Source organism: Hemitrygon akajei, chromosome 9 (genome assembly GCF_048418815.1).
Source record: "Hemitrygon akajei chromosome 9, sHemAka1.3, whole genome shotgun sequence".
NCBI classification, from domain to species: domain Eukaryota; kingdom Metazoa; phylum Chordata; class Chondrichthyes; order Myliobatiformes; family Dasyatidae; genus Hemitrygon; species Hemitrygon akajei.
The window spans coordinates 168,527,146-168,671,324 of NC_133132.1; the positions used below are offsets into that span (position 1 = coordinate 168,527,146).

Sequence of the window (144,179 nt, forward strand, 5' to 3'; positions counted from 1 at the left end):
TTAACAGAATGTTACCTGTGTTTCAGCACCTAAGTTACAGAGAAAGGTTGAACAAGTTAGGTCTTTGTTCTTTGGAGCATAGAAGGTTGAGGGGGGACTTGATAGAGGTATTTAAAATTGTGAGGGGGATAGATATAGTTGACGTGGATAGGTTTTTTCCATTGAATGTAGGGGAGATTCAAACAAGAGGACATGAGTTGAGAGTTAAGGGGCAAAAGTTTAGGGGTAACACGAGGGGGAACTTCTTTACTCAGAGAGTGGTAGTTGTGTGGATCGAGCTTCCAGTAGAAGTGGTAGAGGCAGGTTCGATATTTTCATTTAAAGTAAAATTGGATAGGTATATGGACAGGAAAGGAATGGAGGGTTATGGGCTGAGTGTGGGTCGGTGGGACTGGGTGAGAGTAAGCATTTGGCACGGACTAGAAGGGCCGAGATGGTCTGTTTCAGTGCTGTAATTGTTATATGGTTATTATTATTATTTCTCTTTTGTGTTTGCAGCTTGTTGTCTTTGCACATTGGTTGTTTGTCTGTCTTGTTGGGTGTGGTCTTTCACTTTCTACAAAATTTCTTGGATTTATTGAGTATGCCTGCAAAGAATGAATCTCAGGGCTGTGTATGATGACACATACGCACTTCGATAATAAATTAACTTTGGATTTTTTAATTTGGAGTTTGAAAGATGAACTGTTTAAGGGGAACATGAGGAGGAATTGCTCCACTGAGAAGGTAGTGAGAGTGTGGAATGAACTGCCAGCTGTTGGATGCCAGGTCAGTTTCAACAGTTCAGAGAAATTTGGATTGGTACATGGATGGTGGGGGAATAGAGGGCTATGGTCCGAGTGTAGGTCAATGGAACTAGACAGATGATTAGTTTGGCATGGACTAGATGGGCCAAAGAGCCTGTTTTTGTGTTGTAGTTTTCTATGACTCTATGATTGAACATAATAATTTCTGCAGATTTGCGCATTTTGCATGCCACAGTTTCCAAGGGTTGCATAGTGGGAGAGAGAGTTTAAATGAAGTGGGGGGGGGGGGGGGGGGTAGGGGATGCAATTTGCTGCAGTTCCCAAGGAAATATCGGATTGCATTGAGGGAATGTTTAAAAGAAGGAAGAGGGGGCTGTCAGCACTTTTGCACGCCACAGTTCCCAAGCAGATTGGTTTGCACATAATTAGGCACTTGGCAAGGTCCAACACAAAGAAGTTAGGTTTAAGCAGAGCAGCCATTGTGTGAGTGTGTCCGTGTAGAATCAAGAATTAAGGCTTTGGCTCATCGAGGCTTCGGTGCACATTGGGGATGTCGAGCAGGATAGAGGAATGCTCCTTTTCCAGGATGTGGGAAGGCAGTGAGACCTCCAGTGTCCCGGAGGACACTGAGGTCCACACCTGCCAGAAGTGCACCCAGCTGCCACTTCCAAAAGAGCATGATAAGGATCTGGAGCTGGAACTGGATGAACTCTTGGTCATTTGGGAGATTGATAGGTTGATAGACAGACATACAGGTAGGTAGTTACCCCCAAGATAGAGGGCAGAGCTCACTAGGTGATTGTAAAAAGGGGGGAAGGAGATAGGCAGCCAGTGCAGAGTACATCTGTGGCCATTCCCCTCAACAAAAGATATACCACTTTGAATAAAGTTGGGGGTGACAACCCAGCAGAGGAAAGCCAAAGCTATCAGGTATCTGGCTATGAGTCTGTCTCTGTGGCTCAGAAGGGAAGGAGGAGAAGAAGCAAGCTATGGTGAAAGGGGATTTGCTGGTTAAGAGAACGGAAAGAAGGGAGATCTTGTTCTGTGGACAAGAACAAGATCTCCCAATGGTATGTTGCCTCCCAGTTTTGAGCTACGTATATTTCAATGCAGGGAGTATTGTCAGAAAAAGTGGATAAGCTTAGGGCATGGATCAGCATGTGGAATTATGACACTGCAGTTGTTAGTGAGAATTGGTTGCAGGAGAGACAGGACTGGCAGCTCAGTATTCTGGGGTTCTGGGGTTATTTTAAATGTGATAGAGTGGGAGGGATTAAAGGAGGAGCAGTGGTGTTAATAGGGAAAATGTCACAGCAGTGCTCAGCTAGGGCAGACTGGAGAGCTCTTCTAATGGGCAGAACTGAGGAATAAGAACAGTATGACCACATTAATGAGATTATATTATAAACCACCCAACAGTCCACAGGATTTAGAGGAGTGAATTGGTAGAGAGATCACAGACTGTTACAGGAAACATAAGGTTGTGATATTAGGTGATTTTAACTTTCCACATGTTGACTGGGACTCCCATACTGTAAAAGGGCTGGATGGGAAAGAGTTTGTTGAATGTGTTCTGAAAAGTTTCCTTAAATAGTACATAGAATTCCCAACTAGAGTGTGTGTGATACTAGATCTCCTATTAGGGAGGTGACAGAAGTTTATATAAGAATATTTGTTGCATCTAGTGATCATAATGCCATTAGTTTCAAAGTAATTATGAAAAAGGATATGTTTGGTCAGGTTAAGATTTTAAAATGGAGGAAGGTCATTTTGATGGTGTCAGAAAGATCTGACAAGTGTGAAATGGTTCAGCCTATTTCTAGCAAATGTGTACTTGGTAAGTAGAAGGCCTTCAAAAGTAAAATTTTGAGAATACAGAGTTCATACATTCCTGTCAGACTAAAAGGCAAGGATGACAAGGTTTAGGGAACCTTGGTTTTCAAGAAATATTGAGGCTGAGGTTAAGAAAAAGAAAGAGGTGCATAGCAGGAATAAGCAAGTGAGGAACAATCGAGTTACTTGAGGAGTATAAGAAATGCAAGAAGAAGGAAATGAGGAGGTATAAGGTTGCACTAGCAGACAAGGTGAGTTAGAATCCTAAGAGCTTCTACAGATATATTATGAAAAATGGATAGCAAAGGACAAAATTCTTCAATGGGAAGATCAGAATAGTAATGTATGCGTGGAGCTGAAAGAGATAGGGGAGATTGTAAATGGATTTTTTGCATCTCTTTTTACTTAGGAGATGGTCACTGAATCTGTAGAAGTGAGGCAGAGCTGCAGCAAGTTCATGGGCACCATGCAGGTTGCTGAGGTCAAATCAGGGCCTGACAAGGTGCTCTCAGATCCTGTGGGAGGCTAGTGCAGAAATTGCAGGGACCCTGGCAGAAAAATTAAAAACAGCCCTAGCCACAGACAATTGAGGATAGCTAATGTTGTTCTGTTGTTTAAGAACGTCTTTAAGAATAAGACAGGAATTTATAGGCTAATGAGCCAGGCATCAGTAGTGGGAAAGTTATTGGAAGATATTCTAAGGGGGAACTGAATATATAAGTATTTGGATAGGCATGGACTGATTAAGGATTGACATCATGGCTTTGTGCGTGGTAAGACATGCCAAATGAATCTTAGAGAGTTTTTCAAGGAAGTTACGCAGAAATTTGATAAAGGTAAGGCAGTGGATGTTGCCTACATGAACTTTAGCAAGGCAATCGGCAAGGTCCCGCGTGGGAGTTTGGTCAAAAGGTTCAGTGGCTCAGCATTCAAGATGAGGTAGTAAATTGGATTAGACATCGGTTTTGTGGAAGAAGTCAGAGAGTGGTGGGAGATGGTTGCCTCTCTGACTGGAGGCTTGTGACTAGTGGTGTGCCACAGGGATTGGTGCTGGGTCCTTTGCTGTTTGTCATCTGTATTAATGATCTGGATGATAATGTGGTAAACTGAATCAGCAAATTTGTGGATGGCACAAGGATTGTGGGTGTAGTGGACAGCGAGGAAGACTTATCAAAGCTTGCAGCAGAATCTGGACCAGCAAGAAAAATGGACTGAAAAATGGCAGATGGAATTTAAATGTGAGGTGTTGCACTTTGGGAGGACTAACCAGGGTACACAGTGAGCGGTAGGGCTCACTTGGTTAGATACGTGGATCGGAGGGGTTTGAAAGGCTATGGTCTGGGTGCAAGTTGAAGAAGTAAGCAGATTAATGGTTCAGTACAGACTAGATGGGCTGAAGGGCCTATTTCAGAGCTATAGTGATGTGGTAGAACAAGGTGATCTGGGAATACTAATCTATAATTAATTAAAAGTGGTGTCACAGGTAGTTCGGGTCATAAAGAAAACTTTTGGCACATCGGACCTTATAAATCAATGTATTGAGTACAGAAGTTAGGATGTTATGTTGAAATTGTATAAGATATTGGTGAGGCCAAATTTGGAGCATTGTGTCCAGTTTTGGTGACCTATAGTTCAACAGGAAAGATGTAAACAGGACTGAAAGAGTGCAGGGAAAATTTACAAGGATGTTGCCAGGACTGGAGCACCTGAGTCATTGGGAAAGGTTGACTAGTTTAGAACTTTACTCCCTAAGGGAAAATATTTAAGGGGAATATGAGGAGGAACTGTTCAGTTGGAGGGTGGTGAGAATGTGGAATGAATTGCCAGTGCAAGTGGTGAATGCGGGGCAGATTTCAAACTTTAAGATACATTTGGATAGGTACATAGATGGGAGGGGTATAAAGAACTATGGTCTAGGTGCAAGTTGAAGGAACTGGGCAAATTAATGGTCCAGCACAGACTGGATAGCCAGAAGAGCCTGTTTCTGTGCTGTAGTCTTCTATGACTATGATTCTGTCATTATGATTATTCTCCATGCTGGTTGAGTCTTCAGTCTCAACGCACAAAGTGCACCCATAAACCCATTTATTCCAGTAAGACGACTGAAATATCTTTCATTTGAACTTCACTTTACCAAACACTGGGGAGAGAAATTCAACATTACTTATCAGTGTAAGATGTGTGAAATGATAATTGATTTTGCAGAGATGCATAAGTGCACAGTGGTGGTCAGTGCTGATCCTTCACAACTCCAGGAGTCTTGGTTTGGTCCTGACATTGGCATTCCCTGTGTGGAATTTGCATGGTTTCCCTACGGCAGCTTTGACCTCTCCCCCCACATCTTCCACTCTTCTTCCATGCTGGTAGACTAATTGTCAAAGTAGATTTCAAAGTCAAGTTAAGTTTATTTTCGAAGTATGTATATGTCACCATATACAACCTGAGATGCATTGTTTTGTACTTACAGGAAAATAAATGAAGACAATAGAATTTATGAAAACTACACATCAACAAAGACAAACAATGTGCAAAAGAAGACAAATTGTGCAAATAAAAATAAATAAATAACACTGAGACCATGAGTTGTCGAGACATTGAAAGTGAGTTTGTAGGTTGTGAAATCAGTTCAGTGTTGAAGTTATCCATGCTGGTTCAGGAGCCTGATGGTTGGAGGGTAATGACTGTTCCTGAAGCTGGTGGTGTAGGACCTAAGATTTCTGTACCTCCTGCCTGATGGTAGTAGTGAGAAGAGTGCATGTCCTGGATGGTAGGAGTCCTCGATGGTGTCAGTACTCCTTTTAATGTACTCATTGGTGGGGTGGGCTTTTCCTGTGATGGACTGGGAGGTATCCACCACTTTCTGTGGAGGTGTTCATTCTTGGGCATTGGTTTTCCATAGCAGGCCATGATGCAACAAGTCAGGATACTCTCTATTGTGTATCTATAGAAGTTTTAGATAGCATGCCGGGACCTACAAAGCTTCTAAGAATGTCAAGACACTGCCGTGCACCCACATACAAGATGCTGGTGGAACTCAGCAGTCGAGCCTTTTCATGATGTCAATTATCAACTATAACATGGTTCCAATAGAGCAGAAGAGGAGAAGATGTTTCCTATGGTGGGGTTGTCCAGGGCATGGCCTTGTCCATTTAGAATGGAGATGAGGAGGAATTTCTTTAGCCAGAGAGCGGTTGATCTGCGGAATTCATTGCCACAGATGGCAGTGGAGTTAAGTCATTGGGTATATTTAAGGCAGAGGTTGATGCTATGATTCTTGATTAATCAGAGCATGAAGGGATAGGGGGAGAAAGCTGGAAATTGGGGCTGAGAGGGAAATGGATCAACCATGATGAAATGGCGGAGCAGACTTGATGGGCCAAATGGTCTAATGCTGCTCCTATATCTTATGATCCTATGGTCTATAACTTGCTCTTTAGTGAAAATATGTGGCAAAGTAATCATGAGAGAGAATAGGTTGCAGAGCTACAGGGAGGACGGAGAAGAGGGGAGTGAATCCAATGGAACTCTTTCAGATACAGATTATATTTTACAAAAAGTTCTATTTGTTTTGTAGAAATGGACTGTAAATGTATTTTTGTACACAAGTACAAACACTTGAGTAATCCCTCTCTCTCTTCTTTGATGGAGTGTGAGAGCCTGTGAGTCCTCGAGATGGAGGCTTAGAGAAGCGTTCTTGCAGGAGTAACTACTCTCTCCCTCAATGGAGTGAGAGTGCTGCTCTGAGATACCAAAGTGCTGGGTTATGGACTGTGGTTTTGATTAACTCTAGATTGGGGTCTCGTTGGGGGGTTTGGGAGGGGGCGGGGGGTCAATGCTTTTCCTGCTGCAGTGCAAAGGGGGAGGGGACTTCGAGGGCTTCAACGTTCCTATCATTCATTCCGTGGGTTTTCTTGTTTTGTGGATGTCTGTGAAGAGTAAGAATTTCAGGTGGTATACTGTGTACATTCTCTGATAGTAAAATGAAATTTCAAGCTTTTGAAGAAGATAATACCTTAACTGCATTATGTTGATTACCCATCTACGGCAGTTTTTGTTGTATGATCTGTAAGCCAGAAAGAAAACTTAAGATAAAGTGCTCCTAAAGAAGTGTTTCAGGAGATTATGAGCTTGGCAGAATAAAATTGAATGGCAATGTCTTCCTCCAAATCAATTGCAAACTAATCCCAGAATTTTAGCCCTTAAATCAATATTTCTGATAGCATAAAATTTCCAAAGTAACAGGTAACAAATGGAACTCTGCTCAGTATTCTAGTATTACTTTCATGTTGAGAATTATTTTTATTCAAATTATCTGGTGGAGATAAGTTATTCAATTAACTTTATGGAACAAAAGTCACAATGCCAGACAAACAGATGAGTTCATGAATAAGCAAATAAGCTCATAACCCGTGGAAGCCTGCAGCAATGAATAGCAGAGGGTGTTGTTTATGCATAAGAGCTCAAAATAATGAAAATTTATTTCATATTAAATTCTAAATGACAACATGGAATTGCAAAAGACAATCTTAAATGAATACTCTGTATCAATACCTTTTTTTTATTTATTGAGGTAGCGAATAGGCCTTTCCAGTCCTTTCCTGCCTAGCATTCCCTGATTTAATCTGAGCCTAATCATGGGACAATTTACAATGAACAATTAACCTACCAACCGGTACGTCTTTGGACTGTGGGAGGAAACCGAAGCACCTGATAGAAACCCACGCGGTCATGGGGAGAACGTACAAACTCCTTACAGGCAGCGGCAGCAATTGAACCCAGGTCACTGGTACTGTAAAGCGTTGTGCTAACCACCACGCTACTGTGCCGTCTCCAAGACCATAAACCATAAGACAGAGGAGCAGAATTCAGCCGTTTGGCCCATTAATTCTGCTCCACCGTTCAATCATGGCTGCTTTACTTTCCCTCATGTCCCCTGCATTCTCCTGCCTTCTCTCTGTAAACTTTGACGCCCTTACTGATCAAGAACCAATCAACACCTTCTTTAAGTATATCCAAAGACTTGGCCTCCACAGACGTCTGTGACAACAAATTCCACAGATTCATCACACTCTGACTAAAGAAATTTCTCTGTTCTGAAGGGTTGTCCTCTAATCTGAAGTTGTGCCCTCTGGCCCTAAGCTCCCCCATTATTTGAAGCTTCCTCTCCCCGTCCTCTCTGTCTGGACCTTTTAATATTCAGTAGGTTTCAATGAGAGCCTAAACTCCACCAAGCACAGGCCAAGAGCTCCTGAGATCATTCTCAAAAAAATCTCCTCTGGACCCATGAAGGTGAGGCCAATCACCCATTACCAACCAAGACCAGGGGTCATACTTGACATCTTTCTCATTCGTTCAGCTGCTTCTCAAATCAGATAAACTGTCTGAGTCTGAAAGGATGAGCAAGGACGTACAATTATGCAATAAAAGAAAATGCACTGCCCACAGATGGTAGTGAATACCTGGAGTGAACTACCAGAGAAAGTGGTCCAGGTAGGTACAACTGAAACATTTACAAGACATTTGGATATGTCAGAGGAGGGGAGGGGACTGGAGAGTGATGTGCTGAAAATAAGCGACTGGGACTAGCAGAGAGAATGCTGTGAACAGCATGAACTGAGGGGGCTGTTCCTGTGCTTTAATCAGTATGGTAGTGTAGTGGTTAGCACAATGCTTTACTATACCAAGGACCCAGGTTCAATTCCCACCGTTGCCTGTAAGGAGTTTGTACCTTCTCCCCGTGACTGCGTGGGTTTCCCCAGGGAAATCCAGTTTCCTCTCACAGTCCAAAGACGTACTGGTTGGTAGGTAAACTGGTCTTTGTAAATTGTCCCGTGTTTAGGTTAGGTTTATTTCAGGGGTAGCTGGCCAGCACAGCTTGAACGGCCAGAAGGGCCTATTCCACACTGTATCTCAATAAATAACCAATAAATATTACTCTATTACTCAATAAAAGTAAGTAGCAGAATTGCAATTTTCATTGATATATAATTGAATTTTGGATATCTATTAAACAAATCCACTTTATTTAGAAGGAAATATTGTATTTGATTAGTTTGAAAGGATTAAAGAATATTCTCATAAAATATTCTCATACAGACCCCAAACAGTAGTAAGGATGTGGTCCTACAAGTTACAACAGGAGATAGAAAATGCATGGTGAAAGAGCAATGTTACAATAGTCACGGGGGAATCAATATGCAGGTAGATTGGGTATATCAGGTTGGTGCAGGATTCCAAGAGGGGGGATTTCTAGAATGCCTAAGAGATGGCTATTTAGAGCAGCTCACGGTTAAGTCCACTAGGGGATCAGCTATTCTGGATTGGGCGATGTGCAATGAACTGGAATTGATTAGAGAGCTTAAGGTAGAAGAACCCTAATGGCAGGTGATCATAATATGATCAAATTCACCCTGTAAACTGAGAAGGAGAAGCTAAAGTAGGATGTACCAGTATTACTGTGGAGTAAAAGGAATTACAGAGGCATGAGGGAGGAGTTGACCAGAATTGATTGGAAAAGAACACTGGCAGGGGTGATGGCAGAACAGCAATGGCTGGAATTTCTGGAAGCAATTTGGAAGGCACAGGATATATACATCTCAAAAAGGAAGAAGTATTCTAAATCCAAGATGATACAATCATGGCTAACAAGAGAAGTCAAAGCCAACATAAAAGCCAAAGAGAGGGGATATAATAGAGCAAAAATTAGTCAAAAGTTAGAGTTAACAGAAGGTAACTGAAAAGTCAGTCAGAAGGTAAAGATGGAATATAAAAAAAACTAGCCAATGATATTAAAGAGGATACCAAATGTTTCTTCAGATACTTAAAGTGTAAAAGAGAGGAAAGAGTGGATAGTGGACCACTGGAAAACAATGCTGGAAATGTATAATGGAGGACAAGGAAATAGTGGATAAACTGAATAAGTACTTTGCATCAGTCTTCACTGTGGAAGACATTAGCAGTGTGGTGGAAATTCCAGGTGACAGGGGTCATGAAATGTGTGAAGTTACCACTACTAGAGAGAAGGTTCTTGGGAAACCGAAAGGTCTGAAGGTAGATAAGTCACCTGGACCAGATGGTGTACACCCCAGGATCTTGAAAGAGGTGTCTGAAGAAATTGTGGAAATATTAGTAATTATCTTTCAAGAATCACTAGATTCTGGAATGGTTACGAAGACTGGAAAATCGCAATTGCCATTCCACTCTTCAAGAAGGGAGAGAGGCAGAAGAAAGGAAATTTAAGGCCAGTTAGACTGACTTCAGTGGTTAGAAAGATGCTGGAGTCAATTAAATACGTGGTTTCAGGGTACTTGGAGGCATACGATAAAATAGGCTGTAGTCAGCATGGTTCCCTCAAGGGAAAATCTTGCCTGACAAATCTGTTGTAACTCTTTGAAGAAATAACAAGCAAAATAGACAAAGAAGAATCAGTTGTTGTGTACTTGGATCTTCATAAGGCCTTTGACTAGGTGCCACACATGAAGCTGCTTAACAAGCTACGAGCCCATGGTATTACAGGAAAGATCGGGAATGGATAAAGCAGTGGCTGATTGGGATGGATAAACCAGAGTCTGAAGCAGTGAACCAAAGAGTGCGAATAAAGGGAGCTTTTTTCTGGTTGGTTGCCTGTGACTAGTAGTGTTCCACAGGGGTCTGTACTGGGATCAATTCCTTTTACATTATATGTCAATGATTTGGATGATGGAATTAATTGCTTTGTTACAAAGTTTGCAGATGATACAAAGGTAGGTAGAGGGACAGGTAGTTTGAGGAAATAGAGAGACAAAAGAAGGATTTAGATTAAGTGTAGCTGATGGAATACAGTGTCGTGAAGTGTATGGTGGAAGAAATGAGAGGGTTAACTATTTTCTAAATGGAGAGAAAGTACAAAAAGCTAAGGCATAAAGGACTTGGGAGTCCTTGTACAGGATGCCCTAAAAGTTAATTTCCAGGTTGAGTCAGTGGTGTGGAAGGCAAATGCAATGTTAGCAATCATTTCAAGAGGACTAGAATATAAAAGCAGGGGTGTAATGCTGAGACTTTATAAACTGAGGCCTTACTTGGCCTATTGTGAGCAGCTTTGGATCCCTTATCTTAGAAAGGATGTGTTCAAAGGAGGCTCACAAAAATGATTCCAGGATTAAACAGTTTGCTATATGAAAAGTGTTTGATGGCTCTGGGACTGTATTCACTGGAATTCAGAAGAATGAAGGATGACCTCATTGAAACCTATTGAATGGTGAAAGACCTTGATAAGGTGGATGTTTTCTTTGGCGGCAGAGTCTAAGACCTAAGGACACAACCTCAGAAGAGAGGGTTTCACTCAGTTGTGCTTCCCATGAGTGTATAGATGGCTGTGGGGGTGCCTTTGGAACTTTTTGGCATTCTGAACCGCTTTTGGCCAAGTTTTCAATCTGCTTATCGATTCCCAGCCACCACATATAGCTCCAGGCAAGACTCTTCATCTTGACTGTACCCAGGTGTCCTCCATGCAGATTTCTAACACCTTCCCATTAGCATTAAGCATCTGTGACAGTCTGTTGTTACAGCTACTGTTTGGGCTGAAGTTGCCCGTTGATGACACTTTGATTAAGTGCCAGTCTAGTTGGATTTTTCTCAACCATTCCAGACCAAACAGTGGCGGCTCTCTACTTTTCAATGCAGAAAGCTCTAACTGCTGTGTTTGGCCTCCATACATCAAATGCACATTTTTTGGGAGACACTTTTTTGCTTGTGTAGGTCTTTAGCATCACTGAGATCTTATCTAATGGTAGCTTAGAATGGTCTGTTGTAGTCAGCATCTGAAATTACAGGCAAAGCTCCATTTTTAGTTTTACATCAGACACATCTGTTGTGATCCATATGATTTTGTGATCTGCTTCAGTAGTACCTTGCAGTTCTAGGCATGTGGCTCACCTTTGCCATACTCTGTGACGTCTGATTCTGTTTCACGTTCAGTCACTTTATGTATTTGCTTAGTTTGTGTTTGAAATCTTTCACTCAGTTGTGCTTTTTGTGTTTGGTTGCACACTCTCTCTCTTTGTGACCTTGTCTGTGACACCTTCTGCAAACTTTTTTCTTTGAACCACCTGTCATTTGCAAGGTGTGAGGATTTGCCACATCAGTAACATTTTTGGCTTTTTGCACCTTTCAGGGACATTTTGTTCATCTCACATTCTAGTCTTTTTATGTAATTCTGCTGCATCCTTTGTTGCAGTCTCTAACAATATTGCAATGATCAATGCCAGTTCTAAGGTTAGGTCTTTTTCTGACAGTAGCCTCTTTAGAGTGCGTTGACTATACCAGCCTGTCCTTAATGCATCAGAAAGTCAATCTGTAAAGTCATAGTACTGGGAAAGTTTGCTCACTTCTGCAATGTATTCAGAAATGCATTCATCCTTTGACTGGTTCCTTTAGTGAAATCTAAATCCTTCTGCTATTACCAGTGGTTTAGGGCTTGAGATTTTGTAAAATTGCAACAATTTCATCAAATGTCTTGTTTGCTGGCTTTTCAGGAGTTACTAGGTTGTGTGAGAGTCTGTACGTTTTAACACCCATTAAGCTAAGAAGCATGGAGACTTTCTTTTCGTCATCCACACCATTTGCCTTACAATACATTGCAACCCTCTCAATTATACGATTCCCAGTCCTCATTAGTGCTATCAAATTCGTCAACTTTCCCAACTAAGGACATCGTCATGTTACTTTCTCTTTAACTTTGCTAGTTGTAACTCAGTACTATGCAGGCAGTTACTCACGCCTCCCTTTGTTAGCGTCCTTGACCTTCTGCACTGTTTAACTCCTTTCTCTCGCCGTTTCGTCCTGTAACTGTCTGTGGAGTTGGTGATATTCTCTGACATTCAGGTTCACACTCCATGCCAGTTTGTTGTGTCTGTGCAACTATGTATTAATTAAATAAAAGCATGCACGTGGGAGATGGCTTTAACTGCTGTATTCACAATGCAGGGAGAGAGAAAGAGCGAGAGATTAACAGTATGCATGCATAGATGACAGTCAATGTGCATAGTTAAGTTATCAGTCCAGACATAGTGCTAAGGGGAGTCATTGCTCTCAAATAAATAGATCCATACATTACACTATTTTTGCTGTCCTCTCAATATTCATTTCATGGGACGGACTCACAACCTGTCCCCATTAAAAGTGCCCCTCCTGCTAACTTACACAGGTGTCTTGATTACACCTCCTCCAACACCACTTCCTGTAAAAGCCTTGATCCATTCTCCTTTCTCTGTCTCTGTCTTATTTACTTATTTAGAGATACCGCACATAACAGGCCCTTCCAGCCCAACAAACTGAAAAGGTCCAGTAACCCACCTATTTAACATTAGCCTAATCACGGGACAATTTACAGTGACTAATTAACCTGCTAACCGCTATGTCTTTGGACTGTGGGAGGAAACCGGAGCTCCTGGGGAAAACTCGCATGGACACAAGGAGAACATACAAACTCCCTACAGTCAGTGTAGGAATCGACTTTCAAACTCCCGAATGCCCCAAGTTGTAATAGCATCACGCTAACCCGTTCTCGTGATGAGTATTTCACAGCAATGTCTCTACCATGTCTTCCTCACTCCTTACCCATTGCAGCTTTTCTCTGAGGCTGAAATGGCCACCCCCCCAGGATTGTTCTCTTCTTGCACTGCAGCTCTTGATGCCTCTCCACTTGCCTCCAGAATTAATTGACCATCTTGGTTCTCTCCACCACCAGCAAAGAAATTCCATAATTGGGTAGACCATCAGCTCCCACCCCTCGCCTCACTCTTCCATCTCCAGTAACCACCCCATTTCTCAGTGCACATTGCCACGTATCAATTGGAGGTTCAACATCTCCCAATTTCACTTGCCCCTCCTCACCATCCAGAAACCCAAACAGCCCTTCTCAATAAAGCATTGCATCACTCGCGCAACACACCCAAAGTGCTGAAGCAGTTCAGCAGGTCAGGCTTCAAGTGCAGGTACCTGGGATCCTCGCCGGCCAAACCGGGAGGCCTGGAAACGGAGCTGGAAGTCACGCAGCACAAGATGGTAGCGGAGACAAGTTCCCCCAGCAGGACATGCAGCAGCGGTACTGAGTCTCAGTTCGGGTGCAAGTACTTGGGATCCTCGCTCGAATGCAGATTAATCACATTACTCTTTTTCCATTCTAGTGCATTGCATCAGTGTGCACAGTGTAGTCTCCCATACAATGGAGGGGCCATATACAAAATGTGTGACCATTTTATAGAGTATCACCATTCAATCCAAAATAGCAAGCTTGAACTTACAGTCATCGCTCACTTTAATTCTTCATTAAATTCCAACTCTGTCCTGCCTTTAATATGCTACGATGTTCTAACAAAGCCCAATGTAAGTTTGAGGAACCTTGCCTTCAATCTAAACACATTACAGCCCTTAGGACTTAATAATTTCATATAACCAGTTTATTTTTCCTGGAACAGTTAATACCTTAAAGATGAAAGGATTAAAGATTAGATTTATGTACGTTAAAATATCAAAACATACAGTGAAATCCGGCATGTGCGTCATCATTTGTGATGTGCTGGAGGCAGCCCACAAGAGTCACCTTGCTTCCAGCACCAACACAGCATGCCCACAACTCACGAACCCTAAACGTAATCATTTCACTGTCAGGTGCCGTGTCACCTACTCAATATTTCAGGCATTCTTTTTTGATGCAGATTTTTATCGGTGTTACGTTTTGTTTCCCATTGCTCCGGCATGTTGCTTTCAAGTTATTTTTTTAAATTTCCTTTCTATTTCAGATCAGAATCACTTTATTGCAAGTCGGTGAAACATACCAGAATTGATTGTGCGTTGGTGCCAAGCATGAAACACAGGACAACACCATAACAGACAACAATTTACAAGGCAATGTTGCAAACAGCCATGAGCAATCAACAATTAGTGGAATGGTCACATGTGCAAATGTCAATCATCAAATGCGAAGATATGAACAGGCTCAATAATTATCAACAGAGCAAAGAGAGCAGGAAAGACCATTTAACAGACCTGTTCTGAATCATATAGCTCTGAAAACACTTGGACAACCTTGTTCTCCATCCTATCATAAACATTCCCTGTATTCTCTCCATCCGCCCTCTTCTCTTCAATTTAAAACACACCCATTTTCTCAGATCTCCAGTTTTGATTAAGTCATTGACCTGAGACGTTGACTCTGTTAGGCTCCCCACAGAGATTGTCTGACTTGCTGCTTGTTTCCAACACTTTCTGTTTTAATTTAAATTCGTACTAAATTTGTAAAAATAAGAAATGTCAAATCTTTTATTTAACGCAGATTATATGTTTGATCAAATAGTTTCATTGGTAGTAATTTGAAGCTTATAATGTGTTTGGCACCTTCAAGGAAATTTTTAAATATCTTATTTCTTTTGTGTGTTTGCTTTATTATTCTTTCAGTTATTCATTGACATAAAAAAACTTGTCTTTCATCCCATTGTACATGACTATTGTGCAATGGCTCAGTCTTGTTTAGTTTATTATATAAATTTATTCACATCTCTGAGCAGACAGTACAGCACACCTGCCTGTGAGTGACCTGTCTCTCTCTTGCTGCTCCCGGAGGAATGTGCCTGCGTTTGACCGGGTCTCGCTTGACACTGTCGGAGGGAGTATTGAGTCTTGGGCAAGGTTTAGTCACAGTTTGTGGATTGGAGACTGCAGTTCATGTTTTCAGGTGTTTCAGATTTCTGTAACTCCTCTTTTACTGATATTTTGTACGAGTTTGATTGGGGCGAACTGGCTCTGTGGCCTTCAGTCACTAAACGATACAGCACTAAATTGAAATGAACTGAACCAAACCAAACATTCCTAGACTGTTTCAATGAATTACTCTGTGGTTTGATGTTTCGCTCAGATTTTTCTGTTTGCTCAATTTGTTCTTTTTTTTGCAGGTTGGGTGTTCGATGTTTTCTTTGAACAGTTTCCATGTTGTTTCTTTGCTTCCTGCCTGTCTGTGGGAAGACAAATCACATAATTTAGTCATAAATGTACTTTAAACTTTGATATAATATGGGTTTCCAAAGCATTGGCTACACATTGAAGATATTATGTGAATTGAACTATTATTTTGGCAACATTAAATATAAAGTCAACTCAAGTCAAGTTTCACACACAGAATGCTGGTGGAACACAGCAGGCCAGGCAACATCTATAAGGATGCTTCGTCAGGTCTCGGCCCGTAACGTCGACAGTGCTTCTCCTTATAGATGCTGCCTGGCTTGCTGTGTTACACCAGCATTTTGTGTGTGTTGTTTGAATTTCTAGCATCTGCAGATTTCCTCGTGTTTGCTCTTCGAGTCAAGTTTATTGTAATTTAACTATATACATGGATATCGTCAAACGAGGCAATGTTTTTCCAGACCAGGGTGCAAAGCACAGTAGTATACATTTAAGGCATCGGTCTAGTGATCTGAAGGTCGTTAGTTCGAGCCCTGGCTGAGGCAGTGTGTTGTGTCCTTGAGCAAGGCACTTAACCACACATTGCTCTGCGACAACACCAGTGCCAAGCTGTATGGGTCCGAATGCCCTTCCCTTGGACACCGGTGGCGTGGAGAGGGGAGACTTGCAGCATGTGCCACTGCAGGTCTTCCATACAACCTTGCCCAGGCCTCAGTCATCATCGAAAATTGATGGACAGCCGAAGAAGAAGTATACATAACATACATCTAACATACATTAACTTAGGCAATCAAGGGTAAAATCTACAGATGAATTACACATAAACAAACTGAAGTACAAAAATTAAATATTATAATGTACAGAACAGAGGAATTGTGGCACTTCAAATACAATGTGGCAGGGAGTTCAGAAGCCTAATGGCTTGAGGGAAGAAACTCTTTCCTATCCTGACCATTCTTGTTTTATGCATCATAGTCTCCTGCCTGATGGTGGAAAGTTAAAGATGGGTGGGTGTTATCCTTAATAACACTAAGGGCCCTGCAAATGCAGAGCTCCTGATAAATGTCCCCTATGGATGGTGGAGAGACCCCTCTGATTCTCTCAGCTGTCCTCACAGTCCTTTGTAGAGATTTCCAGTCCAATGCTCACTGATCCCATACCAGGTGGAGATGCAACTTGTCAGGACACTCTCAATGGTGCTCCTATAAACCACAGGTAAGATGCAGGGTGGGAACCTTGCTTGCCTTAATTTCTCGAGGAAGTGTAGGTGCTGCTGTGCCTTCTTGCTCAGGGAAGTGGTGTTGAAGGACCAGGTGAGGTCATCCGTGATGAGAACTCCCAGGGACTTGGTACACTCACCTCTTTATGGAGGAGCGACTTACTGGCAGAGGGGGCTGGTTCATCCGCAGCTTCCAGAAGTCCACAAAGAGTTCCTTGTTCTTCTCCACTTTCGGGCTTAGCGTTTCTCTCACATCACTGCACCGGCCGCTCCACTTCCTCTCTGTGCTCTGACGCCTCATCGTTGTTGATGAGGCCAACCACTGCTGTGTCATACGCAAACTTGGTGACGCGATCTGAGCTGAATCCTGCGACGCAGTCATGTGTCAGCAGAGTGAACAGCAGCAGCTAAGCATATTAACTGTTTATTTTTCTTAATCCGCTTCAATAAATTTTGAAAGCGATGGTGAAATACAGACATTGACAATTACATTTGAAAAATTCAGAACTGGATGACAACAGGAAAATAATTTTTTATAAGGCCAGAAATAAAGTACTCCAATAGGCCAAGGTATTCTGCTCATATCGTTCATAAAAACACAATTAAAAAACTTTTCAATGCAGATAATACAGTATTTAATTAAATCGACTGGGTTGCAGAATGGAGAAACGTCTCTACCAAAGAAGGTGTAAAGCACTTCTTCTCTCCGCTAGCTGGCAGGTCACCCTTGGGCAAGGTGTAGCACCTGCTTAGTCCCCTGATCAGGGTCACATGAAGCCATGGGAGCAGGTGGTGGATGGTCAAATGAGCAGCTGGTGCATATCACAAGTCCTGGTTATGTGACCACTGACACCAGGTAGACAATCTCTGAAGAGTATTGATAATGGCTGGAGTCACCCATCTTGTAAAGACACTGCCCAGAAGAAGGCAATGGCAAACCACTTCTGTAAAAAAATTTGCCAAGAACAATCATGGTCATGGAAAGACCATGATTCCCCATGTCATACAACATGACACATATTGATAATACTTCAGTGAAATACTTCACAGAAAAAGAATTTCAATCTATCCTGATATAACATTAATAAACAATCTGGTGTACCGGGAGTTCAAATTTTCTGCACGCAAGAAAAAAAATATTCAAATAATATCTGATCCAGAAGATATCCCTTGAACGCTTTCAATTAGGCTGTTGAAACTCACATTTTAATACTATTTCCATGGACTATATTTAGCTCTCTGCGTGGTTTTCAATTTTGTTTGTTTTTACTTCCCCTGTACTTGACAGAGTTGTTTTAAATGCTCAATTAGTGTTGATATCTGCTTCTTGTCCTTCTACTCATCTGCATCCAGTGCCATTCAGCATTGGCCTGTCACATCAGCACAGTTGCATGCACATCTTATAGCATTAACGTCTACAACATTTAGCAGTCTGGCCATTTTGTTCGGTTGTCCCTCAGCCGATGAAGTACTTTATTGAGGCACTTATTGAGCAAATAACTTGTAGACACACAAATGCTGGAGGAACTCAGCAGGTCAGGTGGCATCCAGTGAAAAGAATGAACAGTCATTGTTTTTGGCCGAGACCCTTCTTGAGACTGGAAAGGAAAGGGGAAGATGCAAGAATAAAAAGGAAATTTACCCACTCACCTGGCTTCACCTATCACCTTCCAGCTCGTCCTCCTTCCCCTCCAGTCCTTTTAGTTCTGGCACTTTCCCCCTTCTTTCTCAGTTCTGAAGAAGGGTCTCAGTCCGAAACGTTGCCTGTTTATTCATTTCCATAGCTGCTGCCTGACCTGCCGAGATCCTCCAGCATTTTGTAAGTCTTGCTTTGGATTTCTGGAATCTGCAGAATTTCTCGTGTTTATGAAATAACTTGTAGAGATTGGATTTAAACAGGGGTAATAGGTCTAATCTTACACAATCTTACACAAAAAGCTGGGGGGGGTAGTTTGGAGATATTAAGCTTAATTTTTTGTTGAGGGGAATTTTTGTGACAGTAGATTTGAAATGGTAAAGGATACCAGAGCAAAGGAGAGAGAATTATTAACACAGCCAAGGTGAGAAACAGAAATGGGAACTGGGCGGTCTACAGCTCAGTGTTGAACCTCCATGACCACAGGGAGAATGTGATTATTAAGATAAAGGGAACATAGAGAAAAACAAAGGAGAGATAATAGAAATCAAAGTTACGTAGGTACTTGCATACAATGTGACAGACAAACAAGTGAACAGTAAAATTCTAAATTCCATTGACTGCTATATACTCTCATGGAGAAAGTGGTGGAGAGAGGAGAATAGTAAGAGAGAGCTTATGCTAAAGGTCAAAAGATCGAAGTTAATTTATTATGAAAATAAATATATACCACCATATACAACCCTGAGATTAATTTTCTTGTGGGCATACACAATAAATTCATAATAGAATAATAACCACAATAGAATCAATGAAAGACCATATCAACCAGTGTGCAAAAGACATCAAACTGTACAAAGACAAAAAAAAGAATAAATAACTAAGCAACAAATAGTGAGAACATGAGATGAAGAGTCATTGAAAGTGAGTCCATAGATTGTGAGAACGGTTCAGTGGTAGGTAAGTGAAGTTACTGCATTTGGTTCAAGAGCCTTATAGTTGAAGGGTAGTAACTGTTTCTGAACCTAGTGCTGGGAGTCCTGAGGCTCTTGTACCTTCTTCCTGATGGCAGAAGCAAGAAGAGAGCATGTCCTGGGTGGTGGAGGTTCCTGATGATGAACGCTGATTTCCTGCGACAACACTCCATATAGATTTGCTTAATGGTGGCGAAAGCTTTACCGGTGATGGGCTGGGCTGTATCCACTACTTTTTGTTGCTCCATGGTGAGGTGCAGTTGAAGATGACACTGTAGCATTGATATGGGCATTGACAGGTTATTATGCAAGGTTGAAAACTTGTCCAGCAACCGCATGAAGTCCAGGAGTAGTTTAAAGGAGGCACTGTGAGGGAATTATGTCCAGGATGTGGTCATAAAGATTTGCATGGTAAAAAAAAATCAACTCTTCCAGTGTTGGAGAAATGTATTGAGTCAGGAACTCTAGCTAAGAACTCGATTTTGACAAAGATTTTTTTTTTTGTCCTCCCGGGCCCACAGGAATAGTACCAGAGAATTGGAAAATGACATGTGGCTCCATTGGACAATCTTGGGAAATACAGAGCAGTGAGTTTTACATGGGAGGTCGGCCAACAAATGGAGAGCATTCCTGGGGACAGGATTTGGAGAAGTATAGTCTTTCTAGGGATAGTCAGCATTGCTTTGTGAGGGCTGGGCCATGCCTGACCAGCCTGACTGAGATTCTCAAAGAGAATTGGCCAAGGTAGAATGGTGGATGAGATGTATATAGATTTTACTAAGGCATCTCACAAGGCTCTCCATAGTATGCTTATCCAGAAGTTCATGAAGCACGGGATCTGTGAAATTTGGCTGCACAGAAGGCAGAAGGTGGTCGCAGTTAGATCGTATTCTGCCTGGAGGTCAGTGACTAGTGATGTCCCACAGGGATCTGGTCTGGGACCCCTGCTCTTGTGATTTTTTATAAATGACTTGGATGAGGAAATAGATAAATATGGGCTGTATAGGAAGGAAGGGTTAGATTGATTGTGAAGAAGGATTTTATAGGTCAGCATAACATTGTAAGCTGAAGGTTCGATATGGTACCTTACTGTTCTATGTTCTATGAATTAGATTTTAAGTGGTGAAACTATTGGTGCTCAGTTGACCAATCATAAGCTCAGCAGTGATGTTGAAATGCTGTAATCCAATCGGTTACTACAAAATGTAAGTGTGCAGCAGTTCAAAGACTTGGCACATGACACCACAGCAATGCAAACTTCAAAATGCAAAGTAAACTTATCATCAAAACACTTATAGGTGGTTAGCACAACACTTTACAGTACCAGTGACCCGTGTTCAGTTCCCGCCGCTGCCTGTGAGGAGTTTATATGTTCTCCCTGTGACCACGTGGGTTTCCTCCAAGTACTCCAGTGTCCTCTCACAGTCCAAAGATTGGTAGGTTAATTGGTCACTGAAATTGTCCCGTGATTAGACTCAGGTTAAATCGGGGGGATTGCTGGGTGGTGGGGCCCAAATGGTTGGAAAGGCCTGTTCTGTACTGTATCCCCATAAATAAAAAATAAATACATAACTCTGGGATTCACTTTCTTGTGGGCAATCACAGTAAATACAAGAAATACAATTGAATCAATGAAAGACACACCTAACAGTGCAGATAACGACCAATATTAAAAAAACTGTCCAATACAAAAACAAAGAGAAAAAAGATACAATAATTAATTAATTAATTAATTAATTAATTAATTAATGAGCAAGCAATAAATATCGAGAACATGAGATGAAGAGTCCTTGAAAGTGGGAACAGTTCAGTAATGGGTGAGTGAAGTTAAGTGAAGTTATCCCCTTTGGTTCAGGAACCCAATGGTTAAGGGGTAATAACTGTTCGTGAACCTGGTGGTGTGGGATCTGAGGCTCCTGTACCCACTTCCTGATGGCAGCAGTGAGAAGAGAGCATGTCCTGGATGGTGGGGGTCCCGGATGATGGATGCTACTTTCCTGCGACAACGGTCCACGTAGATGTGTTCAGTTTTGGGGAGGGCTTTACCCCGTGACAGACCAGTGCAAATGTACAGCACTCCTAGTGCCTGAAGCAATTCAGAAGTTTTAGAACAGATTGTTTGCTCACTGAGGAGAGTTACAAGCAGTCGTGATCAGGGTAAGGACTGTAGTAATTCAAAATTCAGACTGGTCTTGGGGCCTCAAGGACTGCAGACTTGGTTGTATTTAAACCCAAGTCAGAGTGGTAAGATGTGCACCCATCACACCACCTGTAGTAGTCGGCAGTTGTCGAGCCCTGGGAATCGACAATCCCTGGGTTTGCACCTCTGGTGGACTGTGTCCTCTCCAGGGCACAAGCCTGGGTGGGAAGATTTGAAGAACTGGCTGTTGCCCATGCAGCAGGTTCCCCCTCTCCACGTCACTGATGTAGTCCAAGGGAAGGGCAAGCACTGGTAGAGCTTGTCATCAGTGTCATCGCAGAGGTTGCCAGAGTGAAGCTGTAAACAACATCAAACTGCCTTAGGGACCCTGGCTCCGGATTTCTTCCTCGGAGTTTACTCCCGAAGCCTTTCCCGTGGGTGGGTGTGGCTGCAAGGTAGTGGAGGTTTAAAATCAGAGTTCTCCTTCTCCTAGGTGGGCTGCCATCCAAGGCTGACAAGCCCCACCTGCCCAAATTCACACCACCACATTCCTAGTATTTACACAAGGGATTCTGCAGATGCTGGAAATCCAGAGTAACACACACACAATGCTGGAACAACTCAGGCAGCATCATTGGAGGAGAATAAACAGTCTCTGAAGCCCAGAGCATCAACTGTTCATTCCCCTCCTGACCTGCTGAATTCCTCCAGCATCTTGTGTGTGTTCCAGAGAGCATTCTAACTGCCTGCATCGCCGTCTGGTACGCTGGGGCGGTGGGGAGAAGTAAGCTGCAGAGAGCTGTAAACGTAGTCATCTCCATCATGGGCACTAGCCTCCCCAGTATCCAGGTCACCTTCAAGGAGCGATGCCTCAAGAAAGCAGTGTACATCATTAGGGACGCTCGGCACCCAGGACCTGCCGTCTTCTCATTGTTACCATCAGGAAAGAATCACAGGAACCTGAAGACACACACTCAGCAATTCAGGAACAGCTTCTTCCCCTCTGCCATCCGATTCCTGAATGGACATTGAACCCTTGACCACTACCTCACTACATTTTTTTGTTTTCCACTACTTAGTTAATTTAACTATTTAATACATATATATACTTACTGTAACTCACAGTTTTTTTCCCTGTTATTATGTAGTGCAATTTACTGCTGCCGCAAAGTTAGCACATTTCAGGACATAAACTGGTGATATTGAACCTGACTCTGATATTCTATTATTCTATCTATGGTTGCTATTTTAAGTCACGGTGGTAATGATGTGTTCACTTTCACAATCGGCTTAATGCAGTGTTCAAACCAACTTATTTCACTGAACTTTGCAATAAAATAATATATGCGCAGAAAAACGTGAAAAGCAGAATTATCAAATCAGTTAATGACTGGATTACCAATCATGTCTGAGATTGACAACTGAATCATCATATATAGCAGTTAGATTAAAAATGTAGATTGATTTTCCTGAAATACAATGAACCTTTAGCCCATCATTACTGAGGTAAAGTTAGTGTCAGTAATTGAACTGGAGCCTGAGTAATTCAGAACACATTTGGTGCTTATCAACCTCCCATCTCTACCCTATTAACCAAATTGCTTATTTTTACACAGGAGATTTCTTGACTCAGAATTTATCACACTATTCTGTTTTTAATACATATTAAAAAGGAGGAATGATAGATGAGAAAAATAATTGAAAACTGGAGAAAGATAATTTGGTAACTGTGGGCATTGATTACTAAGTCGAGGAAAAAATCTTTTAACAATTGTAAAGGACAGATGACTAGTGGGTCAGAGGGAAACTGAACAGGCATATATGAGTCTGTTTTTGATTGTTGTATGTGGTCTGCTAAAGGGGTCAGTGCTAAGGCTTTATTTTTTTATAATTTATAGAAATTTGTTGGTTCCTTAAGGTTGTTATATCCAGGGGTGGTAATGGGGACAAGCTCCCACTACCTATTAAATGCTGCCTCTGATAACCAAGTCCAGCTCCTGGCCTTCACATGTGGCTTAGCTACTAAGCCAAGTGGAACCGTTTCTACTGACAGGAGAAAGGCAAAGCTGGGTTACTGGTGCCTTAAAACCAGTCACTTCAGGCAGATCGAGCTCATCAGCTGCAGTTGGCCACTCATCTAGGAGAAGGAAATCTCTGATCTCAAACCCACTCATGGGGAAGGCTTCGGGAGTAAACCGCGAGGGAAAAATCCAGAGTTGGGTGTCACTAAGGCAGTCCTACACTGAGTTCAACGCTGACTGGCAACTCCTGGGAAGCCACTAGTGCTTGACTGTATCTGTCTCTGCAGTCCCTTTGGTTTCATCAGCTGCTGGAGAGGGGAGTCTGCTACACCGACAACAGGTCTCCATATTGTACTGTCCTGGCTTGCTTACTATGTAGACAGCTAGCGTCCATGATTGGCCCCAGAGCAATTACTGCAAATCATTATCCTCGGACAAAATAAAACCACAAGGGCTCGAGCAATAGTCTCTCAGAGTCCCTGCGGCTCTGAACCCGCAGCGGTTCGAGTCTCGGGGGCACCGGGACCGGCGGCTCGCGGGCTGGGGCGCCCGGTCCGGCGGTTCGAGTCTCGGGGGCGCCCGGTCCGGCGGTTCGAGTCTCGGGGGCACCGGGACCGGCGGCTCGCGGGCTGGGGCGCCCGGTCCGGCGGCTCGAGTCTCGGGGGCGCCCGGTCCGGCGGCTCGCGGGCTGGGGCGCCCGGTCCGGCGGTTCGAGTCTCGGGGGCGCCCGGTCCGGCGGCTCGAGTCTCGGGGGCGCCCGGTCCGGCGGTTCGAGTCTCGGGGGCGCCCGGTCCGGCGGCTCGAGTCTCGGGGGCGCCCGGTCCGGCGTTTCGAGTCTCGGGGGCGCCCGGTCCGGCGTTTCGAGTCTCGGGGGCGCCCGGTCCGGCGGTTCGAGTCTCGGGGGCGCCCGGTCCGGCGGTTCGAGTCTCGGGGGCGCCCGGTCCGGCGGTTCGAGTCTCGGGGGCGCCCGGTCCGGCGGTTCGAGTCTCGGGGGCGCCCGGTCCGGCGGCTCGCGGGCTGGGGCGCCCGGTCCGGCGGTTCGAGTCTCGGGGGCACCGGGACCGGCGGCTCGCGGGCTGGGGCGCCCGGTCCGGCGGTTCGAGTCTCGGGGGCGCCCGGTCCGGCGGTTCGAGTCTCGGGGGCGCCCGGTCCGGCGGCTCGCGGGCTGGGGCGTGGGGCTCCCTGGCTCCCTGTGGATCTCGGGCTGGTTTTGAAGTGTAACCGAAGGAGAAGCGGCCATGGGACAGTCCGCCAGTTCGCAGAAGTGTTTCTCCAGAGAGGAACTGTGGGAATACCAGGTCACCCCTGCTCGGTAGTTCGGTGTGGGGAGAGAGGACGGGGGGTCGGGAATGGGACTGAGGCAGTTGGGGATAATTCCAGCGTCATTAAAATTACAGAGGATGGCAAGGATGCTCGTATGAATATGAAGACAAGAAAGCAGTCCTCAGAATCAGGTTTATTATTACTGACATATGGCGTGAAGTTTGTTATTTCGGCAATACAGTGCAATACGTAAAATTAACTCTAAATTACAATAATAAATCTATCTACACAAATTAAATAAGTAGCGTAAAAAGTAGAGAGGTAGTGTTAATGGATTCAGAAATCTGATGGTGAAGAGAAAGAAGCTGTTCCTAAAATGTTGAATGAGTGTCCTCCTCTCTGATGATAGTAATGAGGAGAGGGCATATCCTGGGTGGTGAATGTCAGATGTTCTGTAAATTCAGAAATGAATGGAAAGAAGAACACAGGAAGTGAGATAATTCTCTACTTAGTATTTGCTTTTCCTTTATTTTAGTGAGGTGCTATCATACAACCGTAAGATAGGAGCAGAATTAGGTCATTCGACCCATCATGACTGCTCCAGAATCTGATCGTGGTGTGGCTGATCAATTTTCCTCTCAACCCCATTCTCCCTGTAACCTTTAACACCCTAACTTATCAAGAAGCTTACAACTTCTTCCTTAAATACACCCAGTGACCTGGACTCCATAGCCCCCTGTGGCAAAGAATTCTACAGATTCACCACTCTCGGGCAAAATAAATTCCACTTCATCTCTGTTCTAAATAAACATCCCTTTATTCTGAGGTTGTGTCCTCTGGTCATAGATTTCCCCACCATAGGAAACATCCTCTCCACATTCACTCTATCTAGACCTTTCAACATTTGATAGATTTCAATGAGATCTCCTCCCATTCTTAAAAATTCCAGTGAGTACAGGCCCAGAAACATTGAATGCCTCTTAATACTAAACCTTTCATTCACTGAATCGTTTTTGTAAACATCCTGTGAACCATCACCACATCCTTTCTTAGAGAGGGTATATAATAGAGCAAACATTAGTGGGAAGTTAAAGGATTGGGAAGCTTCTAAAAACCAACAGACGGCAACTAAAAAAGTCATTAAGAAGGTAAAGATGGAATATGAAAGTAAGCTAGTCAATAATATCAAAGAGGATACCAAAAGTTTCTTCAGATACATAAAGTATAAAGGAGAGGTGAGAGTGGATATTAGACCACTGGAAAATGATGCTGGAGAAGTAGCAATAGGGGACAATGAAATGGTCAATGAATAAGTATGTTGCATCAGTCTTCATGGTGGAAGATACTAATAGTATGGTAGAAGTTCCAGGTGTCAGGGGTCATGAAGTGTGTGAAGTTACCATAACTAGAGATGAAGTTCTTTGGAAACTGAAAGGTCTGAAAGTAGGTAAGTCACCTGGACCAGATGGTGTCCTAGAGTTCTGAAAGAAGTGGCTGAAGGGATTGTGGAGGCATTAGTAATGATCTTTTAAGAACTAGGCAGGAATGTGGGAACATAAATTGGGAGCAGATGTTCTCAGGGAAATGCAAAGCAGGATTAAGGAAAACCCCAAGGCATTCTACAAGTATGTGAAGAGCAAGAGGATGAACTGTGTAAGAATAGGACCAATCAGGAGTGAGAGTGGAAGCACGTGCATGGAGCTGGAGGAGGTAGCAGAGGCACTTAATACTGCTTCAGTATTCACCAGGGAAAAGGACCTTGGCGATTGTGAGAATGACTTAAAGTAGAGTGAAACGCTTAAGTGGATAGGATTAAGAAAGAGGGTGTGCTGGAGCTTTTGAAAGGTATTAAGTTAGACAAGTCACTGGGACCCAACAAAATATTCCCCAGTCTACTGGGGGAGGTGACGGAGGAGATTGTGGAGCCCCCGTGATGATCTTTGCATCATCAGTAGGGACAGGAAAAGTACCAGAGTTGCAAACATTGTTCCCATGTTCAAGAAAGAGAGTAGAGACAATCCAGGAAATTATTGACCAGTGAGTCTTACTTCAGTGGTGGGCAAGTTGTTGGAAAAGATCCTGAAAGGCAGGATTTGTAAACATTTGGAGAGGTATAATATTATTAGGAATAGTCATCTTGGCTTTGTCAAGGGCAGATCGTGCCTTACGAGCCTGATTGGATTTTTTGAGGATGTGACTAAACACATTGATGAAGGTAGAGCAGTGAATGTAGTGTATATAGATGTCAGTAAGGCATTTGATAAGGTTCACCATGTGAGGCTAATTCAGAAAGTAATGAAGCATGGGATCCAAGGAGACCTTGCTTTGTGGATCCATAATTGGCTTGACCACAGAAGACAAAGGGTGGTTGTGGATGGTTTGTATTCTGCATGGAGGTCGGTGACCAGTGGTGTGCCTCAGGGATCTGTTCTGGGACCACTTCTCTTTGTGATTTTTATACAGGACCTAGATGAGAAAGTAGGAGGGTGGGTTAGTAAGTTTGTTGATGATACAAATTTTAGGAGTGTTGTGGATAGTCTGGATGGTTGTCAGAGTGACATTGATAGGATGCAGAACTGGGATGAAAAGTGGCAGATGGAGTTCAACACAAGTAAGTGTGAAGTGGTTCATTTTGGTAGGCCAAATTTGAAGACAGAATATAATATTAATGGTAAGACTCTTGGCAGTGTAGAGGATCAGCGGGATCTTGGGGTCCGAGTCTATAGGACACTCAAAGCTACTGCGCAGGTTGACAGTGTTGGATAGAAGGTGTATCTTGTGTTGGCCTTCATCTACCGTGGGATTGAGTTCAAGACCCGCGAGGTAATGTTTCAGGTATATAAGACCTTGGTTAGACCCCAAATGGAATACTGTGTTCAGTTCCGGTAATCTCATTACAGGAAGGATATGGATGCTATAGAGAGAGTGCAGAGGAGATTTACAAGGATGTTGCCTGGATTGGAGAACATGCATTATGAGAACATGGTTGAGTGAACATGATTTTTTTCTCCTCGGAGCGACGGAGTATGAGAGGTGACCTGATAGAGGTGCATAAGATGATGAGAGGCATTGATCATGTAGCTAGCTGAGGCATTTTCCCAAGGCTAGTTTCAAGGTGTTTGGAAATAGGTATAAGGAGGATGTCAGAGGGAGGTTTTTCACAGAGTCTGGTGGGTGCATGGAATGCACTGCCAGCAAAGGTGGTAGACGCAGATACAATAGGGTCTTTTAAGAGACTCTTAGATACATACATGGAGCTTAGAAAAATGGAGGGCAATGCGGTAGGGAAATTCTAGGCAGCTTCTAGAGTAGGTTCCATGGTTGACACAACATTGTGGGCCGAAGGGCCTTTAATATGCTGTAGATTTTCTATGTTCTCCGTTCTAATCACTAGATGCTAGAATGGTTCTGGAAGAGTGGAAAATTGCAAATGTCACTCCATTCTTCAAGAAGGGAGAGAGGCAGAAAAAAGGATACTATAGGCCAGTTAGTCTGACCTCAGTGGTTTGGAAGATGTTGGAGTCGATTATTCAGGATGAGGTCTTGGGATACTTGGAGGCACATGATAAAATAGGCCATGTCAGCATGGTTTCCTCAAGGGAAAATCTTGCCTGAAATCTGTTGGAGTTGTTTGAAGAAGTAACAAGCGGATAGACAAAGGAGAATTGGTTGATGTTTTGTACTTGGATTTTAAGAAGGCCTTCATCAGATAAAGGGTCTCGGCCTGAAACGTCGACTGTTTATTCTTTTCCATAGATGCTACCTTGCCTGTTGAGTTCCTTCAGCATTTTGCATGTGTTGATTCAGATAGATCATCCATCATCAAGGACCCCCACCATCTAGGTCATGCTCTCTTCTCACTGTTGCCATCAGGAAGAAGGTATAGGAGCCTCAGGACTCACACCACTAGCTTCAGGAACAGTTATTACCCCTCAGACATCAGGCTCTTGAAACAGTGGGATAATTTCTCTCAACTTCACCTGCCCTGTCACTGAACTGTTCCCACAACCTATGGATTCACTTTCAAAGACTCTTCACCTCCTCTTCTTAATATTTATTTCTTGCTTATTTATTTATCTATCTATCTATCTATCTATCTATTTATTTCGTGTTTGCACAGAAATTGATAGGCAGAGGGGAAGAAGCTGTTTCTGAATCATTGAGTGTGTGTCTTCAGGCTTCTGTACCTCCTCCCTGATGGTAACAGTGAGAAGAGGGCATGTCCTGATTGAAGGGGTGCTTAATGATGGACGCCACCTTTTTGAGGCATTGCTCCTTGAAGAGAGGCTAGTGCCCATGATGGAGATGACTGAGTTTACTACTCTCTGCAGTCTATTTCAATCCTGTGCAGTCACCCCCAACCCACCACACCCATCCCCATCCCCAATAAACAGACTGTGATGCAGCCAGTTGGAATGCACTCCAAGGTACATCTGTGGAAATTTGTAAGTGCCTTTGGTGACAAATCTCCTCAAACTCCTAATGAAATATAGCCACTGTGGTGCCTTCTTTGTAACTGCATCGATATGTTGGACACAGGATAGATCCTCAGAGGTATTGACATCCAGTAACTTGAAATCACTCACTCTTTCCACTTCTGTTCTCTCTATGAGGACTGGTATGAGTTCCCTCATTTTCTCTCTTTCAGGTCCACAATCAGCAAATTAAACTATGCTGCTTATCTGCTCTACAAAATATAACACAATTACTTCAGTTTCTATCTTTAGTAATAATGTCAATTCTTTGCATAACAAGACTTACTTTTTGACTGAAAGAAGACTAGATAATTACCTTATAAACAACTCACCCGTTCTTAGCTTAAGCCCATCTCCCCTACTGGGGAGATAACCAGAGATAACTCTGGTAGCTAACCAGAGTCTTCCAAGTTGGCCCCAGATGTAGCCAATCATGCATCTTCTTGGCAAAGATCCTTCCTGTTGCCATTTCTGTAGCTTTGGGCTTTTACGGGATGGGGTTGCTAACCTCCTCTTTTCAATAGGCAATAGACAATAGGTGCAGAAGTAGACCATTCGGCCCTTCGAGCCTGCACCACCATTCTGAGATCATGGCTGATCATCTACTATCAATACCCGGTTCCTGCCTTGTCCCCATATCCCTTGATTCCCCTATCCATAAGATACCTATCTAGCTCCTTCTTGAAAGCATCCAGGGAATTGGCCTCCACTGCCTTCTGAGGCAGTGCATTCCAGACCCCCACAACTCTCTGGGAGAAGAAGTTTTTCCTTAACTCTGTCCTAAATGACCTACCCCTTATTCTCAAACCATGCCCTCTGGTACTGGACTCTCCCAGCATCTGGAACATATTTCCTGCCTCTATCTTGTCCAATCCCTTAATAATCTTATATGTTTCACACGCAGGCTTGGAACTGTTCATGGCGAAGTTAATTCCCCCCTTGCCATGTTATATTTTTTCATTCATCAGGTTAAGCCTGCATGATTGTGCAGTTCCATTCTGAACCAGGTAAAAAGATCTGCACAGGTTAACAGGATCAAGAATTGGCTCTAAGTCCTACAGTCAAGGAGATCAAGACTAATTGTAGTCTTACTCTATATAATGTCTTTTTATACTTCTGGTTTTTAAAAATTCTGATTAAAATTTAGCAATTGGATTAGCATTACTTGCTGTTTACAAAGAGAATTTGGCACTTCTACACTTTTTCATGTCTCAAAGTATTTTATGAATTCTAGAAGTTTTGGCTTTAACTTTCATGCCATAACACCAAACCTGAGACTTATTACACAATAATATGTTTCTATCTTGATTATAATTCGTTTAACATATTGTTGCAATCAGTCTTTTTTTTAATACTTTTGATAAGGTATTAGTTGAATTAATGATTTTTTAGCAATTGCAGTTTCACATTTTTTAGCATTGCATTTTAATAATACGTGGTGTTTATCTCCACCTACTGGTGACAAAGCAGTATAGCAGTTACATAATGGTTTGTCACCTACAAGAGAAAATCTGCAGATGCTGGAAATCCAAGCAACACACACAAAACTCAGCAGGCCAGGCAGCATTTGTGGAAGAGTAAACAGTCAACATTTCAGGCCAAGACCCTTCATCTGAACAGTTAACACACACTGGAGGCTGTGGTGGAACAAAGGACCCTATGGAAAATCCTGGCAATTCCGGACAATGTTTTTCACCCTCTGCATGCCCCACCTTGGCTGAACAGAGGAACACTTTTAGTGATAGACTTAGTCAACTGCACTACTCCAAAGAGCGCCATATGAGGTCATTCTTACCCTCGGCCATTAGGCTATAATGAGTCAGTCTATAGCCAGGGACATGGAGACCCCTCCTGTTAGATTGTTTGAGACAACTTATTTTATATTCTTTCTTACTTCTCTTCTAATACTTGTGTATCTGTGCACTTGTAATGTTACTGTGACACTGTAATCTCCTTTGGGATCAATCAAGTATCTATCTATCTATCGATGAAGGATTTTTGCAGTCTTTGCAGAAATCTCAATTTTGTCTTTGTCTTTTTCCTGAGTTTTTTACCTTTAGTTTTATATATTCTGTACCTGTTACATCATGGTCTGGTACAGCAATTTTAATAGACCATAAGATATAGGAGCAGAATTAGGCCATTTAGCCCATTGAGTCTGCTCTGCCATTTCAACATGGCTGATCCAATTTTCCTCTCAGTCCCAATCTCCTGCCTTCTCCCTGTATCTCTTCATGCCCTGACCAATCAAGAATCTATCAAACTTTGCCTTAAATATACATAAAGATGGCCGCTACAGCTGCCTGTGGCAAAGTATTCCACAGATTCATCACCCTTTGGCTACAGAAATCCTTCTCATCTCCTTTCTTAAAGGATGCCCCTCTGTTCTGAGGCTGTGTTCTCTGGTTTTAGACTCTCCCACCATGGGAAACATCCTCTCCACATCCACTCTATCAAGGCCTTTAACCAATCGACAGGTTTCAATGAGGTCACTCCTCATTCTCCTGAATTCTAGTGAATACACACCCAGAACCATCAGCCGCTCTTCAAATGACAAGCCATTCAATCCTGGAATCATTTTCATGAACCTCCTTGAATCCTCAGTTTCAGCACATCCTTTCTAAGATAAGGGGCCCAAACCTGCTCACAATACTCCAAGTGAGGCCTCACCTGTGCTTTATAAAGTTTCAACATTATATTCTTGCCTTTATACTCTAGTCCTTTTGAAATGAATGGTAACATTGCATTTGCCTTCCTCACCACAGACTCAACCTGCAAATTAACCTTTAGGGAATCCTGCACAAGGACTTCCAAGTCACTTTGCATCTCAGTTTTTTGAACTTTCTCTCCATTTAGAAGATACTCAACCTTTTCACTGCTTCAACCAAAGTGCATGACCATACACTTTCCAACACTGTATTCCATCTGCCATTTCTTTGCCCATTCTGCTAATCTGTCTAAGTCCTTCTGTAGTCTCTCTACTTCCTCAAAATGACCTGCCCCTCCAACTATCTTCATAACATCTGCAAACTTTGCAATAAAGCCATCAATTCCATCATCCAAATTATTGACATGTAACATAAAAAGAATTGGTCCCAACACAGACCCCTGTGGAACGCCACTAGTTGGTGGCAGCCGATCAGCCACTGCTTTATCCATGTTAGAATCTTTCCTGTAACACCATGAGCTCATAGCTTGTTAAGCAGCTTCATCTGTGGCACTTTGTTGAAGGCCTTCAGAAAATCCAAGCACACAACATCAGCTGATTTTCCTTTGTCTATCCAACTTGTTATTTCTTCTAAGAATTCCAACAGATTTGTCAGGCAAGATTTTCCCTTGAATGAAGCATGCTGATTATGGCCTATTTTATCATGTGCCTCCAAATACCCTAACACCTCATCCTTAATAATCGACTTCAACATCTTCCCAACCACTGAGGTCAGTCTAACTGGCCTATAGGTTCCTTCCGTTGCCTCTCTCCCTTCTTAAAGAGTGGAGTGACATTTAAAATTTTCCACTCTTCCAGAACCATTCCAGAATCTAGTGATTCTTGAAAGATCATTACTGATGCCTCCACAAATTCTTCAGCCACTTCTTTCAGAACACTGGGGTGTACACCATCTGGTCCAGGTGAATTACCTACCTTCAGACCTTTCAGTTTCCCAAGAACCTTCTCTCTAGTCATGGTAACTTCACACACTTTGTGCCCCCTGACACGTGGAACATACACAATACTGCTAGTGGCTTCCACAGTGAAGATCTTCTCATACCCACCATTGAGCAGGAGGTACAGAAGCCTGAAGTCACACACCATCAGTTTCATGGCCTTTGATCGATCAGCTCATGAATGTGCACAACATGTTCACTACCTCAGGTCAGCAACACCATGACCACTTTGCACTACAATGGACTTCATCTTTTTATCCTTCTTGTAAAAAATACGTATGATGTTTGTAAATTGTGCTTAATTGATGTTTTCTTGCTTGTCTGGTGCTGTGAGTCAGTAATGGTGCTGCGAGTAAGTTTTTCAATGCAGCTGTGCACACATATATTGTACTTGTACATATGACAGCAAACTCAACTTTGATTTTTGACCTTGAGGTATTACACAGATTCAGGAAATACTCAACTGGTGAGGCAGTATCTGTGGAGAAAGATGTGGCTACAATCTCAGTTTAGTGATCTTTCATCAGAAACCGGGAGAAATGGAAGTAAACAGGCTGTACAATGCAAAGAAAGCAAGGGAACTGGGAAAGAGGGAAAATTTGTCTTTGCTTGGCTGAAAGGCAGAAGCTGTGGAAAAGTGAGAAGTTCCCATGGCATACGGTGCCACGGTAGTGTACTGGTTAGCGAAACACTGTTACAACTCAGGGTGTTGCAGTTTGGAGTTCAATCTGGCACCTTCTAAGGAGTTTGTACGTCTTCCCCATGTATCATTAGTTTCCTCCAGGTGCTCAAGTTTCCTCTCACATAAAGATTAGTTAATTGGTCATAGTAAATTGTCCTGATTGGGCTAGGGTTGAATAGGTGGTTTGCTGAATGGTGCGGCTCACTGAGCTGGCTGGGCCTGTTCCGCCCTGTATCTCTGAATAAATAATTTAAAAGTTCCAGTGCAACATTTCAGAGAAGTTTGGATGGGAGGGGTATGGAGGGCTGTGGTCCTGGTGCAGCTCCTTGGGACGAGGCAGAAAAACTGTTTGACACAGACTAGATGGGCCAAGGTGTCTGTTTTTCTGCTGCAGTGTCCTGTGATTCTATAACTACTTCAGACTGTTGCTGGGCTATTCTGCGTCAGCTCTCCAGACAAATCCTCCTTGTTTTGAGAGAAGGACTTTGGAGGATCAATGGGCTGTGAGTGACTTTACCACATCCAGACTCAGGGCCTGAGTAGATGCCAGGTGACATTCCAGATTTATTCCTTTCTGTGCTCCAGTTTCCTCCTGGAGTCCAAAGATGTCCTGGTTAATTGGTCATTCTAAATTGTCCTGTGATTAGACTAGGGTTAAATATTTATTTATCTATTGAGATACAGCGCTGAATAGACCCTTTGAGCCTTGCTGCCCAGTAATCCCCTGATTTTAATCTGAGCCTAATCACAGGACAATTTACAATGACCAATTAACCTACCAAATAGTACACTTCTTTGGACTGTGGGAGGAAATTGTAACACCTGGTAGAAACCCACATGGCCACAGGGAGAAGTGCAAACTCCTCACAGGCAGCGGTGAGAATTGAACCCCTGTCACTGGTACTGCAAAGCGTTGTGCTAACCTCTACTCTACCGTGCCGAGGTTTGCTTGGAGGTACGGCTCCTTGGGCCAGAAGGGCCTGTTTCACGTGGCATCTCTAAATAAAATAAAACAAAATACCATTTTCTCCATCCATATTTCATTGCAATAAATATCAAACATTGTACTGGGCCTAGTATGTTTTTCAAACCTCTTAATATCTGAATCAGAATCAGGTTTAATATCACTGGCATATGTCATGAAATTTATTCACTTTGCAGCCACAGTACAATGCAATACATAACAATAGAAAAAAACCCTGTGAATTACAGTAAGTATATATAATTAAATAATTAACTAGTACAAAAATAGGAAAGAAAAAAGTACTGAGGTAGTGTCCAAGGGTTCAATGTCCATTCAGAAACTGGATGGCAGAGGGGAAGAAGCTTTTCCTGAATCACAGAGTGTGTGCCTTCAGCCTCCTGTAGCTCCTTGCTGATGGTAGCAATTTGATTGTGCTTTAAAGAAAAAGTATATGATAATCATTGTTTTTATATTTCTACAGACACTAACATTTTTAACAAGAAAGGAAATTCAGTGGTAAGGATGTTTGCATTAACTCTGCTTTTTATTTGCAGATTGTGAAACTCTAAAGTAAAAGAGAGAAAATGGTGGAAATACCCAGCTGATCAGGCATTTGTGGGGAGAGAAACAAGAGATAATATTTCAGATGGAGATATCTGCTGAAGGCTATGAGCTGAAACATTGACTATGGTTCTCTTCTCACAGCTGCGACACAACCTGATGAATATTCCCACCGTCTCCTGTCTTTTTAAAATTCTTTCTTAGATGCTTATTTATTTATTTATTGAGATTATTGTCACGTGAACAAAATCATTGGAGAGAAGTAGCTGGTAGATATGAAGTAGTCTTTTACTCAACAAAATGAGATATAGCGGCGTCTTATTGAGACTCCTTCAGAAGAAGAGGCCTGCTCAACCCAATACTACATTTTCACGCACACTACAGACACCCAAAATGAATGTTAAATCAGCATTGTCTGACTTTCTAATTGACTGCAGTTCATAGTTCTTTGGAACCCATTGTCCAGAGCTGTATTTTAAATTTAATCCACAGTCCATATTCAGATCTGAAGATTGGTGGCTAAAGTTAGTTGCCGAAGTTAGTATTTTGCTACATGTCCTAACCCCTAAAAAGCTCTAACAGAGCTACAGTGTAGAATCGACATTTCCAGCCCTTCAAGCCGTGCTGCCCAGCAATCCCTGATTTAACCCTATTCTTCTTCTGTGTTGAATTTACCAGCGGAGATGTAACAAGTAAATAATTTCAAGTGAAGTGCTAATATTAGTGCAATTACAAATTACGTACCTCATTGCAGATATTTTCTCGCAGTAGAGTGTTGACTTATTGAGTAATCGTGTAATTCCAGTAGAGTGGTGCTCTATCCTGTGAGTAATTTTTTTTGGGAATATAAGCGAGCTGGCTGCTCCTCTAAGTCACCAGACCAGGAGTTCCCAGCCTTATTTATGCTATGGACCAGTACGATAAAGTCAGCGTGGCTTCTGTGAAGGGAAATCTTGCCTGACAAATCTGTTAGACTTCTTCAAGGAAGTAACAAGCAGGGTAGACAAAGGAGAGGCAGTGGATATTATTTACTTGAATTTTCAGAAGGCTTTTGATAAGGTGCCACACATGAGTCTGCTTAGCAAGATAAAGTCTTATAGCGTTACTGGAAAGATACTGACATAGATAGAGGAATGGCTGACAGCGTGGAGTAAATGAGGTGCTCGAGGAATATAAAGAATGTAAGAAGAATCTTAAGAAAGAAATTAGAAAAGCTAAAAGAAGATATTAGGTTGCTTTGGCAAGTAAGGTGAAAATAAATCCGAAGGGTTTCTACAGTTATATTAATAGCAAAAGGATAGTGAGGGATAAAATTGGTCCCTTAGAGAATCAGAGTGGACAGCTATGTGTGGAGCCGAAAGATATGGGGGAGATTTTGAACAATTTCTTTTCTTCAGTATTCACTAAGGAGAAGGATATTGAATTGTGTAAGGTAAGGGAAACAAGTAGGGAAGTTATGGAAACTATGACGATTAAAGAGGAGGAAGTACTGGTACTTTTAAGGAATATAAAAGTGGATAACTCTCTGAGTCCTGACAGGATATTCCCTAGGACCTTGAGGGAAGTTAGTGTGGAAGTAGCAGGGGCCCTGACAGAAATATTTCAAATGTCATTAGAAACGGGGATGGTGCCAGAGGATTGGCGTATTGCTCATGTGGTTCCATTGTTTAAAAAGGGTTTTAAGAGTAAACCTAGCAATTATAGGCCTGTCAGTTTGACGTCAGTGGTGGGTAAATTAATGGAAAGTATTCTTAGAGATGGTATATATAATTATCTGGATAGACAGGGTCTGATTAGGAATAGTCAACATGGATTTGTGCATGGAAGGTCATGTTTGACAAATCTTACTGAATTTTTTGAAGAGGTTACAAGGAAAGTTGATGAGGGTAAAGCAGTGGATGTTGTCTATATGGACTTCAGTAAGGCCTTTGACAAGGTTCCGCACGGAAGGTTAATTAGGAAGGTTCAATCGTTAGGTATTAATGTTGAAGTAGTAAAATGGATTCAACAGTGGAGAGATGCCAGAGAATAGTGGTGAATAACTGTCAGGTTGGAGGCCAGTGACTAGTGGTGTGCCTCAGAGATCTGTACCAGGTCCAATGTTGTTTTTCATATACATTAACGATCTGGATGATGGGGTGGTAAATTGGATTAGTAAGTATGCAGATGATACAAAGGTAGGTGGCGTTGTGGATAATGAAGTAGGTTTTCAAAGCTTGCAGAGAGATTTAGGCCAGTTAGAAGAGTGGGCTGAATGATGGCAGATGGAGTTTAATGCTGATAAGTGTGAGGTGCTACATTTTGGTAGGAATAATCCAAATAGGACATACATGGTAAATGGTAGGGCATTGAAGAATGCAGTAGAATAGAGTGATCTAGGAATAATGGTTCATAGTTCCCTGAAGGTGGAATCTCATGTGGATAGGGTGGTGAAGAAAGCTTTTGGTATGTTGGCCTTTATAAATCAGAGCATTGAGTATAGGAGTTGGGATGTAATGTTAAAATTGTACAAGGAATTGGTGAGGCCAAATTTGGAGTATTGTGTACAGTTCTGGTCACCGAATTATAGGAAAGGTGTCAACAAAATAGAGAGAGTACAGAGAAGATTTACTAGAATGTTACCTGGGTTTCAGCGCCTAAGTTACAGAGAAAGATTGAACAAGTTAGGTCTTTATTCTTTGGAGCATAGAAGGTTGAGGGGGGACTTGATAGAGGTATTTAAAATTATGAGTGGGATAGATAGAGTTGATGTGGATAGGCTTTTTCCATTGAGAGTAGGGGAGATTCAAACAAGAGGACATGTGTTGAGAGTTGGGGGCAAAAGTTTAAGGGTAACACGAGGGGGAATTTCTTTACTCAGAGAGTGGTAGCTGTGTGGAACGAGCTTCCAGTAGAAGTTGTAGAGGCAGGTTTGGTATTGTCATTTAAAGCAAAATTGGATAGGTATATGGACAGAAAAGGAATGGAGGGTTATGGGCTGAATGCGGGTCAGTGGGACTAGGTGAGAGTAAGCGTTTGGCATGGACTAGAAGGGCCGAGATGGCCTGTTGCCATGCTGTAATTGTTATATGGCTACATAGGAGGCAGCAACTGGGAATAAAAGGGGCCTTTTCTGGTTGGCTGCTGGTGACTAGTGGTGTTCCTCAGGGGTCAGTATTGGGACTGCTAATTTTCACATTGTTTGTCAATAATTTAGATAATGGAGTAGATGGCTCTGTGGCAACATTTGTAGATGATACCAAGTCAGGTGGAGGGGGAGCAATGCAATTGCAGCAGGACTTAAGTCAAATTGGAAGAATGGGCAAAATAGTGGCAGATGGAATACAGTGTTGGGAAATGTATGATAATGCATTTTGGTTAAAGGAACTATTATCTAAGTGGGGAGAAGGTTCAAACATCGGAGGTCCTGAGGGACTGAGGAGGCCTTGTGCAAGACTCCCAGAAGGTTAATTTACAGGTTGAGTCTGTGGCATTTATTACAAGGGGAATAGAATATAAAAGCAAGGAGATAATGCTGAGCCTTTATAAGACACTAGTCAGGCTGCACTTGGAGTATTGTCAACAGTTTTGGGCCTCATATCTCAGAAAGGATGTGTTGTCGTTGGAGAGAATCCAGACGAGGTTAATGAGGATGATTCCGGAAATGAAGGGGTTAACATATGAGGAGTGTTTGGCAGCTTTGGGCCTGTACTCACTGGAATTTAGAAGAATGTGGGGGGGATCTCATTGAAGCCTGCCAACTGTTGAAAGGACTAGATAAGGTGGATGTGGAGAGGATGTTTCCTATGGTGGGGGTATCCAGAACTAGGGGGCACAGCCTCAAAATTGAGCAGTGTCTTTTTAGAACAGAGGTAAGAAGGCATTTTTTTAGCCAGAGAGTGGTGAATCTCTGGAATGCTCTGCCCCAGACTGTGGTGGAGGCCAAGTCCGTGGGTATACTTAAGGTAGAATTTGTCAATTTCCTGATCGGTCAGGGCATCAAAGGATATGGCGAGAAGGCAGGTGTGTGTGGTTGAGTGGGATCTGGGATCAGCCATGATGGGATGGCTGAGCAGACTCGATGGGCTGAATGGCCTAATTCTGCACCTATGTCTTAAGGTCTTATACCATTAAGCAAGGGGTTCATGGACCCCAGGTTAGGAACTCCTGTCCTAGACCCTCAAAAATATACCTAAGTTACATGTCACAAAACATTCTAATCAACTCAACTTCAGATTTTGATTCAGTTTTATTTATCACATATACATTGAATCATAGAATGAAATATGTCAGGCGCATTAACAACCACCACACCCATGTGCTGTGGGCAGCCGGCAAGTGTCACCCCACACATTCTGGTGCCAACATACACGCCCCACAATGCTCAACGCAAGCAGCAGCAGGACAACAACAGAACAAAACAGAACAACAACAGCAAAACAAGCCTGTTTCCCACCCTCCCACCCCCTCACTCACGCAGGCCTCCTAGCCCAGATCAGACTACTTCCAGCTGTGTAGGACTCTCAAATATGGGCCCATTTTTCCTGTCCTTCAGGATGTGGGGGTTAGATTAGAAGATAATAAATTTTACCTATCAGTAGATAATTACGTTTTCTATTTTCTCTTTCTTGTTCTTGTTCTAGATATACCTGACTTGACATTTTATCTGATCTTACATTATCCTCACTTTGTACCATTTGGCACCAAGGATCAGAGGATATGTTATCTCTTGGTGCTCACAAATTTATCTCTCGTGGGTACCATTCATGCGCACAGAATCTCAACCATATTAGTGCAAAGAGCTTTAACAGAATTCACTATAAATAGTTCAGACAAATGAAGAAGCCAGTCATCTATCCACAGTTGAATTTGTTGCATTGCAGTCTACCTTGGAAGATTTGATGAGATCTGAAATGGAGGTTTTTTTGGTATTGTACTTATGAGAAATCTTTTCTCCATGACTGTTCAAGTTTTTACTCAGGATGCCTACTTGAAGGGACCTGTATCTCACCTTCTGTGCAGACACTCCTGTACCTAGTATCAGTTCATGTACACAGAGAATAAGTTAGTGTGTGTGATTCTTATATGCTGCATCAGATCTGGAATAACAATTATTTTGTTCCCCTTTACACTTGTGTACTGGAAATGACATTAAACAATCTTGAATATTGAATATTTCAGCCTTCAAATAACCGATTGACTCACAGAAGTGTATCTCATGAGGATTCAGTAACTCTTAAATATTGTCTGGATTATTCTGAGATGGATGCATCAGTGAAAAGGCCAGTATTATTTGCCCATCGCTAAATGTCTGTGAAGACTCGAAACACTGTGGGGCAAATGCTCTGTTCCTCTTCTATTGCAGCAGATTACCTGTTTGAAGGATTATTGTTGAAGATGATGGCCAATTACCCGTTTGAAGGATTATTATTGAAGATGATGGCAAATTACCTGTTTGAAGGGTTATTGTTGAAGATGATGGCAAATTACCCGTTTGAAGGGTTATTGTTGAAGATGATGGCAAATTACCTGTTTGAAGGATTATTGTTGAAGATGATGGCAAATTACCCGTTTGAAGAATCACATTTGAGTTTCACTTGTTGAAGGTGATCATTACCTGCACTTTTGAAACACAGGTGTTACTTGCCACTTATCAGCCCATGCCTGAATGTTTTCCAGATTCAGCAGCATGGACAGCTTCCATGAAGAATAATGGAATTCTACAGTAAAAATCACTGCCTCTTACACTATGATGGAAGAGCAGTCACTGATGAAGATTGTTGTGCCTAGGTCAATGCCCTGGAGGAATTCCTGCAGTGAAGCCTAAGGTTGGAATAATTACCTTCCAACATCCAGAACACATATGATTTTTGCCAGGAATTATCCAATTTGAGTTTTTCCCCCTCCTGATGCTTATTGACCTTCCTATAGTAGCATTATCATACTTTCTAAGTATCTACATGCAACCTTGTACAATGTGAAATGGGCACCACACACCATGCTCTTTCCCAAGATGCTGTAAAGCTCAAGTCAAAGGATGTTAAACATAGACTCAGAAAAAAAGCAAGTTTGCATTATATCCTTCTTAAGTATTAGCTGCTGTGAGTTCTACCTACCTTAAGAATTGATCACTTAGTGATGCAGTGGAATCACTGTAGCTTTTCTTAGCACTTTGTTCATTCATTCATTCACTCCTTCAGGACTTGCCGTGTTGTATCACATGGGTGATCATGGTCTTTCCATGACTATGATTGTTCCTGGCAAATTTTTCTACAGAAGTGACTTGCTGTTGCCTTCTTCCAGGCAGTGTCTTTACAAGACGGGTAACCCCAGCCATTATCAATACTCTTCAGAGATTGTCTACCTGGCGTCAGTGGTCGTTTAATCAGGAATTGTGATATGCACCAGCTGCTCATATGATCATCCATCACCTGTTCCCATGGGTTCACATGACCCTGATTGGGAAGAAGCGGGTGCTACACCTTGCCCAAGGGTGACCTGCAGGCTAGCGGAGGGAAGGAACTCCTTACATCTTCTTTGGTAGAGACATATCTCCACCCCACCACTAGCTTAATACTTAGATTCTGCATTAAGACTAGAATTAAGAATACAAAAGGAGATGAAAAGTTAGAGGAGCACAACACATTCCTCTCCTTAGTGTCTCTTCTTTCCTTTTCAAGGTGGCTGGGGTTCTGTCAGAGTCTGTGATCTACAGCTGTGCTCAAACTGCGGTTCTTCATGGTGGTGAGTTCCCGCTCCCAGATCTTCCAACCGGCTATTTTCGATGTCTCCAGGTGCGGCCTGGAAGACGTGCAGGGTGCAGCTTTGGAGACTCTGTAATCCACCAATTCCTGACTGGTGAGGGAGGAGAGGGTCCGCGGGAGGTATTAGGCAGGTAAGAAGAGAGAAAAGGTCAGAGTGGGAAATTGAGGACAAAGGAAGTGGGAGGGAATTTTTTTTTAACTGGAAGGAGAAACTGATATTCATGCCATCAAGTTGGAGGCTACCTGGACGGAATAAACGGTGTAGTTCCTTCACCCTGAGGGGGGCCTCATCTTGGCACACTGGCTGACATATTAGAATGGGAATGGGAATCACAATTAAAATATTTTGCCACCGAAGGTTGTTCATATAAAATGGAAGCCTTTCTTTGTTGGATTAAATTGGATATGACTATCCCCCATCTCTCTCCTGCAAGATCTTCCTAAATCATATTCTGCTGTATTTAATTAAAGGCTGGAGGATGACCAAGCAGTAGACTTACCTGCTGATGGCTGTTGTGTGAACCCATTATGCATGTCCAACGTGATTAGTGAACCTGAAGCCCGTGTCTGGAAATGTTGTGGTGTCCAGCTGCCACAGCTGAGCTGGAAGGTGACTCATGGGAAGACTACGGCTTTATAAAACAAAGTTGTGTAGTCAGTTAATTATTCTTTATTGAGATAAACGTGGAGTAGGCCCTCCAGCCCTTCGAGCTACGTTGCCCAGCATTCTCCAATTTAATCCCAGCCTAATCACAGGACAATTTATAATGACTGATTAACCTACCAACTGGTATGTCTGGATTGTGGGAGGAAACCGGAGCACCCAGAGGAAACTCACACAGTCATGGGTAGAACGTACAAACTCCTTGCGGGCAGCAGTGGGAATTGAACCCAGGTCGCTGATACTGTAAAGCGTTGTGCTAACCATTACGCTACTGTGCCATTGTTATCATTCAAAACAAACAGAAGCATTTTTAATGGTGGAATTAAAATGGACATTAGCTATCATGTACAACAATCTTTCAATGGTAACATTTTATTGCTGGTAGAGAAAGATGCACATATATATCAGTAAAGATATATAGTAAAGATAATGTACATCAGGCTGGGATATTTATCACAACTTGGATCGAAGTGTGGCAACTGGATGATCCATATCTGCTGGTACAAACTGCCTTCCAAGTCAGGGAAACATAAAGTTATCTGGAGAGCACTGTACCTCTATTGCCACCTCCCACCCCACTCTCCTGAGCCAGGTCCGAAGTGAGACACAAATTGGTTATCCTGTTATAGGGAAAAGTCTTGTTCAATGGACATTTAATACTTCATTACACTACAAAATCTTTTACAAGTTTGTTTCCCAGAATTCCTTGTGCACCGGGGCTCCAGTTCACTCATTGCTTGGTAAATGCATGATGGGTTCACAGACCAACCAGCAACAGGCAAGGTTAAAGTGATGTTTGGCTACTCTCCAGCTTTTAGTTAACTAGAGCTTTGGAGGGCCTTACTGGATGGAAAGGGGGAGTGATTCTGCTTTCAGTCCAACAAAGAAAAGTTTCCAGTTCATATGAATGACCTATGTTTTTGCAGCCCAATCTCAGACCTACTTCTGATTAGCATGAAGTCTTTACATGCACTTTTATTGCATTCATCTGCTTACACACAGGCTCTTACTCAGTTTAGTTGGAAGCCTGATCATTTGTGGATCCTGAAGATATTGCGGAGCATTAATCATGATCTTTCAAGAATCAATATATTCTGGAATGGTTCTGGAGAACTAGAAAATTGTAAATGTCTCTTCTCTCTTTAAGAAGGGAGGGAGGCAGAAGAAAGGACACTATAGGCCAGTTAGCCAGACTTCATGGTTTGGAAGCTGTTAGTATGGATAGAAGATTGGCTGACTGGCTGGAGGCAAAGAATTGGAACAAAGGGGACCTTTAGTACTGCTTGAGTACTGTTGGGGGGTACGGCCCACCTAGAGGAAGCAACAGTGGTCGTGCCTCTGGCACAGAGACTGGCCCTGTGGCTCAGAAGGGTAGGGAAAGGAAGATGGTGGCAGCAGTGATAGGGGACTCTATAGTTAGGGGGTCAGACAGGTGATTCTGTGGATGCAGGAAAGAAACACGGATGGTAGTTTGGCTCCCAGGTGCCAGGGTCCGGGATGTTTCTGATCGCATCCAAGATATCTTGAAGTGGGAAGGAGAACAGCCAGAGGTCGTGGTACATATTGGTACCAACGACATAGGTAAGAAAAGGGAGGAGGTCCTGAAAACAGACTACAGAGTTAGGAAAGAAGTTGAGAAGCAGGACTTCAGGGGTGCCATGTGACAGTGAGTATAGGAATAGAATGAGATGGAGGATAAATGTGTGGCTGAGGGATTGGAGCGGGGGCAAGGATTCAGATTTCTGGATCGCTGGGACCTCTTCTGGGGCAGGTGTGACCTGTACAAAAAGGACGGGTTGCACTTGAATCCGAGGGGGACCAATATCCTGGTGGGAAGGTTTGCTAAGGCTATTGGGGAGAGTTTAAACTAGAATTGTTGGGGGGTGGGAACTGAACTGAAGTGACGGAGGAAAGGGAGGTTGGCTCACAAATAGAGAAAGCTTGGAGACAGTGTGAAAGGGAGGATTGGCAGGTGATAGATAAGGGACGCATTCAGTCCGATGGTTTGAGATGTGTCTATTTTAATGTGAGGAGTATCATGAATAAAGCGGATAAGCTAGGAGTATGGAGCAGCACTTGGAGCTATGATGTTGTGGCCATTACAGAGACTTGGATGGTGCAGGGGCAGGAATGGCTACTTCAAGTGTCAAGCTTTAGATGTTTCAGAAAGGACAGGGAGGGAGGCAAAAGAGATGGGGGTGTGTCACTGTTGATCAGAGATAGTGTCACGGCTGCAGAAAAGGAGGAAGTCATGGAGGGGTTGTCTACAGAGTCTCTTTGGGTGGAAGTTAGGAACAGGAAGGGGTCAATAACTCTATTGGGTGTTTTTTATAGACCACTAAATAGTAACAGGGACATCGAGGAGCAGATAGGGAGACAGATTCTGGAAAGGAGTAATAATAACAGGGTTGTTGTGGTGGGAGATTTTAATTTCCCAAATATCGATTGGCATCTCCCTAGAGCAAGGGGTTTAGATGGGGTGGAGTTTGTTAGGTGTGTTCAGGAAGGTTTCTTGACACAGTATGTAAATAAGCCTACAAGAGGAGAGTCTGTACTTGATCTGGTATTGGGAAATGAACATGGACAGGTGTCAGATCTCTCAGTGGGAGAGCATTTTGGAGATAGTGATCACAATTCTATCTCCTTTACAATAGCATTGAAGAGGAATAGGAACAGACAAGTTAGGGAAGCATTTAATTGGAGTAAGGGGGAAATATGAGGCTATCAGGCAGGAACTTGGAAGCTTAAATTGGAAACAGATGTTTTCAGGGAAACGTGTGGAAGAAATGTGGCAAATGTTCAGGGGATATATATGTGGGGTTCTGAGTAGGTATGTACCAATGAGACCGGGAAAGAATGGTAGGGTACAAGATCCATGGTGTACAAAGGCTGTTGTAAATCTAGTCAAGAAGAAAGGAAGAGCTTACAAAAGGTTCAAAAAACTAGGTAATAACGGGAATCTAGAAGATTATAAGGCTAGCAGGAAGGAACTCCATGTGCTCAAGATTCTGGAGTAGAACTTCAAGCTGAAACTTTCTCAGAGGTGAGAATGCAACCAAATGAGCCATTGCTGGCTGATCAGGAAAATCTGACCCATTCCTCTTCGCAGTTCACCATACCAAAAAACATTGTAAAAGGGTTTTTTTAAGAAAAGTAGCAATAATTTCTGTATTCTAAGAATGTTTTGTGGGCACAGTCCAGCGCATTGTGAAAACTGCCTCCTCTCCAATGACTTTGTCTACACTTTATCTGCCTCAGTCAAAATCATCTCCCACCCAGCCTGGAAATTTTCTCTTTTTTCCTCTTCCATCAGGTTGAAGATACAAAACACACTGCAAGGTTCACAGACAGCTTCCGTCCTGCTGTTATAAGACTACAGTATGATATGATTGACTCTTGTCTTGACAATCTACCTATTGGCCTTGCACCTTACTGTCTACCTGCACTGACATTCTCAGTACTGCAACACCTGATTTTGCATTTTTTAAAATCTTGTACCACCTCAATCATTCCTGAGCCACTGAGCTGATGTCATTCCACACCATCACCTTCCAGAAGCTCCTCCGTGTTTTCTAGCCAAGAAAGATCTCCAACCACGTCCTGCTCTTTCAGTGTCATCAAGAAGGCATGGCCACAATCATCATGAGGAAATGTTGGAGATGGATTGGACGCGTGATGAGAAGAGAGGCCAACTTCATCATCAAGACAGCACTAGATTGGACATCTGAAGGCCAGAGGAAGCACAGGAGACCAGAGGCAACTTAGCACCATACCAGAGAGGCAGAAATGAGGACCCTGAAACACATCTGAGGCACACTAGAGAAGATGGCCAAGGACAGACAGAGATGGAGGACCTTCATTGCAGCCCTAAATGCCAGCGGCATAACAGGCTAACTAACTACCTCAGTGCACTGTTGTAATGAATTGATCTATATGGGTGATATGCAAGACAAGTTTTTCACTCTCCCTCAGTACATGTGAGATAAACAACCTATTCCTGTTCTGTACTGTTTTATATGACAATAATACATCAACTTACCTATTTATATATATATATTTTTCAAACTTGTTTGCTTTTTCATAGACTTGTCATTCATAATTGTCATTAATTCTCTGAGTTAGTATATACTGCATTCACTGCATTCTTTTTTTCAACTGTTCCCAATTTGTTTTGTCTAAATCTGTATTTCCAGTCTCATCATCTCGCCTTTGTTTTCAAGACTTGCCTGCCCCCTAGTGGCGGCTATCACACAGTACTCAATTGCTGTAACAGGAGAGTAGGACTCAAATGCAGCAGTGATTTTCAAAGTAGGGCTGAGTCCCATTGGTGGGTTGCAGGATGTTAAAGATTGTTACATTTTCTCCTTTAATTAGATATTGGTCCATGATGTATTATTTTGCATCATGTAGGTGAACCATTTGATTAAAATGCATTGCCTGAAAAACATTGAATACTATTCTAGATTACTATTCTATGCTAATCCTGTACAAGATGAGTTTTGCAAATCTGAAATAATACAGGGGCTACACATTCCAACTAGTCAATCTGGACCCATGGACCATAGCAAATTAGGCAATTTCGGCCCATCGATTCTGCTCTGCCATTCTGCCATGGCTGATAACTTATTACCTACCTCTCTCAGCCCATACTCCTGCCTTCTCTCCGTAATGGACACCCTGACCAATCAGGAGGCAAACAACCTCTGTTATAAGGACAAAATTAATATTATTCATATTACACTGTAGAAAATAGTGAGACAAGATTTGAAGGAAAACAAGTCCCAAATGATACAATGTTCAGGAACTGGATAAATTATTTTAAAATGTGTCGGTTCCTTGTTGTTATTCGGACATTTTATTTATTTATTTATTGTGATACAGCAGTGAATAGTCAGTCCCTTCTGGCCCTTCGAACTGCCCTGCCCAGCAAATCCCCAAATGTTTTAATCTTAGCCTAATCACAGGACAATTTACAATGACCAATTAATCTACAAACTGCAACATCTTTGGACTGTGGGGGGGAATCCAGAGCACCAGGAGGAAACCCACACAGTTACGGGGAGAACGTACAAACTCTTTACGGGCAGCGGTGGGGATTGAACCTAGGTTGCTGGTACCATAAAGTTTTGTGCTAACCACTACACTACCGTGCTGCCATGTGTGAAGATAATGTGAAAAACTTTATTTTACATGATGTTCATGCAGACCATTCCAAAATATAAGTACAGCAAGGTTGTACAAAGGGTCAAGCATTCACAGTAAGCCCCTCTATAATAGTCACACTTAGAGTGAGCAATTAGGTTGAACAAAGGGATTGGCAGTTCCAGTGCCCACTGCACTTATACGACACCGCAAACAAAATTACATTTATAGCACTTTTAGGAGGCCACTGTTCATAATTGCAATATCAGATCAGGTTTGAGTCTGGATCTGTGAGTGAGCTAAACTCAGTCAGGAGAGCACTTAGAGGTCTATAACTAGCCTCCGGTCTCCAGCCTAGGAAAGGCAGATCAATGCCTGCTGATTTCCGAATGAAAATTGCCTCTGTCCGGATGTTAAATGAGGAGAAGATTAGACTGGACAGTGACATATTAGTCATCAACTATATGAAGGGTGTCACTAAGCTGGAAAAAGTGCAGAGAAGATTCACTAGGGTATTACTGGGACGGGGGACTTGATTATAAGGAGACGTTGACTAGGCTGTGACTTTTTCCCTGGCGTGTAGGAGGCTGATGGGTGACTTTATAGAGATTTATAAAATCAGGAGGAGTGTAGATATAGTGGTTGGTGGAAGTGTGCAGATAAGTCTCTAACAAAGGGGATGTAATGCCCTCCACTGACCTGCAGGTCAGCCTTGGGCAAGGTGTAGCACCTGCTTAGCCCCCGATCAGGGTCACATGAAGCCATGGGAGCAGGTGGCAGATGGTCATATGAGCAGCTGGTGCAAATCTCAAGTCCTAGTTATAAGACCATAAGAGTCCCTATGGATGGTCACAGCCTTTACCCAGGATACTGGCATCCAGAGCCAGACAGCATAGATAGAAGCTGAGAGGGGAAATAGTTAAAAGGGACTGGTGGTGGGGGGTCTCTCTCACTCAGAAGGTAGTTTACATATGGAATCAGCTGCTCAATGAAGCAGGTACTATTCCCACATGTATCCTGAAATTGTATCTTAGTAAAACAGAAATAAACAAGTTATTTTCTCTTAAAAGCAACACACACAAAATGCTGGAGGAACATTTCAGACCAAGACCTGAAGAAGGGTCTTGTCCCAAAACATTGATTATCTCAATGTTTCAATGGTTCAACAGTTCAGTTTAATATTAGAGAATGTATAAATTTACAATCTGAATTTCTTACTCTTCGCAGACACCCCTGAAACAGAAGAAAACCCCAAAGAGTGAATGACAGAAAAACAGAAAAAATCTGTTGATTTCCACGGATGCTGCCCGACCTGCTGAGCTCCCCCTGCATTTTGTACATGTTGCTCTGGATTTCCGGGCTTTCTCATGTTTATGTAATGTTTTCAAAATGTCAGACATCCCAATCCAGTGCTGGGAAGTAGAGAAGGGTATCACGGAGAGGGAACTCGGGAGTAAAAAGACTGTGATACTACTCTTGAACTTTAGTCAACAAATTAATCAAAAAATTGTATTTTATGTTTCAGTATTCACAAAGCATTCATTGATTTGACTCAAGGAGCAACTGACAATGGGGAACCAGTTCTTACATCTGAGCAGGTCAGCAATATTCCAGCTTTAAGGGTGAGTATGGAGAGCTCTCTATTTCTATCACATGGAGATTTACTAAACTGTGTCTTTTTTACTGCCCGTTATGCTGCGGGCATTTGGGGCAGCAATGAAGGTCGTCCATCCCTATCTGTCCATGCTGTTGCACACAGATACAGCAGGATTCTTCATTGCTGTTTCTATAACTATTTTTTGACCAGTCAGGGTTGTTAGTCCTGAGCTGAACCCCCGAACCTGGAGGACCAGTGGACCACTCTCAATCTGTCCTCTACCCTTTGACCTGTTTGACATGGGTGACCCTACCAAGAGCCAATGCACAAGGTCCTGACTCCAGCCATCATAGATCTCCAGATCACTGAGGCACTCAAATCTCCAAACCCTACGACAAAGTTGTGGTTCTCTTGGAGATAAACTGTGCCTGTTATGGCAAATTTGTGTCCTTAAAGTGATTTGAATTAACGGGCAGTGTATTTTTATATATTTATAAAAATACCCTTACCATCTATGTACCTATCCAAACATCCTTTAACGTTGAAATCAAGCTTGCATGCACCACTTGTGCTGGCAGCTCATTCCACACTCTCACCACCCTCTGAGTGTAGAAAACATTTCATCTTTCACCCTTAACCCATGACCTCTAGTTGCAGTCCCACCCAACCTCAGTGGAAAAAGCCTGCTTGCATTTACCCTATCTATACCCCTCATAATTTTGTATACCTCTATCAAATCTCCTCTCAATCTTCTGCATTCTGAGGAATTAAGTTCTAACCTACTCAATCTTTCCTTATAACTCAGGTCCTCCAGTCCCGGCAACTCCTTGTAAATTTTCTCTGTACTCTTCAAACCTTGTTTTCATTTTTCCATTAGGTAGGTGACCAAATTTTCAAATTCTCCAAATTAGGCCTCAACAATGTCCTATGCAACTTCAACATAACATCCCAGCTCCTGTACTCAACACTCTGATTTGTGACTTGTCAGGACCGTCATGCAAACAGCATTGCTTCTGCCAAGTTGGGGATAAAATCCGTGTTGTTCATTATCAACCACTGTTAGTAGGGTCCCTTTTGATTTACAGTGATTCATCTGTAACAGGGCTAGATGTAAAGATGCATAATCAAATCATCTCTATCCTAGAAATTCTTAAGATTATGCGAGGCAGCGTCTTTTTCCCAGGGTTAAAATGTCTAATACTAGAGACTTAACATGAGAAGGAGAAAGTTCAAAGGAGATGTGGGGGGTGGGACAGGTTTTTACACAGAATATGGTAGGTGCCTGGAAAAACTTGCCAGAGCTGAGGTTAGGCAGATACAATAGAGGCATTTAAGAGGCTCTTAGGCACATGAATATGCAGAGGGTAGTACAGGAATGGGCCATAAGCAAGGATCTAATGTTGAGGCTTTATAAACCACTGATGAGGCCTCACTTGAAGAATTTTGAGTCGTTTTGGGCCCCTTATTTAAGAAAGGATGTGCAGACACTGAAGAGGATTCAAAAGAGTTTCACGAAAATGATTAACAAGAGAAGATCTGCAGACGCTGGAAATCCGGGCAACACACACAAAAAGCTGGAGGAAGTTTCGACCCGAAACCTCAACAGTACTTTTTTTCCATAGATACTGCCTGGCCTGTTGAATTCCTCCAGCATTTTGTGTGTGTTTCACAAAAACGATTTTGGAATTGAAAGGCTTATCATAGGAGGAGCGTTTGATGGCTCTGGGCCTGTGTTCACAGGAACTCAGAAGAATGAGGTGTGACCTCATTGAAACCCATCAGATTATGAAAGGTCTCAATAAAGAGGATGTAGAGATGGTGGAGGAATCTAAGACCAGAGGACATAGCCTCAGAACAGAGGTACATCGACTTAGAACAGAGGTAAGGAAGAATTTCTTTAGCCAGAGAGTGGTGAATCTGTAGAATTTGTTGCTACAGGTGGCTATGGAGGCCAAGTCATTGGGTATATTTAAGGCAGAGGTTGAGAGATTGTTGATTAGTCAGAGCATGAAGGAATACAGGGAGAAAGCAGGAGATTGGGGCTGAGAGGGAAAATGGATCAGCCATGATGAAATGGCAGAGCCAACTCAATGGGCCAAATGACTGAATTTTGCTCCTATAGCTGCAAGGTAATGTTACAGCTATATAACACCTTAGTGAGACCCCACTTGGAGTGCTGTGCTCAGTTCTGGTCACTTCACTACAGGAAGGATGTGGATACTATAGAGAGAGTGCAGAGGAGATTTACAAGGATGTTGCCTGGATTGGAGAGCATGCCTTATGAGAATAGGTTGAGTGAACTTGGCCTTTTCTCCTTGGAGTGACAAAAAGGATGAGAGGTGACCTGATAGAGGTGCATAAGATGATAAGAGGCATTGATTGTGTGGATAGTCAGATGCTTTTTTCCCGGGCTAACACGAGGGGGCATAATTTTAAGGTGCTTGGAATTAGGTACAAGGAGGATGTCAGAGGTAATGTTTTTTCAACAGAGAGTGGTGGGTGCGTGGAATGCAGAGGTGAAAGAGATGCTGTTGTGCCTTTTTCACCACACAGCTGGTGTGTACAGATCACATGAGATCCTCGGTAATGTGGATGCCAAGGAACTTAAAGCTGTTTACCCTCTCAACCCCAGATCCACTGATGTCAATAAGGGTTAGCCCATCTCCATTGCTCCTGTAATCCAGAACCTGTTCCTGTAATCTACAACCAGCTCCTTTGTTTTTGCGACATTGAGGGAGAGATTGGTTTCTTGACACCACTGTGTCAGAGAGATGACTTCTTCCCTGTAGGCCACCTCGTTATTGTTTGAGATTAGGCCAATCAATACAGTGTCATCAGTAAATTGAATTAGCAGATTGAAGCTGTGAGTGGCGACACAGTCATGGGTATACAGGGAGTAAAGGAGGTGACTTAGTACACAGCCCTGAGGGGCTCCTGTATTGAGAGTCAGAGGGGTGGAGGTGAGGGAGCCCACTTTTAACACCTGCTGGCAATCTGACAGGAAGTCCAGGATCCAGCTGCACAAGGCAGGGTCAAGGCTGAGGTTTCTGAGCTTCTTGTCGAGCCTGGATGGAATTATGGTGTTAAATGCTGAACTGTAGTCCAAGAACAGCATTCTCACATAAGCATCCTTCCTCCAGGTGTGTAAGGACAGAGTGTAGAGCAGTGGTTATTGCGTCATCTGTCGATCAGTTGTGTCGGTAGACAAATCGATAGGGCATCCAGTCTGGGTGGTAGCAAGCTGCAGATGTAGTCCTTAACCAGCATCTCAAAGCATTTGCTTATTATCGAGGTGAGTGTGACAGGACACCTGCCAGTTGAGCTGCGCACATCCTGAGTACTCGCCCTGGGATGCCGTCCGACTGTCCACTCATTGGCAACATCTGCGTACCTCGGCCTCAGAGATGACCAGGTTGCAGACTGTAGCAGTGGCTTTTCTCAGTCTCAGGGTTAGCGACATCGAACAGAGCGTAAAAGCGATTGAGCTCATCCGGGAGAGAGGCCGCGGTGTTGGCGGCACCACATGAGTTTAGAGTTTAGTTTTAGTTGCGGGACACCATATGAGTTTAGAGTTTAGTTTTAGTTCTGGGACACCATATGAGTTTAGAGTTTAGTTTTAGTTCTGGGACACCATATGAGTTTAGAGTTTAGTTTTAGTTCTGGGACACCATATGAGTTTAGAGTTTAGTTTTAGTTCTGGGACACCATATGAGTTTAGAGTTTAGTTTTAGTTCTGGGACACCACATGAGTTTAGAGTTTAGTTTTAGTTCTGGGACACCATATGAGTTTAGAGTTTAGTTTTAGTTCTGGGACACCACATGAGTTTAGAGTTTAGTTTTAGTTGCGGGACACCATATGAGTTTAGAGTTTAGGCTGTGAGTTTAGAGACAAGCTTTCAAGCTAAGACATGAAATTGCTGTTGGTTAGATTTGCACAGCAAGTGAATCTATAAATACAATATTTTGATGTTCTCCTACAACCGGATTTCCACAGGCCTCATTATCATAACTACGTTTTCTTTCAATCATAAGAAATGCATAATTTAATTACTTCTCCCTGGGTCCCCTCCTCCTTCCCTTTGTCCTATGGTCTTTCTTCTCCAGCCCTTTACCTGTCCCACCCACCTGGCTTCACCTTCCAACTATCCTCCTTCCCCACTCCCCATTATTCTGGTGTCTTTGTCCTTCTTAAACCTGAAGAAGGGTCTCGGCCCAAAGTATCGACTGTTTATTCATTTCCACAGATGCTGCCTGACCTGCTGAATTCCTCCAGCATTTTGAGTGTGTTGCATAATTAAATTGTTGCAGTTTTTAATTACCTTGAAATGTATTTACTTATTTGGCGATACAGCGCAGAATTGACCCTTCTTGGCCCCTCAAGCCACGCTGCCCCAGCCCTGACAAATCTGATTAGCCCTAGCCAAATCACAGGTCAATTTATAATAACCAATTAACCTACCCGGTACGTCTTTGGACTATGGGAGTAAACAGGAGCATCTGGGGAAAACCCATGCATTCCACGGAGAGGATATACAGAAATCACTTACAGAACGGCTCCAGAATTGAAACAAACAACTTTTAAACAAACCAAGCAGTGATAGTGTGGCGCAGACTGCTACATTACCGTGGCAACCTAAATGGTGTTATGCCAATCATGATTTAAATGACATTAAAACGTAAGTAAATGGGGCAATTTGTTTTTTGGTTGGACAAACTAGTTCATTTGTTATGTGGATGATCATGACCATGATTATTCTTGGCAAAATTTCTACTTTGCCTTCTCCTGGGCAGCATTTTTACAAGATGGATGACCGCAGCCATTATCAATACTCTTCAGAGATTGTCTGCCTGGTGTCAGTGGTCACATTACCAGGACTTGTGATGTGCACCAGTTGCTCGTACGACCATCCACCACCTGCTCCCATGGCTTCACGTGACCCTGATCGGGGAGGGCTGGGGGGGCTAAGTAGGTGTTACTCCTTGTCCAAGGGTGACTGGCATGCTAGCGGAGGGAAGGAGCGCCCTTTGTAGAAACATATCTCCACCCCGTCACCAAAAATAGTAACAAAGAAGTAACAACCAGCTCATCTACAGAGCTAGAATTAAATTAATAGTGGTCAAGAGGTGTCAGACAGAGTAATTTATAGCTTGGAAAGTGGGTCACAGGCTGCCTTTAGGGTATTTCGCTGCTTATCACCGATGGAAGCAAATAGCAGTTCAGACTTTATTGAAGTATAATATGAGATTAGAAACTGCTCGATAAAATAAATCTATTTTGTTAGATGTACTCTGACCTCGCAGAACAGCATTGCCATTGAGATGCAATTGTATCATTTTGTTTACTCTTATAGACTGAAGATAAAGACTGGCTTAATTTGTCTTATGTACATCAACACATCAAAGCACACAATTAAATGTGCTGTCTACAACAAATCAAATCAGTGAGGATTATGCTGGGCAGCCTGCAAATGGCGCCACACTCCCAACACCAACATACCATGCCTACAATTCATTAACCTTAACTGTGCACCTTTGGACTGTGGGAGGAAATCAGAGCACCCGGAGGAAACGCCCGCACTCACAGGGACAATGTACAAACTCTTTACAGACAGCAGTGGGAACTGAACCCTGATCACTGATCAATGGCACTGCATCAGTGTTACGCTAACAACTACACGAATCTACAGTTGGCATAACGCTATTACAGCTCAAGGTATCGGAGTTTGAAGTTCAAGTCTGATGTGCTCTGTAAGTCCTTCCTGTATGCGCGAGTTTCCTCTGGGTGCTGTGGTTTCCTCCCACAGTCCAAAGACATACCTGTTAGTTGGTCATTGTAAACCAGTGGTCCCCAACCACCAGGCCGCGAGGAAACGATATGATTTGGCAATATGAAATGATATGAGTCAGCTGCACCATTCCTTATTCCCTGGCAAGCCCACTGTTGAACCTGAACGCACGCGAGGTCATCAGTTGGTCATTAACCTATAACTACTTGGTGAGTAAATAACAAATGTTTCTTGAGAGTTTCTTTGGAAGAGGTGGTAGGGACGTAAAAGGCCTAACGATGATGATAACGCAGAGACAGCTGAGGCCGAGACTGCAAAAAGAAAGAAAGCTTCCTTCAACAGAAAACACGTCGAGTCGTACATAAAATACAGCTTTAATGCAACCGGTGACTCGCCCCCTGTGTGTGATATGTGGGGACAAGCTGTCTAATGAGGCAACAAAGCCCTCAAAACTGCTTCGGCACCTTGAGTCCCAGCACCCTGCACTTAACAACAAACCCGTTGAGTTTTTTGAGCGGAAAAAAACGTGAGCAAGCGGGACAGAAGCAAGTGCTGAGAGCCACCACCTCCACAAATGCTGCTGCTCTGAGAGCGTCGTACTTAGTGGCTAGCCGTATTGCTAAGGCTAAGAAGCCTTTCACTGATGGTGAAGAATTGATTCTACCTGCTGCCAAGGACATGTGCCATGAACTGTTGGGAGAAGCTGCAGCTAACAAGATGGCACAGGTTTCTCTTACAGCTACCACAGTTTCAAGGAGAATTGATGACATAGTGGAGGACATCGAAGCACAACTGTTGGAACAGCTTAACAAGTCACCATGGTATGCTATCCAGGTTGACGAGTCTACCGATGTCGATAACAAGGCAATACTGCGATATAATATAATGTGCGATATATATTTCAAGACGATGTGCACGAGAATATGTTTTGTACACTGCCGCTGTCAACTAACACAACTGGGGCAGAACTATTCAAGTCTTTGAATGACTACATGTCAGGCAAACTGGACTGGTCATTCTGTGTTGGAATATGCACAGACGGGGCTGCAGCTATGACTGGATGACTGTCTGGTTTCACTACCCGAGTCAGAGGTTGCTCCGGAATGCCAGTCTACACACCGTGTCATACACAGGGAAATGCTGGCTAGCTGAAAAATGTCACCCGATCTTAACCACGTATTGAGTGACATTGCTGAAGTTATCAATCACATCAAAGCAAAAGCCCTTAACTCACGTCTGTTTGAGCAGCTTTGCGAGGAAATGGATGCAGAGCACAAATTCCTTCTCTTTCACACTGAAGTCAGGTGGCTATCAAGGGGGAGATCCCTGGCCAGGGTTTTTGAGTTAAGAGAGCCGCTACAGAGATTTCTTTCAGGAAAAAAAGTCACCACTGGCAGCACACTTCAGTGACGAGGAGTGGATAGCAAAACTCGCTTATCTGTGTGACATCTTCAACCTGCTCAATGAACTCAATTTGTCATTTCAGGGGAGAATGACAACTGTCTTTAAGTTGGCAGATAAAGTGTCTGCTTTCAAAGCCAAACTGGAACTATGGGGACGGCGAGAGGACAGGGGCATATTTGACATGTTCCCAACATTAGCTGGGATTTTGGGAGAGACTGAGGCTGCACCGTCCTTCTCACAGCTGGTGCGCGATCACCTATCTTCACCGTCGACAGAATTCGAGCATTACTTCCCAACCGCAGATGACCCAAGACGTGCAAAGGAATGGGCCCGTGACCCATTTGTGAATGTCCCCGGGGAATCATCCATGTCAGCTCCTCGAGCTTGCAAATGACGGTGGGCTGAAAAGTATGGTTGACATAACATCTCTGCCGGCATTCTGGATCAAAATCAAGGCTGAATATCCTGAGATAGCCACGAAAGCACTGAAAACGTTGCTTCCATTTCCAACAGGGTTTTCTGCAATGAAAACTAAATTGCGGAATAGACTGGACATAAAGAACCTCCTTCAAGTATCGCTGTCTCCCATCACCCCTCGATGGGACCATCTTGTTGCAGGGAAACAAGCCCAGGGTTCCGACTGATACAGCGATATCGGTGTGTTGCAATGATTTTATATGTTCATACAAGGAAAATATGTGCTGTGTGAAAATCCAAATGTTACTTAAAATGTTATGATGCTATTGACTTATAAGTGAGTTATAATTGACTTATTACTATATTCATGCGAGGAAAATATGCACTGTGTGTTTCATATTAAATTCATAAGATAAACCCTTTTAGAAATAAAATTGAGTGCATTAGCCACTTATAAGTGACTTATAGTTGATTTAACCCCTATATTCTGGTTGTGATTAACACCCCCACCCCTACCCCCAGTCGGCCGATCCGCAAGGATATTGTCAATATTAAACCAGTCCGCGGTGCAAAAAAGGTTGGTGACCGCTGTTGTAAACTGTCCTGTGATTAGGCTGGGGTTGGGCGGTGCGGCTGGAAGGGCCAGAACAGTCCGTTCCGCACTGTATCTCTAAATATATAAATGAGCATCTTACCTCCAAAGGAGGTGAAATATCAAATGTTGAAAACTCAATATTAAATTTAGTGTCATGAAAAAAGATCTTCTACCACGACGATGATAAATGTGACAAGGTCAACAAGAATCAGCAATATCGTTGCTCTGTTCTTATAGTTCAAGGTACCATTGTGACTGTTCACTCATCTACTAATCATGATGCCACACACCTCACCACGACCCCGTACCGTGGCTCCAGTTCCAGCTACATATCTCAATTCAAAGTTCAAAGTGCATTTATTATCAAGGTGCGTATATCTCACCATTTACTACGCTGAGATTCATTTTCTTGCAGCCGTTCACAGTAGAACAAAGAAATACAACAGTCAATGAAAAGCTACACAAAGACTGACGAACAACCAATATGTAAAAGAAGTCAAACAGTGCAAATACAAACAAGCAAATAATGAATCAATAAATAAGGAAATAGATAATACTGGGAAGATGAGTTGTAGAGTCTTTGAAAGTGAGTCCATAGATTGTGGAGTCAGTTCAGTGCCGAGCTGAGTGAATTTATCCACTCTGGTTCAGCAGACTGATGTCACGATGTGCACTGGCAATGTTGGAATCCGAGTGCAAAGTGCAGACAGACTCTGATGTAGAGACAGCAACCAGAGTCTGTTCATAAGAATTCTAACAGAACTTTGGTGGCTCGGCCAAGTGACACCGTAAGACGTAGCGTTCTCAAGACTAGGACCCCGCAATTAGCACTGAATGGGCATCCGCTTAAATAATACATGTAACATGGAAACCCGGAGCCTATAAAAATAAACCTAACAAGCTTAAACAGAAAGCACCAGGAGACCACATTACCAAGAGTGATTTGCTTGAGAAAGACCACAAGGAAATCTAAATGATTAACGATTTTTTTAAACAATAACTAACCAATTATTGAGGAGAAGATACCAGCCATGATTGAATGGCAAAGCAGACTCAATGGGCCAGATGGCCTATTTCTGCTCCTATGTCTTATGGTCCAACTCAGGTGCTCTAAAAACCTTGGAGCGCAATGCTCCTCAGTTCCCTGCAGAGGCCCAAAGAGCTCATCACAACTGATGGTTTAAGGGTAATGAAGTCTTGAACCTGGTGCTGTGGAGCCTAAGGCTTCTGTACCTCCTGGAGATGGTATGAGAATGTTGAGGCCATGCCTTAGAAGCACACAGGAAGCACACTTCCTTGCATAAGCACTGGAAGGAGCATGCCAGTCCCCACCTGCTCAAAGTTTCCAGCACCTCTGGCTCCACGACTCATTGGACACAAGAATCCAGAAAACCAGAGTCATCCTCAGTCTGAATGGACTGCCCAACCAGAACCTTTTGCAATAAATAGAATTGTTATATGACCTCTTGCAAGATAATTGTAACATGCACAAAACACTGGAGGAGCTCAGCAGGTCAAGCAACATCTATGGAAAGGAACAATCAGAAGATGTTTTGGATTGAGGCACTTCATCAGGACTTGCAGGTTAATGTTTGCTTCCTTAAGACCATATACAATACTTTCTAAAGTAACCACTTTAAAGAAGATTTAATAAGATGACAACATTATGCTGCAGTATCTCAAGAACAACAACTCTTATTGTACTTATATTGTAGAGAAGGAAAAAATAAAATCCAATGTCTCGGTATTTCAGTGGAAAAAAAGGAAATTACAATGGCATGAGAGGGAAACTGGCCCCAGCTGACTGGAAAGGGACACTAGCAGGAAGGACAGCAGAGCAGCAATGGCTGGAGTTTCTGTGAAAAATGAGGGAAGTGCAAGACAGATATATTCCAAATGAGAAGAAATTTTCAAAGGGAAGAAGGACACTACCATGGCTGACAAGTGAAATCAGAGCCAAAGTAAAAGCAAAAGAGAGGGCATACAAGGAAGCCAGAGCTAGTGGGAAGATAGAGGATTGGGAAGCTTTTAAAACTTGCAGAAGGAAACTAAGAAGGTCATTAGGAAGGTAAAGATGAATTATGAAAGGAAGCTGGTGACTAATATCAAAAAGATACTAAAAGCTTTTTTAAGTATATGAAGGGTAAAAGAGAGTCGAGGGTAGATATAGGACCAATAGAAAATGACGCTGGACATATTGTAATGACAGATACAGAGATGGCAAAGGAACTGAATGCGTATTTTGCATCAGTCTTCACAGTGGAAGATGTCTGCAGTATACCGGACATTCAAGAGTGTCAGGGAAGTGAAGTTTGTTCAGTGAAAATTATGACTGAGGAGATCCTCAGAAAGCTTAATAGTCTGAAGCTGGATAAATCTCCTGGACCTGATGGAATGCACCCTCAGGTTCTGAAGGAAGTAGCTGAAGAGATTGCAGAGGCCTTAACAATGATCTTTCAAGAACCAACAGATTCTGGCATTGTACCGGATGACTGGAAAATTGCAAATGTTACTCCGCTATTTAAGAACGGTGGGAGGCAGCAGAAAGGAAACTATAGACCTATTAGCCTGACATCAGTGATTGGGAAGTTGTTGGAATCAATTGTTAGGGATGAGATTACGGAGTACCTGGAGGCACATGACAAGATTGGCCAATGCCAGCATGGTTTCCTGAAAGGAAATCCTGCCTGACGAACCTACTGCAATTCTTTGAGGAAATTACAAGCAGGGTGGACGAAGGAGATGCAGTAGACGTGGGGTACTTGGATTTTCAGAGGCCTTTGATAAGGTGTCACACATGAGGCTGCTTAGCAAGATAAGAGCCCGTGGAGTTACAAGGAAGTTACTAGTGTGGGTGGGGCATTGGCTGGTCAGCAAAAAACTGAGAGTGGGAATAAAGGGATCCTATTCTAGCTTGCTGCCAGTTACCAGTGGAGTTCCACAGGGTCGATGTTGGGACTACTGCTTTTTACAATGTATGTCAATGATTTGGACTATGGGACAAGTGGATTTGTGGCTAAATTTGCCGATGATACAAAGATAGGTGGAGGACCGAGTAGTATTGAGGAAACAGAGAGACTTAGATAGTTTAGGGGAATGGGCAAAGAAGTGGCAAATGAAAGAAAGAAGTGGAAAATGTATGGTCATACACTTTGGTGGAAGAAATAAATGGGCAGACTATTATTTAGATGAGGAAAGAATTCAAAATGCAGAAATGCAAAGGGACTTAGGGGTCCTTGTGCAAGATACTCTAAAGGTTAACCTCCAGATTGAGTTGGTTGTGAAGAAGGCAAATGAAAGTTGGCATTCATTTCGAGAGGTATGGGATAGAAGGGCAGGGATGAGATGTTGAGGCTCTATAAGGCACTTGTGAGACTACACTTGGAGTATTGTGTGCAGTTTTGGGCTCCTTATTTTAGAAAGAATAAACTGCCATTGGAGAGGGTTCAGAGAAGATTCACTAGAATGATTCCAGAAATGAGAGGGTTACCGTATGAGGAACATCTGTATTTTCCTGCAGTTCAGGAGAATGAGGAGGGATCTCATAGAGACATTCCACATGTTAAAAGGCCTAAACAGATTAGATATGGCAAAGTTATTTCCCATGGTGAGGGAGTCTAGGACAAGAGGGCACGACTTCAGGATTGAAGGACGTCTATTTAGAACAGAGATGCGGAGAAATTACTTTAGTCAGACCGTGGTAAGTCTGTGGAATTTATTACCACAAGCGGCTGTGGATGCCAAGTCATTTGGTGTATTTAAAGCAGAGATAGATAGGTTCTTGATTAGCCAGGGCATCAAAGGGTATGGGGACAAGGAAGGGGAGTGGAGATGACTGAAAGAATTGGATCAGCCCATGATTGAATGGCAGAGCAGACTCGATGGGCTGAATGGCCTACTTCTGCTCCTATATCTTATGGTCCTATGGAACTCACACAGATATCTGATGGCAGAGATACATAAAGGTGCAAAATGTTCAGTAAAACTATAACAACAGATCACCAGTAATCTAAAGGGATGCATTTGAAAAGCAAAGGACTTATGTTAAACATAAAAACTTGGTTAGTCTACATGAATTATTGTGGTCAGTCCTAATAATCTTATAAAATAGACCCAGAGGGACTGAAGAAGCTAAAATAAAGACATGAGAAACTACTGTTTTCAAGAAATATCGAACTGAGATTCTTTACTGAAAAGATAAGCCTGAAGTATAATCTAAAAGGTTATAAAATGACTTGTTATGATAAATGCAGAGAGCTTTTTCCACGTGGGGATACAAATGCACGATAGACACCAGTAAATCTCGTACTTCACACAGTGATTTAAATGCATTAATGAGAAAGCGAATCACCACATGAGGCACATGGCTTTGTGCAGAGCAAGTCGTGCCTTATTACCTTGGATCGAGTTTTTGACAAGATGATGAGGATGATTGGTGAAGGTAGAGCTGTGGATGTTGTCTACATGGATTTTAGTAAGGCATTTGACAAGGTCCCTCATGGGAGGCTCATCCAGAAGATTAAGATGTATGGGATCCATGCATCTTAATTAGCTGTTTGGATTCTGAACTGGCTTACTCCTAGAAGGGAGAGGGTAGTAGTCAAAGGGACTTATTCTGGCTGGAGGTCTGTCATTAGTGGTGTTCCACAGGGATCTGTACTGGGACCTCTGCTGTTCATAATGTATATAAATGACCTGGATGAAAATGTAGATGGGGGGTTAGTAAGTTTGCAGATGATATGAAGATTGCTAGTGTTGTGGATAGTGTAGAAGACTGGCAAAGAATACAACGGGATTTAGATCAGTTGCAGATATGGGCAGAGAAATGGCAGCTGGAGTTTAACCCGGACAATTGTGAAGTGTTGCACCTTGGTAGGTCAAATATAAGGAGACATTACAGTGTTAGGGGCAAGTTTCTTAACAGTGTTGACGAGCAGAGGGATGTTGGGGCCCAGGTTCATAGCTCACTGAAAGTGGTTGCACACGTTGATAGGGTGGTTAAGAAGGCATATGGGATGCTTGCCTTTATTAGTCAAGATATTGACTTCAAAAGTCAGGAAGCATTATTGTAGCTTTATAAAACTCTAGTTAGGCTGCATCTAGAGTATTGTATACAGTTCTGGTTACGCCTTTATAGGAAGAATATTGAAACTTTGGTGAATACGCGGAAGAGGTTTTCTAAGATGCTGTCATGATTAGAGGGCAGTGCTATAATGAGAGGTTGGACAAACATGGGTTATTTTGTCTGAAGCAGAAATTAATTTAATTGGTTTAGCGCAATATTCGTGGGCTGAAGGGCCTGTTAGTGTGCTGTACAGTTCTATGTTCGAGGTGTATACTGTTCTACATTCTATGTTGCATGTTCTATGTTCTAGGTGTACTGTACTGTACAAACACTGGCATGATGTCAGTCTGAATAATTTCTATCTATGCTTTAAGTACTCTGTAAGTTGTAATCTGTTCCAGCAACCTCTCTGAATCATGAATATTAAACTATGTAATATTCTTTGTTCTTCTTTCCTTATGCTTCACCCCAAAGTTCCTTTCATATTCCATCTTCCCATTTCATCAAACTCTGCCTGGTTTGCTATCTCATTGTTCACTTCTAACTTGCATCAAATATAAACTTTGAAACTATACCCCTGTAGCCAAGTTCAACCTGATGATTAATCGTACATAATCACTTGATTGACAAAGTTGATGCATTATCTTCTAATGTATGAATATTGTGCTGATGCTGGAGGAACTCAGCACATCAGACACTAGTAATGTCAGGAGTTCCTAACCTGGGGTCTACAGACCCCTCAGTTAATGGTAAGGGTCCCTGGCATAAAAAAGGTTGGAAACCTGTAATCTATGGAGAGGAATACACAGTCGACTTTTCAGGCTGAGACCCTTCATCAAGATGAGCATCGACTTCTCCTCCTTCGCCCTTCTCTCTTTTTCTATTCCACATTCTGGCTCTCCCTCTAACTCCCTCGCTTCTCAGCTACCATCAGCCTCCTTCTGGGGCATTTCCACCTTCATTATTAATTGATTTATCAAGTGCTCTCCAAGTGTTCTTGCTTAAAGAAAATGTAATCATTAGTAGTTTAAGTGGTCTTGGTTAAATTTTTAACCTTAACCTATAGCAGATACCAACTATAATTATCTGAAACAGGTGAATCCATTTCGGGACCAAATCTGTAAGGTGTTTAGCACAAATGAAGAGGGTTTATTTTCATTCGAAGACTTCCTGGAGATGTTCTCTGTCTTCAGTGCAAATGCATCGCTTGCTGTAAAAACTGACTACGCATTTCGAATCTTTGGTACGTTTCCAATGGTTTGTTTTTGTCCTATTCTTAGTATAAACAATGACAACGTAAAGAGATGGACCTTTATCTTTCATTCATTCAGGGTAAGAAATTACTACGATTTAATAAAGAAGAATGTTATCAAACTTAATTCATGGTGCAATTAATTCTCTTTTTTATTCAAATCTCAGCTAGATAATGAGTTGGTGCAGCACACCAGAAATATATTGCAGGTTTTCAGAAGAGGTCACAGATCTTCATGGCCCAAGTTGTTTGTATGACCTTAACACTGTCTTGCTTCTATTGTATGAAACATGCATTGAACCCCTCCATTGGTCGGGGTCGACCATGGATATTGTGTCCCAACTGTCTAGACACACAAGCCAAAGCAGTATGATATGGAAGGCTAGCTGTTACCCATGCAACAGGCTCCCCTCTCCACACCCACCATGCATCTGATGAACACAAAGGAACAGCAGAGACCAATACAGTTTGGCACCAGCTGCATCGCAGGAGTTGCCAATCATCATTGAACTCAACTTAGGACTGCCTTAGGGACTTCAGCTCTGGATTTTTCCCTCAGGATTTACTCCCAAAGCCTTCCCCAAGAGAGGGTATAGCCACAAGGCAGCGGATGTTTGAGATCCGAGTTTTCCTTCTCCTAGATGAGCTGGCAACCATGGCTGACAAACCCCATCTGCTTTTGTCCCTTCTCCTGTCAGTAGAAATGGTTCCGCCGGGCTTAGTAGCTAAGCCACACGTGAAGGCCAGGAGCTGGACTTGGTTGTCAGAGGCTATTTGAGGCGCACACCACTGGGAGCATTTCATAGGTAGTGGGAGCTTATTCCCCCATTACCACACCCAGCTATAACAACCTTAAGGAAGCACCACATGCATTTTCTTTACTTGCAATTATAAGCTGTGGGTGACTACATTATAAAGATTAATTTTATTGTCACGTGTACATCGAAGCATTGAAGCTTACTGTGATGCATTGTTTGAGTCAATGAGGATTGTGCAGGGTTCACCCCACAAATATCGCCAAGCTTCCAATTATAACTTAGCATGTCCATAACGTACTGATGCTCACCTGTACGTCTTTCAGACGCGGAAGGAAGCAGAGCAGTCCCACACAGTCACTGGGAGGATGCACAGACTCCTGAAAGACAGCAGCCGGGATGGAAACCCTGTCGCCGGCACTGTAAAGCGATGAAAGTGTAGCGGTTAGAGCAACGCTATTGCAGCTCCGAGTGTCAGAGTTCGGAGTTCAATTTTGACGCCATTTGTGCGTGGACTTCCTCCGGATGTTGCCGTTTCCTCCCACATTTCAATGAGGCACCTTGTCCTGCGATCAAGCTAGGGGTAAATCAGTGGGTTAATGGGCAGTGTGGCTCGTTGGGCCGGAAGGGCCTGTTCTGCACTGTATCTTGAAGTAAATAAAGTGTTCTACTAGTCACTATGCTACTGTGCTACTGACTCCAACAGTAAACAAGCAAAGGGCCATCTGTGTCTTATAACAAATACATATACCTCCTTAAGGCCCTAATGGTCCAAATCATGGTTAACATAAGTAGTTAAAAATCACATTGAATCAATATAAAGTACTTATCATTGTATCGAGAAGAGCAGTAAATCCTGAGAATTGTAAGCTTTTCAAAACTAAGCAAAGAGAACCAAAGTATTGATAAAGCAAGAGAAAGTACTCACACAATCACAGGTGAGGGATAAAAATAGCCTATGAAAAGTTTCTATCACTTTGTAAAAAAAAACATTAATGTGAATTCCTCACAGACTGAAACAACAGAAACTATATTCAGAAATTGAAAAAATAACAGAAAATTTAAAAAATATTTTGTCAGCTTCCTCCCGGAAGTAATGAAGAAAAGCAAGTCCAGAGAGAGTTCTGAAAAGAAATAGCATTGATGTAAAATAAAATATTGGAAAATTATTGGGTTCGAAGATGATAATTCTTGCATTCACACACCGACAGGAGAGGTCAGCCCCCAACCCAGAATGGATTCCAACACACCTCTCCTCCCCTGGGCAACTGCAGCTGGCGACCCTGCGGCCTTGGTCTAGTCCTCACCACAACCGAGGCAACGCAACTTCCTCACCTTTGACCTCAGCAATGAGCCAGTGAACTGGACTTGCAGTGTTCTGCATTACTAATGTCCAACAGGGCCTTGTAGATGAATGGTTTTTGGCATGGACTAGTTGGGCCCAAGGGCCTGATTCGAGAACTCTATAACTCATGTTTAGCAGGCTGTCTTTTAATAATTTCCTTTACTTTTCACCTAGATTTAAATGGAAATGGCTACATTGATGAAGAGGACATAAGGAATATCATCCTTCGTTTGACTAACAATTTAATGGATGAACCAAACATAGTTGATTTAACTTACAATGTAAGTAACTACATAACTTAAAATTGTCATTATTTCATGCATTTAAAATCCCACAAAATAGACAAAACTGGTAGTCTTAGTTTATCTAACACTTCATAGCTTGAATCCCAGAATTATCTAAGGCAGCCTTTTCATCCTTTATTAATACAAAAATTTGTTTTCTGTTCATCCAATCTACCCAAGCCACCATTTTGGCAGTATCACCTTTTTTGTTAGGTTAAAGCATTGGATGTCTTTGGTTTTTGTAGATATTTCCTTATTTTTGGCCTCTTACTACTTCCAAATTTCTATTAAATTTAATAGTTTTTATAGAGATACAGCACGGAGTAGGCCCTTACCACCCTCCAATTGCCAATTTAGCCCTGACCTTAATCATGGGACAATTTGCAATGACCAATAAACCTACCAATCGGTATTCCTTTGGAATGTGGGAGGAAACTGGAGCACCTGGGGGAAACCCAAATATTCCTTGGGGTGATGTATGAACTCCTCACAGGCAGCGGTGGGAATTGAACCCAGGTCGCCTGTACTGTAACCACTACGTTACCGTGCCGCCCCAACTATTGCTCTTTCACGTTTTGCCACAGATCTCTCACACTTTTAGGTCCTACGATATCTCTTCTTAATTCACCAGTCTCCTGTCCTCTGAAAACGAGTACATGTAGCTTGGGTGCTTAAAAGTTTTGTACAGTACTGTAGTAATTTATGTATTGCACTGTACTACTGCCACGAAAAAACATTTCATGACATATGTGAGTGATGTTAAACCTGATTCTGATATGGGTCTCTGTTGCGGACTGAGAGTGGGAAGGGGGCAGGGAGAGGGGAATCATGGTTGGGAGAAGGGGGAGGGAGCAGGAAGCATCAGAGAGACATTCCGTAACAATGAATAAACTAATTGTTTGGAATCAAATGGCCTTGCCTGGTGCCTCAAGGTTGGGTGTAGCTGTACTTGTGTTACCCTCCACCACTGGCACTCCTTCTCTGCCGACTGTCTCACATCCCTACCGCAGCACTCCACCCACGCCATTCCTAACATATTCTGCTCCTGCCAGATTTACAAACTCGCTCTCCACTCCACATTGACAAATATAGTGTTGTGCAAAGGTCTTGGGCGCCCTAGCTATATATATGTGCCTAAAACTTTTGCACCGTACGGGTACCTCTGAAGTACCTGATGTGCATTCCCAGCTACTCTTGCCATCTCTGTCTCCTGGTACTTTGGGTATTAGACTTAAGATGACCTCTGATTTTATAAAATTCACAGAACATCAGTGCCGTCGAGATGGGCTGAAGGGCTTGTTTCTGTGCTGTAGTGCTCTCACAAATTCATCTTTACATTCCTTCTGCTCAAGTCATTTTTATAATTACTCTCAAACATTTCAAGAAAAATTTCGCAGTTACGTACAAACTAGTTACTGCTGGTGCTGTTAATAGTTGCTGTTGAGAGGAGCTGAAGCTGCCACAGACCTACCAGGCAGCCCTGAGATCCTCTTGCCATTTACTTCCTAAATCCATCACTGGCTACAGACAATAATATTTCAGAACCTACTTGAAGAAATGTTACAGATAGTTTCTTAGAACGAGGATGGATCGAAACAAGTTATTATTTTGAGAGATCTCAACATGATTCTTTCCATTTGCACAGTTGTTTTTTTTTGTTGAACTACTAATTATAATTCTTATGGATCTGTGGTAAAATATGATCCGTGATCCAATGGAAACATAACCATATAACAATTACAGCACGGAAACAGGCCATCTCGGCCCTTCTAGTCCGTGCTGAACGCTTACTGTCACCTAGTCCCACCAACCTGCACTCCGCCCATAACACTGCATTCCTTTCCTGTCCATATACCTATCCAACTTTACTTTAAATGACAATATCGAACCTGCCTCTACCACTTCTACTGGAAGCTCGTTCCACACAACTACCTCTCTCTGAGTGAAGAAGTTCCCCCTCGTGTTACCCCTGAACTTTTGCCCCCTAACTCTCAACTCATGTCCTCTTGTTTGAATCTCTCCACTCTCAATGGAAAAAGCCTATCCACGTCAACTCTATCTATCCCCCTCATAGTTTTAAATACCTCTATCAAGTCCCCTCTGTCTATTTAAGACTAGAATTAAGCCATTTGACCCATTGCTCTGCAATTTTATACTTCCCTCTCAACCCTAATCTCCTGCCTTCTCCTCGTATCCTTTCTTGCCCTGACCAACCAAGACCTATCAACCTCTGGCTTAAATAGTCATAAAGACTTGGCCTCCACAGCCACTTCTGGCAATAAATTTCACAGATTCACCTCCCTCTGGCTAAAGAAATTCCTCCTCACCTCCTTTTTAACTAGACATCCTTGTATTCTGAAACTGTGACCTCTGCTCCTAGACTCTCCCACCACAGGACACATGCTCTCCACGTCCACTCTTTCAATATTCCATAGTCTTCAATGAGATCCCCAATCATTCTTCTAAATTCCAGTGAGTAAAGGCCCAGCGTCATCAATCGCTCCTCATAACATAATCCCTTCATTCCCAGATCATTCTCGTGAACCTCCTCTGAACCAATACCAGCACATCCTTTCTTAGATAAGGGGTCAAACAATCATTCATTAACAAAGGATGTCATCACATCTTTTTTTTAAGTAAGTGGCCCTCAAAATTAATTCTCCTAACATCCAAAGCATAGGTGCTAGTTAAGTCTGGAGTTTACATGAGCCCAGTATAACTGTTCCTGAATGTTGCCGTTATTCATGTCACGTTCACCTCAGGAAGCTCCCAACTGCAGTAGATCAGTGGCTTCTCTCTATAATTGCTGCAGATTTGACAGCATACAAAAAATACACAAAACTGCAGACCTCCTCAGCTCTTTCGGGCTTACAAGCTGTGTCAGAAAATCTTTTTCTTTGAACATCCACAGCTCATCTTTATAGACAGCTATACCAACTATCTTATCAGAAAAACCAGGATTCTCAATTTGGAAATCTAAGATTTGAGGAAAGATGGGCAGAACATTATTTATATGTGAAATTTAAGTAATATAGTTGTGAGCTTTATCACATTAAAATTTCATTTTAATTTCAACTGAAATACAAGAAATAGAGTCAGAGGGAAATACAGCACTGAATCAGGCCCTTCGGCCCATCTAGTCCATGCCGAAACCACATAAACTGCCTACTCCCACTGACCTGTAATGGGACCATAGCCCTCCAAATCCCTACTATCCAAACTTCTCTTAAACTTTGAAGTCGAGCTCGCATTCACCACTTGTGCTGACAGCTCATTCCACACTCTCCCGACACTCTGATAGTAGTTTCCCCTCATGTTCCCCCAAAACTTCTCACCCTCCACCTTCAACCCACGACCTCTCATTGTCATCCCTCCTAACTTCAGTGGAAAAAGCCTTCTTATGTTTATCCCATCTATACCCCTCATAATGTTGTACACCTCTATCAAATCTCCTCTCAGTCTTTTATAGAATACAGTCCCAGCCTATTCAATCTTTCCCTATAACTCAGGTCCTCCAGACCCAGCAACATACTTGTAAATGTTCTCTGCACTCTTTCAACCATATAAAGATGGCATTAAACCACTTGCCAAATTAACAATTGGTCCAATGACACCAGGACCACCAGGCTTAAAAACAGTTATTTCCCCCAAGCAGTAAGGCCGATCAACACATCCACCCTCTAACCCACCCCTGCACAACCTCCACCACCACAACTTAGTCATTTCCTGTCAGAGTCACCTTATGCACAGATATCCCTGTACCTAGCCTCAACTTATGGACAAACAGTTACTCTATGTATATCAGCTATTTTTATGTATTTATATTTATTGTGTACCTTATTGTGTTTTTTTATGCCGCATCGGATCCGGAGTAACAATCATTTTGTTCTCCTTTACACATTCGTTCATTTATTATGTGTCATGTCATATGAAATGGGTGATCATGGTCTTTCCATGACTATGATTGTTCTTGGCAAATTTTTCTATAGAAGTAGTTTGCCACTGCCTTCTCCTGGACAGTGCCTTTGCAAGACGGGTGATCCCAGCAATTGTCAATACTCTTCATAGATTGTCTGCCTGGCATCAGTGGTCACATACCCAGGACTTGTGATCTGCACCAGCTGCTCATACGACCATCCACCACCTGCTCCCGTGCCTTCATGTGACCCTGATCTTGGGCTACACCTTGCCTAAGGGTGACCTGTAGGCGAGTGGATGGAAGGAGCGCCTTATACCTCCATTGGTAGAGACGTATCAACACCCTGTCACCCACTCCGCTTATTAATGTTAAATCTTGAATTAAATGATGAGTTTAACTTTCAGTTCCAAATTACAAAGTAAAAAATAAAATGTAAACAGCATTATGTTAGTAAGTTAGTTTATCTTATAAATGACCTTATCATCAAACGTTTAAGTATAAAAATAATACGAATACAAGCCAAATAGTTCAGTAAGTTATACTTGTAACAATACTTTTCATTTCTTTAAATCCCTAACAGATCTTAGATGAAGGAGATTTAAATAATGACGGCATGTTGTCATTTGTAGAGTTTGAAAGTGTAATTGATAGATCATCTGACTTTCAAAAGTAAGTTCTATTGAAAATGTTATTACAAAGAAAAGAATATGCCATTCAAAATCAAATATACAGCAGTTCCCCGTCCTTTACAGAAATACTAAATGATCAATTATTCTCTATTTCAATGTTAAAGTAAATTTATCATCAAAGTACATACATGTCTCACACACAACTCCGAGATTCATTTTCTTGTGGGCATACTCAATACATCCATAGTAGAATAATAACCATAACAGAATCAGTGAAAGACCACCTAACTTGGGCATTCAACCAGCGTGCAGAAGACAGCAAACTGTGCAAATACAAAAAGAAGAAATAATAATAATAATAATAATAATAAAGGATGACACAAAGGTTGGGTGTGTTGTGGATAGTGTGGAGGGCTGTCAGAGGTTACAGCAGGACATTGATAGGATGCAAAACTGGGCTGAGAAGTGGCAGATGGAGTTCAACCCAGATAAGTGTGAGGTGGTTCATTTTGGTAGGTCAAATATGATGGCAGAATATAGCATTAATGGTAAGACCCTGGCAGTGTGAAGGATCAGAGGGATCTTGGGGTCCGAGTCCTTAGGACACTCAAAGCTGCTATGTAGGTTGAGTCTGTGGTTAAGAAGGCATACGGTGCATTGGCCTTCATCAATCGTGGGATTGAGTTTAAGAGCTGAGAGGTAATGTTGCAGCTATATAAAACCCTGGTCAAACCCCACTTGGAGTACTGTGCTCAGTTCTGGTCGCCTCACGGAAGGATGTGGAAACCATAGAAAGGGTGCAGAGGTGATTTACAAGGATGTTGCCTGGATTGGGGAGCATGCCTTATGAGAATAGGTTGAGTGAACTTGGCCTTTTCTCTTTGGAGTGACGGAGGATGAGAGGTGACCTGATAGAGGTGTATAAGATGATGAGAGACATTGATCGTGTGGATAGTCAGAGGCTTTTTCCCCAGGGCTGAAATGGCTAGCACAAGAGGGCATAGTTTTAAGGTGTTTGGGAGTACCTTACTCCCAAACCATTGAGAGGAGATGTCAGAGGTAAGTTTTTTACACAGAGATTAGTGAGTGCGTGGAATGGGCTGCTGGTGGCTGTGGTGGAGGCGGAAACGATAGGGTCCTTTAAGAGACTCCTGGATAGGCACATTGAGCTTAGAAAAATAGAGGGCTATGGGTAAGCTGAGGTAATTTCTCAGGTAAGGACATGTTCGTAACTGCTTTGTGGGCTGAAGCGTATGTATTGTGCTGTAGGTTTTCTATGTTTCAATGAATAAGTAATAACTATCAAGAACATGAGATAAAGAATCCCTGAAAATGAGTCCATTGGTTTTGGGAACATTTCAGTGATGGGCAAGTGAAGTTGAGTGAATTTATCCCTTTTGCTTCTGGAGCCTGAGGGTTGAGGGGTAATAACTGTTCCTCAGCCTATGGAGTGAGTCCTGAGGCTCTTTTACTGTAGCAAATATGGTTTTCACCCCAGGGTTCTGAAAGAGGTGGCTGAAGAGATTGTGGAGGCATTAATGATGATCTTTCAAGAATCACTAGATTCTGGAATGATTCTGGAAGACTTAAAAATTGGAAAATGTCACTCCACTTGCCTAACAAATCTATTAGAATTCATTGATGAAATAACAAACAGAAAAGACAAAGAAGAATCAATTGATGTTGTGTACTTGGATTTTCAGAAGGCCTTTGACAAGGTACCACACATGAGGCTGCTGAACAAGCTATGAGCCCATGGTATTACAGGAACGGGGTCTGTGTTGGGACAAATTCTTTTTACATTTTATGTCAATGATTTGGACGATGGCTTTGTTGCAAAGTTTGCAGATGCTATGACGATAGGTGGAGGGACAGGTAGTTTTGAGGAAGTAGAGAGGCTACAGGAGGATTAGACAGATTAGGAGAGTGGGAAAAGTAAATAAATCTCTCAACCTCTGCCTTAAATATACCCAGTGACCTGGCCTCCAGAGCTGCTTGTGGCAACAAATTACACAGATTCACCACTTTCTGGCTGAAGAAGTTTCTCCTTATCTCTGTTCTAAAAGGATGTTCTCTACTCAGAGGCTGTGTCCTCTGGTCTTAGGCTCTCCCACTACAGGAAACATTCCCTCTACATCCATTCTATTCCATCCAATAGGTTTCCGTGAGGTCACTCCTCAAAGCTCTTCAGTTCTGCCACATCCAATTGGAAATAATTAACAGGGGGGAGAGGCTCCCTGCAAAAGACGCAGCTGAAGTTTTTGGAAGCTTCTTTAACTCATTGCTTACCAGATAATAAAACCGTAAGGCCATAAGACATAGGTGCAGAATTGGGTCTTTCAGCTCATTGAACCTCCTCCACCATTTTATCATGTCCTATCTATTATCTCTCTCAACCGCCCCCCCCCCCATATTCTCTCTGCTACCTTTGATGCCCTTACTAATAAAGAGCCTGTCAAACTCTGATTTAATTATACCCAGTGACTTGGCCTTCACAGCTGCCCTGTTGCAATGAACCCCACGGACTCTCCACGCTCTCTGGCTAAAGACCATCCTCGGCTCAATTTGTTTCAAGAGGGTCTTCCGGCTATAGAAAGCTGGCATAAACAATTGAATTACAAAGGTGTGATTACTGTGACTGCTTGACATTGTAGAATGACAGAGTAAAATCGGTAAAATTGAAGTTAATGGGACTCAAGTTTGTCCATGATATTATTCATGAAGGAATAAACACAGGAGACTCTGCATATGCTGGAAATCCACAGCAACACAACAAAATGCTGGAGGAACTCAGCAAGTCAGACAGCATCTGTGGAAGGGAATAAACAATCGACATTTCAGCCCAACAACCTTCGTCAGGATGAGGGTGAAGGGTCTGAAATATCAAATGTTCATTCCCCTCCATTAATGTTGCCTTGCATAGAACATAGAACATAAAGTACAGAACATACAACATACAACTTAAAACACAGAATATAAACATAGAACACAGAACATAAAACATAGAACAGAACATAGAACACAGAACATAAAACATAGAACATAAAACAGAACATAAAACATAGAACACAGAACATAAAACATAGAACACAGAACATAAAACACAGAACATAAAACATAGAACATAAAACAGAACACAGAACATAAAACATAGAACAGAACATAAAACATAGAACATAAAACATAGAACACAGAACATTAAACATAGAACAGAACATAAAACATAGAACACAGAACATAAAACATAGAACAGAACATAAAACATAGAACAGAACATAAAACATAGAACATAAAACACAGAACATAAAACATAGAACATAAAACACAGAACATAAAACATAGAACACAGAACATAAAACATAGAACACAAAACATAAAACATAGAACAGAACATAAAACATAGAACACAGAACATAAAACATAGAACAGAACATAAAACATAGAACACAGAACATAAAACATAGAACAGAACATAAAACATAGAACATAAAACACAGAACATAAAACATAGAACACAGAACATAAAACATAGAACATAAAACATAGAACAGAACATAAAACATAGAACACAGAACATAAAACATAGAACAGAACATAAAACATAGAACAGAACATAAAACATAGAACATAAAACACAGAACATAAAACATAGAACATAAAACACAGAACATAAAACATAGAACACAGAACATAAAACATAGAACACAGAACATAAAACATAGAACAGAACATAAAACATAGAACATAAAACATAGAACATAAAACACAGAACATAAAACATAGAACACAGAACATAAAACATAGAACAGAACATAAAACATAGAACAGAACATAAAACATAGAACATAAAACACAGAACATAAAACATAGAACATAAAACACAGAACATAAAACATAGAACACAGAACATAAAACATAGAACAGAACATAAAACATAGAACATAAAACACAGAACATAAAACATAGAACAGAACATAAAACATAGAACATAAAACACAGAACAGAACATAAAACATAGAACACAGAACATAAAACATAGAACAGAACATAAAACATAGAACAGAACATAAAACATAGAACATAAAACACAGAACATAAAACATAGAACATAAAACATAGAACAGAACATAAAACATAGAACACAGAACATAAAACATAGAACAGAACATAAAACATAGAACAGAACATAAAACATAGAACATAAAACACAGAACATAAAACATAGAACAGAACATAAAACATAGAACAGAACATAAAACATAGAACACAGAACATAAAACATAGAACAGAACATAAAACATAGAACAGAACATAAAACATAGAACATAAAACACAGAACATAAAACATAGAACATAAAACATAGAACAGAACATAAAACATAGAACATAAAACATAGAACAGAACATAAAACATAGAACACAGAACATAAAACATAGAACAGAACATAAAACATAGAACAGAACATAAAACATAGAACATAAAACACAGAACATAAAACATAGAACACAGAACATAAAACATAGAACACAGAACATAAAACATAGAACAGAACATAAAACATAGAACATAAAACATAGAACATAAAACACAGAACATAAAACATAGAACACAGAACATAAAACATAGAACAGAACATAAAACATAGAACAGAACATAAAACATAGAACACAGAACATAAAACATAGAACAGAACATAAAACATAGAACATAAAACACAGAACATAAAACATAGAACAGAACATAAAACATAGAACATAAAACACAGAACAGAACATAAAACATAGAACACAGAACATAAAACATAGAACAGAACATAAAACATAGAACAGAACATAAAACATAGAACATAAAACACAGAACATAAAACATAGAACATAAAACATAGAACAGAACATAAAACATAGAACACAGAACATAAAACATAGAACAGAACATAAAACATAGAACAGAACATAAAACATAGAACATAAAACACAGAACATAAAACATAGAACAGAACATAAAACATAGAACAGAACATAAAACATAGAACACAGAACATAAAACATAGAACAGAACATAAAACATAGAACAGAACATAAAACATAGAACATAAAACACAGAACATAAAACATAGAACATAAAACAGAACAGAACATAAAACATAGAACACAGAACATAAAACATAGAACAGAACATAAAACATAGAACAGAACATAAAACATAGAACATAAAACACAGAACATAAAACATAGAACATAAAACACAGAACATAAAACATAGAACACAGAACATAAAACATAGAACACAGAACATAAAACATAGAACAGAACATAAAACATAGAACATAAAACATAGAACATAAAACACAGAACATAAAACATAGAACACAGAACATAAAACATAGAACAGAACATAAAACATAGAACAGAACATAAAACATAGAACATAAAACACAGAACATAAAACATAGAACATAAAACACAGAACATAAAACATAGAACACAGAACATAAAACATAGAACACAGAACATAAAACATAGAACAGAACATAAAACATAGAACATAAAACACAGAACATAAAACATAGAACAGAACATAAAACATAGAACATAAAACACAGAACATAAAACATAGAACACAGAACATAAAACATAGAACATAAAACATAGAACAGAACATAAAACATAGAACACAGAACATAAAACATAGAACAGAACATAAAACATAGAACAGAACATAAAACATAGAACATAAAACATAGAACATAAAACACAGAACATAAAACATAGAACATAAAACATAGAACAGAACATAAAACATAGAACACAGAACATAAAACATAGAACAGAACATAAAACATAGAACAGAACATAAAACATAGAACATAAAACACAGAACATAAAACATAGAACAGAACATAAAACATAGAACAGAACATAAAACATAGAACACAGAACATAAAACATAGAACAGAACATAAAACATAGAACAGAACATAAAACATAGAACATAAAACACAGAACATAAAACATAGAACATAAAACATAGAACAGAACATAAAACATAGAACATAAAACATAGAACAGAACATAAAACATAGAACACAGAACATAAAACATAGAACAGAACATAAAACATAGAACAGAACATAAAACATAGAACATAAAACACAGAACATAAAACATAGAACATAAAACACAGAACATAAAACATAGAACACAGAACATAAAACATAGAACACAGAACATAAAACATAGAACAGAACATAAAACATAGAACATAAAACATAGAACATAAAACACAGAACATAAAACATAGAACACAGAACATAAAACATAGAACAGAACATAAAACATAGAACAGAACATAAAACATAGAACATAAAACACAGAACATAAAACATAGAACATAAAACACAGAACATAAAACATAGAACACAGAACATAAAACATAGAACAGAACATAAAACATAGAACATAAAACACAGAACATAAAACATAGAACAGAACATAAAACATAGAACATAAAACACAGAACAGAACATAAAACATAGAACACAGAACATAAAACATAGAACAGAACATAAAACATAGAACAGAACATAAAACATAGAACATAAAACACAGAACATAAAACATAGAACATAAAACATAGAACAGAACATAAAACATAGAACACAGAACATAAAACATAGAACAGAACATAAAACATAGAACAGAACATAAAACATAGAACATAAAACACAGAACATAAAACATAGAACAGAACATAAAACATAGAACAGAACATAAAACATAGAACACAGAACATAAAACATAGAACAGAACATAAAACATAGAACAGAACATAAAACATAGAACATAAAACACAGAACATAAAACATAGAACATAAAACATAGAACAGAACATAAAACATAGAACATAAAACATAGAACAGAACATAAAACATAGAACACAGAACATAAAACATAGAACAGAACATAAAACATAGAACAGAACATAAAACATAGAACATAAAACACAGAACATAAAACATAGAACACAGAACATAAAACATAGAACACAGAACATAAAACATAGAACAGAACATAAAACATAGAACATAAAACATAGAACATAAAACACAGAACATAAAACATAGAACACAGAACATAAAACATAGAACAGAACATAAAACATAGAACAGAACATAAAACATAGAACACAGAACATAAAACATAGAACAGAACATAAAACATAGAACATAAAACACAGAACATAAAACATAGAACAGAACATAAAACATAGAACATAAAACACAGAACAGAACATAAAACATAGAACACAGAACATAAAACATAGAACAGAACATAAAACATAGAACAGAACATAAAACATAGAACATAAAACACAGAACATAAAACATAGAACATAAAACATAGAACAGAACATAAAACATAGAACACAGAACATAAAACATAGAACAGAACATAAAACATAGAACAGAACATAAAACATAGAACATAAAACACAGAACATAAAACATAGAACAGAACATAAAACATAGAACAGAACATAAAACATAGAACACAGAACATAAAACATAGAACAGAACATAAAACATAGAACAGAACATAAAACATAGAACATAAAACACAGAACATAAAACATAGAACATAAAACATAGAACAGAACATAAAACATAGAACACAGAACATAAAACATAGAACAGAACATAAAACATAGAACAGAACATAAAACATAGAACATAAAACACAGAACATAAAACATAGAACATAAAACACAGAACATAAAACATAGAACACAGAACATAAAACATAGAACACAGAACATAAAACATAGAACAGAACATAAAACATAGAACATAAAACATAGAACATAAAACACAGAACATAAAACATAGAACACAGAACATAAAACATAGAACAGAACATAAAACATAGAACAGAACATAAAACATAGAACATAAAACACAGAACATAAAACATAGAACATAAAACACAGAACATAAAACATAGAACACAGAACATAAAACATAGAACACAGAACATAAAACATAGAACAGAACATAAAACATAGAACATAAAACACAGAACATAAAACATAGAACAGAACATAAAACATAGAACATAAAACACAGAACATAAAACATAGAACACAGAACATAAAACATAGAACATAAAACATAGAACAGAACATAAAACATAGAACACAGAACATAAAACATAGAACAGAACATAAAACATAGAACAGAACATAAAACATAGAACATAAAACATAGAACATAAAACACAGAACATAAAACATAGAACACAGAACATAAAACATAGAACACAGAACATAAAACATAGAACAGAACATAAAACATAGAACATAAAACATAGAACATAAAACACAGAACATAAAACATAGAACACAGAACATAAAACATAGAACATAAAACACAGAACATAAAACATAGAACACAGAACATAAAACATAGAACATAAAACACAGAACATAAAACATAGAACATAAAACACAGAACATAAAACATAGAACACAGAACATAAAACATAGAACACAGAACATAACATAGAACAGAACATAAAACATAGAACATAAAACATAGAACATAAAACACAGAACATAAAACATAGAACACAGAACATAAAACATAGAACATAAAACACAGAACATAAAACATAGAACATAAAACACAGAACATAAAACATAGAACACAGAACATAAAACATAGAACATAAAACACAGAACATAAAACATAGAACACAGAACATAAAACATAGAACATAAAACACAGAACACAAAACACAGAACATAAAACATAGAACACAGAACATAAAACATAGAACACAGAACATAAAACATAGAACAGAACATAAAACATAGAACATAAAACACAGAACATAAAACATAGAACAGAACATAAAACATAGAACATAAAACACAGAACATAAAACATAGAACACAGAACATAAAACATAGAACATAAAACATAGAACAGAACATAAAACATAGAACACAGAACATAAAACATAGAACAGAACATAAAACATAGAACAGAACATAAAACATAGAACATAAAACACAGAACATAAAACATAGAACATAAAACACAGAACATAAAACATAGAACACAGAACATAAAACATAGAACACAGAACATAACATAGAACAGAACATAAAACATAGAACATAAAACATAGAACATAAAACACAGAACATAAAACATAGAACACAGAACATAAAACATAGAACATAAAACACAGAACATAAAACATAGAACACAGAACATAAAACATAGAACATAAAACACAGAACATAAAACATAGAACACAGAACATAAAACATAGAACATAAAACACAGAACATAAAACATAGAACACAGAACATAAAACATAGAACATAAAACACAGAACATAAAACATAGAACACAGAACATAAAACATAGAACATAAAACACAGAACACAAAACACAGAACATAAAACACAGGACAAAGAACATGGAAGATAAAACATAGAACATAAAACACAGAACATAAAACAGAAAACGTAGAACATAGAATGGTACAGAACAGGAACAGGCCCTTTGGCCCACAATGTTATGCTGAACCAGCTAAAAAGCAAATCAGAACACCCAAACACTAACCCCTCCTACCTACACCACGTCCAAATCCCTCCATCTTCCTTACATTCATGTGCCTATCCAAATGTCTCATAGAAGTCTCTAATATATTTGCCTCGACCATTGTACCAGGCAGTGCATTCTAGGCATTCACAACTCACTTACCCCTCTTGAAGCTCCCCCATTATTTTTGTGTGCTATTGAAGAAAGGATGACTTTTGTTGTGTACGTCTTTTGTATTGAATAGCATGTTTTTGATTCATTTTTAGATCCTTTACTATCCGGTTCTTTGAATGAAAAGCACGAGTGGAAGAAACACATATTGTCCATATTCAAACCATTCAAGCTTCTCATTTAATAGTGGTGTGGCATCTCTGAATAGTAGATCGATTCAGCAAGATATTTTACTGGGAATGAGAGAAATAGCCACAGCCATTTAATGTTAGAAATTTTCCAATGTCTGCAATTAATTCTTGTTTATGTTTGAAGAAATTTGAAAGACATGCCATTATCTGTTCATTTGCAGAGGCAATAGGAATTTTTAATATTTTTCAGAAATGTTCTACATGAGAAATAAAAATGGTGTCAATTTCACTGAGGCACCTAATTTGAGTATTTCTTGCTGCCACTGAAAACAAAAACACACTTGAGTTGGAATAACAGACTAAAGAATGACATGGAGCAGATATTTAGATCATTTACCTGTCGATCAAACAGGATAACCATTTCCGTGCTTACACTGATGCTGCTCAGATACCTTAACTCAAGTGGATGGAATTGAAAGCCAAACAAGTGCTTCATTTTCCAGAGGGATACAAAGGCAGTCATGCAAACACTTCAAACTGAAGTGGTATTTTCATCATTTTGATTTTGTTTCTCCTCATTGTTAAAAAAACAAAATGTTTTTTACATTATGATATCAATAAAAGACTGAGAAATCAAATAACACACACAAAATGCTGGTGGAATCCAGCAGGCCAGGCAGCATCTATAGGGAGAAGCAATATCGACATTTCGGGCTGAGACCTTTCATCAGGACTAACTGAAAGGAAAGATAGTAAGAGATTTGAAAGTAGGAGGGGAGGGGAAAATGCAAAATGATAGGAGAAGACCGGAGGGGGTGGGGTGAAGCTGAGAGCCAGAAGGGTGATTGGCAAAAGGGATACAGAGCTGGAGATGGGAAAGGATCATGGGACGGGAGACCTAGGGAGAAAGGGGGAGGGGAGCACCAGAGGGAGATGGAGAACAGGCAGAGTGATGGGCAGAGAGAGAAAGGAAAAAAAGGGAGGGGGAAAAAAACTAAATATATCAGGGATGGGGTAAGAAGGGGAAGAGGGGCATTAACGGAAGTTAGAGAAGTCAATGTTCATGCCGTCAGGTTGGAGGCTACCCAGCCGGTATATAAGGTGTTGTTCCTCCAACCTGAGTGTGGCTTCATCTTGACAGTAGAGAAGGCCATGGATAGACATATCAGAATGGGAATGGGACATGGAATTAAAATGTGTGGCCATTGGGAGATCCTGCTTTCTCTGGCGGACAGAGCGTAGGTGTTCAGCGAAATGGTCTCCCAGTCTGCGTCGGGTCTCACCAATATATAAAAGGCCACACTGGGAGCACCGGACGCAGTATACCACAGCAGCCGACTCACAGGTGAAGTGTCGCCTCACCTGGAAGGACTGTCTGGGGCCCTGAATGGTGGTGAAGGAGGAAGTGTAAGGGCAGGTGTAGCACTTGTTCCGCTTGCAAGGATAAGTGCCAGGAGGGAGATCGGTGGGAAGGGATGGGGGGGATGAATGGACAAGGGAGTCGCATAGGGGGCGATCCCTGCGGAAAGCAGAAAGAGGGGGTATCAGCAGAAAATCTAGCCACTGAGACTAGAGAGGCAAGTAAATTAGTTCTTGAAGCATTGGTGGATACAATATAAGTTCCCTCTGGTGAGGGTACCCCTAGGTAGCTATATTAGATAGGGCTGCTGAGTTTAGGGCATTGGGGACAAGGGACCAAATACCATTACACATTTGATTAAATAGCTTTTTTTGTCAAAGCTCAAGGTGTATTTATTATCAAAGGATGTGTGCAGTATACAACCTTGAGATGTGTCTACCCACAGGCAGCCACAAAACAAAGAAACACCATTGAACCCCGTGATGGGAATCCCTAATGATGGACAGCACCCTTCTGTGGCACCGCTCCTCGAAGATGTCCTGGATATGGTGGAGGCCAGTGCCCATGGTGGAGCTGAGAAATTCTACAAAAAAAGAACAAATCGCTCAAACGGCAAGAAATGAATGAAAAACACAGAATATGAAACATCATAACCACAGGGTCATTGAAACAGTCTAGGGATGTTCAGTTTAGCTCACAATAGACACATGTACATTGAGACATATAGTACAATTCATCATTTACCTCAATAACCAACAGAGACCAAATATATGTTGGGGACAACCCACAAGTGTAGCCATGCTTCTGGAAGCAACGCAGCATGTTCACTACTGGACTGTGGGAGGAAACCAGAGCACCTGGAGGAAACCCACATACTGAACCACACGGGGAGAACGCACATACTCCTTACAGACAGCAGCAGAAATTGAAACCTGATTACTGATCATAGGTGCTGTAATCGCAATTATACTAACCACTGTACTACTGTGACATCTTATGTCTTTCTGCTATGCTATGGGTATTTCATTTTAGCAGTTTCTGCAAAAGCAGCATGTCTCACTGGTAGAATGTTTTGGTTTTGGCTAAGATAAGTAGCCTGCTGTTCACCTTAGGAATGTTGTGTCAGCCAAGCAGGATGGTGGGATTGGGAGCAGGTGCTAGAGAGAGCGAGGTGGAGAGAGATTTGTGATGGGCAGTTGTCTGGTTTGGAGCCTTTTTGACGGGAGCTGCGGAGCAAGACAGGGGGAGAGATGCCGCAGAATGCCATGGGAAGGAGAGACCCCTTGCACGAAATGCTTTGTGTAGATGAATGGCTCCAAGGAGAAGAGCCAATATTGCTGTGAGAGAGCCGATTTGTTCAAGATGGACTTCAAAGGAAGTTCAGATTGTGACCAGTGCTTTCATGTAGACTGTGGGTCTGGTGCTGTGAATAACAGTTATACCCAGTGTTTGGAAGAGACGAGCTCCAACAGTCTTGTGCACATTTAGACTGGTCTAATTGTAATGCACCTTTTTTTTTTCTTTTATTTCTTTTCTTTCTCTTAATAACTGTTTGATAAAGCTGAAATTAGTAAATATACTTTCTTATAATCTGACTTGGTATAGGATTTGTTATTCCTTCCATCTGATAATTATGTATTGGCACTACTTACATAGCATTCACTTAAATTAAGGTTTCTTTAATCGGAACATCACAATATTCCTAAATGGTTGAACCGCAATCATACCGACGGTAGATGTATAATGTTTGTGAATGGTGGCCTTCTCACGGCTGAGTCCTGTGGCTGATAGACAAGTTAGCATTAAGCCAAGTAAGGGGGTTACACAGGAATTAGACCATAAAACCATATGACCATAAGACATAGGAGCAGAATTAGGCCATCTGGCCCATCGAGTCTGCTCCACCATTCAATCATGGCTGATCATTTTTTACCTCCTCCTCAACTCCAGTTCCCAGTCTTCTCCCCATAACCTTTGATGCCATGTCCAATCAAGAACCCATCAATCTCTGCCTTAAATACACCCAATGATCTGCCTCCACAGCTGCACTGTCCTGCCCACAGAAGGCAAAGAGTGGTTGTAGACGGGTCATATTCTGCATGGCGGTCAGTGACCAGTGGTGTGCCTCAGGGATTTGTTCTGGAACCCCTAATCTTTGTGATTTTTATAAATGACCTAGATGAGGAAGTGGAGGGATGGGTTAATAAATTTGCTAATGACAAAGGTTGGAGGTATTGTGGATAGTGTGGAGGGTTGTCAGAGGTTACTGAGGGACATTGATAGGATGCAAAACTGGGCTGAGAAGTGGCAGATGGAATTCAACCCAGATAGGTGTGAGGTGGTTCATTTTGGTAGGTCAAATATGATGGCAGAATATAGCATTAATGGTAAGACTCTTGGCAGTGCGGAGGATCAGAGGGATCTTGGGGTCTGAATCCATAGGACGCTCAAAGCTGCTACGCAGGTCGACTCTGTGGTTAAGAAGGCATGTAGTACATTGGCCTTTATCCACCGTGGGATTGAGTTTAAGAGCCGAGGGGTAATGTTGCAGCTATATAGGACCCTGGTCAGACCCCACTTGGAGTACTGTGCTCAGTTCTGGTCGCCTCACTACAGGAAGGATGTGGAAACCATAGAAAGGGTGCAGAGGAGATTTACAAGGATGTTGCCTGGATTGCTGAGCATGCCTTATGAGAATAGGTTGAGTGATCTCAGCCTTATCTCCTTGGAGCAACAGAGAATGAGAGGTGACCTGATAGAGGTGTATAAGATGATGAGAGGCATTGATCATGTGGATAGTCAGAGGCTTTTTTCCTGGGGCTGAAATGACCAGCAGAAGAGGGCACAGTTTTAAGGTGCTGGGGAGTAGGTACAGAGGAGATGTCAGAGGTAAGTTTTTTATGCTGAGAGTGGTGAGTGCGTGGAATGGGCTGCCGGTGTTGGAGGCGAATACGACAGGGTCTTTTAAGAGACTCCTGGATAGGTACACGGAGCTTAGAAAAATAGAGGGCTGTGGGTAAGCCTAGGTAGTTCTAAGGTAAGGACATGTACAGTACAGCTTTGTGGGCTGAAGGGCCTGTATTGTGCTGTAGGTTTTCTATGTTTCTATGTTATTGGGAGAAGGTCAGGGAGGGAGGCAGAGGAGGGAATAAAAGGATCAGCCATGATTGAATAGCAGAGCAGACTCAGTGGGCCAAATGGTCTAATTGTGCTCCTTGCTTTTATTCACGGTATTTCTATAACTGGACCCAAAATACCATCTGCTAAAGATTCACTTAATGAATCATGCCATGTTCAAAATCACTATGCATGAACCTTCAGGATCCTCTTTATAACTTGCACACTCTTTAGAACTGATAAGCCTATATTAACTTTTCCCATTCCATCTGTGGTTATTTGCTCTTGCAGTTGATTGCCAATGATCTTGTTGTTTACTGCATTTCTAAGATTTGTATCTTCAACAAATTTTGACATTTTACCCTTATTTCCTATATTGAAATTGTATAGATACACACTAATAAAGTGTACCTAATAAAGTGGCCACTGAGTGTATGATCATGGTCTTCTGCTGCTGTAGCCCATCGGCTTCAAGGTTCAACATGTTGTGCATTCAGAGATGCTCTTCTGCCCACCACTGTTGTAACACCAGGTTCTCTGAGTTCCTGTTGCCTTCCTGTCAGTTTGCACCAGTCTGCCCATTCTCTTCTGACATTTTAGAGATTGATAGGTTCTTGGTTGAACATGGCATCAAAAGTTATGGGGAAAAGGCTGGGAAATGGGGTGGAGGAGGAGATAAACAAAAGAGGGTATGCCATGATTGAATGGCGGAGCGGTCTTGATGGGCCAGATGGCCTAATTCTGCTCCTATGTCTTCTGGTCTATTTCTCATCAACAAGGTGTTTTCGTCCACAGAACTGCTGCTCACTGGATCTTTTTTGTTTGTTTTTCACGCCATTCTCTGTAAACTCTGCAGACTGTTGTGTGTGAAAATCCAGGAGATCACCAGGTTCTGAGATACTCAAACCACTACAACTGGCATCAACAGTCATTCCATGGTCAAAGTCACTTAGATCACATTTCTTCCCCAATCTGATGCTTTGTCTGAACAACTGAACGCATGATTATTTGAGTTACTGTTACCTTCCTGTCAGCTTGAAACAGTCTGGTCATTCTCCTCCGACCTCTCATGTTAACAGGATGCTTTTGCTCACAGAACTGTCACTCAATGGATGTTTATTACACCATTTCCTGGAAACTCTAGAGTGAAAACCCCAGCAGATCAGCAGTTTCTGAGATACTCTAACCACCCCATCTGGCACCAACAATCATTCCACAGTCAAAATCACTTAGATCACATTTCTTCCCCATTTTGATGTTTGGTCTGAACAACAACTGATTCTCTTGCACCATGTCTACATGTTCTTATGCATTGAGTTGTTGCCATGTGATTGGCTGATCAGATATTTGCATTAACAAGTACATATATCATGGTTCCTAATAAAGTACTGCATATAAAAGAAACAAAGATTCTAGCAATACCATGAAACAATCTGAAAAACAAGAAGTTACCACGATGTCCTTAGGCTAAATCTTTATCCAAACTGACGTAACTCTCCTATTCAAACAGATGAAGTTTTGTCAGCCTGTCTTTTAAGAGCTATTTTGACAACACTTTTAAAAAATACATTTAAATGACATACAAATCATTATTCTGCTTTTCTTGCAGAAGGAGGAGACTTAACAACCACCAGGCAGTCTATTTTCCGTGTTAAGGAAGGCAAATACAATGCTAGCATTCATTTCAAGATGGCTAGAATATAAAAGTAAGGATGTAATACTGAGGTTTTGTAAGGCATTGGTTAGATTACATTAAGACAATAAGACATAGACACAAAATTAGGCCATTCGGCCTATCAAGTCTGCTCCACCATTTCATTATGTCTGATTTATGATCCCTCTCAAGTCCATTCTCTTGGCTTCTCCCTGTAACCTTTGATGCCCTTCTCAATCAAGAACTTATCAATTTCCACTTTCAATGGCCTCCACAGACATCTGTGTCAATGAATTCCACAGATTCACCACCCTTTGGCGGAAGAAATTCTTCCTCATCTCTGTTCTCAAGCCCTTTTATTCTGGGCTGTGCCCTCTGGTCCTAGAACTCTCCCCCCCCCCCCCCCCCCACCCACCCCACTATAGAAAACACCCTCTCCACATCAACAGGTGGAAGTAAGGGAGGCAAGTGCAATGTTTGTAAAGTAAGGATGTGATGCTGAGGTTTTATGAGGCATTGGTCACACCATATTTGGAGTATTGTGAGAGGCTTTGGGCCCCAAAGATAAGGAAGATATGACGGCATTGAAGAAGGTCCAGAAAAGGTTCACAACAATGATCCTGGGAATGAAACCAAACAAATTTTACAACAGTTATTTGAAAGAAAATAGGACATTATTGGCTATTAATTTGGACCAGCAAGTTGATAACACTGGACAACAATTTTTTCAAAAGTGGTGTTTCCTCAGCATACACGAGGAAATCTGCAGATGCTGGAAATTCAAACAACACACACAAAATGTTGGTGGAACGCAGCAGGCCAGGCAGCATCTATAGGGAGAAGTCCTATAGAGAAGGAGGGTCCTGACGAAGGGTCTCGGCCCGAAATGTCGACAGCGCTTCTCCCTATAGATGCTGCCTGGCTTGCTGTGTTCCACCAGCATTTTGTGTTTCCTCAGCATGTTTTTTTTTTTGTTTATGATAGGCCACTTGAATCTGAACACAAATATAATTCCAGACTACTTGTATCATGGAGCAATTTGGAGAAACAAGAAACTAACTTTTATTGAATTTACTGCATTTAATTGCATAACGGTGCTGATGCTTTGCAATAGTTCAACTAAGCTAAAAATGTTTGGTTGATGATTTTCATTTGTACTCAGTGTCTGAGGCTTCTCGCTTAAGTGTCCAACAATAATCAGCCAGCATTGATGGATTCCAGTTGCCCTGATACTGTTCCTCCATGACCCCAATGCCCTGGTGAAACCTTTCACCGTGCTGGTCACTGACAGCACCAAAGATCTGCAGGGAAGAAGTCTAATTGGGAATGCAGAAGATGAATCTTTAGTGACATGTTGCACTTCATGGATTTGTATGGTTGAAGCATGTTGTCAACCAGCTGCACATAGTTTGGTGCTCTGTAGTCGCCAAGCAAATTTTCAACAACATCCTTGTGATCTTCAACAACTTCCATGTGATTTTCTCTTGTTCCACTAGAAGTTCTTCAAATTACCTGTCACTGATGACCTGTTTGATATGTGGACCTACAAAATGCCTTCCTTAAGCTTGGCATCAGTTATTCTGGGAAACATCTGTCTCAAATATCAAAATCCCTCATAGAGATTTATAGCCTTTCCCAATCTGCCCCACAATGCCACATCCGTTCTGCCTAAGCATGCCCAGTCATGTCTGGACAAGATAGAAAGCCTTTGGCTTACATTATGAGCAATATTTTAATTGACTTGAATTATGAATTGAAATAATTTCATGGTAATTTTATGATCAACAGCCCCAAATCCATAAGATACACCTAAAAGTATTCAGGAAGCAAAATCTTCATTGTCTTGAAGTTGTTCCATTAATATTAAGCGTTGCCACAACTTCCACATCAAAATAAAGAAAAAGGTGTGTAAAATAAGGTTCAGTTTTCAAGGTTGTTTGTCTGCTGAAGGACCCATGCAGTCACTTTACACGAACCACTTTGGTAAACAACTGGATGGCAGGGAAATTTATAGATTGCTCTGCAGGTGACTTTGCTGTTTAATTTCAGATTAAGTTAGCTTAAGTAAAGTGGTAATAATATGATCTGAGTGACAAAATTACAGCATTGGCATTGGTCACTATTACCTGATTGGTCAGTATGACACTCTAGCCCATACAACCCAGCCAGGGTTGGCTGGTCCACAGGTCACACCCCTTGATCCATAGACTTCTGGAGGCTCGCTCAGCAGCTTCTGCGACAGTCCTGATGGCTCTTCTCTTTGTAATGCCAAGGAGCGAGTAGGTTCTGCACAGCAAGCAGCCAGCAAAATCTCTACACCCCACATCTATAGGCTCACATTGTGTCCTCCACCCCTGTCTTTGGCTCTGCACGACCAGCTCCTGGAATCTGGCCTTCTTATACTCAAACACCTCCTCAATCTGGTCTTCCAAGGCACTGTCAGTCCTGCCATGACCACCTGCTTCGAGGTTTCTGACAGAACGACCACGTCAGGCCTCAGTGATGATGACGAGATGAAGTCAGGGAACTTTAATCACTTGCCAAGATTGACTTTCAGTTGTTATTCCAGAATAGTTTACAGAATAGGGCGGAGTTAAGATGGCGCCAAGTAGCTGCCTCTTCAAGCTCATTTGTGGAAACAGCTTAAATTCTTCTCTTTAATGTCTCTTTATTTCCTTTTCAAGATGGGTGGGGTTCAATTGAGATCCTGACCTGCAAATAGCACTCAAACTGCATTTTTTTTTACAACAGCCGAGTTCCCATGTTTGGAATTCACTGGCTGACCGTTTTTTCGACATTCTCCAGACACAGCTTGGAAAATGGCGCCTCCATAGATGACTGATTCCAGGCCAGTGTTGTTGCAGGAGACGGAATACCAGGATCTTGCTGCGGCGGGTGTATGAACTGAGGTCTCTGTAGTCAAGCAGTCGCACTCTCCCTCGCTTTCTCTCAATAGCGGGAGAGTTTGCTACCAATTCTCGAGTAGGAGAACCTCGGAATAAAAAGCGACGCGGTAGACTGTAACATCACAACAGCGACTGTCAGTCTCCCCTTCACTATGAAATCAGCAACATCTCTCTGTTCCTTGTTAGTGAGAGAAAGAGCCCGTGGCATGTTGAACTGTCGGGTAAACAATAGTTTTTGTTGACTGCAGATCGCGGCCTCTCGTCGGGTGCTTTTCTATTGCTTGCTGGGTGGTGGGCGCTGATGAAGGGGGAAGTTGATGTGCCAATGCTTGCTGTGCTTGTGTGGGGGAGGGGGAGAGGAGGCTTTGGGGTTCTAACTGTAACACCCTGCTAATGTTTTTCTCTCATTCGTTCTTATAGAGTTCTTCTGTTTTTCATGGATGTCTGCAAAGGCAAGTTCAGGTTGTATACCGTATACGTTCTCTGATCATAAACAGAGCTATTTGACCATTTGAATGCAGCCTCTGACAACATTGTTACACAGTAAACACTCTGCGTATGATTGTAGAATTAACATGAGCTATCGAAATAATAGACGAAACAGTGTTGAGGAAAATAGAGCACTTGAGCAGTTGTCTATGAAATCGGACATGACCGATTGATCTGTGTCCCTGGGTTTGCAAAACATTATTGATTTCTTGCTGGTCATGTTACAAGCTATAAATAAAGCTAAAGATGTCATCACTATGTGTGATAAATTGTATGTTATAAGCAATTAAAACATGCAACTTATCAAAATAGTAACGATTCCCTCACCTCATCACCCAGGTCAACACCTCTTCCCATTGCCTGAAGACTCGCACTCAGCATTTTAGCAACAGCTTCTTCCCCTCTGCCATCAGATTTCTGAATGGACAATGAACCCATGAACACTACCTCACTATTTTCTTTTCTTTATGGTCTCTTTTTGCACTACATGTTTTATTTAATTTTATACATATATATTTCTTATTGTAATATATAGTTTTTTATCATTAGATATTTCATCATTAAGTACTGCTGCCGCATAACAAATTTCATGACATATGTTGGTGATATTAAACCTGATTCTGATTCAGTTCATGGACTACTGACGGAAAGTGCCTTACAATCATAATTTGTAAAATATTGTCTGTGCAGCGGGAAAGATTTCACCTAAGTTGCCCGCTATTTGAATGTTCTGTCTTTGATTGTAATGAGTGATGACACCTTTAATAGCTTTAATGAACAGCTTAGGGGCCTGAGGGATTCTTGCAATAGTACTGTCACTGTACTACTGCAGTGGTCATAGGCTCGTTCTGAATTCCAGACAATGTGAAATTAACTTATGATCGATCATTCAAAGATGAACGTAATTTCAGATTTGGACTGTTGAGGTCTGGATTACGGTGCACTTAAGTACATGATTAGAATGTCCAGAACAGCAGGTATTGTGCACCATATTTTCCCTCCGCAATATAAAAAAAACAAGAACAACATATTTGCAGAAACTGTATTTTAAGCAACACACACACACACACAAATTGCTGGAGGAATTCAGCAGTCAGGCAGCGTCTATGGAAATTAGTAAACAGTTGATATTCTTCTTCAGGACCAGAAAGGAAGGGGGAAAACGCTGGAATAAAAAGGTGGGGGTGGAAGGCAAAGAAGATAGATAGATAGTTACTTCAATAATCCCAAAAGAGATTACAATGTCACAGTAGCATTACAAGTGTACAGATATAAATATTAGAAGTAAGAAAGAATAAAAAATAAGTTACCTCCAACAATCTAACAGGAGGGGTCATCACTTCCCTGGCTATAGGTTGACTCATTATAGAGCCTAATGGCCAAGGTTAAGAGTGACCTCATATAGCACTCTGAAGCAGCACAGCTGTCTTAGTCTATCACTAAAAGTGCTCCTCTGTTCAGCCAAGGTGGCATGCAGAGGGTGAGAAACATTGTCCAGAATTGCCAGGATTTTTTGTGGGGTCCTTTGTTCTTCCACAGCCTCCAGTGTGTCCATTTTGACGCCTATAACAGAGCCAGCCTTTCTAATCAGTTCATTGAGCCTGTTGGCATCACCCGCTTTGCTGTTTTTCCCCAGCACACTACCACATGGTAGATTGTACTGGTGACGACAGACTGGTAGAACACGTGAAGGAGAGGCCTGCATACTCCAAAGGACCTCAGTCTCCTCAGGAAGAAGAGGTGACTTTAGCACTTCTTGTACACAGCCACTGTGTTGCTGCTCCACTCAAGTCTGTCATCCAGGTGCACTCCCAGGTACTTGTAGATCCTCACTACATCCACGTCCTCACCATCAATAGTAACAGTGCAGGCTTGGTCTTCCTGAAGCCCATCACCGTCTCCTTTGTCTTACCGATGCTGAGCTGCAGATGATTCAGCTTGCAGCATTTGACCTAGTCCTCCACCACAACCCTGTATTCATCCTCCCATCCTCCCTTTATACACCCAACTATTGCTTAGGCATCAGAGAATTTCTGCAGATGACATGACTCAGTATTGTATCTGAAGACCGAGGTACACAGGGAGCCAATACGGTCCCCTGTGGGGCCCCAGTGCTGCTTACAGCCATGTCTGACACACAGCTCTGAAGCTGCACAAACTGTGGTCTGCCGGTCAGGTCGTCCATTATCCTGGACACAGTGGAAGTGAAGACCTGTGTTGAATGGAGCTTTTTCCCCAGTAGTGAGGTCTGTATGATATTGAAAGCACTTGAGAAATCAAAAACATGATCGTCACAGAGCTGCCCTGCTTATCCAAATGGGAGTCAGTTCTGTTCAGCAGGTAAACGACAGCATCGTTGACTCCATTGTGCTCCTGGAGGGCAAACGCAGGGGATCGAGGGCTGATCTGATCAGGGGTCGGAGGTGAGACAGGATCAGCCTCTCTAGGGTCTGCATGATGTGTGAGATCAGGGCCACTGGATGGTAGTCATTCAGGGCTTTTGGTTGGTCTTCCGTGGGTACTGGGACCACACGTGATGTTTTCATTTTCCAGGCTGGGATTCAGATTGAAAATGTGCTGGAGAACTCCACACAGCTGCTCAGCACACTCCTTCAGTACACACCCTGGGCTTCACACCGTCCAGTGCTAATGCTTTGCCGTGTCTGAGTTTCCCCATGGGCACTAGCCTCCACAGTATCCCGACACATCTTCAAGGAACAATGCCTCAGAAAGGTGCCATTCATCACTAAGGACCCCCATCACCCAACCCATGCCTTGTTCTCATTGCTACCGTCAGGAAGGAGGTACAGAAGCAGGAAGGCACGCACTTAACAATTCAGGAACAGCTTCTTCCTCTTGGCCATCTGATTTCAGAATGGACGCTGAGCCCATGAACACTTCCTCACTCCTTTTTTAATTCATATTTTTTGCACTACTTATTCAATTTAACTAATGAATATACTTAATTTCACAGTTTTTTTCTATTATGATGTATTGCATTGTACTGCTGCAGCAAAGTTATCTAACTCCATGGCATTTGCAGGAGATATTAAACCTGGTACTGATAAAATGTACAAGCTTCCCGTGTGGGTGGTTCAGCTCTTCCGATTGAAATGGCCAGTTCGCAGTGCCTCTGCGACCGGGGGAGCTGTGATTGACTGCGATGGGCGATGATGGGGCAGGGGGAAGGGGTCACATGAATCGTGCTGGCGGTTCACGTGGACGATTGGCGATCGATAGGCAAATAAACAGGGGGCGGACGGAGTAACTGCACCGCTTCTGAGCCGGGAGAGGACACTCGGGGGGAGAAAGGAAGTTGGCGTTGTCGGGCTCCGCGATGAAAGAGTGAAGATGGGTGATTGGAATTTGCTGGGAAGTATTTTGGAAGAAGTGCACGTTCACTCAACCATCGTGGGGAAGATTTGGTTAACAATTTTGTTCGTTTTCCGGATGCTGGTTCTCGGGGTGGCCGCCGAAGATGTCTGGGATGACGAGCAGGCTGAGTTCATCTGTAACACCGAGCAGCCGGGCTGCAGAAACGTCTGCTACGATAAGGCTTTCCCCATCTCCCTCATTAGGTTCTGGGTCTTACAAGTCATCCTGGTGTCGTCCCCGTCCCTGGTGTACATGGGCCACGCACTCTACCGGCTCCGAGCGCTGGAGAAGGAGCGGCAGCGCAAGAGAGCCCAGCTGCGAGCCGAGCTGGAGGACGCGGAGGCGATGCTGGAAGAGCATAAACTCCTGGAGAAAGAACTGAGGAAGTTGGAAGAGCAGCGGAAGATCAACAAGGCGCCGCTCCGGGGCTCACTCCTGCGCACGTACGTCCTGCACATTCTGACCAGATCGGTGGTGGAAGTCGGCTTTATGGTGGGCCAGTACCTCTTGTACGGATTTCGACTCGATCCCCTGTACAAATGCGTGCGGTCGCCCTGCCCCAACACCGTCGACTGCTTCGTCTCCAGGCCCACGGAGAAGACCATTTTCATCGTCTTCATGCTCAGCATCGCCGCCTTCTCCTTGTTTCTGAACATACTCGAAATCATTCACCTAGGCATCAGGAAGATCAAACTAGGTCTGTACCCGGGCTCCGAGTTAAGTATCTGCAAGTCCAAGAAAAATTCAGTTATCCAGCAGGCGGGCATCATGGCCAATTCTTCTCCGCACAAACTTGTCCCGATGATCCACGGCGGTTACAAACCTCTACCAGAACAGGGAGACCTCGCACATCTCGCAACCTGCCTGCCTCCAGAACCCACGGCGCCTGCAGTAACTAAAGGTGACGCTTTCGAATCTATTTTCTTATTTTGTCTGGAGAACTGATTTTGTTTCACGATTGGTAATTTAAAATGAAGCGGAAAGTTGGCAGAGTGATAATCGAACAGGAGCTGGCAGTCTGGATTTCAAATACTCAGCCCGATATTTCGTTGGATTCTCTAGTCATAGAGCGCTAATGCACAGAAGTAGGCCCTTCGGCCCACATAGTCCGTGCCCAACTGTTATTCTGACCAAGTCCTCCTGTCCAAGTACTGTACATATCGCATTCACCACTTCCACTGAAAGCTCTTTCCACACTCTCGCCAACCTCTAAGTGAAGAAATTCCCCTCATCTTCCCCTTAATTTCACCTTTCATCTTTAACCCATGGACTCTGGCTGTAGTCCTACCCAACCTCAGTGGAAAAAGCCTGCTTGCATTTACCCTATCTATACCCCTCATAATGCTGTACACCTCCATCAAATCTCCTCTCAATGCCCTACGCTCTAACGCATTTTGTAAAACAGTTAAGTGGACACCCTCATGTCCTCAAACTTGCTGGTTGACTCATCGCAGCTAAGACCGGACGGTTACCGGTTGGCTGTGCAGTAGAAACGCCGGCGAGCCCCAGGCCCACGCATTAAATTTCGTAGCGAGTACCTTCACTCGATAGAGATTAATGTATTTTGTGCATCCATTCATTTATAAACTAAAACAGAAGAACACACACCAAATGTTGGTGGAACTGAACAGGTCAGGCAACATCTATGGAGAGGAATAAACAGTGTTTCCGGCTGAGACCCTTCATGAGACTATAACATAAAGGAGCATAATTATGCTAGTCGGCCCATTGAGTCTGCTCTGCCATTCCATAATAACCAATTTATTATCCCCCTCAACCCAGTTCTCCTGGCAGCACCAGTGGATAAGGTAGCAAAGAAGCCAAGTGGCATACTGGGCTTCATAGGCTGAGGTGCTGAAACAAACAGCAGTTATAACTTCATAAACTTCTACCAGGTTCTTCCTCAGCCTCTGGCACTCCTGTCGACTCTACACATTGACATTTTTGACCTTAAGAAATAGGAGCAGGTTTAGGCCATTCAGCCCATTGAGTCTGCTCCACCATTCCATCATGGCTGATTAATTTAGCCATCTCAACCCCCTTCCCCTGCCTTCTCCACGTAACCTTCAATGTCTTGACTAATCAAGAACTTATCAACCTCCACTCTAAATACACCCAAAGACCTAGTCTTCATCATGAGTCCTCTTTCCTTTTCTCATGGATTTGTTGTCGTGGTCCAGTCCGTGAAATCCACATTCCGGTTCACGGTCCGGTCCATGTTCCTTATTCCAGGTTTTCCGGGTTTTCCCTGTTTCTGTTGAGGCAGCTGATTCTTGTTTGGGCTGGCTTCATAAATAGCTTCAGGATTCAGCCTTGGGCTGCTGGATTGTTCCAGTCTAAACCCCCTGTCTGTATCCCTTCCCTTCACTGTCCTGCCTGGAGCCGAGCAAAGCCTCACCCTGCCTCTGCCTGGAGCCTCACCTCGCCCTGCCTCGCCTCACCTTGCCTCTGCCTGGAGCCCTGCCTTGCCTCACCTTGCCTCTGCCTGGAGCCCTGCCTCTGCCTCACCTTGCCTTGCCTCTGTCTCACCTGGAGCCTTGCCTCTGCCTCTACCTCACCTTGCCTTGCCTCTGCCTCTGCCTCACCTTGTCTTGCCTCTGCCTCGCCTGTGTATGGAGCTTCGCCCTGTTTGGAACTGCCTGTCTGTATCCACGGCTTCGCTAGGTAGGTCTGGCTGTTTGTCGCTACCTAACATTGGGAACTGCCCCTCTGTGTCCATGCTTTCTCCTCGTGTTCAGCGTTCTGTGTTATGAGTCCCGGCCCTATGTCCTGTACCCAAGGAGGGGTCCCAGCTCGGTGTTCCATGTTCATGTCTCTCCCTCGACCAAGGCTCTGGGTTCTCATCATGTCCATGTGCCTCGCCCAGCACAGGAGTACCTTGCCCAGCCCGGTGCTGGGATTCCCTCGTCCTGTGCTGGGATTCCCTTGTCCAGGAGTCTCACGTCCAATCCTGTTGTCTCTCCCTCAACCAAGGCTCTGGGTTCTCGTCATGTCCATGTGCCTTGCCCAGCACAGGAGTACCTTGCCCAGCCCGGTGCTGGGATTCCCTTGTCCAGGAGTCTCACGTCCAATCCTGTTGTCTCTCCCTCAACCAAGGCTCTGGGTTCTCGTCATGTCCATGTGCCTCGCCCAACACAGGAGTACCTTGCCCAGCCCGGTGCTGGGATTCCCTCGTCCTGTGCTGGGGTTCCCTTGTCCCGTCCTGTGCCTCTCCTTGTCCTGTAGCCTCGTCTTGTCCTCGCCTGGTTCTGGAATCTGAGCCCGAGTCAAGACCCAGATTCTGGGTCCAAGTCCAGTCTCCTAGTTCCCAGCTCCATGTCCTGGTTCCGCTATCCTGGTCAAGTCCTGGCCCAGGCCCGGAATCCTTGTCACGTCTGGGGCCTGTGTCATATCCAGTGTCCTTTCTTCCCCACTTTCCTTGCTTCCTTCTCACGCCTAGTCCTGTTCCTGGTAGTTCAGTGTCTGTCTTGCATTTGGGTCGGCTCCGAACGTCACCTCTTATGACATTTGTGATTTATCCCTGATTTAGGCAAAATTAAACCACTTACCATGTTGGGTTTTGCACTTACGGAGTCTGACGTTTATTGCAAAGTAGTCATTAACTTTTTAGTAATGTGTTAATTGTCTTCTTCGCTGTCGGAATTTTTAAATGTCCCTAATACATCAGTCTTTACAACCAATCGTGGCAGTGTGTTCCAGGAACTTAACACTATCTGTGTATGAAAAAAAAATTAGCTCTGACATCTCTCAACTTTTTTCCGCTCATGTTACAAGCATGTCCTCTGGTGTAAGCCATTGGTGCCCTGATGAAAAGGCACTGGCACATCTACTGTCATGCCTTCTGATGTAAGTTCCCAATCTACCACAGCTGACTCACACCTCATAACATCATAAATTGCCTTGCTTAGTTTCAAGAACTGGACTTGTAAATCTTTATATAAAATTCTGTCATATTATGCTCTCCCTTCTTCACAGCCCTCTTAACTACCAGATTATTAGTTAATCCCCTTGTCGTCATGCAGTATATTAATTGTTTTATGATAACCATTACCACAAAGTTGAAATTTCTAAGTTCAAAGTAAATTTATTATCAAAGTACATACAGTATATGTCACCATAAACAACCCTGAGACTCATTTTCTTGCACGCATGCCCAAAAACTCCAATAACTATAATAGAATCAATGTCCACACCAACAGGACAGACAACCAGCATGCAAAAGACAACAAACTGTGCAAATACGAAAAGAAAGGAAATAATAATAATAGTAATATCTACAACTGGTATCATCCCAAAGTCACGGCACAATAGGCATTAAAAAATTACAAGTCAAGTCAAATCAAGTCAATTTTTATTGTCATTTCAACCATAACTGCTGGTACAGTACACAGTAAAAACAAGACAAGGTTTTTCAGGACCATGGTGCTACATGAAACAGTACAAAAACTACACTGAACTATGTAAAAACAACACAGAAAAAAACTACACTAGACTACAGACCTACCCAGGACTGCATAAAGTGCACAAAACAGTGCAGGCATTACAATAAATAATAAACAAGACAATAGGCACAGTAGAGGGCAGTAAGTTGGTGTCAGTCCAGGCTCTGGGTATTGAGGGGTCTGATGGCTTTGGGAAAGAAACTGTTATATAGTCTGTTCGTGAGAGCCCGAATGCTTCAGTGCCTCTTCCCAGATGGCAGGAGGGAGAAGAGTTTGTATGAGGGTGCGTGGGGTCCTTCATAATGCTATTTCCTTTGCGGATGCAGCGTGTAGTATAAATGTCCATGATGGCGGGAAGAGAGACCTCGATGATCTTCTCAGCTGACCTCACTATCCGCTGTAGGGTCTTACGATCCGAGATGGTGCAATTTTTGAACCAGGCAGTGATGCAGCTGCTCAGGATGCTCTCAATACAACCCCTGTAGAATGTGATGAGGATGGGGGGTGGGAGATGGACTTTTCTCAGCCTTCGCGGAAAGTAGAGATGCTGCTGGGCTTTCTTTGCTATGGAGCTGGTGTTGAGGGACCAGGTGAGATTCTTCGCCAGGTGAACACCAAGAAATTCAGTGCTTTTAACGATCTCTACCGAGGAGCCGTCGATGTTCAGCGGGGAGTGGTCACTCCATGCCCTCCTGAAGTCAACAACCATCTCTTTTGTTCACATTCAGAGACAGATTGTTGGCTCTGCACCAGTCCATTAGCCACTGCACCTCCTCTCTGTAAGCTGACTCATCGTTTTTGCTGATGAGACCCAACACAGTCGTGTCATCGGTGAACTTGATGATGTAGCTCGAGCTGTGTGTTGCAGCACAGTCGTGGGTCAGCAGAGTGAACAGCAGTGGACTGAGCACGCAACCCTGGGGAGCCCCCGTGCTCAGTGTGATGGTGTTGGAGATGCTGCTCCCGATACGGACTGACTGAGGTCTCCCAGTCAGGAAGTCTAGGATCCAGTTACAGAGGGAGGTGTTCAGGCCCAGTAGGCTCAGCTTTCCAGTCAGTTTCTGAGGAATGATTATGTTGAATGCTGAACTAAAGTCTATGAACAGCATTCAAAAGTATGTGTCTTTTTTGTCCAGGTGGGTTAGGGCCAGGTGGAGGGTGGTGGCAATGGCGTCATCTGTTGAGCAGTTAGGACGGTAAGCAAACTGCAGGAGGTCCAGTGAGGGGGGCAGCAGGGTCTTGATATGCCTCATGATGAGCCTCTCGAAACACTTCATGATGATGGATGTGAGTGCAACGAGACAGTAGTCATTTAGGCAGGGCACTGAAGACTTCTTCGGCACGGGGACGATGGTGGCGGCCTTGAAGCACGTTGGAACAGTGGCACTGCTCAGGGAGATGTTCAAGATGTCAGTGAGAACATCTGCTAGCTGGTCTGCACATCCTCTGAGCACTCTGCCAGGGATGTTGTCTGGTCCAGCAGCCTTCCGTGGGTTAACCCTGCACAGGGTTCTTCTCACGTCAGCCACAGTGAGACACAGCATCTGGTCATTTGTAGGAGGGGTGGACTTCCTCGCCGCCACATCATTTTCCGCCTCAAAACGAGCGTAGAAGTTATTCAGCGCATCTGGGAGGGAGGCATCACCTGCACAGGCGGGTGATGTCCTTAGTTGATGTCCTGGATGCCCTTCCACATGCCGCGTGTCGCCGCTGTCCTGGAAGTGGCCGTGGATTCGCTGGGCCTGTGCACGCTTTGCCCCTCTGATGGCACCGGACAGTTCGGCCCTTACTGTTGTTAGGGCTGCCTTGTCGCTCCTCTGAAGGTGGAATCACGGGTCCTCAGTAGCGCACGCACCTCCGCAGTCATCCGTGGCTTCTGGTTAGCGCGTGTAGTGATGGTTTCGGACACGGTGATGTCGTCGATGCACTTGCTGATGTAGTTGGTCACTGATACCGTGTACTCCTCTAAGCTGGTTAGAGTTGCAGCCTCCCTGAACATGTGCCAGTCAGTGTGCTCAAAGCAGTCTTGAAGAGCAGAGATGGCTCCTGCTGGCCAGGTTTTCACCTGCTTCAGAACTGGTCTGGAGCGCCTGACGAGCATTCTTTACGCTGGGATTAGCATAACAGAGAAGTGGTCTGAGTAACTGAGGTGGGGGCAGGGCTCTGCCCGTTACGCATCGGGGATGTTTGTGTAAACCAGGTCCAACACGTTCTCCCCCTTCGTTGCGAAGTCCACATACTGATGGAATTTGGGGAGCACTGACTTAAGATTTGCATGACAGTTCGCTAATAGCCCCATACAGTTCACAGAGCGCCTCCTTTGCATTAGTGCTGGGGGGAATGTGGATGCCAACTATGAGGGCAGTGGTGAATTCCCATGGTAAATAAAATGGTCTGCATCTAACAGTCACTAGGACTACACTCCATTAGGGCTACACAGCAATATCTACGTAAATCTCCAGAAAGCCACAATACTAAACATCACCAGACTAGTCCGAAAATTCGAGCAATTGAGAAATGAGTGAGCTTGGCTCTGCCCGTACCCCAGGTTTTAGCAACTTGAGCTGAGAAAAAAATGTGTTTTTACAATAAAAATAATAAATCTAATTTTGTTGTTTCTCATTTGATACCCAATTTTCGGCTGTTCGATATGAAAATTGGGTATCAAATGAGAAACAACAAAATGAGCTGTACCTTAACATACATGGATGATTTGAAATTATATGCCCCTTCATCAGTAAAGCTAAAGCAATTAATTCAAATAGTAGAAATATTTTTGAAAGATATAAATGTGAACTTTGGGCTGGATAACTGCAGAATATTAAACACAAAGAAAGGTGCACTAGAGCTAATAAAATACGAAACAGAGCAGGATACAATACAATCGATGGATGAATATGAAGCATATAAGTATCTGGGATATCAACAAACAAAATAGATCATAGTACGATAAAGGAAAAGCTTTTGACAGAATTCGGCTAAAACAGAACTCAACAGTAAAGATAAAACAAAGGCAGTAAACATGTTTACTATCCCTTTATTAATGTATCCTTTTGGCATAATACCTTGTCTAAAATTGATCTGGAAAATTTACAAAGAGAAATAAGAACTGAAATGACAAATTTCAGAAAACATTCTGTACACTGAAATATGCTTAAGTTAACACTACCTTGACAGAAGGAGGAAGAGGAATAGCAGACATTAAAAATCTACACAATAGTCAGATAAAACTTAAAGGATATACTTTCATCAACACAAAATGATTCAGCACTTCACGTGAGCATAGCAAATTCTGGTAAGAAGTGTACACAACTAAATTAAATGAGAGCACAACCCAGAACAATGAGTATTGGAAGAAAAAGTTAATGGAAGAGAATGACTGTCCATTGGAAGGAATCCCCACCATCTGAGCAGACTGTGTATCGACAAGGAAGTGAAAAACGCCTGGCTCAGAGTCGGAGACCTCTTCTCAGAAACAGAAGAGTTCCTGTGGCAATGCAGGGCCAGGTGACTAACACAAAAAAAATCAAAAATCCATAATAAAAGACCAACATATTCAAGATGATAAATGTAGAAAATGCCAAGAAAAAATACAAACAATCCAAAGCATTACATTCATTTCCACTGCACTTATCTCCTTTTTAATTATCAGGCCTGCATGAAGTTTGTCCCATTATTGAAAGGCCTAGGTAGAGTGGATGTGAAGAGAATTTCCCATTAATGGGGGAACTCTAGGACCAGAGGGCACAGCCTCAAAATAGAAGGACGTCCCTTTAGAACAGAGATGAGGAATAATTTCTTTAGCCAGAGGGTGGTGAATCTGTGGAATTCATTGCCACAGGCAGCTGTGGAGGCCAAGTCATTGGGGATATTTGAAGTGGAGGTTGATAGGTTATTGATTAGTCAAGGTGTCAAAAGTTATGGGGAAAAGGCAGTGAATAGGGTTGAGAGGGATAATAAATCAGCCATGATTGAATGGTGGAGCAGACTTAGTGGGCCATATGATCTAATTCTTCTCCTATGTCTTATGGGCAAATACCTTATAAATGTGTCACGGAATATGTTGTTTTGTGACAGCAGTACAGTGCAATACATAAAAACAAATAGCAACAATTGTGAGGTAGTGTTGAGTTCATTGTCCATTCAGAAATCTGATGGCAGAGGGAGGAAGCTGTTCCTGAAATGTTGAGTGTGTGTCTTCAGGCTCCTGTATCTCCTCCTTGATTGTATCAGTGAGAAGGGGGCTTGTCCTGGGTGATGAGGGTCCTAAATGTTAGGTGCCGCCTTTTTGATACATCGCTTCAATGCTGTCAAGAGAATATATGCATATTATAAAATGAATATTTGCAAATAGTTGCATGTAAGAAAATACTTTTGACTCACATGAGATAAATGCCTTAACGTGTTTATTTGTGATATTAAGAGACATCTGGTCAAACTGGAAGAGACTTCTCAGTGAATAAACCTCAACAGGACCAAGAGCAATTTCATAGACAACGCCATGGTGAACGCTGTGTTGAGGACCCAACTCAAGTGAAGCACATCCATAATGTAACAGGAAATCAGGATCACTCACCCATGAGTGATATTACTTCCAAAAGGTCCCACCCGAATGAGCATGACTCAAAAAGCAGTGATAATGTTGACAGCGCACTGGGGCACGCAAAGGTAACTATGTACCACGCAAGCCAACCAGAAATCCCAGCCGCCACCCGCAACACTCTTTGCAGACAGAGCAGAGCTAGTTGTTATAAAGACAGTCCAGACGATGGTGGTGATTATCAGGATGTGAGGAGGGCAAGCTGCACTGGGATTAAGTCAAAGAGGATCTCGGAAACCACAATCGCCAGCCGCCCGGGAAGTCCGTGCTCTACAAATGGTTCCAGTACCGAGTCCAAGCATAAAGAAGAAAGTCCACCTGTTACCCCACCTCCTTCAGGACGCAGAATGTCAATGGCAAGTATAAAGAAATCCTGTTGGCACATTTGGAATAAAGCTGTTCAAGGTTTAGGAGATAAGGGATGAATTTTCAGGGCATTGATTTGGATGAAAATAAAACACTAATACACTGAAAATGGTGGGCAGTTTTCAACACTGATGTAACTGATATCCCAGGGCCTAATGTTTGATAGACCCACCCCAAGGCAGGTGATAAATCAGGTCTTAGTAAACTATTGACTAATGCAGGAATGGGTGGGTGCTCCAGGCAAAGGGAATCTTACAAATATCTCCTTTAATCATGTTGGCTCAAGAGATAATCTTGTTCTGAACTCCAGAGTAGCTCTTCGCTGATTTCGGAAGATGAAGCAAACTCTAGGTTTTGCCCTGGCAAACAGCCTACATCAGAATCAGGTTTATTATCACCGGCATGTGACGTGAAATTTGTAAACTTAGCAGCAGCAGTTCAATGCAATACATAATCTAGCATAGAAAAAAATTAATAATAAAAAATAAAATCAAAAATAAATAAATCAATTATGGTATACGTATATTGAATAGATTAAGAAAATGTGCAAAAACAGAAATACTGTATATTAAAAACGTGAGGTAGTGTCCAAAGATTCAGTGTCCATTCTGAATTGCTGAGTGTGTGTCTTCAGGCTTCTGTAACTCCTACCTGAGAAAAGGGCATGCCCTGGGTGGTGGATGTTCTTAATAATGGACGCTGCCTTTCTGAGACACCGTTCCCTGAAGATGTCCTGGGTACTTCGTAGGCTAGTACCCAAGATGGAGCTGACTAGATTTACAACCCTCTGCAGCTTCTTTTGGTCCTGTTCAGTAGCCCCTCCATACCAGACAGTGATGCAGCCTGTCAGAATGCTGTCCATGGTACAACTATAGAAGTTTTTGAGTGTATTTGTTGACATGCCAAATCCCTTCAAACTCCTAATAAAGTATAGCCACTGCTTTGCCTTCTTTATAACTACATCAATATATTGGGACCAGGTTAGATCCTCAGAGATCTTGACACCCAGGAACTTGCAGCTCCTCACTCTCTCCATTTCTGATCCCTCTATGAGGATTGGTATGCATTCCTTTGTCTTACCCTTCCTGAAGTCCACAATCAGCTCTTTCGTCTTACTGACGTTGAGTGCCAGGTTGTTGCTGCGGCACCATTACACTAGTTGGCATATCTCTCTCCTGTACGCCCTCTTGCCACCACCTGAGATTCTACCAATAATGGCTGTATCATCAGTAAATTTGTAGATGGTACTTGAGCTATGCTTAGCCACACAGTCTTGAGCCACACATATAGAGAGTAAAGCAGTGGGCTAAGCACACACCCCTGAGGTGCGCCAGTGTTGATCGTCAGCGAAGAGGGTATGTTATCACCAATCCGCACAGATTGTGGTCTTCCGGTTAGGAAACTGAGGATCCAGTTGTAGAGGGAGGTATAGAGGCCCAGGTTCTGCAACTTCTCAATCAGGATTGTCCTGATTTAATGGTATTAAATGCTGAGCTGTAGTCAATGAACAGCATCCTGATGTAGGTGTCTCTGTTGTCCAGGTGGTCTAAAGGGGTTCCCAACTGAGGTCCAGAGACCCCATACTTAATGGTATTGATCCATAAAATAAAAATAATTGGGAACCCCTGCTTCAGACCAAGGTGCACAAGACAGCACATAAGCGTCACACACATAACACATAAAGTAATATTACCCTAAGCAAATCAACAAATAAGATGGCGCATTTATGACACAAGTTAAAAAGTTAACGATATACCTCTACTGGCACTTCTTACGTGATGAGACCTGGGTGGTGACAGGGAGTTCAGTCGTCGCACAGCCTGGGGGATGTTCTTGTCAAAGAGATTGCTGGTTGGTCAAGAGGGATTGTTGACAATCCTGCGCACATTACACTCCTGATGGATGGATGGAAGAGAGACTCGAGTAATTCTCTCAGCAGTCCTCGCAATCCTTTGTAAAGACTTATGGCCAGGTGACTAGACGGTGATGCACCTGGTCAGGACAATCTTGTGCTCCTGTAAAAATTCGTTAGAATAGAGGGTAAAAGGAGCCTCAGTCGCCTCAGTCACAGGAAGTGGAGGGGCTGCTGTGCTTTCTTGACTCCACAGTCAGGGACCAAGTGATATTGTCCCTTATGTGTACTCCCAGAAACTTGGTGCTCCTCATTCTCTCTACAGAGGAGCCATAATGCACAGGTCACAAAAATGAAGGTTATTCATTCATGCGGTTTAATGTTTTAGTAGGAGACAAAACAGGGATGGCTATAGTGATTAATGACCAGAGCTGGAATCCGGAGACCAAGACCGACAATCCAACGTTGTAGGTACAAATCCCACCATGCAGCTGAGATATTTAATTTCAGTTATTATTCCAAACTTTGGGAAAACTAAACACACACCAAGTAGTTTTAATCACTATGAACTTTTAAATAACCATAAAACCCTTCTCCTCAGAGATGGAAATCTGCCCTTGTTACCTGTTCTGGCCAGCCTAGATGCTTCAATAGCCCCAGACATGGCCTAGCAAGCTGTTTGGTTAGGAATAAACCAGGAATGTCACCTGGCATCTACTCAGGCCCTGAGTCTGGATGTGGTAAAGTCACTCACAGCCCATTGATCCTCCAAAGTCCTTCTTTCAAAACAAGGAGGATTTGTTAGGAGAGCTGACGCAGAATAGCCCAGCAACAGTCTGATATCGATGCAGAAAAACAGACACCTTGGTCCATCTAGTCTGTGTCAAACAGCTTTTCTGCCTCGTCCCATCGAGCTACACTGGGACCATAGCCCTCCATACCCCTCCCATCCAAACTTCTCTGAAATGTTGCAATGGAACTTGCATTTTATTTTTTATTATTAATTTTGAGATACAACGCCATGCGACAGTGAGAATAGGAATAGAGTGAGGGGGAGGATAAATGCGTGGCTGAGGGATTGGAGCAGGGGGCAGGGATTCCGATTTCTCGATCATTGGGACCACTTTTGGGGCAGGTGTGACCTGTACAAAAAGGACGGGTTGCACTTGAATCCGAGGGGGAATCGATATCCTGGCAGGGGGTTTGCTAAGGCTGTTGAGGAGAGTTTAAACTAGAATTGCTGGGGGGGGTGGGGGGGTGGGAACCAAACTGAAGAGACGGAGGAAAGGGAGGTTGGCTCACAAATAGAGAAAGCTTGGAGACAGTATGAAAGGGAGGATTGGCAGGTGATAGAGAAGGTACGCGCTCTGACCAATGGTTTGAGATAGAAACATAGAAAACCTACAACACAATACAGGCCTTTTGGCCCACAAAGTTGTGCCAAACTTATCCCTACCTTAGAAATTACCTCGGGTTACCTATAGCCCTCTATTTTACTAAGCTCCATGTACCTATCTAAAAGCCTCTTAAAAGACCCTATTATATCTGCCTCCACCACCGTTGCCAGCAACCCATTCCACACACTCACCACTTCCTGAGTAAAAAAATTACCCCTGACATCTCCTATCATGAACAAAGCGGTTGAGCTTAGAACGTGGATCAATACTTGGAGCTTTGATTTGGCGATCATTACAGAGACTTGGATGGCTCAGGGACAGGAATGGCTACTTCAAGTGCCAGGCTTTAGATGTTTCAGAAAGGACAGGGAGGGAGGCAAAAGAGGTGGGGGCGTGGCACTGTTGATCAGAGATAGTGTCACGGCTGCAGAAAAGGAAGAAGTCACGGAGGGATTGTCTACTGAGTCCCTGTGGGTGGAAGTTAGAAACAGGAAGGGGTGAATAACTCTACTGGGTGTTTTTTTATAGACCACCCAATAGTAACAGGGACATTGAGGAACAAATAGGGAGACAGATTCTGTAAAGGTGTAACAATAGCAGGGTTGTCATGCTGGGAGATTTCAATTTTCTCAATATTGATTGGCATCTCCCTAGAGCAAGGGGTGGAGTTTGTTAGGTGTGTGCAGGAAGATTTCTTGACACAATATGTAGTTAAGCCTACAAGAGGAGAGTCTGTACTTGATCTGGTATTGGGAAATGAACCTGGTCAGGTGTCAGATCTCTCAGTGGGAGAGCATTTTGCAGATAGTGATCACAATTCTATCTCCTTTACCATAGCATTGGAGGAGGATAGAAACTGACAGTTAGGAAAGTGTTTAATTGGAGTAAGGGGAAATATGAAGCTATCAGGCAGGAACTTGGAAGCATAAATTGGGAACAGATGTTCTCAGGGAAATATACGGCAGAAATGTGGCAAATGTTCAGGGGATATTTGCATAGAGTTTTGCATAGGTACGTTCCAATGAGACAGGGAAAGGATGGTAGGGTACAGAAACCGTGGTGTACAAAGGCTGTTGAAAATCTGGTCAAGAAGAAAAGCTTACGAAAGGTTCAAAAAACTAGGTACTTATAGAGATCTAGAAGATTATAAGTCTAGGAGGAAGGAGCTTAAGAATGAAATTAGGAGAGCCAGAAGGGGCCATGAGAAGGCCTTGGCGAGCAGGATAAATGAAAACCCCAAGGCATTCTACAAGAATGTGAAGAGTAAGAAGATAAGATGTGAGAGAATAGGACCAATCAAGTGTGACAGTGAAAAAATGTGTATGGAACCGAAGGAGATAGCTGAGGTATTTAATGAACACTTTGCTTCAGTATTCACTACAGAAAAGGATCTTCATGATTGTAGGGATGACTTATGGTGGACTGAAAAGCTTGAGCATATAGACATTAAGAAAGAGGATGTGCTAGGAGCTTTTGGAAAGCATCAAGTTGGATAAGTCTCTGGGACTGGACGAGACGTAACCCAGGCTACTGTGGAAGGTGAGTGAGGAGATTACTGAGCCGCTGGCGATGATCTTTGCATCATCAATGGGGATGAGAGAGATTCCGGAGGATTGGACAGTTGCAGATATTGTTCCCTTATTCAAGAAAGGGAGTAGAGAGAGCCCAGGAAATTATAGACCAGAGTCTTACTTCAGTGGTTGGTAAGTTGATGGAAAAGATCCTGAGAAGCAGGATTTATGAACATTTGGAGGGGCATAATATGATTAGGAATAGTCAACATTGCTTTGTGAAAGACATGTCGTGCCTTACGAGCCTCATTGAATTTTTTGAGGATGTGTCTAAACACATTGATGAAGGTAGAGCAGTAGATGTAGTGTATATGGATTTCAGCAAGGCATTTGATAAGGTATCCCATGCAAGCCTTATTGAGAAAGTAAGGAGGCATGGAATCCAAGGGGACATTGCTTTGTAGATCCAGAAGTGGTTTACCCACAGAAAGCGAAGAGTGGTTGTAGATGGGTCATATTCTGTATGGAGGTCGGTGACCAGTGGTGTGCCTCAAGGATCTGTTCTGGGACCCCTTCTCTTCGTGATATTTAAATGACCTGGATGAGGAAGTGGAAGGATGGGTTAGTAAACTTGCTGATGACACAAAGGTTGGGGTTGTTGTGGATAGTGTGAAGGGCTGTCAGATGTTACAGTGGGACATTGATAGGATGCAAAACTGGGCTGAGAAGTGGCAGATGGAGTTTAACCGAGATAAGTGTGAAGTGGTTCATTTTGGTAGGTCAAATATGATGGCAGAATATTATATTAATGGTAAGACTCTTGGCAGTGTGGGATATCAGAGGGATCTTGGGGTCTGACTCCATAGGACACACAAAGCTGCTGCACAGGTTGACACGGTAGTTAAGAAGGCATATGGTGCATTGGCCTTCATCAATCGTGGAATTGAGTTTAAGAGCTGAAAGGTAATGTTGCAACTATATAGGACCTTGGTCAGATCCCTCTTGGAGTACTGTGCTCAGTTCTGGTCGCCTCACTACAGGAATGACATGGAATCCATACAAAAGATACAGAGGAGATTTACATGGATGTTGCCTGGATTGGGGAGCATGCCTTATGAGAATAGGTTGAGTGAACTCTGCCTTTTCTCCTTGGAGCGACGGTAAATGAGAGGCGACCTGATAGAGGTGTATAAGATGATGAGAGGCATTGATTGTGTGGATAGCCAGAGGCTTTTTCCCAGGGCTGAAATGGCTAGCACAAGAGGGCACGGTTTTAAAGTGCTTGGAAGTAGGTATAGAGGAGATGTCAGAGTTAAATTTTCTTATACAGAGAGTGGTGAGTGTGTGGAATGGGCGGCTGGTGATGGTGGTGAAGGCAGATATGATAGGGTCTTTTAAGAGACTCCTGAATAGGTACATGGAGCTTAGAAAAATAGAGGGCTTGGGTAACCCTAGATAATTCCTAAAGAAAGTAGATGTTCGTCACAGCATTGTGGGCCAAAGGGCCTGTATTGTGCAGTAGATTTTCTATGTTTCTATGGAATAGGCATTTCCAACCCAGTGAGCCACACCACTCGGCAAACCACCTGTTTACCCTTAGACCAATCACTGAACAATTTAGAATGAGCTATTAACCTACTAACTTTCTTCTTCAATCTTTTTATTAATATCAACATATTGACAATAACAGATATTGATACAGAATTATTGGGATTACATTGTTAATAGTTAACATGCATGAATATATACTCAATTCGTACAAAGGAATTAAGTCTCCCAAAATCATACAAAATACAAATATGATGTACAGAAACCATGGTGTACAAAGGCTGTTGAAAATCTGGTCAAGAAGAAAAGCTTACGAAAGGTTCAAAAAACTAGGTACTTATAGAGATCTAGAAGATTATAAGGCTAGTAGGAAGGATCTTAAGAATGAAATTAGGAGAGCCAGAAGGAGCCATGAGAAGGCCTTGGTGAGCAGGATTATAAGGATTATAAAAGAAACATGGGCTGTTTATAATATCTAAAAAAGAAAGAGAACCATAAGTGTCATCCACTCCGATCCTCTCTATATGTATAAAACTGAAGAAAAAAAAGAAATAGGTTTGGAAAAGGTCAAATTACATCATATGAAAATATTGAATAAATGGCCTCCATGTCTTTTCAAATTCAATAGAAGGATCATATATAACACTTCTAATTTTTTCCAAGTTTAAACATAACATAATTTGAGAGAAGCAATGAAATGTGGTAGGGGGGTTAATCTCTTTCCAATTCAACAAAATAGATCTTCTAGCCATTAATGTAAGAAATGCAATCATCCAACGAGCTGAGGGAGTTAAATGAATTGGCTCTATCATTGGTAAACCAAAAACAGCGGTCGTAGGATGAGGTTGTAAATCAATATTCAATACCGTTGAAATAATATCGAAGATATCTTTCCAGTATTTTTTCAAAGATGGACATGACCAAAACATATGAGTTAGAGAGGCTGTCTCAGAATGACATCTGTCGCATATAGGATTTATATGGGAATAATAACAAGCTAATTTATCCTTGGACATATGGGCCCTGTGCACAACTTTAAACTGTATCAACGAATGTTTGAAACATACAGAGGATGAATTAACTAATTGAAGAATTTTTTCCCATTTTTCAATAGGTAAATTTAAGTTCCCTTTCCCAATCATTCTTAATTTTATAAGATACATCTGAATGTATTTTCATAATTATATTGTAAACAGTTGCTATTACACCTTTCTGAAAAGGATTTAAATTAATATTTTTTCCAAAATACCCATAGAATCCAGATTCAGGAAGATAGGAAGCAGTGTTTAAAAAGTTTCTAATCTGTAGATATCTAAAAAAGTGGGATCTAGACAAATTATATTTATTAGATAATTGTTCAAAAGACATGAAACAATTATCCAAAAATAAATCGGAAAATCGTAATATACCTTTAGTTTTCCAAGCTAAATAGGCTTAGTCCATAATAGAGCAATGAGAAAAGAAATTAGATGTAATAGGAATTGCTAGAATAAATTGATTCAACCCAAAGAATTTCTGAAATTGAAACCATATTCGTAAAGTGTATTTAACTATCGGATATTCAATTTGTTTATGCAATTTAGAAGAAGCAAAGGGAAGTGAAGTCCCTAAAATAGAACCCACTGAAAACCCTTGTACAGATTTGGTTTCCAAATTTACCCAGTGAGGACTTGAAGTTATATCCAAGTCCCACAACCAAAATTTCATTTATCAGATATCGATTGCCCAATAATAAAATCTAAAGTTTGGCAATGCCAGTCCACCTTCCTTTTTAGGCTTCTGTATGTATCTTCTACCTAACCTAGGATTTTTATTTTGCCATATATATGAAGAAAATTTAGAAACAACATTATCAAAAAAGGATTTCGGAATAAAAATTGGTACTGCTTGAAATATATATAAAAATTTAGGTAAAATAATCATCTTAATAGCATTGATCTGACCTATCAGTGACAGAGACAATGGTAACCATTTAGTGAACAAATGTTTAATCTGATCGATTAAAGGTAAGAAATTAGCCTCAAATAAATCCTTATGCTTTTTTGTAATTTTAACCCCTAAATATATATAAAGTGATCGGTAACCAATCTAAAAGGTAAACTTCCATAAATTGGAACCTGCATATTTAGGGGAAACAGTTCGCTCTTATTAAGATTCAGTTTGTAATCAGATATATCAACAAGGATATAACTGCGGGAATGGATTTCTCAGGATTAGAAATGTACAATAACAAGTGGTCTGCATATAATGATAGCGTATGTATCTCCATTCCATGAGTAATACCAAGAATATTAGGTGATTCTCGAATAGCAATTGCTAAAGGTTCCAGGGCAATATCAAATAGTAATGGACTAAAAGGACAACCTTACCTAGTACCCCGAAATAGACAAGAAAAGGCAGATCTTTGGTTATTAGTAAGAACCAAGGCTACTGAGGTATGATATATCAATTTAATCCAAGTTATAAATATCGGACTAAAATTAAATTTCTCAAGCACAGTAAATAAATTAACCTTCTAACTGGTATGTCTTTAGACTTTGGGAGGAAACTGGAGCACCGGGAGGAAACCTACAAGTTCATAAGGAAGACATACAAACTCCTTACAGAGGACAATGGAGTTAAACTCCAAACTGCATCACCCTGAGCTGTAACAGTGTTTCACTAACCGGTACACTACCGTGGTGCCGTATGCCATGGGAACTTCTCCTGCCTTTCAGCCAATCAAAGACAAATTTTCCCTCTTTCCCAGTTCCCTTGCTTTCTTTGCACTGTACAGCCTGTTTACTTCCATTTCTCCTGGTTTCTGATGAAAGATCACTAAACTGAGATTGTAGCCACATCTTTCTCCACAGATGCTGCTTCACCAGTTGAGTATTTCCTGAATCTGTGTAATACCTCAAAGTCGAGTTTGCTGTCGTATGTACAAGAACAGCACATGTGCACAGCTGCATCGAGAAACTTACTCACAGCACCATTACTGACACACAGCATCAGACAAGCAGCTTTCACAAGAAAATATCAATTAAGCACAATTTATAAACACTATAAACATTTTTTTACAAGTTAAAAAAGTCCATTGTAGTGCAAAGTGGTCATGATGTTGTTGTACTGAGGTAATGAACAGGGCTGAGGGTGAGAGAGGTAGTGATGAGGTGACCAGGGCTGCACACAACACTCCCTATTTGGTGTTAGCAATATTGTATATAACTTCAGCATATCATCTCAGCTCTGCTACTCAATACTCAGTGTCCACCCTGTTTTGTACAGAGCCCAGTGGCTGGAATATGATAGCTGGTGCTTCTCTACAGAGCCACCAAATGACCATCAGCATCATCTGCAACATTACATTGTGATTAGAAAACAATGCCCTAAATTTAAGTTCCCAACCTGGGGTCCACAGATCTTTCAGTTAATAGTAGGGGTCCATGTCATTAAAAAGGTGGGAACCCCTTGCCCTAAAACAGTGGTCCTCAAACACCGGGCCGTGGGCTAGTACTGGGCCGCAAAGCATGTGCTACCGGGCCCCGAGAAAATTATATGATTTGTCGATATGAGTCAGCTGCACCTTTCCTCATTCCCTGTCACGCCCACTGTTGAACTTGAACGCACGCGAGGTCTTCAGTCCCTAAACGCAGTGACACCCTCACACCAGGGATCACTGGTTGGCCTCAGGTAACCGGACACCTCGCGCGGCTGCTGAGAAGTGGCATTGATACTGGCCTGGAGCACAGACAGATGGGCGCTGCCTGTTTAGCACACTGAATGTTTGTGGGGAACCCAGTGCTAAAATATTTGCAGATGACCTAATTGGGGTTCAGAGCAGCCATCTCGTGGTGATCTACTGAAAGTCATCTCTTGAGCTAAACTTTTGTCAGACGATAGATCCTACCTACCTACAAGGGGGGGCGGGCACGTACAATGTCACACTCCTTGCTCGGCTGGTCGCTCTCTCCGGACTGCGACCCCGGAACAGGGACCTCCAGCCCTTACCTTGTCCTCTTACTGGTGTGTTGCAATGATTTTATATGTTCATATGAGGAAAATATGCGCTGTGTGTTTAATATCCAAATGTTACTTAGTGTTATGATGCTATTGACTTATAAGTGAGTTATAATTGACTTATCACTATATTCACGCGAGGAAAATATGTGCTGTGTGTTTAATATTAAATTTGTTAGATGAACCCTTTTAGAAATGAAATTGAGTGTATTACCATAAAAACATATAACAATTACAGCATGGAAACAGGCCATCTCGGCCCTTCTAGTCCGTGCCGAATGCTTACTCTCACCTAGTCCCACTGGCCTGCACTCAGCCCATAACCCTCCATTCCTTTCCTGTCCATATACCTATCCAATTTTTTAAAAATGACAAAATCGAAACTGCCTCTAGCACTTCTACTGGAAGCTCGTTCCACACAGCTACCACTCTCTTGAGTAAAGAAGCTCCCCCTCGTGTTAACACTAAACTTTTGCCCCTAGCTCTCAACTCATGTCCTCTTGTTTGAATCTCCCCTACTCTCAATGGAAAAAGCCTATCCATGTCAAATCTATCTATCCCCCTCATAATTTTATTAGTGACTTATAGTTGACTTATCACCGATGTTCCAGTCATGATTAAACCCCCTCCCCGTCGGCTGGTCAGCAAGAATATTGTCAATATTAAACCCGTCCGCAGTGCAAAAAGGTTGGTGGCCGCTGCTCTGCAGAACCACCTAATGACCATCAGCATCATCTGGAACATCTGAATGCACCAAGTGTCAGAAATAAGGCGGATGAGCTTGAAGCCCAGGTGCGAATGGGTAACTATGATGTTGTTGGGATAACGGAGACATGGCTGCAGGGAGATCAGACCTGGGAAATGAATGTACAAGGGTATACGTGCTATCGTAGGGACAGAAATGTGGGCAGAGGGGGTGGGGTGGCCCTGTTGGTGAGGAATGAGATTCAGTCCTTTGCAAGGGGGGACATAGGGTCAGGAGAAGTAGAGTCTGTGTGGATAGAACTGAGGAACAGTAAGGGCAAAAGGACCCAAATGGGTGTTGTCTACAGGCCACCAAACAGTAGCATGGATATTGGGTGCAAGTTGAATAGGGAGTTAACATTGGCATGTGGCAAAGGTAATGTCGCAGTAGTTACGGGGGATTTCAACATGCAGGTGAACTGGGAGAATCAGGTTGGTGCTGGACCACAGGATAGGGAGTTTGTAGAGTGCCTACGGGATGCATTCTTGGAACAGCTTGTAGGAGAGCCGACCAGGGACAAGACTATTCTAGATTTAGTGTTATGTAATGAACAGGATTTGATAAGCGATCTTGCAGTAAAGGAGCCATTAGGAGGTAGTGATCATAATATGATAAGTTTTTATCTGCAATTTGAGAAGGATAAGGGCAGCTCGGAGGTGTCAGTGTTGCAGTTGAACGGGGGAAAAACTATGGAGCCATGAGGGAGGAGCTGGCCAAAGTTGACTGGACGGATAGCCTAGCAGAAAAGACAGTGGAACAGCAATGGCAGGTATTCTTGGGAATAATGCACAAGGTGCAAAATCAGTTCATCCCCCAGAGAAGGAAGGATTCAAAGGGGGGAAAGGGGCCACAGTGGTTGACAAAGGAAGTCAGAGATTGCATAGCATTAAAAAAAAGGAAGTATGACAGAGCTAAGGTGAGTGGGAGGACAGATGATTGGGAAGTTTTTAAGGAACAACAGAACTTAACTAAAAAGACAATACGGGGAGAAAAAATGAGGTACGGACGCAAGCTAGCCAGGAATATAAAGGAAGATAGCAAAAGCTTTTTTAGGTATGTGAAGGGAAAGAAGATAGTTAAGAACAATGTTGGGCCCTTGAAGAATGAATTGGGTGAAATTGTTATGGGAAACAGAGAAATGGCAGAAGAATTTAATGAGTACTTTAGATCTGTTTTCACTAAGGAAGACACAAGCAATCTCCCAGATGTATGGATGGGCCAAGGACATAGGGTAACAGAGGAAATGTAACAGGTTGACATTTGGAAGGAAACGGTGATGAGAAGACTGATGGGACTGAAGGCTGACAAGTCCCCAGGTCCAGATGGTCTGCATCCTAGGGTACTAAAGGAGGTGGCCCTGGAAATTGCGGATGCATTGGTAATCATTTTCCAATGTTCCTTAGATTCAGGATCAGTTCCTGAGGATTGGAGAATGGCTAATGTTATCCCACTTTTTAAGAAAGGAGGGAGGGAGAAAACAGAGAACTATCGACCTGTCAGCCTGACATCGGTGGTGGGGAAGATGCTAGAGTCCATTATTAAGGATGAAATAGTGGCATATCTAGATAGCAGTGATAGGATTGGGCTGAGCCAGCATGGATTTACCAAGGGTAAATCATGCTGACTAATCTGTTGGAGTTTTTCGAGGATGTAACCAGGAAGTTAGACGGGGGAGATCCAGTGGATGTAGTGTACCTCGATTTTCAGAAGGTATTTGATAAGGTCCCACATAGGAGATTGGTGGGTAAAATCAAAGCTCAGGGCATCAGGGGGAAGACATTGACGTGGATAGAAAACTGGTTGGCAGATAGAAAGCAAAGGGTAGCGGTGAATGGGTGTTTCTCAGAATGGCAGGTGGTGATTAGTGGGGTGCCACAGGGCTCGGTATTGGGACCACAGCTGTTTACAATTTACATCAACAATTTGGATGAAGGCAGTGAAAATAACATCAGCAAATTTGCTGATGATACTAAGCTGGGTGGCAGTGTGACATGTGATGAGGATGTTAGAATTCAGGGTGACTTGGATAGGCTGGGTGAGTGGGCAGTTACTTGGCAGATGATGTTTAATGTGAATAAGTGGGAGGTTATCCACTTTGTGAGTAAGAACAGGGAAGCAGATTATTATCTGAACGGTGTAGAGTTAGGTAAGGGAGAAATACAAAGAGATCTAGGAGTCCTTGTTCATCAGTCACTGAAGGTGAATGAGCAAGTGCAGCAGGCAGTGAAGAAGGCTAATGGAATGTTGGCCTTTATTACAATGGGAATTGAGTACAAGAGCAAGGAAATCCTCCTGCATTTGTACAGGGCCCTGGTGAGACCACACCTGGAGTATTGTGTACAGTTTTGGTCTACAGGGTTAAGGAAGGACATCCTGGCTGTAGAGGAAGTGCAGCGTAGATTCTCGAGGTTAATTCCTGGGATGTCTGGACTGTCTTACGCAGAGAGGTTAGAGAGACTGGGCTTGTACACGCTGGAATTAAGGAGATTGAGAGGGGATCTGATTGAAACATATAAGATTATTAAGGGATTGGACAAGATAGAGGCAGGGAATATGTTCCAGATGCTGGGAGAGTCCAGTACCAGAGGGCATGGTTTGAGAATAAGGGGTAGGTCATTTAGAACAGAGTTAAGGAAAAACTTCTTCTCCCAGAGAGTTGTGGGGGTCTGGAATGCACTACCTTGGAAGGTAGTGGAGGCCAATTCTCTGGATGCTTTCAAGAAGGAGCTGGATAGGTATCTTATGAATAGGGGAATCAAGGGATATGGGGACAAGGCAGGAACTGGGTATTGATAGGAACTGATCAGTCATGATCTCAAAATGGCGGTGCAGGCTCGAAGGGCCGAATGGTCTACTTCTGCACCTATTGTCTATTACATTGTGATTAAAAACAATGCCCTAAATTTAAGGTTCCCAAACTGAGGTCCACAGACCTTTCAGTTAATAGTAGGGGCCCATGTCATTAAAAGGTGGGAACCACTTGCCCTAAAACATTAACACAAGAGATTCTACAGAAGCTGAAAATCCAAAACCACACACACGCAAGATGTTGGAGGAGCTCAGCAAGTCCGGCAGCATCTAATAAACAGTCGGTGTTTCAAGCCGAGACCCTTCAGCAGGACTGGAAAGGAAGAGGGATTATGCCAGAGTAAAAAGGTGGGTGGGGGAGGGGGGAGGAGGACAAGCTAGAATGTGACAGGTGGGCAGGAAAGGTAAAGGGCTAGAGAAGAATCTTCTCTTTAAAATGCCCTAAAACATTGGTGTTTAAGTGAAGTCAACAGTTAATGCTGAGAGAGAGTTGGACCAATATTGAAAAGTAATCTTCAGATCTATTGATAACTAACAGAGGATTGCTTCCATATTCTTTTTGACCTATGAATGCAAATGATCAAAACTATGTCATTTTAAAGTTTATTTTTTTCTCTTTCAGAGCATGCTCCTCGAGCTATCTTCCATCATGAAAAAGTGAAAAAATAATCGTGCTGTAATTTCTGAGTAATCTAAAGACCTCCAGTATACAAGGTTCCAAAGGGAAGTAATGGAAAAGTAATGTTACAAATACTGAAGCGTAAATGCTTTAATGATAATCTCTTATATTACAAACCACTGAGGTGTTTAATAAGATCCATTCCACATTCTAGTCTTAATGCCCTTGTTCAATAATATTCTGTATATTTTATTGGTCTTTATAAGGATGTAAGTTACAAATTGCTTGAAGTGCATCACAATGAGAGATGTCTAAATAAAAACTGATAAATTTAAACGGTTTCATTTTATTTATTTAACCAGTATAAAGTTCATAAACTGTAAGAGACATTTCTTACCTGTCAGCTGTTGTTCAAAATGAAGACAAAGAACTCTTTGTTGAGTTATAGTGATCAACTCATTGAAAAATATTACTGTTGAAAGTGAGAGAGCCAAGTTTGTTCTGAGCAGCACACACAAAATGCTGGAGGGACTCAGCAGGCCAGGCAGCATCTATAGAAAAAAATACAGTCGACGTCTTGGACCAGAACCCTTCGGCCGGACATCTTGTTCCAAGCAAACAACACACTCAAAATAATGGTGGAACACAGCAGGCCAGGCAGCATCTATAGGGAAAAGCTCTATCGATGTTTTGGGCGAGACCCTTCGTCAGGACTAACTGAAAGGAAAGATAGTAAGAGATTTGAAAGTAGTGGGGGGAGGGGGAAATGCGAAATGATAGGAGAAGACCGGAGGGGGTGGGATGAAGCTAAGAGCTGGAAAGGTGATTGGCAAAAGTGATACAGAGCTGGAGAAGGGAAAGGAACATGGGACGGGAGGCCTTGGGAGAAAAAAAGGGGGGGGAGCACCAGAGGGAGATGGAGAATAGGCAGGGTGATGGGCAGAGAGAGAGGGAAAAAACAAACAAACAACTAAATATATCAGGGATGGGGTAAGAAGGGGAGGAGGGGCATTAACAGAAGTTAGAGAAGTCAATGTTCATGCCATCAGGTTGGAGGCTACCCAGCCGGTATATAAGGTGTTGTTCCTCCAACCTGAGTTTGGATTCATTTTGACAATAGAGGAGGTCATGGATAGACATATCAGAATGAGAATGGGACGTGGAATTAAAATGTGTGGCCATTGGGAGATCCTGCTTTCTCTGGTGGACTGAGCGTAGGTGTTCAGCGAAACAGTCCCTCAGTCTGCGTCAGGACTCATCAATATATAAAAGGCCACACCGGGAGCACCGGACGCAGTATACCACACCAGCCGACTCACAGGAGAAGTGTCGCCTCACTGGGAAGGACTGTCTGGGGCCCTGAATGGTGGTGAGGGAGGAAGTGTAAGGGCAGGTGTAGCACTTGTTTCGTTTTCAAGGATAAGTGCTAGGAGGGAGATCGGTGGGAAGGGATGGGGGGGACGAGTGGACAAGGGAGTCATGTAGGGAGTGATCCCTGCAGAAAGCAGAAAGGGGGAGGAGGGAAAGATGTGCTTGGTAGTGGGATCCCGTTGGAGGTGGCAGAAGTTAAGGAGAATTATACGTTGGACCTGGAGGCTGGTGGGGTGGTAGGTGAGGACAGGGGGGACCCTATCTCGAGTGGGGTGGTGGGTGGATGAGGTGAGGGCAGATGTGCGGGAAATGGGAGAGATGCGTTTGAGAGCAGAGTTGATGGTGGAAGAAGGGAAACTCCTTTGTTTAAAAAAGGAAGACATCTCCTTTGTCCTAGAATGAAAAGCCTCATCCTGAGAGCAGATGCGGCGGAGACGGAGGAATTGTGAGAAGGGGATAGCATTTTTGCAAGAGACAGGGTGGGAAGAGGAATAGTCCAGGCAGCTGTGAGAGTCTGTAGGCTTATAGTAGATATCAGTAGATAAGCCGTCTCCAGAGATGCAACCACACAAATGTTTCCTGAGGATTTGTGACTGGTAAATGATTTAGATTGTCATATTGACTGGGAAAGTTTGGAAGATTAACTTCATCTTTTATTCTTTATTGCTTAGTGCATTTAGGAGGCAATAAATTTTACAATTCAAGGAAAGATCAGGACAAATGATAAAGGGGTTCTGGAGAAGTTAGTCCTGTAAACTGTTCTGCAGTTCTATTAATGACCAAGAGGTGTCACCCTAGACAAGCTGTAAAAAATTCAAAGTATATTTACCGGTATTATCAAAGTACACTTATGTCCGCATATATAACCCTGAGATTCATTTTCTTGCAGGCAGATTCAATAAATCCAATAACCATAATAGAATCAATGAAAGACCACACCCAACAGGGTGGACAACCGGTGACAAAAGACAATAAACCGGGCAATGCAAAAATAAAGAAATAATAAATAGATAAGCAATACATATTGAGAACGTGAGATGAAGAGTTCTTGAAAGTGAGTCAATAGGTTATGGGAACAGTTGCATGGGGCAAGTAAAGTTAAGTGAAATTATCCCCTTTGGTTCAAGAGGCGATTGGATGAGGGGTAATAACTGTTCTTGAACCTGGTGGTGTGAGTCCTGAGGCTCCTGTACCTTCTTCCTGATGGCTTTGCCCGTGAAGGACTAGGCCATATCCACTATTTTTGTAGGATTTTCCATTCCAGGGCATTGGTGTTTCCATATCAGGCCGTGATGCAACCAGTCAATACTCTCTCCACCACACACACATCTGTAGAGGTTTGTTGAAGTTTAAATGTCATGCCAAATCTTCGAAAAGACTTCTAAGGAAGTAGAGGTGTTGTTGTGTTTTCTTCATAATTGCACTTACATGCTGGGCCCAGGACAGGTCCTCCGAAATGATAACACCAAAGTATTTAAAGTTGCTGAACATCTCCACCTCTGATCCTCCAATGAGGACCTCCTCATGGACCTCTGTTTTCCACCTCCTGAAGTCAATAATCAGCTCCCTGGTCTTGCTGACGTTGAGGAAGAGGTGAAAAAGGGAGGGAGAAGTAAATATGAAATCCACGATAATTACTTTTAAATTTATGAACTTGCATGGCAATAACATAAGCTTTGGTGTGATCTGTTTTTTACTTGAATAACTTCTGCAGAAATTCTGAGCCAGCTGCAACATGTTATCCTCAGGACGCAGCTGCTGATTTGGAATAGACTCATGTTGGTGTTTTATGATAAAAATCTATTCTTTTTATTCCTGTATTGAGGGAAAATTGTGATGGGGTTTGGGGATTTACATCTTTCCTGTAGGTAGGTGACCAAAACTGCACACAATATTCAAAATTAGGCCTCAATAATGCCTTATATAACCTCAATATCACGTCCGGTACTCAAAACATTGATTTATGAAGGTCAATGTGACAAAAGCTTTCTTTACAACCCTATTTACCTGTGATGCCACTTTCAAGGAATTATGGACCTGTATTCCCTGTTCTACCACACTCCTCACTACCCTACCGTTCAGTGTGTAAGACCCACCCTGCCTGGTCCTCCCAAAGTGCAACACCTCACACTTGTCTGCATTCAATTCCACCTGTCATTTTTCAGGTCATTTTTCCAGCTGGTCCATATCTGATTGCAAGCTTTGATAGCCTTCCTCATTTTCCACTACACCTCCAATCTTGGTGTCATCCACAGATCTGCTGATCTAGTTAACCACATTGTCATCCAGATCATTGATATAGATGACAAAAAACAACAGACCCAGCACAGAACCCTGTGGCACATCACTAGTCACAGGCATCCAGTCAGAGAGGTAATCATCTACACTACTCTTTAGTTTCTTCCTCAAAGCCAATGTCTAATCCAATTTACTACTTCATCTTGGACGCCAAGTGATTGAAATATACTCTACACTTGAAAAATAAGACCAGTTGTAATATACACTCAGTGGTCACTTTATTAGGTACAGGAGTCGAACCCAGTGTGGTCTTCTGCCGTGGACCATCAACTTCAATGTTCAATGTGTTGTGTGCTCTGCACATGACTGTTTTAATGCGTTCATTATTTGAGATACGGTCACCTTCCTGTCAGCTTGAATCAGTCTGGCCATTCTCCTCTAACCTCTCTCGTTAGCAAGGCTTTTTTTGCCCACAGAACTGTCACTCACTGGATGTTTTTTCTTTTGTTTTTCCCACCATTCTCTGTAAATTCTAGAGACTGTTGTGTGAAAATCCCTGGAGATCAGCAGTTTCTGAGATACTCAAACCACCCCATCTGGCACCAGCAATCATTCCACAGTCCAAGTCCCTTTCTTCCCCATTCTTATATTTAGTCTGAACAACAACTGAACCTCTTGACAATGTCTGCCTGCTTTTATGCTTTGAGTTTCTGCTACATGTTTGGCTGATTAGATACTCACATTAATGGACCTAATAAAGTGGCCACTAAGTGTGTAATGTCTTATGGTTTCCTTCTTTCTGCTGGGAGTAATAAGCAGAGTCTGAAAGGTAATACCAAGGAACTTCTTTGAGCTACAAAAGATATATGGAGGACATTGGTAGTTCTTCACAAGCTGCACAAGGATGTTTCATAATGTTGTATAGCACAGTCCTTCAGTCCCCCAAGTGTCCAGTGACCTTGCACTTGTGAATATCAGTGGTGCTGGGGTTAACCAGTTATCAGCTCGATTAAATGATCTTGTGTCCAGAGAGCTGTCTCGTGGAGAGCAGTGACAAGGACCCGAAAAAGACCGAGAACATGAGCTGACTCATGGCAAAGGCCAGAGACAGGATGGGGGCGGGGGAGAGGTGGTCATGAACGACTCCATCTTGAAGCAGTGAGGATAATTGAAGCATTGAGGTGAATGCGGAAGGGGTCAGCGAACTCACCCAACCAAGGCCACAGGGGTATTTAAACCAGGTGTGAGCTCTGAGTCACAGGACTGTTCGATATTCTGAGATGTATGTGATTCAACTGTACTTTATATTGGTCTCCTTCGGTTTTCAGTGTTTTCTTTCTTGTGGCCGATTGGTGGGTGGGTGACCTGTTCACAGGGTGACAGGGGTTTTTATTGCTACCATTGCTATTCTTTTTTTGCAAGTGGGGGGGGGCAGGAACTGTTATTTTCGCTGTTTTTTCTGAGGGGAGGGGTTGGGGATTTGTTGCTATTGCCACTTTTTTTTCTGCGAGTGAGAGGGCCAGAGAATGATATTGTCAGTTTTTCTTCAGCGAGAAAGGGGTGGAAACCTATTGCTACTGGGGGATTTGAAGCTATTGTTGCTGTTTTTTCTGTGTGGGTGGTGGTGGGGGATTTTGGGTCATGTGAGTTTTGTTTCTTTTTTTTATGTGGGGGCGGAGTTGATGTATGGCCTTTAATATTTCATGGCTATCTGGAGAAAACAAATATCAGAGTGGTATTGTACATGCATGCCTTGACATGAAAATGAACCTTTGAGCTATTGAGTATGTCTACATGAAACACCATCACAGAGGGATCCCCAGCACCCAGGACAAGAACTCAGACCACCAGGTTCAGGAACAGTTATTACCCTTCAACCATCAGACTCCTCAACTCAACTTCACTTGCCCCATCATTGAAATGTTCCTACGACCAATGGACTCACTTTCAAGGACTCTTCACCTCATGTTCTCGAAACTTATTGCTTATTTATTATTATTATTATTTCTTCTTTTTGTATTTGCACAGTTTGTTGTTTTCTACACACTGGTTGAAGGTCTAAGTTGGTGTGGTCTTTCATTATTCCATTATGGTTATTACTCGATAGATTCATTGAGTATGCCTGCAAGAAAATGAATCTCAGGGTTGAATATATACTTTAATGATAAAATTCATTTTGAACTTTGAAGAGGGTTGAAAACTTTAAGTGATCACCAATCCTGTCCTACAAAATCACGTAGACACCACAACCAAGAACGGTCACCATTGTCTCTACTTCTTCAGGAGGCTAAACAGTTTTTTATCGATGTAGTAATGGGAAGTCGAATCGAAATGAGCAACAACTAAGAAATCCCACCATTTGTGTAGATAGAGAAGGCACTCGATGAAGCAGTCCACCAATCTGCTGTAGGGTTCACCGATGTTGAAGAGGCCACACCAGAAGCACCAGATATGGTGGATGACTTTAACAGGCTTGTAGGTCAAATGTTGCCTCACCTGCAAGGACAGTTTGGGGCCCTGAATGGTGATGAGAGTTGAAGAGTAGGGGCAGTCACATTTGCAGGGATTTATCCAGCCATGTTTGCAAGATAAACGTTAGCTGTGCTGGATATGCTGCAATCGATCATCATTCACAGAAAACATCTGCAACTAAGGCTTTAGTTCAAAACACAAACAACAATCTGATGATTTAAAGCTTGGGTAGAAACAACAATTACCATGGTCCCCTGCTTGCTTAAGAGAGCATGGTTTCTTGGCTTTGACTTTGTGTGAATATCAATTGGAAATGAATTGGTAGTCTATTTTATACCTCTCCCACTTTTTATTTCCATTGATGTCTGAGATGACAGTACATTTGGTAATTATCTCTCATTTCACTAGCCAGTTGGATCCTCCGGAATCAAGGATTGACTGCTTTCCATTACAGTTTAATGGGTCAACGTGGGATCTACAGAGCGTGCCACTGAAAGGAAAAGGAAGTGAAACTCCAAAACATAAAACTAATCAAAAGAAAAACACGAGAAGCCAGAAGATAACATGTCTACATTGTTTCATTTTCTTAGGCACTCACGTAAAGACACATGCCAATCTCATACTTTTACATACAACACATAATAAATTATGTACAAAGAATGCTTAACAAAACAAAATATTTACAATATTACTCATATATTAGTGAAATATTAAATACACAACACTTCTCCCTAACTAGCTATAAACTCCAAATCAATATAGAATTCATGTCAAACTATATGCATAAGTTGTATATTAAATATCACCATTGTACAGTATAGTATACTGTATATACAGTGTCTATAAAAAGTATTCAACCCCTTGAAAGTTTTCATGACTTTTTGTTATACAACATGGAATCATGATGGATTTAATTTGGGTTTTTTTCAACACTGATCAACAGAAAATACTTTCTTGTGTCAAAGTGAAAACAGATCTCTACAAAGTGATCTGAATTAATTACAAATATAAAACACAAAATAATTGATTGCTTAAGTATTCATCCGCTTTAATATGACACACCAACTCATCACTGGTGCAGTCAATTAGTTCAGAAGTCACATAATTAGTTAAAAGGAGATCACCTGTGTGCAACCAAGGTGTTTCAATTGACTCTAGTGAGAATACACCTGTATCTGGAAGGTCCAACTGCTGGTGAGTCAGTATCCTGGCAGGAACTACACCATGAAGACAAAAGAACACTCCAAGCAACTCTGTGAAAAGTTTATTGAAAAGCACAAGTCAGGAGATGGATACAGGAAAATCTCCAAGTCACTAAATATCCCTTGGAGTACAGATAAGTCAATCATCAAGAAATGGAAAGAATATGGCACAGCTGGAAATCACCCTAGAGCAGGCCGTCCTCAAAAACTGATTGACCGTGCAAGAAGGGGACTAGTGAGGGAGGCCACCAAGAGACCTATGACAACTCTGGAGGGGCTACAAACTTCAGTAACTGAGTTGGGTGAAACTGGGCATACAACTGTTGCCCAGGTGCTTCACAGATCACAGCTTTATGGGAGAGTGGCAAAGAGAAAGCCACTTTAAAAACAAAACTCACCTGAAATCTCAGCTAGTGTTTGCCAGAGGGCGTGTGGGAGACTCTGAAATCAGCTGGAAGAAGATTCTATGGTCTGATGAAACCAAAATTGAACTTTCTGGCCATCAGACTAAATGCTATGTTAGGCATAAGCCAAATACCAGAGATCATCCAAAACATACCATCCCTACCGTAAAGCATGGTGCCAGCTGCATCATGTTCCTGTCCTGGAGGTCCATTATTCAGGACCTCCAGCACCCAGGGCATGCCCCTTTCTCACTGTTACCATCAGGAAGGAGGTACAGAAGTCTGAAGGGACACACTCAGTGATTCAGGAACAGCTTCTTCCCCTCTGCCATCCGATTCCTAAGTGGACATTGAACCCTTGAACACTACCTCACTTTTTTAGTATATATTATTTCTGTTTTATGCACCATTTTAATCTATTCAATATATGTATACTGTAACTGATTTATTATATTTTTTCTTTCTTCTATATTACGTATTGCATTGGACTGCTGCTGCTAAGTTAACAAATTTCATGACACATACCTGTGATAGTAAACCTGATCCTGATGCTGTGGGGATGTTTCACTGCAACAGGCCCTCAAAGCTGGTGAAGGTAGGGGGTAAAATGAATGCAGGAAAATACAGGGAAATCCTGGAGGAAAACCTGATGCAGTCTGCAAGAGAACTGTGACTTGGGAGAAGATTTGTTTTCCAGCAAGACAATGACCCCAAGCATAAAGCCAAAGCTACATAGGAATAACTTAAAAACAACAAACTGAATGTCCTGCAGTGGCCAAGTCAGAGTCCAGACCTCAATCCAATAGAGAATTGGTGGCTGGGCTTGAAAAGGGCTATTCACTCATGATCCCCTTGCAATCTGATAGAGCTTGAGCAGTTTTGTAAAGAAGAATGGGGAAAAATTGCAGAATCCAGTTGTGCACAGCTGATAGAGACCTATCCACACAGACTCAAGGCTGTAATTGCTGCCAAAGGTGCATCTACTAAATACTGACTCGAAGGGGGTGAGTAATTGTGCAATCAATTATCTTGCTTTTAATAATTGTACTAAAATTAGATCGATTTGTAGAAATTTCTTTTCACTTTGACATGAAAGGGTCTTTTTTGTTGATCAGTGTCAAAAAAGGCAAATTAAATCCATTATGATTCAATGTTGTAAAACAATAAAACTTTGGGGGGGAGGTGAATACTTTTTATGGGCACTGCACTATATAATGCAACTGCAATATGGACATCCACAGCAGAGTAAATTTTAAATTGTCACATCCAGGCCTCAAGATTTAATCACTGTGGAGGATTTCTTACTCTTGTGGAATAACATCTTTCCTGACAAGGTGGGGGAGAGCCACATTGCTTTGCAGTTGAGACTTGTGGCTGTGAAACAATCTGAGCTTCCGGGGTCTCCTCCATCATGGTTGTAGGAGTTGACTCTGGGATTACAGGAAGTGGTTCTGACAGCTCTGGCCACCTGTCTTCTCCAACAATTTCCTCTGCTCTCCTCAACTGATCGATGTGTTGTCTTGAGATGACATCTGGCGCAATCTCTGCTGTGTAGGACAGTTGTCCAGCTTGGTCCTTAATCTTCCCAGGTACCCGCTTTTGATCAACTCTGTAGTCCCTCACCAGGACTGCTTATTCAGGAATGAAACATCAAACCTTCTTGTTCGAGGAGCCCTCAATTTGTCTCAGCTGTGTGTCCTGCTGAGATTGGGTTTGAGGAGATCCGAGCGTGAGCAGAAGGGACGACCCACGAACAGCACAACTGGTGAGTTGTTGCTTGTGGAGTGTGCTGCACTGCAACTGTGAAAGGAAGTTTCTGATTCAGTTTTAGTGTAGTGTATCCTGCTGACAGAATACCTTAAGAGGAGTGACCTCTTTTTGTAAATTTTTTTTAGATACTTCCTTTTACAAACGAAAATGGGACAACCCATGATTAGTTGTCCTCTTGAATTCAACCGTGTACTTGCGTCCTTCAAGAAACGGAGGCCATTTCTGCATCCGTGCTGCCGCTGTTAATGGAACGTTCTGTGGGTTGAAAATGGATGCTGGTTCTTGATAATCAGTAATTAGGGTAATCTCTCTCCCATACAGGTTCTAGATTAAATGTTTTACACCCCAAACCAGAGCTGAGGCAATCGATGTGTAATTTTTTTCTCTGCATTGTGCTGTGACCCCATAACCTTTGTATCATGTTGATCAAGATGAATTGGACACTGGCTGTATCAGTCATTCCACAAAGTGATTTTGAAATGCATTTCAAAGATACTGATCTTCTCTGTGGAAGATGCTAGCAGTATGATGGAAGTTTCAGGCATGAAGTGTGTGAAGTTACCATAATGAGAGAGAAGGTTCTTGGGGAAACTAAAAGGTCTGAAGGTAGATAAGTCACCTGGACAAGATGGTGTACACACAGAGTTCTAAAAGTGGTGGCTGAACAGATTGTGGAGGCATTAGTACTGATCTTTCTGAAATCACTAGATTCTGGAATGATTCTAGAAGATTGGAAAATGGCAAAAGACACTCTTCCCCTTCAAGAAGGGAGAGAGGCAGAAGAAAGGGAACTATAGGCCAGTTAGTCTGACCTCAGTGGTTGGGGAGATGTTGCTGTCGATTATTAAGGATGAAGTTTCAGGGTACTTGGAGGAGCATGATTACATAGGGCATAGTCAGCATGGTTTCCTCAAGGGAGAACCTTGCCTGACAAATCTGATGGAATTCTTTGAAGATATAACAAGCTGGATGTACAAAGGAGAATCAGTTGATGTTGTGTATTTGGATTTTCAGAAGGCCTTTGACAAGGTGCCACAATGAGGCTGCTTAACAAGCTATGAACCCATGGTATTACAGGAAAGATTCTAGCATGGATAAAGCAGTGGCTGATTGGCAGGAGGCAAAGAGTGGGAATAAAGAGAACCTTTTCTGGTTGGCTGCCAGTGACATGGTGTTCCACGGGGGTCTGTGTTGGGACCAATTTGTTTTGTGTCATTTGTCAATGATTTGGATGATGGAACTGATAACTTTGTTACTAAGTTTACAGATGATATGAAGATGGGTGGAGAGGGAGGTAGTTTTGAGGATGTAGAGAGGCTACAGAAGGACTTGGACAGACTAGGAGACTGGGCAAAGGAATGGCAGATGGAATACAGTGTCAGGAATAGTATTGTCCTTCACTTTGGTAGAAGAAATGAAAGCATTGACTATTTTGTAAGTGGAGAGAAAATACAACAATCTGAGGCGCAAAGGGACTTGGGAGTCCTTGTGCGGGATTCCCCAAAGGTTAATTTGCAGGTTGAGTCTGAGGTGAGGAAGGCAAATGCAATGTTAGCGTTCATTTCAAGAGGACTAGAGTATAAAAGCAATGATGTAATGGTGAAACTGGTGAGGCCTCACTTGGCGTATTGTGAGCAGGTCTGAGCCCCTTACGGATGTGCTGAGACTGGAGAGGGTTCAAAGGAGGTTCACAAAAATGATTCCAAGATTGAAAAGCTTATCATATGAAGAGCATATGATGGCTCTGAGCCTGTATTCACTGGAATTCAGAAGAGTAAGGGGTGACTTCATTGAAAGGCCACTGATAGAATGGATGTGGAGAGGATGTTTCCTATGGTGAGAGAGTCTAAGACCAGAGGACACGGCCTTAGAATAGAGAGGTGTCTTTTTAGAATGGAGATGAGGAGGAATTTCTTTAGCCAGAGAGCTGTGAATCTGTGGAATTCCTTGCAACACACATTTGTGGGGGCCACGTGTTTATGTATATTTAATACAGAGATTGATAGATTCTTGACTGATCAGGCCATGAAGGGATACGGGGAGAAGGCAGGAGATTGGGTCTGAGAAGAAATTTGGATCAGCCGTGATGAAATGGCAGAGTAGACTCAATAGGCCAAATGGCCTAATTCTGCTCCTGTATCTTGTGGTCTAACTGAAGCCTGCATATATCCAGCTGAGAACTTGTACTGGTGAAAAGGTGACTCCTGTGGGAAAGATGTTCGTGAGAGTGAAATGCGACAACTAACGAGCCACATTGGGCTTGTATGTGGTTAACAACAGGAGGGCCAGCATTGTGGGGATGTGAGTGGCTGAGATAACTATAACATGATTGGCGATCCACCTCAATTTGTATCCACATCCCTACAATGGAGGTGAACTGAAACAAATTAAGAAAGGTAATGGATGATGCCACAGCAGTGTTCAAGGATGGCATTGGAAAACTCAGATATATCAAGGGTAAACTAGTATATATGAAAATGCCACACCCAAGTTTTACAAAGCCTGTCCTGTTCCTTATTCCATCTGTGATAAAGTAGCCAGTGAGCTAGACAGAGCACGTGGAAGCTGAAGGAGTTCTTTCCAAGGTTGAGTGGAGCCCATGGACAATGCCAGTGGTTCCAGTAGCCAGGAAGAATGGATTTGTCAGGATCTGTGGTGGTTTTAAGGTCACAATGAACCCAGTACTGAAAGTAAATCAACACCCTCTGCCCAGGACAGAGGATTCCTTTGCAAACCCTTCTGGAGGGAAACACTTCAGCTCAGTGGAATTAGCTGAGGCCTACGTACAGATGGAGATTGAAGAAGAGTCTGAAGTGTTTCTCACCATACACACTCACAAAGGGCTTTAACACTATAATAGGCTTATTTTTGGTTAAGCATCTGCACCAGCACACTGGCAGAAAGTAATGAACCATTTCTTTTCTGTGTACCTCTGAGACTTGGCTTATTTACACAGAGAGAAATCACCAATGCAGCCTTGACCAAATCCCATAATGTAAGATGGGTGTCCTACCCCAGTCAATACCACTTTCTTGAAACAAACGGCTTGTTACAAGCTCTGTCATGGGAAGAGATTACCATGTAGGCTGTCCATAACTTTTTTAGATGTAGAGTCAAACTACAATCTTGCAGCTGGCGCTGTAAAGCTTTTCGCTAACAGTTAAGTTATGATACGGTTTAAATACAGGGCAGCAGCAGTTAATATGTTGGTAATAAGCTGGACCCAATGTTCTTAAAGATTGAACCATGAGAAAGTCATAGGAAACTACAGCACAGAAACAGGCTCTTTGCCCACGTAGTCCGTGTCAAACCGATTAAACTGCCTACTCCCACCTGGACCAGAGCCCTGCATCCCTGTGCCTATCAAAACTTCTCTTAAACTTTGAAATTGAAATTGCATCCACCACTTGTGCTGGCATCTCATTCCCCACGCTCACCACCTGTTCAGTGAAGAAGTTTCCCCCCGTGTTCCCCTAAACATTTCACCTTTCACCCTTAACTCACGACTTTTAGTTGCAGTCCCACCCAACCTCAGAGGAGACAGTCTGCTTGCATTTACCCTATCCACACCCCTATCAAATCTCCTCTCGATCTTCTGTGCTCCAAGGAATAAAGTCCCAACCTATTCACCTTTCCTTCTAACTCGGGTTCTCCAGTCCCGACAACATCCTCGTAAGTTTTCTCTGTTCTCGTTCAACCCTATTTATGTCTCTTTTTTTGCTTGCACCAGAGAAAGAAGATAGGAACTTGGTTTAAATACAACTTTGAGCACTTTTGGACCCTTTAAGAAAAGATGGGCTGAATGGCCTATTTCTCCTCCAGCACCACAAGTGCTGCAGTGTAGCATTCCCACGTGAGAACATCAGCCTCAATATTTTATTTTTCATTCATTTGCTCTACACGGAAGTGACGCGTTTGAATTTACTGTATATCACTCCGGCAACAGAAGATGTGTCTTTACTCTGTGATTGCTATTCAGTCTAACTCTAGAAAATAAGAAACACAAGTGATTCTGCAGATGCTTCCTGACCTGCTGAGTTCCTACAACAATTAGTGGGTAAAGTAATCTTTCTTTTGGAGAGTAAAAATCCCCTTTGCCTTTGGGAGTGGTCTCAGACTGTTCTCCTCCTGTATTCCAAGACTGAGCATCTCTATAAGAAACCACAGCTGACTGCCAATCATTGGAAGTGTCTGTTATGAGTGGCTTTATCTTGGGTGATGTGGTGGAGAAGTATCTCTGTCAAAGGAGGTGTAAGGCAGTCCTTCCCTCCGTTAGGCTGTGGGTCACCCTTGGGCAAGGTGTAGCACCTGCTTTGCCTCCCGATCAGAGTCACGTGAAGCCATGGGAACAGGTGGTGGATGGTTGTATGAGCAGCCGGTGCATATCACGAGTCCTGGGGTATGCAACCCCTGACACCAGGCAAACAATCTCTGAAGAGTATTGATAATGGCTGGGGTCACTCGTCTTGTAAAGACACTACCCAGAAGAAGGCAATGGCAAACCACTTCTGTCGAGAACTTTGCCAAGAATAATCATGGTCATGGACAGAGAAAGGAGTGGGGACAGCAATTTGGGGGTTGGGGTGCTTCCCCACAAGTGGTGACCCCTTGCAGATTAGGATGGGTGGAAGACCATGGTCGCCCATCTCATACAATAACGGCCTATGATGATGAACGTGAAAGGAAATAAAATAAAGATATCTATTAGAATAGGGTTTATTATGTCCACTCCCAGCTTCTCACTTCATCACCCATTTTCCCACCCACCCATCCGGTCTCACCTGTCTCCTGCCAGCATGTACTCCTTCCCCTTTCCCCACCTTGTTATTCTAGCTTTGTCCCCCTTCCTTTCCAGTCCTGGTGAGGAAGCTCAGCCCAGCCGTTTACTCCCCTTCATAGATGCTGCCTGACCTGCTGAGTTCCTCCATCAGTTTGTGTTGGAACATTCTGTGGCACCCTGTTGGAATGAAATTCTGCTTCACCATTTTGATCCCGATAACCCTTCCACTAAATGGTCAGACGTGCATTCTTCCCTGACGTGGAGAGCTGCTAATCTACAATTAAACACAAAACAAGAAAAAGAAGCACAGTACAGTTTAATAATTATGAAACATGACTGGCATCCTTATTTACAAGTTGAAGTAAGACTTTGCTGCCATCTGTCATAACCTGCAGTCTTGCCTTTTAATGGCTAGGTAATTGAAAACAACTTGGAACCACAAAGGGACTGGCTCTAATTAAATACTCATGATGTGTCTTGTATCATTTTCCCCCGGGGTAATTAAATACTCATTGATATTCTTTTGTCTTTGATGTCTGTCGATGGAATTGCAAATTTCTAATGCACTCCGACACACGGCGATTTTTATATCTTGCTGCTGTGTGGCTGAAGCTTTTCTGAATATCCGAGTGGTATGAACTGATTGCAGGACCATGTCCAGAGCATGTCTTTCGGTTTAATGTCACGTCAAGCAGCAACCTTGGCCTTGAAGTAAATACAAATGAATAAATAACAAAAGTGCAGGTTGAGTCAGTGCTGAGGAAGGTAAATACAATTTAAACGTCCATGTCAGTCAAGTCAAGTTTATTGTCATTTAACTATATAAATTATACCATCAAACGAGACAACGTTTCTCCAGACGAGGATGTAAAACACAGAGGTACATGACCTACTTGGGAAATAGTTCAGGAAGGCAAGGATAAAATTTACATATGGATGACACATAAATAACATGAATTAAATATTATAAGGTACAGAACAGATTATCCGGTGACACTTCAATTGTGATGCAGCAGGGAGTTTGGATGCCTTATGGCCTGAGGGAAGGAACTGTTCCCCATCCTGACCGTTCTAGTTTTTGTGCATCAAAGTCTCCTGCCCAATGGTCAGAAGTCAAAGAGGATACTGGGTGGATGGGTGGGATCCTTAATAATACTCAGGGCCCTGTGTACGCAACGCTCCTGATAAATGTCCACAATGTCCCCCATTATCCTCTCAGCCATTCTGTCAGTCCGATGCTTGGCTGCTCCCCTACCGGGTGGAGATGTAGTTTGTCAGGATGCTGTCAATGGTGACCCTGTACAATTCGGGGTAGAAAAGCAACAATGTAATACTGTGGCTTTTAATATCAGCGATGTACTCTACATTGTGAAATTTGTTTTGTAACAGCAGTATATTACAATGCATAATAATAAAAATTCTATAAATTACAAAAAGAAATATATATTTAAATTAAATAAGTAATAATAAAAGAAAAAAAATGAGGTAGTGTATATGGGCTCATTGTCCATTCAGAAATCTGATGGCAGAGGGTAAGAAACTGTTCCTGTACCACCACCTTGATGGTAACAATGAGAAGAGGGCATGTTCTGGATGGTGGGGGTCCATAATGAAGGATGACAAATTTTTGAGGTATCCCCTCAAGAGGGTAAGGTATTGGTCAGACCATATTTGGAGTATTGTGAGCAGATTTAGCATCCTTATCTGAGAAAGGATGTGCTGACATTGAAGGGGGTTCAGAAGAGGTTCACACCAATGAAAGGGTTAGTATATGAGGAGTGTTTGATGGCTCTGGGCCTGTAGTTGCCAGAGTTCAGGAGAAAGAGGAGGGGAAAACTATTGAATATTGAAAGCCCTAGACAAAGTGGATGTAAAGAGTACGCTTCCTACAGTGGGGAGTCTAGGACCAGAGGGCACATTCTCAGAATAGGACGTATGTTTAGAACAGAGATGAAGAATTTCTTTAGACAGAAGGTGGTGGTATTCATTGCAACTAATGGCTGTGAAGGACAAACCATGGGGTATATTTAAAAAGGAGGTTGATAGGTTCTTGCTTAGTAAGAGTATCAAAGGTTACGAGGAGAAAGCATGGGAATGGGGTTGAGAAGGAAAATAAATCTGCTATTTAAGAACGGTGGGAGGCAGCAGAAAGGAAACTATAGACCTGTTAGCCTGATATCAGTGGTTGGGAAGTTGTTGGAATCAATTGTTAGGGATGAGATTACAGAGTACTTGGAGGCACATGACAAGATTGGCCAAAGCCAGCATGGTTTCCTGAAAGGAAAATCCTGCCTGACTAACCTACTGCAATTTTTTGAGGAAATTACAAGCAGGATAGATGAAGGAGATGCAGTAGATGTGGTGTACTTGGATTTTCAGAAAGGCCTTTGACAAGGTGTCACACACGAGGCTGCTTAGCAAGATAAGAGACCATGGAATTACAGGGAAGTTACTAGCATGCGTGGAGCATTGGCTGATCAGCAGAAAACAGAGAGTAGGAATAAAGGGATCCTATTCTGGCTGGCTGCCGGTTACCAGTGGAGTTCCACAGGGGTCAGTGTAGAGACCACTGCTTTTTACAACGTATGTCAGTGATTTGGACTAGGGATTAATGGATTTGTGGCTAAATTTGCTGATGATACAAAGATAGGTGGAGGAGCGGGTAGTGTTGAGGAAACAGAGAGCCTGCAGAGAGACTTAGATAGTTTAGGGGAATGGGCAAAGAAGTGACAAATGAAATACAATGTTGGAAAGTGCATGGTTATGCGCTTTGGTGGCAGATTATTACTTAGATGGGGAGAGAATTCAAAATGCAGAGATGCAAAGGGACTTGGGAGTTCTTGTGCAAGATACCCTAAAGGTTAATCTCCAGGTTGAGTTGGTTGTGAAATTGAATGCAATGTTGGCATTCATTTCTAGTGGTATAGAATATAAGAGCAGAGATGTGATGCTGAGGCTCTGTAAGGCACTCGTGAGACCACACTTGGAGTATTGTTGCAGTTTTGGGTTCCTTATTTTAGAAAGAATAAACTGCCATTGGAGAGGGTTCAGAGAAGATTCACGAGAATGATTCCAGGAATGAAATGGAACATCTGGCAGCTCTTGGGCTGTATTCCCTGGAGTTCAGGAGAATGAGGGGGGGATAATTATAGAAACATTCTGAATGTTAAAAGGCCTGAACATATTAGATATGGCAAAGTTATTTCTCATGATGGAGGATTCTAGGACAAGAGGGCATGACCAGGATAGAAGGACATCCATTTAGAATAGAGATGCGGAGAAATTACTTTAATCAGAGGGTGGTAAATCTGTGGAATTTGTTGCCACGAATGGCTGTGGAGGCCAAGTCATTGGGTGCATTTAAGGCCGAGATAGATCAGTTCTTGATTACCCAGGGCATCAAAGGGTCACACTTGAGAGTGTACCGGGGCAGCCTGCAAGTGTTGCCGCACATTCCTGTGCTAACGTGCCCGGAATGCTCGGCAGAACAACACCGAGTGCAACAAAACCCAAAAGCAAAAGAAGCCCTATTCCTCCTCCCCACCCTCACAAGGATGTACGGTTTGTGTCAGTACGTTAATTCATCACTTAGGAATATTTGGGCAGTATGGGTTGGGCTGGAATGGCCCGTTACTATGCTGTATCTCTAAAAGAATTGAAAGTACACGTGGACTAAGATGTTAACTGTCCTGTGTTATCATCAGTGGGATCATCAGTTGATCTGCCACCTGTCCTCAGGAGTTTCGGGCCGTTTATGTTCAAGACTCCCTCGAGGTGGTGGGCCAGCAGTGCTAAAGCACCACCTCCCACTGATGAGCTTAAAAACTTGGCATCGGCCTCTATCAGAGTTGTTGGTCGCTTCCATCCAACAGATAGTCTACTCTTCAGGTGTCTATGCAGCTACTGAAGGGTTTACAAAAGATGGATACACTGTCCGACTATCTGCCCCTCTGGACGTACTTGGTCCACACCCATGATGATCCTGCCTCTGCTGCCTCAGCGACAGCCCTGCTGCTTGACTTGATCTCTCTTCTAGTAAAGCCAAGGTCACGCAGCCACTTCTGGAAGCTGAACGCAATAAAGCCACGGCAACCTACTTCGAATGGATAGCATGAGACCTTCCACCCTCTGTTTCTGCACTCTGATCTTAACTCTGCATACTTGTGTTAACTGCGCTCATGGGCTTCATCGATCTTGTCTTCGCAGGGGACTGTGAGTTCACCAATAACCACTTCTCTACTGGTGTCAGACCAGACGATTATACCTGGATGCAATAATAATAAATGAATACTACAGATTGAGAGATATTCCCACGTCGCCTCAGTTACCAGTGTATCAGAATCTGACTCAGCTTTAATGTCACTGGCATATGTCATGAAATGTGTTGTTTTGTTAAGTGCAATATATAAAAGGTTCTATACACTACCATCAGAAATGGGAGGGTTATGGGACAGGTGGCAGAGAAGGAGTACTGGGAAGAGGGGGCGGTGGCACAGGTGCAGACATACCCAGCTCTGAGACACTAGGCAAGGTCATTTGATTCTAAAAAAATTAGTTTATTGATCATTACAAAATGTCCCTCTGGTGCTTTCTGTTCCCTTCCCTCACCCTTCCCTTCCCTCACCCTTCCCTTCCCTCAACCTTCTCTTCCCTCACCCTTCCCTTCCCTCACCCTTCCCTTCCCTCACCCTTCCCTTCCCTCACCCTTCTCTTCCCTCACCCTTCTCTTCCCTCACCCTTCCCTTCCCTCACCCTTCCCCTCTTTGCAACCCTGATTCCCCTCTCCCTGCCCCCTTGCCACCCCCAGTCCACTATAGAGACCCATGCCAGAATCGGGTTTATCATCACTCACATATGTCATGACATTTGTGGGGTTTTTGTGGCAGCAGTGCAGTGCATAAAATTACTACAGTGCTGCGCAAGATTCTTAGCCATGTGTTAAAAAAAATTCTGTAAAGTGATGATGTTTTCAAAACTAATGAAAAGTTTCTAAATATCAAAAAAATTGCAAAAGTGACGGGGAGCTCTTGCTGAACTGTTGCCCACTGGAGTTTCAGTCGCTCAATAAAGCAGTTGGTCTGGATGCAGTATCTGGCAGCAAACCGGGATCTAGTTGATAGTCGTCAGCATAAAAGGGCATTGTAATAAACCTTTAACGTGAACGTGGAGCTTGCAGGAGAGCTCGGGATCCCTCCAGATCCACAGTACTGTTGATCATCCTTGCTGATACTTTTTCTCAATCCCTTGCCCCTCTCCTGATGAGCCCCTCTATAATTATTACTTCCTCTACCACGAAGTGATAGTAGAGAGGAGACAGAAAATGTATCTCAAGGTAATACATGCATTCTTTGATAATAAGTTTGAACTTATTATCACTCTGAACTCTGAACTTTGAAAGACAACCACTTTTGCTTCTTGGTCCTTCGGCTAAAATCTAGTATCTGTTCTTTTCAGTTTAATTTCTGACATATCCCTTATCTGGGGAGTTACTTATTTTAGGCACGGCATTGTAACGTAGAGGTTAGCGTGACGCTATTACAGCACAAGCGACTGGGGTTCAATTCCCACTGCTGTCTGTAAGGCGTTTGTACATTTTCCTTGTAATCATGTGTGTTTCCTCCAGGTACTCCAGGTTTCCTTGCAAGTTCCACAGACCTAAGGGTTAGTAGAATAATTAGTCACATGGGTGTAATTGGGCTGTTTGGGCTGGAAGGGGTGTTACCGTGCTGTATCTCTAATTATTACCTCAGCCTCTCTTCGGTGGAGTAGCCAGTGTGATCAAAGAGCTCACACTAATGGGCCAAACCCGTTCTGAAGCTGGTGAAAACCTGGCCTAAGGCTGCACGACAGGACTGCTTTGATAATACGAACTGAAGAATGTTCAGGGAGCTGCGACTTGTGGCAACCATGTTAACAGTGAGGAGTATGTGATCAGCTACACACAGAAGTGTACTGAGGACGTTACCGTCAGGAAGCATATCCAGGTGAGGGCGAATCGGAAGCCATAGCTTACTGCCAGGCTGAGGGATTGTGGTGCTGTTTTTAGATCGAGGGATGTGACAGCTCTCAGGGAAGCAAGAACTGTGCTTTCCTGCTCCGTCAGGAAGGTGAAATGGAAGCATTCTCAGAATTTACAGTAACTTCTGCAATACTAGAGACAAAAGGCACGTGTGACAGGGAATTCTGAGGATTACAGACTACAAGTCTACCCTGTGCGTCAGTGACTAGGATGCTTCACTACCTGAGATGCTGAATGCCTTCTATGCCCAACTTGATGCACAGAGCAAAGTGCTGGTGAGGAAGACTCTCCTCCCCCAGGGGAGCAGACACTCTGCCTGGATGAAGCTGAGGTGAGGAAGACCCTGGCCAGGGTCAACCCGCACAAAGCTGTGGGGTCCAATAACGCACCAGGACGGGTTCTGAAAGACTCTACAACTCAGCTGACAGATATATTCAAGATCTCTCTGGAACAGTCCATTTTCCCCTCTGTTTTCAAGGCGGCAACCATCATTCCAGTGCCAAAGAAGGTGACAGTACCTGCCTAAATGACTATCATCTTGTGGCATTAACATCAACCATTTTGAAATGCTCTGAACAACTGGTCAGGGAGCACATTAAAGCCTTTCTCCCAGCTACAATGGACCCTTTCCAGTTTGCTTATCACTCAAATTGATCCACTTATGATGCAATAGCCTCTGCCCGCCACTCTGTCCTATCCCTCCTGGAAAAATGGGGTCTCATGCCAGACTGCTATTTATTGACTTCAGGTTGGCTTGACTTCAACACCATTATACCCCAGAAACTGGTGGGGAAAATGTCCTCACTGGGTCTCAACACCCCCCTCTGCAATTGGATACTAATATTCTCGTAGGTAGGTCTGTTAGAGCTGTTGGGGAGGGTTTAAACTAATTTGGCAGGGGTGGGGGTGGGGGGAATCAGAATGAGGAGACTCCGGATAGGACAGATGGTAAAAAAGCAGAGATAGTGTGCACGACAGGACAAAACTGCAGCCAGCAGGGTGAGTACCGGTGCAATAGGGATGCAGAATCAAAAAGGGTAGCAAATACAGTACTCAGAGTGTTCTATCTCAATTCATGGAATCTAAGAAATAAGGTGGATGATCTTATTGCACAATTACAGATTGCCCGGTATGGTGTTGTGGCCCTCACTGAGATGTGGCTGAAGGATGGTTGTAGTTGGAAGCTGAATGTCCAAGGTTGCACATTCTATCGGAGGGATAGGAAGGTAGGCAGAGGGGGTGGTGTGGCTCTACTGGTAAAGAATGGCATCAAATCAGTAGGAAGATGTGACATAGGATCAGATGATGTTGAATCCTTGTGGGCTGAGTTAAGAAACTGCAAGGGTAAAAGGACCCTGATGGCAGTTATATACAGGCCTCCCTACAGTAGCTGGGATGTGGGCCACAGATTAGAACAGGAAATGGAAAAGGCGTGTCATAAGGGCAATGTTATAATAGTCATGGGAGATTTTAACTTTCAGGTCGATTGGGGAAAATCAGTTTGGTAAATAGATCTCGAGAGTGAGTTTGTTGAATGCCTAAGAGATGGCTTTTTAGAGCAGTTTGTCGTTGAGCCTGCTAGGGGATCAGCTATACAGGATTGGGTGTTGTATAATGCACCAGAGGTGATTAGGGAGCTTAAGGTAAAAGAGCCCTTAGGAGACAGTGATCACAATATGAATTGAGTTCAACTTGAAATTTGATAGGGGAAAAGTAAAGTTTGAGGTAGCAGTATTTCAGTGTGCAAAGGAAATTACCGTGATATGAGAGAGGAGTTGGCCAAAGTAAGTTGGAAGGAGATGCTTGTAGGGATGATAGCAGAGCAGCAATGGTGTGAGTTTCTGGGAAAAATGAGGAAGGTGCAGGACAGATGTATTCCAAAAACAAAGAAATACTCAAAAGGCAAAATAGTGCAACTGTGGCTGACAAGGGAAGTCAAAGCTAATGTACAAAAAGCTCCTACAGCAGCACCTTCCAGACCCACGACCACTACCATCTAGAAGGACGAGAACAGCAGATACCTGGGAACACCACCACTTGGAAATCACTCACCATCCTGACTTGGAAACATATTGCCGTTCCTTCATCGTCACTGGGTCAAAATCACGGAATTCCCTCCCTAACAGTACTGTGGGTGTACCTACACCTCAGGGACTGCAACGGATCAAGAAGGCAGCTCATCACCACCTTCTCACAGGCAACGAGGGATGGGCAATAAATGCTGGCTTCACTGACAACGCTCACATCCTGTAAATAAATATAAAAGAGAGGGCATACAAAGCAAAAATTATTGGGAGGATAAAGGATTGGGAAGCTTTTAAAACCCTATAGAGAGTAGCCGAAAGAATCATTAGAAAGGAAAATATGAAATATGAAAGCAAACTAGCAAACAATATCAAAGTGGATAGCAAAAGCTTTTTCAAGTATGTTTTTTAAAAAAAAAGGAGAGATGAGAGTGGATATAGGACGACTAGAAAATGAGGCCAGAGCAATAAAAATGGGAGACAAGGAGATGACAGATGAGCTAAATGGATACTTTGCATCATTCTTCACTGTGGACGACACTAGCAGTGTGCCAGATGCTGTAATGTGTGAAGGAAGACAAGTGACAGCAGTTACTATTAAACAGGAGATGGCGTTCAAAAAGCTGAAAGAACTGAGGGTACCTAAGTCACCCGGACCAGATGAACTACACCCTAGGGTTCTGAAAGAGGTAGCAGTAGGTATTGTAGAGGCATGAGTAATGATCTTTCAAAAATCATTGGACTCTGGCCAGAGGACTGGAAAAATATAAATGTCACTCCACTCTTTAAGAAAGGAGGAAGGCAGCAGAAAGGAAATTATAGACCAGTTAGCCTGACCTCAGTGGCTGGGAAGATCTTGGAGTCATTTGTTAAGGATGAGGTTATGGAGTACTTGGAGACGGAGGACAAGATAGGACAAAGTCAGCGTGGTTTCTTTAAGGGAAAATTTTGTCTGACAAACCTGTTGGAATTCTTTGAGGAGATTACAAGTAGGATTGATAAAGGGGATGCAGTGGATGTTGTATATTTGGACTTTCAGAAGGCCATTGATGAGGCTCTTACCAAGTTAAGAACCCATGGTATTTGATGCACCATCAATAACTCTCGGAGACGGGAGGCGAACGATAGGCTTTTATTAGCTGCAAGAGACCACGATTAGCAGCAAGAGACCACCACACAACATCTTGGAGACTGAGGGAGGAGCAGTGCCTCCAATCGCCTTTATACAGGGGTCTGTGGGAGGAGCCACAGGAGCAGTCAGCAGAGGGGCGTGTCCAGACAGGTATATGTAGTTCACCACAGTATTACAGGAAAGTTACTGGCATGGCTAGAGCATTGGCTGATTGGTAGGAGGCAGCAAGTGGGAATAAAAAGATCCTTGTCTGGTTGGCTGCCAGTGACTAATGGAGTTCCACAGGGGTCGGTGTTGGGGTAGCTTCTTTTTATGCTGTATATCAATAATTTACATGATGGAATAGATGGCTTTGTTGCCAAGTTTGCAGATGATATGAAGATTGGTGGAGAGGCAGGTAAGTTGGGGAGGCAGTTAGGTTGCAGAAGGACTTAGACAGATTGGGAGAATGGGCAAGAAAATGGCAAATGAAATACAATGTTAGAAAATGCATGGTCTTGCACTTTAGTAGTATAAATAAATGTTGCAGACTATTTTCTAAATAAGGAGAAAATCCAAAAAATCTGAAATGCAAAGGGACTTGAGAGTCCTTGTGTAGAACAGCCTAAAGATTAACTTGCAGGTTGAGTCGGTGGTGAGGAAGGCAAATGCCATTTTAGCATTCACTTCAAGAGGTCATCAATGCAAGAGCAGGATGTGATGCTGAGGTTTTTTAAGGCACTGGTCATCTTGAGTATTGTAAACCGTTTTGGGCTCCTCATCTAAGAAAAGATGTGCTGGCATTGGAGAGGGTCCAGAGGAGGTTCACAAGGATGATTTCAGGAATGAAAGGGTTATCATATGTGGAACATTTGATGGCTCTAGGTCCGTACTTGCTGGAATTCAGAAGGATCGGGGGGATCTCACTGAAACCTTTTGAATATTGAAAGGCCTTGACAAAGTAGATGTGGAAAGGATGTTTCCTATGGTGGGGGAGTCTCGGTCAAGAGGCCACAGCCTCAGGAGAGAGGGGAGACCATTTAAAACAGAGATGTGGTAAAATTTCTTTAGCCAGAGGGTGGTGAGTTTGTGACCACAGGCAGCTGTGGAGGTCAGGTCATTGGGTGTATTAAAGGCAGAAATTGACAGGTTCTTGATTGGACATGGCATCAAAGGTTACAGGGAGAAGGCCAGGGAATGGGGTTGAGGAGAGGGGAAAAAAATGTCAGCCATGATTAAAATGCACAGCAGACTTGATGGGCCAAATGAACTAATTCTTCTCCTGTGTCTTATGGATACAGGCCTTCTTAACAGTAAGGCCACAGTCAGTTTATGTGAGTAGCAACATCTTGTCCCATTACACTGGGCACTGGCACTCCTTGAGGCTGTGTGATTCATCTGTAGATTTTATCCTTACCTTCTTAGGTTATGTAGAGTTGGGTGCTTTACACCCTGGTTGAAGAAATGAGACGATGTTTCTATATACATAGTGTACAGTGCCTATAGAAAGTACTCACCCTCCCCAACCCCTTGGAAGCTTTCATGTTTTATTGTTTTACAATATGGATTTAATTTGGCTTTTTTGACACTGAACAACAGAAAAGACTCTTCTGTGTCAAAGTGAAAACAGATCTCTACAAAAGATCTAAATTAATTACAAATATAAAACACAAAATAATTGATTGCATAAGTATTCATCCCTGCCTAATTCCCCCCCCCCCCCCCCCACTTACTATGACACACCAAATCATCACTGGTGCGACCAATTGGTTTTAGAAGTCACATAATTAGTAAAATGGAGATCACGTGTGTGCAGTCAAGGTGTTTCAATAGACTGTAGTAGAAATACACCTGTGTCTGGAGGATCCAACTGTTGGTGAGTCAGTATCCTGGCAAAAACTACACCATGAAGACAAAAGAACACTCCAAGCAACTCTGTGAAAAGGTTATTAAAAAGCACAAGTCAGGAGATGGATACAGGAAAATCTCCAAGTCACTAAATATCCCTCGGAGTACAGTTAAGTCAATCATCAAGAAATGGAAAGAATATGGCACAGCTGTAAATCTGCCTGGAGCAGGCCGTCCTCAAAAACTGAGTGACCGTGCAAGAAGGGGACTAGTGAGTGAGGCCACTGAGAGACCTATGACAACTCCGGAGGAGTTACAAGCTTCAGTGTCTGAGATAGGAGAGACTGTGCATACAACAACTGTTGCCCGGGTGCTTCACCAGTCACAGCTTTATGGGAGAGTGGCAAAGAGAAAGCCACTATGGGAACAAAACTTACATGATATCTCAGCTAGATTTTACAAAAAGGCATGCGGGAGACTCTGATGTCAGCTGAAAGAAGGTTCTATGGTCGGATGAAACCAAAATTGAGCTTTTTGGCCATCAGACTAAACGCTATGTTTGGCATAAGCCAAACACCACACATCATCAAAAACACACCATCCCTACCGTGAAGCACGGTGGTGGCTGCATCATGCTGTGGAGATGCTTCACTGCAGCAGGCCCTGGAAGGCTTGTGACGGTAGAGGGTAAAATGAATGCAGCAAAATACAGGGAAATCCTGGAGGAAAACCTGATGCAGTCTGCAAGAGAACTGTGACTTGGGAGAAGATTTGTTTTCCAGCAAGAAAATGACTCAAGCGTAAAGCCAAAGCTACACAGGAATGACTTAGAAACACCAAAGTCCTGGAGTGGCCAAGTCAGAGTCCAGATCTCAATCCAATTGAGAATTTGTGGCTGGACTTGAAAAGGGCTGTTCACTCACAATCCCCATGCAATCTGACTGAGCTTGAACAGTTTTGTAAAGAAGAATGGGGAAAAATTATAGTGTTCAGATGTGCAAAGCTGATAGAGACCTATCCACACAGGATCAAGGTTGTAATTGCTGTCAAAGGCGCATCTACTAAACACTGACACGAAGGGGGTGAATATTTGTGCAATCAATTATTTTGCGTTTTATATTTATAATTAATTTAGATCACTTTGTAGACATTTGTTTTCACTTTGACACAGAAGAGTCATTTTCTGTTGATCAGCGAAAAAAGCCAAATACAATCTGCTGTGATTCATTGTTGTAAAACAACAAAACATGAAAAATTCCAAGGGGGTTGAATACTTTTTCTAGGCATTATACATGTATGTAGTTAAATGACAATAAAGCTCATTTGTCAGATTTTCTCTCTTTTGCCCTGTCCCGCTAGCCAGATGATACCACCCAGGCTCATGGACAGCCACTGTTCTGCTGATATCAGACTCATGAATGGATTTTTTCGACAATAAGATAGATTCTTGACCTCACAATCTACCTCATTGTATCTTGCACTTCATTACCCACGCTGCCTTCTTGTACACTTCATTCTGCATTGAT

General features: G+C 42.3%; 2 protein-coding genes and 1 pseudogene across 3 annotated transcripts; all 3 read left to right on the forward strand.

Annotated features, from left to right (window-relative positions):
- Positions 1 to 26,463: 26,463 nt before the first annotated feature.
- LOC140732693 (calcium and integrin-binding family member 4-like) lies at positions 26,464 to 80,618 on the forward strand. The gene is made up of 6 exons (XM_073055376.1): positions 26,464 to 26,552; positions 49,191 to 49,287; positions 63,625 to 63,772; positions 66,056 to 66,162; positions 70,665 to 70,753; positions 80,591 to 80,618. The coding sequence occupies exons 1-6, from the start codon at positions 26,464 to 26,466 to the stop codon at positions 80,616 to 80,618; spliced, it is 558 nt and encodes a 185-aa protein (XP_072911477.1).
- A 12,826-nt stretch (positions 80,619 to 93,444) lies between these two features.
- gja10b (gap junction protein alpha 10 b) lies at positions 93,445 to 117,714 on the forward strand. Of its 2 annotated transcripts, XM_073057473.1 has the most exons (3): positions 93,445 to 94,428; positions 102,393 to 102,925; positions 117,418 to 117,714. In XM_073057473.1, exons 1-3 carry the CDS (start codon positions 93,504 to 93,506, stop codon positions 117,454 to 117,456), a joined length of 1,497 nt encoding a protein of 498 aa, XP_072913574.1. In that variant the 5' UTR covers positions 93,445 to 93,503; the 3' UTR covers positions 117,457 to 117,714. The 2 variants fall into 2 exon arrangements, with proteins under 2 accessions (XP_072913574.1, XP_072913575.1); XM_073057474.1 differs by lacking the exon at positions 102,393 to 102,925.
- A 19,344-nt stretch (positions 117,715 to 137,058) lies between these two features.
- LOC140733824 (U2 spliceosomal RNA) lies at positions 137,059 to 137,217 on the forward strand (annotated as a pseudogene).
- Positions 137,218 to 144,179: the final 6,962 nt, after the last annotated feature.

Excerpts from the sequence above, each read along its gene's own strand:
- LOC140732693 (XM_073055376.1), top strand. The coding sequence starts at position 26,464 with ATGGAGCTGGAGGAGGTAGCAGAGGCACTTAATACTGCTTCAGTATTC. Across the intron at positions 26,553-49,190 it reads GATTGTGAGAATGACTTAAA|TATTCACAAAGCATTCATTG; the intron begins GTAGAGTGAAAC and ends TTTATGTTTCAG. Across the intron at positions 49,288-63,624 it reads GCAATATTCCAGCTTTAAGG|GTGAATCCATTTCGGGACCA; the intron begins GTGAGTATGGAG and ends TATCTGAAACAG.
- gja10b (XM_073057473.1), top strand. The coding sequence starts at position 93,504 with ATGGGTGATTGGAATTTGCTGGGAAGTATTTTGGAAGAAGTGCACGTT. Across the intron at positions 94,429-102,392 it reads GGCGCCTGCAGTAACTAAAG|AGACATCTGGTCAAACTGGA; the intron begins GTGACGCTTTCG and ends TGTGATATTAAG. Across the intron at positions 102,926-117,417 it reads CAGGACGCAGAATGTCAATG|AGCATGCTCCTCGAGCTATC; the intron begins GCAAGTATAAAG and ends TTTCTCTTTCAG.